At 41.9% G+C, this 111,656-nt stretch overlaps 2 protein-coding genes and 2 non-coding genes across 8 annotated transcripts; 3 read left to right on the plus strand and 1 right to left on the minus strand.

Moving 5' to 3' along the window:
* The first annotated feature begins 962 nt into the window (after positions 1 to 962).
* Positions 963 to 37,471, plus strand: GMEB1 (glucocorticoid modulatory element binding protein 1). 5 transcript variants are annotated; one of them, XM_070459039.1, is made up of 10 exons: positions 963 to 1,066; positions 7,154 to 7,311; positions 15,579 to 15,661; positions 16,466 to 16,590; positions 17,568 to 17,671; positions 19,985 to 20,142; positions 21,751 to 21,882; positions 23,329 to 23,466; positions 28,361 to 28,483; positions 31,231 to 37,471. In XM_070459039.1, exons 2-10 carry the CDS (start codon positions 7,184 to 7,186, stop codon positions 31,929 to 31,931), a joined length of 1,692 nt encoding a protein of 563 aa, XP_070315140.1. In that variant the 5' UTR covers positions 963 to 1,066; positions 7,154 to 7,183; the 3' UTR covers positions 31,932 to 37,471. The 5 variants fall into 5 exon arrangements, with proteins under 5 accessions (XP_070315140.1, XP_070315141.1, XP_020724910.1 ...); XM_020869251.2 differs by lacking the exon at positions 963 to 1,066 and adding an exon at positions 1,286 to 2,040; XM_020869250.2 differs by lacking the exon at positions 963 to 1,066 and adding an exon at positions 1,286 to 1,808.
* A 4,349-nt stretch (positions 37,472 to 41,820) lies between these two features.
* On the minus strand, positions 41,821 to 41,927 carry LOC139032289 (U6 spliceosomal RNA). Its single transcript, XR_011484824.1, has one exon. It is a non-coding gene; the product is annotated as a U6 spliceosomal RNA (small nuclear RNA).
* Positions 41,928 to 48,871: 6,944 nt separating this feature from the next.
* YTHDF2 (YTH N6-methyladenosine RNA binding protein F2) lies at positions 48,872 to 76,585 on the plus strand. The gene is made up of 5 exons (XM_020869249.2): positions 48,872 to 49,159; positions 49,658 to 49,682; positions 50,260 to 50,339; positions 53,336 to 54,922; positions 75,737 to 76,585. Exons 1-5 carry the CDS (start codon positions 49,133 to 49,135, stop codon positions 75,758 to 75,760), a joined length of 1,743 nt encoding a protein of 580 aa, XP_020724908.1. The 5' UTR covers positions 48,872 to 49,132; the 3' UTR covers positions 75,761 to 76,585.
* Positions 76,586 to 92,653: 16,068 nt separating this feature from the next.
* Positions 92,654 to 92,726, plus strand: TRNAE-UUC (transfer RNA glutamic acid (anticodon UUC)). The gene has a single exon. It is a non-coding gene; the product is annotated as a tRNA-Glu (tRNA).
* The last annotated feature ends 18,930 nt before the right edge of the window (positions 92,727 to 111,656 follow it).

A 111,656-nucleotide genomic window follows, 5' to 3' on the forward strand; every position in this document is an offset into this window, starting at 1 on the left:
CAGAAAGAAGGGCTTGAGTTTGCATCCCGGTTATACTACTTACAAGTTCGGTGACCTTGAGGGGTTCATTAATTTCTCTTAGCCTCCTGTATTTTATTTGTAAAACGGGAGTGAAAAGAAGCTACTTAGTAGAGTTGCCAAGAGGATTATATGAGATAAAGGAATCTTCTTCAAGGCCCAGCTAGACAAAAGGTCTTCATTTTTTTTTTAAGCTATTTTTATTTATTAGCGGAACAGATCTTAGTTTCCTGACCAGGATCAAACCTGTTCCCCTGCATTGGAAGCAAGGAGTTTTAACTAATGGACCTCCAGGGAAATTCCTACAAAGGTCTTAATATTTGCTAATTATTACGACTGGCCCCAGGAACTCTCCTAAGCATTTTCAAGTATCACTTCTTTAAACGCTAACGACAACCTCTGTCCTAGACGAAATAGGGGTTTAGAGCTGTCAAGTAACCCCCAAAGAATTTATGGGTTCTGACTGGAACCCAGAACCAACTCGAGCCAGAAAAGTCTTGGCAAACATGCATGGGTCAGAGAGAGCAAAGGAGTTTGCTTACAGACTCTATACTCAACCAGATCTTTTGATTCCAAATTGGTAGTTGGATCATCACTTTTGAAAGTCTGGTAAATGTAAGCTTCATAACCGGATCTGAGGAGTGAAGAGGGGCAGCAGAGTCCTCCAAGGGGAGTCCTGCCTTTGAGAGACCTGCCTTTGTTCCCGATCGCGGATGAGGTGTCTTTAATTTAGACCACGTTTTCCTCATCCATGAAGTGGGGTTAGAAGAGTTATTAGGGTCCCTGGCGTCCCTCCCAACACTAATTTTCCAGAGCAGAAGCTGCTTGCTCTGATAAAGGCCCCAAACTCTCCGGCTGAAGTTCATCCTCCGCGGGCTGGCAATAGGGACGCGTCCCCTTTAAGGTTCCAACTCGCCGGCGGCGGCGGCCGGAAGTGTTGAAGCCCGGCCTGGCGGCGGCGGTGGCGGTAGCGGCCGTGGCGGCCTCTGCGCATGCTCCGTCGCCCGCCCGCCCTGGCCGCTCGCCGCCCGCCCGCCCGACGGAGACGGTGAGGAGGGGGAGGGGTGGGCGCGCGGGCGCGGGCGCGGGGTGGGGTGGGGGCGGGGGGGCGAGCGCGGCGGCCGGCGAGGGCGGGCGGGCGCGCAGGGGGCGGGGGGCTGCTGCCTCCGCGGGCGCCTCCCCACGCCCTGTGCGTGCCGCCGCCGCCGCCGGGGAGCGAGCGGACGTCGCGGCGCCGCGGGGGGGTGGGGGGACGCTGCCGCTGGGTCCGCCTGAGCAGCCGGGCCGCCCCCAGCGCGGCCGGCCGCGCCGCTCGGGTCCGGCCCCCGGCCGAGAGCGGCGGGGGGCCGGCGAGCCTGGCACTGGGGGGCCCTGGCGCCCCCGGACCGAGGGGCCCGGAAGTCCTCTGCCGAGGGACCAGGAAGGGCCGGAGCGACTCCGGACTGAGAGGCCCGGACGTCTAGGACCCCGGGGAGGGGTCTGGGGATCGAGGGGGTATCCCTAAAGGCGGGATCTGGGGAGCACCAGGCCCTTCGATGAGGAGCTGGGGATGAGGCCTGGGTCGCTCTCGGGCTAGGGGGTAGTGGTGAAAGGACGGGGGGGAAGAGTGAAGGAAGTCCGCTGCCTGCCCATGAGGACCTCTCGGAGCCTTGGGGTGGGGAGCGAGGGCAGAGAGTGGGTTCTGCTGAGGAAGAGTGTCCAAGCTTCACCCGGGGGCGCCTAGAGGCCTCGGCCATTCAGTCCAGGCGAAAAGAGGCAGGTGCTTCCCCGAAGGCACAGTGACAGGTCCGGTAAGCAGGGGACAAGGAAGAACAGCTCCAAGGGAAAGTGAGCAGGCCTCTACCTTCTCCTAGATGAGGGGGCGGTAGGAAGACACCTCAGAGCCTCCAGACGAAGGAATGAGAAGGGTCCAGATCTGTGAGGGAATAAAAGAGAGCTTGGAGTACCTCACAGAGGTAGAAAGCAGGGTGATCTGGCCTGTCGCGGATGGGGAAACCTGAGTTTTTGAGGCCCGGGAAGAAGGTAATTGTTGGGAAGAAGGCTAGCATATCCCTGCTTTCTAAAATGACAGGGGAATTGGCCTGGTGTTTCCTAATTGAGGGGCAGGAGAGGTGAGAGCAGACTCTTGAGGGTCCTGGAGTGTGATCCAACCAGACTTAAGACACGTCAAGTCTTGATCATGGGAAGCCTTGGCTGTGTAAGGAGCAGGAGGAGGCATTCTCGCAAGATGAGAGAAATTCACAAACACTTCCTAACAGACACAAACAGGGGCCTTAACTCGTGTATATTTAGGAGAACCAAGAAGTGTCATTTTCCTTCTTAACCTGGAGGATTAAGGAAAGAGAGGATCAGCTAATTTTAGTCTCACAGGATTCTTTTCTCTCTCTTTGCTTATGGAACGTTTGGGGGACTTTTTCATTAAATTGTTGGACTGACCTAATTTGTCAGCCTTTTATCAATTATGTGTATTTATTGTCTACTGACTTAACTTTTTTCTTTAGTTACCTGTTAGTTGCTTACTCGTATTTACAGCAGACATATTGAATAGCCAACTCAGCTTCATGGGGTTAGTTTGGGCTGTGTTTTGTTCTCGTCCTAAGAAGAAATCTCCTCAACTGTAGTAGGTTGACCCTTCAAAAAATCCGTTTTGCAATTGCTTCTCCGAACACCTACAGAGTGGTCACTATTAAGTGATTCATCCGAAACTTCATTTGCTATGACTTTTTACCTCAGTGGTCCTGTGTAGTGAGTGACCTGTTGGGTTCATTACATCTGGTAGTGCCCTGGATCACCTAGTAAATACATGAAACAGAATAAAGAAGGAAAAAAATCAAGGAGTTTTGACCTCATGTAATATAAAGTTTTTAAGTTGGAAATTTCTTAGAATAGGCTACATAGTCTACAAAAATTAAAGTATGAAACATACATTTTGGAGTTAGAAAATTTCAGGATATATGGTATTTCTATGACTCCCCCTCAGCTACCAACTGTCATGTTCCTATGATCATGTGACACTTGTGCTTCCATCTTGGCCTGTTCTTCAAACTTCTCAGAACACAAAAATGAATTTAATCCAGATTAGGTCAGGTATCACTGATTTAATTTTTTGATAGGTTACATGAGTAGTCATGTAGTTACTTTCAAGGTGTCTTGTCTTTAAAAATAGCTACAAATAATTCTCCCTTTTCACAGAAGTTTGACATATTTCCCTTATGTGTGTTCTAGAACTACAGAGTGTTGTGCGATTCCACAATGAATACTCCAAGGTCCCGTCCATGAACTACCCAAAGGAGCAACTTACTCATCTTCCCTTAGTTTTTGTTGCTATAAACAAGAACCACTTTTCAATTTACACTCAGCTCAAAGAAATGACCTTCCAATTAGCCAGTGTAGTCTGTAGAGCTGGTTAGGGTTTCTTGCTCGGAATATGGTATTTAGGGTAGTAAGAGATATTCAACCCAAACTTGCTTCTCTGAGGAATGTAACAATTGCCATGTGGGATCAGACCTGTGTGTCTGACTGACAATGAGAGACTTATTGTGGATGATTATAATTATCTTTTCTGGTAAACTCTCAGAACGTTAGAGAAGCAGCCATAATATTGCTTTTGAGTTCCAAGGTGTGGGAGGGGTAAGAAGTAAAATATGAGTTCTTATTGAGGAAAGTATTAATCAAGAAGTTAGTCAACCATTTATTCAGAATATTGTAGAGAGAGAGGACTCAACCTTAGGGTAGAAGGTTGAACTAGAAGCATCCTTCTAATTTTGCTTTTGTAACCCATTAATTTACCTATGCTGTTAATTTAACATTTAAACCACTTTTTTGAAATAATAAATTACCGATGATTGTTATATGCTAAAGTATTTTATCTTTTAAATTCATTGAATATGTAGCAGGATAGTGCTTGACAACAAATAAGTGTCTGACAAATGTTAGCTGTGATTATTTCAATTCATCCTACATTTTTATGGTTCAAACTTTAAAGATATCAATCGGTTCAATTATTCTAGGATTTGATGGCATTTTATACTTCATCATATCCCTTTTGGCATTTTCTAGACTCAAAGGTTCTAATCATTTAGGTTCTGTTTCTGGCAGCCAGCCAAACTGGTCCATTGATTTCCCATCCGCCACCCCTCCCCCCACCTCCAGTTTTAAACTTTTAATTTATAGAAGTTCAGATTGTATATTCTAGTATCTTGCAATTACTTTTTTCCTCTACTATATGACAGTGTCACATATCTCTTTCCCTTCCGTAGTTCTTTAAGAACAGATACCATCCCTTTTCATATCTAAGGAGCCTAACTGTGTCCGTTGTGATTTCTCCCTGTCATTATGGGAAGTTCAAGCTTTCTAAGCAAATTTATATCCCCTAAATTAAAGAAGTAGAAAGTTCTAGAAGTCTTTTGGGGTAAAGTGTGTCACTGATTGCATGAAAATTTATTACATACCTGCTGTGTACCAGATTTCCTTAGAAAGTTTTAGGTAGGCAGTTTTGTAAATAGAAGTCTGCTATTTGAAAATTATTGCACTTGTGGCCCTGGGCACTGAGCTAGCATAGGGAAGCCTGTTAAAAAAGTAAAGCTAGCTTTTCTGTCCCCGGATGCAGTCTGGTAAGGAGAGACTGACAGAGTGGGCTGATGGTTGTGAGAGGGATGCTTCAGGAGGCAAGAAGACCCCCCTCAAATCTAGTCAAGGAAGTCACAGAGGGCCTCTCTGAGGAAGTGATGTTTTAAATGTCACAAAAGTATAGCAGTGACTTGCCAAAAAGGACAGAAAAAAGAATTCCAGGTAGAGCAAATAAGTGTGAAGGATCAGGTGAGGAAATATGGCATGTTTGAGAATTTGGAAAAAATGCAACGGCAGGAGCCCACTGTGTGAGAAGAACTGTGGGAAATGAGGCCAGCAGGGTGGGCAGGGGACAGATTTGGTGGGTTTTGTAAGTCAGGATGTTTGCACCATAATAGCAGCAAAGGGAATGCCCTGAAGGATTTTTTAAGTGGGGGAAATGGCCTTTAGTCAGATCATTTTGTCTCTTATCTAATAATGAGTTGGAGATCCAGATCAGAGGCTAGGATACTGATGAGAAGCAGCTGGAAAAATCCAGGTAACAGTGTGGTGGTTCAGCATATGATGATGGCAGCACAGATGGAGAGTGGAGGATGGTTAAAAGAGATATATAGGTGATAGAATGGCTAGGATTTATTTGGTGGTTGGTTGAATTTAGAAAGAGAAGAAAGAGGAGTCAAAAATAGCTCCTTCGTTTCTGACTTGAGAAAATGGGTGGAGGGTAGCGCCATTTATTGAGGCAGGAAACATAAGAGCAGGTTTGAGAGGGAACATGCTTTTAGTTTAAGATGCCTAAGATATTTTAAGAGGTTTTTGGATATAGGAGGTGTTGAATCCACGAAAAAGTTTGAATGTGAGAATCATAAAGGGCAGGTCTAAGTCATATGTGAGGAATTTTAACTTGGTCAAACACAAACAAAAGTTGATTGAACTGCTCTATGTCAGTGCCTGCAAGGAACAAGGCTGTAGGAGACAAGATTTTTAGATAAGCAACGCCTGTCTTCACAGTGTGGTCATGGAGGTAGATGGGTGTTCAGTTACCCTCAGTACAAGGCCACTGTGATTAAACACTAGAGGAGAGTGGCAAGCAAGTATTGGGGCCTACAGGAGAGAAAATGGGGAGGTAGTGGCTTTGTGGAGGAGTGAGCTTTGAACTGGGCCTTGAAGGGAGAAGGAGATGAGGGAGAAAGGAGTTTTGGGCTTACAGAATAACAAAGGTACGGAAACCTATACATGTTACATGTCCAGAATTCAGTGAGAGATTGATGTGGCTGGATTTAAAATTCTTGGGGTATTATAGTTGCAGATAAAACTGGGAAATTTGGGGGGCCAAATGAAGGAGACTTTGAGTGCTGTGTTAAATGTGTGTATTATAGGCAGACAATTGCTGTGGCAGAGCTGAAATGTGGATTTGGTCATCTTGAGTACCAAATATATATCCATTGTGTGTCTAGGCACGGTTCATTGCAGTCCATCTTCAAGCACTCACATATCTCAGTCAACAGAGTACTCTTATCTATATTTTCTTATATGACCCTCTCCTTTCTTTTCAGCTGTGAAGACTAACAGCTTAGTAACTTAGGACCCTCTGAGTTTTCATTAAGATTGAGATAATGCTTTGAGTTAATTTAGAGTCAAAGATCTTTTGGTACTGGACGGTAGTTTCCCCAACAGCTCTGCAACTGAAGTGTCAGGCAAGAGCCTATCTCCATTCAGTTTAAGGCAAAGAGGTATTAAGATGTTCCTAGAAGTCATACAGTTGGACACAGCATTTATTAAACAGCCATACAATGCAAATCATCTTTCTTTTTCTATGCAACTTAGTTTCAGAATGCTTGATGAAGTGTAATGGCTGGTTGCAAAGAAAATAGATGATTCTTACTTTCTAAGCACTTACTGTTTGGGATGGATCTAGTGGTGTGTTGTATACCAGCTCTCTAGAATAAAAAATACCCTGATTTGTAATGCTTGCCAATTTCTTTGGTGCATATACTCCCAGAATCACTGATTGCAAGCTACCAACTTGATGTTGCTAAACTGGGAGTTGGAAAGAGATGTACACAGTTGGCTTCCCCTATGACTCAGTGGTAAAGAATCCACCTGCAGTGCGGAAGATGCAAGAAATGCAGGTTCAATCTCTGGGTTAGGAAAATTCTCTGGAGTAGGAAATGGCAACCCACTCCAGTATTCTTGCCTAGAAAATTCCATGGACAGAGGAGCCTGGCGGGCTACAGTCCATGGGGTCGCAAAGAGCTGGACAGGACTGAACGACTGAGCACACATGCACGTGCACAGTTGGTTCTCAGGAGCTGGTAGAGCTGCCTGCAGCATACCACTGGGTGAATCACACGTACTAAGAAAATCTTAAGTAACTAGTGAGTCCGAAGGCATTTCTGTGGAAAGATCAGAGCCTATGTCTGCCCTTTCTCACAATTCCCATCTTTTTCAGGAGACCGTGATCTCCAGGATGCCCTTGGAATTAAGAGTTATTATATTGCTGTTCCTTTCCTATGGTTGTCATCTTTTCAAATCAGACAAAATTATTGGTGCTTCTTATTTCTGACAGCATTCCCAGCTATCTGACTTCATGTGAAAGATGGCTAATGCAGAAGTGAGTGTCCCAGTGGGGGATGTGGTTGTGGTACCCACTGAAGGAAATGAAGGGGAGAACCCTGAAGACACTAAAACCCAAGTGATCTTGCAGTTACAACCTGTGCAACAAGGGTAAGTGACTAAAGATTGGAATATTCTGAAAATTTGGGGGAGTTTAAAGAGTGGAGATATTATAACTTTAAGGTGACTTAGCACAATGGAACGTTCAACATCAATTCTCAGAGCTAAGTTTTCTTCTCTATAATGTGCTGTGTGCTATATTTGTCATTCAGTACTTATTACAACAACTGACTGTTTGCTCGTCTCTCACCCCCTACTCTTGAGTTCCTTGAGGATAAGCTACATGGTTCCCTCATCATATTTATCCACACTGTTTAGCACAGTGCCTTGGTACATGTGGTACTTTTGCCCAAAGATGAGATAGTTACAGTCAGAGGAGAATAAGCAAGGCAGCTGTAAAAGTATTCCTACCAGAAGTTTTCTGGGCCCTCATGGATGGGCAAATTATCAAGCTTAGTCTATCAAAAATATGTATATCAGTCACCTACCATTATACAACATATCACAAAGGTATTGAAAGAAATATAGCACATGGTTCCCACCATCATGAAACTTGCAATCTAGTTGTGCAAAGCAAAAATACATGTTTATAGACTAATCACTTACTTGGCAGAATCTAAGAAGTGCCAAGTGGCATGGTTAGGATGTGTTTTTGCATTCAGAGAAGTGATTTAGAAAATCACTATAAATTTGAGAGAAGAAATAAGATTCTTAAGTGGTCTTAAAAGTTAAACAGGAATTAGATCTCCAGAGAGAAGAGGGGGCTAACTGTTTATTAAGGATCAGAAGTGTTCTATGGGCTTCCCTAGTGGCTCAGATGGTAAAGAATTCACCTGCAATGTGGGAGACCTGGGTTCTATCCCTGGGTTGGAAAGATCCCTGAGAGAAAGGACCGTCTACCCACTCCAGTATTTTTGCTTGGAGATTTCCATGGATGAGGAGCCTGGTAAGCTACAGTCCATGGGGTGGCAAAGAGTCGGATACAACTGAGCAACTTTCACTAGACAAACACACAATTGGCCCTCTGTATCTGTAGGTTCCACATCCTCAGATTCAACCAACCTTGGCTGGAAAAAAAATTCCAGAAAGTTCCAAAAAGCAAAATTGAATTTGCCACATACAGGAGACTATTTACAAGCATTTATATTATATTAGATATTACAAGTAATCTTCAGTTCAGTTCAGTCACTCAGTCGTGTCCAAATCTTTGCAACCCCATGGACTGTATAGCATGCCAGGTTTCCCTGTCCATCACCAACTCTCAGAGCTTGCTCAAACTCATGTCTCTTGAGTTGGTGATGCCATCCAACCATCTCATCCTCTGTCGTCCCCTTCTCCTCCTGCCTTCAATCTTTCCCAGCATCAGGGTCTTTTCCAGTGAGTCAGTTCTTCGCATCAGATGGCCATAGTTTCAGGTGTTGAAGTTTCAGCTTCAACATCAGTTCTAGTGAATATTCAGAACTGACTTCCTTTAGGATGGACTGGTTGGATCTCCTTGCATCCAAGGGACTTCCAAGAGTCTTCTCCAACACTACAGTTCAAAAGCATCAATTATTTGACATTCAGCTTTCTTTATAGTCCAACTCTCACATCCATACATAACTACTGTAAAAACCATAGCTTTGACTAGACGGGCCTTTGTTGGCAAAGTAATGTCTCTGCTTTTTAATATGCTGTCTAGGTTGGTCATAGCTTTTCTTCCAAGGAGTAAGCGTCTTTTAATTTCATGGCTGCAGTCACCATCTGCAGTGATTTTGGAGCCCAGGAAAATAGTCTGTCACCGTTTCCATTGTTTTCTCATCTATTTGAAATGAAGTGATAGGACCGGGTGACATGATCTTAGTTTTCTGAATGTTGAATTTTAAGCCAACTTTTTCACTCTCCTCTTTCACTTTCAAAAAAGAATCTCTTAAAAAAAAAAAAGATAATATACATGTTTCAATGCTGTTCTCCTGAAACATCCCACCCTCGCCTTCTCCCAGAGTCCACAAGTCTGTTCCATACATCTGAGTCTCTTTTTCTGTTTTGCATATAGGGTTATCGTTACCATCTTTCTAAAGTCCATATATATGTGTTAGTATACTGTAATGGTCTTTATCTTTCTGGCTTACTTCGCTCTGTATAATGGGCTCCAGTTTCATCCATCTCATTAGAACTGATTCAAATGAATTCTTTTTAATGGCTGAGTAATATTCTCTAGGGTGAAACGGATAACCAGCTCAGGTTGGGTACATGAGACAAGTGCTCGGGCCTGGTGCACTGGGAAGACCCAGAGGGATCGGGTGGAGAGGGAGGTGGGAGGGGGGACTGGGATGGGGAGTACATGTAAATCCATGGCTAATTCATATCAATGTATAACAAAAACTACTGTAATGATGTAAAGTAATTAGCCTCCAACTAATAAAAATTAAAAAAAAAAAAAAAAAAAAAAGAACAAAAAAAAAAAAGAATCTCTTTACCTCTTTTTTCTTTCTTTCATAAGGGTAGTGTCATCTGCGTATCTGAAGTTATTGATATTTCTCCCTGCAGTCTTGATTCCAGCTTGTGCTTTATCCAGCCTGGCATTTCACATGACGTACTCTGCATATAAGTTAAATAAGCCTTGATGTACTCCTTTCACAGCTTGGAAGACACCGCAGTGAGAAGCCCAGGCATCACAACTAGAGAGTAGCCTCTGATCACAACTAGAGAAAGTTCACGCACAGCAAAAAAGACCCAGCATAGTAATAAGTAAAAATTATTAAAAAAGAAAGAAATGTCAGAAAACTGTGGTTATAGTTTTAAAACAAATAAGAAAGAGTCCTTATCTTTTACAGATACATACAAATGTCTGGGATTTGCTTCAAAAAAAATTCAGGAGTGGGCAGATGTAGATGTGAAATCAGACTGGCCATGTGTTGATAATTGTTGAAGCTGGGTGATGGATGCTTACATGGTGGTTCATCATCATATTTTCTTTATTTGGAGGTATTTTTGAAATTTCCTATAATAAAAAGCCTTTTAAATTACCAAGATAGGCTAATAGGCTAACAGTTTTTTTAATCATTAGTTTTAATCATTCATTAATTTTTAATCATCTCATTTATGCAGTAGCTGATTTAAGTATATGGGAGGATGTGTGTAGATTATATGCAAATATTATATGCCATTTTATAAGAGACTTGCATATCTGTGGATTTTGGTGTTTTCAGGGGTTTTCTGGAACCAATCTCCCCACAATACTAAGGAAGGACAGTAATCTAATCCCAGTCTACTAAGTCGTGTACCTTGCCTTAAAAACTTCTAGGGAAAACCTGTTAAACTATTAACCTGTCTTGGTAATTTAAAAAGCTTTTTATTACAGGAAATTTCAAATATACCTCCAAATAAAGAAAATATGATAATGAACTCCCATGTAAGCATCCATCACCCAGCTTTAGCGATTGTCAACACATGGCCAGTCTGATTTCATCTCTACATCTGCCCACTCCTGAATTTTTTTTGAAGCAAATCCCAGAGATTTGTATGTATCTGTAAAAGATAAGGACACTTTCTTATTAGTTTTAAAAACATAACCATAGTCTTCTGACATTTTTTTCTTTTTTAATAAATTTTATTTATGGACTGTGCTGGGTCTTTTTTGCTGTGCGTGGACTTTCTCTAGTTGTGGTGATCAGAGGCTACTCTCTAGTTGTGGTGTATGGGCTTCTCACTGCAGTGTCTTCTCTGGCTGGGCTCTAGGTTCTTGGGCTTCAGTAGTGCAGCACATGGGCTCAGTTGCCCCATGGCACGTGGAATCCTCCTGGACTATGGATCAAACCCATGTCCCCTGCATTGGCAGGTAGATTCTTAACCACTAGGCCATGAGGGAAATCTGACATTTCTAAATATTATTAAGCATAAAGGAGATATTCTAAGGTCTATTAAGGAAAGTTGATATAAATAATGTCTAACATATAGTCTATAGAGTGGCTTAAATTTTTGTTGGCACCAACAGATTATGCATGCTTATTCAAACTCATTTGGGGATTTTATTTTGACACACACACACATACTTGTAGTCATTACATTTTGAGGTGTGGTAACATCAGGAAGGATTAGGGGGCAGGCTCTTCTGTCTTTCCTAAAGCACTCCAGTTGTCATTTGTCCTATCCACAGTGGAGACAGAAAAAAATTCTATGCTACTTCGAGACTTAATTCTTTTGAAGATTTGGTTCCACTTAATTTTCTGTTTGTCTCTTTTATTTTCCAAATGATACTGTCTTTTGTGGATACTTGGCATTGCTTGATTAGGTAGAGGCACCTTTGTCCAACATATATTGACTTCCCAATCCACTGTCTACAGTGAATTTTAATGCATGAGCTAGTGAATAAACATTTTGAGGTATTGCCTTTTTTTTTTTTTTTTGAGCTATTGCATTTTGAGGTGTTTGTCAGTTGTATTATTAAATTATTTTAATATTTTATTGCATTTTAGCCTCATTTTGTAAAAATGAGCAGGGTACAAAAACAGTGATTCTAGTGATGAGATATATAGGTCTCATAATTTTAATACACTTGAGACAAAGATGAAAATTATCAGGTGTCAGTGTTCAGCCTCATCACACTTCACCTGATGGGCTATAATTCAAGTGTGAAGGAAATAAACAATCAAAGGGTATGCATAAATTGTTAGGAATAAATTGGTAAAGATTATATTCAAAAGATGTGAGAGTTGGACTATAAAGAAAGCTGAGCACCGAAGAATTGATGCTTTTGAACTGTAGTGTTGGAGAAGACTCTTGAAGAGTCCCTTGGACTGCAAGGAGATCCAACCAGTCCATCCTAAAGGAAGTGAATCCAGAATATTCATTGGAAGGACTGAGCTGAAGCTAAAACTCCAATTTGGCCACCTGATGCAAAGAACTGACTCATTTGGAAAGACTCTGATGCTGGGAAAGATTGAAGGCAGGAGGAGAAGGGGGCAACAGAGGATGAGATAGTTGAATGGCATCACCAACTCGATGGATGTGAGTTTGAATAAGCTCTGGGAGTTGGTGATGGACAGGGAAGCCTGGCATGCTGCAGTCCATGGAGTCGCAAAGAGTTGGATGTGACTGAGCGACTGAACTAACTGGCTGGCTGGTATTCAAGAGGCAAGAAATAGAGATTTTATATAAGTATTGTTAGATTTCAATATGTAATTCCTTTTGCCCATCATTTTAATTTTTTTTACATATATGACATTTTATACTTTCCCAAATATTCACCATATACACATTTTCAGGGATGCATATGAAGCAAAAGTAGAGTATTTGGTAACAGTTTCTTTATATGAATACATAGAACCTGATACATTGTATAAGATGATACTTTCATAATGATACTAAGTTAAAATATATCCACATTCAACTTTTTAAGAAAATAGAGATACTAGGTACTCAAGTACTAAGATATTAAGAAGATTTTTTATTCTGGGAGTTTTTCCAACAAAGATGACTTGTTCAGGGTATGCTTTCTTTTTAAAAACAAAAAAGATGGTTATTAACTTTTTCAAATAAAACCTTTAAACATACTTTGGAAATTCTCAGGAGGAATGAAAGTACTAAGATTCCATTACATTCTTGACTTTCCAATTCATTTTGGATTCATAAGAGTTTTTAACAATGAGATCATGGACTGGTGATTTTAATACTACATAAATTTACTCAGTGTGCTGAGTAGAATAGTTCAATTTGAGGAATAGTGACCTTACTTTCCTTATGCTCATATCCCTCCCTAGTAGGAGGTTTAAAGTGTTAGGAATATGTATAAACTCAGATCAGTAGGGTACCCCTTAGTTTATGTAAAAGAATCCCACATTCAATAAATCAGAATAGCTTTCCTTAACATTCAAGATAAAAAAAAACAACCCCGTATATAGATTTTCAGTTTTCAGTGAATTAGAATACAATAATGTGGACTTAACTTTAAAACTCTTGTACATGTATACAAGAGTACTGTGTATACATATGTACTATATATTATACTATTTATATGTATTTATATGCACACATTATACTGTTAGTGAAGTTAACATCACAGTCATTGTAAATGCTAATAGTAACTGACTTGTACTTCACTGATCCATAATTACCACTTATTATTTGTAGCATAATAATCTGTGTGCATGTTTTATACTTCAATTTAGGCTGTAAGCTTCTGTGTTCTTGGGAAAAAAGGATTTAGTATATCATGTGTTCTCAAAGAATGTTTGTGAATTAATAAAGGAACAGCAACAATCATAATAAAGTTTTGGGTTGATTATTAAAAAAAGCTCTAGTAAACCTAATTTTGCTTACTTTGATGATTCAGAAGGCATATTGGTATCTTATAAATCCTTAACATTTTAAACATATTTTCTGATTTTTGACTATAGTTTTATTAAGTATAGAGAACTAAGCTAAATCCATCACTGTTATGAGTTGCTTTAGAAACATTTTCCCTGATAAAATCTTATTTGCCTGTAAAAATGTAGACTATGCCCCAACTTCCCAAGTGCAATTTACTGGTTGTTGAAATTATGTATAGACAAGAATCTATTATTTTAAAGGATTTTGTAAATACTGGTTAAGTTAGAATGAGCTTACTAAATTTACTTGAAGTAGAGGTGTGGTTTTTTTTTTTTTTGGTCTGTGCTGCACAGTGGGATCTTAGCTCTCCAGCTAGGGATTGAATCTAGGCCACAGCAGTGAAACTCAGAATCCTAACCACTAGGCCTCTCAGGGACCTCTTAGATTATGCCCAAGGAGAGGAAGAAAGGTAAATAAGTAAATAGTATTAAGTATTATAGTTGTTGTGGCAAAAGCCTAAAGTACAGTTGGGTCACAGAGGAGAATTGGGTGATTATACCGGAGGACTGAGATGGAAGGAAAAGCACCATACAGGCTGCTGATTAAAAAACAAAAGATGGGGAAAGATGTTCTGGGAAGAGGAAGAAGAGCAAGAACAGAAGGGATAAAAGAAGATGGCAGTTTGGTACAATTGGGGCTTGGGTTGTCTGGTGGGGTTTGGTGAGAACTGAAACCAGAGGACCAGATCATGGAGGGACTTACATATCATATTAAGTATTTGGGGCTTTATTTCAGCAGCAAGGAGGAGGTTCTTGCAGGGTTTTGTGGAGAGTGTTACCTGACCATTCTGGAAGGAATATAGAAGATCAGGTTGATGTGAGGAGACCGGTTCAGACTAAACATGTTGCAGCCTGAGTTAAGGCAGTAGCAGTGGAAATAGACAGGGAGGGTGGCTGGTGTTAAGGAGGTGTATCTGGCAGGACTTGGTGACTGGCTGTGTGGGAGTTGAGGAGGATGAAAAGGGAGAAATTTAGTGTAATTTCCAAGCTTCTGTTTTAGGCTACTGTGTGCTGAGTAGTGCCATTAACAAGGATGGGAAATATAGGAAGAAGAGAAGCTTGGGAGGTGGGAGAGGAAAGAGAACTTGGTTATTTTAGACATAATTCAATCAAGTCCTATGGGATATTCAAATGTATTTGTTTATTTAGCAGTTTAATTGTGTCCTGCTGTGGAATTCAGAAGGGAGGTCTGTGCTAAAGGTGTCACCGTCGGGGAGGGAAATCACTGATGCAGAGGAGATTGTTAGGCAGTGCTTTAGGATAGCTAGTGCAGTAAATAGCATGGTAGGCTTATTGTGGAAATTAAACAAAGGATGTCAGTGTTCATGTCAGGTTATCTGAGCCCATTTCTTAGGAGGCAGAAACATTTTGGAGAGAGAGTTTTCCTTAAGTGGTACCTCTCATTACTGCTAGTTACTTTGGGCATAATAGCTCTGTCTCTTTTTTAAAAAAAAGCTAGGCTCTGCTCATGTCTGTAGTTTGATTATGATGCCTTAAAAAATGCTAAAGTGTAAAAATGGCTAAAGTGCCTAGATTCCAACAAGGGACATCAGCTTCTGTAGTCAGTAAGTTCTTCCTGGTTTGAATTGTCTAAAGGTATTACTTTTTAGTCATGTTTGGATAATTCTATAATATGTTTCAAGTGAAGCAACACTTTATGTCATGAACTTTTAAAGTTAGGAAGGGATAAGTCTGGTGTAAAACACAGGTATTTTATAAGTAGCAGTGTAAATAGAGTAGCAAGAGAAACTTTTCCTCTGGGATGAGGAAAGTTGTTGATTCATTTCCATGACTTGGGCAGCCTGGAATTTAGATACATTGGGGCTTAAGTCGGAACACTAACATCAAGTTGTAAAGTATATTATTTTATTCCTTTTGAGATAGATTAAAACAAATTTCTTAATCCTGTGCTGTGAATATTAATTTTGTCATGATTTATGTAGTTTATTGTGGACACTTTTACAACAGGATTTATGAAGCTGGCTCTGAGAACAATACGGCAGTTGTAGCAGTAGAAACTCACACAATACACAAAATTGAAGAAGGGATTGGTAAGTCATTTTGTTGTTCTAGTACTTTTTTTTTTTTTTAACCTCACTTGGAGGCATTGGAAGCCCTCTGCAGTGGAAGCGCAAAGTTGTAACCACTGGACCCCCAGGGAAGCCTTGTTCTAGTACTTTTAACCTTAGCCTCCTTGGTTGAGATTTCTTGCTTTTTGTACCTGATTTCCCCCCCCGTCCCCCCACACCTCACTACCCAGTGTGCTCTACCAATGCTGTAGCTATCAATTTGATGATAGTACATTGAGAGACACTGCTAAGATGCTAGGGCTATCAGTTGATGTTTAACATTAGTTTGCTAGGGTTACTGAAAAGATTTCTCATCAGTAGAAATTGGTCAAAGTAGTTGGAGTCTCAAGGTTGATCTCTGTCATTAGGGAAGTTGCTGATGAGGTGCTGATTGGAAGGCAGTCAGTGGAAAGAAACTGAAGAGGAACTCTGAAATTAGTTAAACTTGGAGTTTGAATCCCACATTCTCACTGAGCTGTATGACCTTGGGAAAATCCCTTCACCTTTCTGAGTCCCATACAGGTACATAGGAAACCGTGACTGCCTCACAGGATTGTTTTAAGAATTAAAAAAGATTGAACCTGTAAAAACACAAGGCACAGTGTCTGGCACATAGTGGGATCTTGGTAAGAGAGCTGTTACACCAAATTTCTTCCAGAAGATTCCTAAACAATACAAATCAGTGTGAACTCTTAGCCCCTCAGAGAAACCAGGAGACTAGAGATGTTGAGTTAAACTTTAAAGAAGAGTGTTTGATAAATAACTGATATTTTTTCCATTTGCAAGATGCAAGCACTATAGAAGCAAATGAGGATATGGAAATTGCTTACCCCATAACTTGTGGGGAGAGCAAAGCCATTCTCCTTTGGAAGAAGTTTGTATGTCCAGGAATAAATGTAAAGTGTGTCAAGGTAATTGTCTTTTTTCCTTGCCAGGGTCTATTTTGGGGCTCCTTGTTTTCAAAGGGTATGGTTTTAGAACCTCTTTTTCCCCGCCATTTCAGTGTTCTTAATTTTGTGGTGTCCCTTTGTGTCACAGTTTAAAAGAAAAAAAAAAAAAAGGACTTTGGAGTGATACTGACCTGGGTTCAAGTCCCACCAGAATACAAGTCTTTTGAGAGCTGAGAATTTGTCTGTCTTATTCACCATTGTATCCCTAGCACCTAGACTAGTGCTCTGAATATTTATCAGTAAATATTTTGTTGAATGAATGAAGTCTATCACTAGTTAGGTGACCTTGGTCAAGTAATATTTCAGAGCTTCATATGTTAAAATACAAATAATTGTACGTACATACACACACAGTAAGATTGTTGGAAGGTGAAATAGTATATGTAAAATGCCTTAGACTAGTGTGTAGTTTGGCAGAGTTTCTTCAAAATTATTACTGATAAAAATAATCTTTATGAGAGCACAATGTGGAAATAATTGCTTATTCTGTCTCTGCTGGTAGCCACAGCTGTACCCATAGATAGTAGTCACCATCAGTAGCATCATCCTGGAATCATTAAGGATTACAGAATTTTGAGGCTCTGCAGTGCTGTTGGTTTCTACCATGCTTTTTCTTTCTACCAGATCCTGAATCTTGTCATCAGGGCTGGGTAGATAACTTCAGTTTATTTTAATAGCCTTTGCAACATCAAAACCCTCTGCTTGATTCAGGACACAAATGGATTTTATATCCTAATCAGTATATTAATACCAGGACAGGGCCAGAGAAGGATCATCTCCTCTAGCACAATAGGGTGGGAAGATAGAGAATACAGGCTCTGATAAGAGATGTCATCTGGGTATTTTTTTGTTTGTAATGAATAGAATTATGTCTTTCTTTCCCTCATGGCTTGCCTAAATTAATATTGGATTATTTTGGACTTTTCCTTTTACATTAGTTCAATGATCAGTTGATCAGCCCCAAGCATTTTGTTCATCTGGCTGGCAAATCCACCCTGAAGGACTGGAAGAGAGCTATTCGTCTGGGTGGAATCATGCTCAGGTGAGCCCTAATAGCAAATTCACACCTTTCAAGTGACTGTGGGGTACTTAATCATGGTAGAATCCAGAGAATCCAGTCTTTTCTCTCCAACTTGAATTTTTATCCTGTTTGAAGGATTGGCTTGAACGATCCATGTATTATTGGACCTTTATCAACTTGTTCTTAAAATCCCTGTGAGAGAAGGAAAATTGAATTAAATTGACTTCTTCCAGCATCTAGGGCAATTTCTTGTGATGTCACAATGCTGGGTAGTATCTTCTCTGGGCAGAGAAGCTCAGGAGTAGATGACAGTCTTGCTTGAGATCACTCAACATAGGTGGAGCTAAGCCTGATGCTAAGAAAGAGTGGCTACCATGGAGATGTAGGCTGACAGACAAATTCTGGGATAATCTGGTAAAGTAGAAGGGTGCTGTTCGTAAGAAACAGTTATGCACAATGAACGCAGTCCTTGCCATCATTGTGCCATAGAAATAAACTATTTTTTTTAATGCAGATGGTTTTTTAAAAAATTATTTATTTATTTGTGGCTGTGTGCTGGGTTTTTGTTGCTGCCATGGGCTTTTGCTAGTTGCAGTGAGTGGGGCCTACTCTCTAGTTTCGGTGCACAGGCTTCTCATTGCAGAGCATGGGCTCCATAGTGTGCAGGTTTTGGTAGTTGCAAGATGTGGGCTCACTAGCTGTGGCTCGTGGGCTCTAGAGTGCAGACTCAGTAGTTGTGTTGCATGCACTTATTTGCCCTGAAGCATGTGGGGTCTTCTGGGACCAGGGATTGAACCCGTGTCCCCTGCATTGCAAGGTGAATTCTTAACCACTGGACCTCCAGGGAAGCCCAGAAATTAACTTTAGAATGTATAATATCCTCACCATGTCTGTTTTTGCAGCAAGTTTATCATTATAATTTCATCCCCTACCCATAAAATTAACATTATTTTCTATCAGTAGCAGTCACCTATTGATAGGAAATTTTAAAATGTGGTCAAGAATTAAAAGTTCCCCACAGAACATGTATCAAGAGCCTTAAAAGCTTCTTACTCTTTGTCTTCAATTTTTTAAGGAATCTGTCTAAAGAAAAATCTATGGTACTTGTAGAGATTCGAGTATAATGGGGTTTATTGCAACATAATTCAGGATAGTGAAAATTACAGTATGCTTTAACACACAGTCAAGGTATATCTGAAGTAAATTATGGCTCATCTAAATATATATGGGTTTATACATTAAAATATTCCTAAAGACTTTTTATGTGGAAAATTGCTTATAATGTAGTGTAAAAAAGAAAACAAAATGGACTATCAATTAATTTAGTTGTTTTAAAAAACATATATGTAAGTAAATTTAGTGGAAGAACATAAGCAAAATGTTGACATTATCTTTGTGTTGGGGGATTTTTTTTTAAAGGAGCAATTGTTTTCTTTATAGTTTTCTATGTTTTCCAGAGGAAATGTTATTTTTTTTCTTCATGTATTATCTTTATAGTCAGAGGCATAATTTTGAAAAATTCATTCCAGATCATTTGTATGTGTTAATTAGTAGTTGAATGAAATTGGAGGTGAATACCTTTAACTTTTGTTGTTGTTGTTCTTGGGTTGTTTTATTTGGTGAGAAAAACAAGCATATGCCAACTCTTCCCAAATATAAAAGACCCAGAGTGCCTAAAAAATCTTTAGCGAAAGCCAAGTAACATTACAACATAGAGTTTACTGTAATTAAAATATCCTATGGTTTTGCTCATAGCCTATAATAACAATGTCTTGTGAATCTAGTTATAAGGACATTTTATAGTGGGGGTTTAGTGTAATCAGCTTTGCTCTATATTTGTAGGAGAGTTATCTCTTTTTTTTTTTTTCAAAGGAAAGAAATGTGCTGAAGTTTTATGTCTCCAGAAGTGGCAACAGATCTTGCTGGTCTACAAGTACTAACACTTCAGAATCTAACCACAAAATTTGAATCCGCCTGTGCCTTTTCTCAGTTGTGCTGGGATATGAGTTAGCCTTTCCCCTTTGGGGTTTGGTTTCAATGAGATTCTATGGGGAAATTTAGCTAGTGTCACAATTATATGTCTAAAACTTAGTGATAATGGGAAATAAAAGAGAGTACTCATAGTGAGTAGACTAGGGAGGGAAGAGGAGTACTTGTACACGTGGGCAGGACCATGAACATTTTATTGCCCCAATTAGAATTTTTGCGACCTAATGACTTTTAATACTATTAGGTTTCACTGATACATAGATGGGACTCTGCAACTTTGTCTCTGTTTGCCCCCTGTAGATGAAGTACAGGCTGAATTGGTACTTCTCCTCTCTCTTTGCACAGGAAGATGATGGACTCCGGACAGATTGATTTTTACCAACATGACAAGGTTTGCTCCAATACCTGCAGAAGCACCAAATTTGATCTGCTAATCAGCAGTGCAAGAGCGCCAGTGCCAGGACAGCAGACAAGTGTGGTGCAGACACCCACTTCGGCCGATGGTAGGGGGTAGGAAACCACCTGAAAACCCATTGTGTTTTTCAGTAGTACTTTTCCCCTCATTCTTTTTTGTGTTTCTTAATTTTAATTCTCATGAGTGTTGATGTAAGATATGGTAATCTTGGGTAGGAGTCCACACTTTAGAAAGAACTCTGTTTTCTCCTGAATGATTCCTAATTGGCCAGTCCTCCTTCCTTATTTCTGTATTACAATGCACGGTAAATGTTAGAAAGGCGATTCATATAATGCTTATTTAACGGTATTACTTTGGTGCCAGTGCCACTTGGTATATCTTTGAAATTAGATTGTTTTGAAAGTCCTTGGCAATTCTGATGGTCACGGCAGGCGGGTGGATTTAGAAGGTGTGTGGTTTTCAGCTTTTGAACTGAGATGTCTCAAAGACAGTGTGTCATTGATGGGGCTGGACTCTGGAGACTCTGCCGTAAGGGTCAAAGAGCTCTGTCTGGGAGGAATCCAGATAAACAAGCTGAGACATCTTCACAAATGAGATAGGGTATGCACACACTTAACTTCAGTATTATTGAGTTTGGAATGAGGGCTCTCTAGGAAAGATATAGCCATGTGAGGTTATTATTAAGGACTTAGTTGAGCTGGGAACTTAGCGCAGCTAAATTCTTAGAATGTGTCTAAACTGCTTCCAGGAGGCTTAAAAATATGCCTGACAGAGACACAGAATGCAATGTAAGGAAGGTACTATGCTTTAAAAATGACTTCTCAAGGCTTCTTTTGCTCAACCCTAATATTCTGTTCCCAACCTAACTGCTGGGTGAGTAGAAGCCAGATCTCACTGAGTTTCTTTCAGGAAAGTATAAAATATATAACAATGTGAATATTTGGTGGTGTGACACTTTGACTTGAGAAGTGAAAAATGCTGTGAAATTATCTACTTTCTTTTTATTTTGCTGAACCTTCTTTACTTGATCATCCATGTTGATATTTTGCTTGTTTACTGATATCCTTCAGAGTGGAGAGTCCACATTTTATATTTCTGTCTGGATCAGTTGATTTTTCTCAATTCTCTTTGTTTAAAACCTTAATATTAAATTGATAGCAATAGGTTTTTCCTCTGTGAATCTGCTACTCGTGGATCTCTTATCTGATTTTTTTTTTTTGTCTCATTTATCTTGCTTTCTCTTACATCAGCTGATAAGTAAGTTATAGCAACTCCACATATTCTAGATGGTTAGTATCAAATACACTCGGAATAGGGCTCTTGACTAAGCACCATATTTCTTTTTCAATTATTTCAAGTCCTCCTCATCCTCACTAAGTCTGGGTACAACCTGGCAATTATGCCCACCTTCTGTCTCTTTCAAAAATATAACTGCTCAGATTGCTCTTTTGTGGTTTTGTAAGTTATATTTCACTTTCTATTCAGAGTAAGAAGAAAGCATTTTCTGCAAGGCGGGTTTTCTTTAGGAAAGCCAGTATTCATCCTGGCTTACCTAGGATTCTAGTTTTTAATATAGGGACCTTCAGGCAAAAGTCCATAAGTTAAATAACAGGATCTCTTTGACTGTCTGAGAAAGAGGATAGCTGTGACTTTTTCATAAAATTCACTGGCCTTCCCTTTAATGCACTGCTCTTAGGTAGCATCACACAGATTGCCATCTCAGAAGAGAGCATGGAAGAGGCAGGGCTGGAATGGAACTCAGCTCTCACTGCCGCTGTCACCATGGCCACAGAGGAGGGCATGAAGAAAGACTCAGAGGAAATTTCAGGTACTATCTGTGGCGCCCAGATTTCTTGCAAGGTTTTGTAACTCTTATCACCATTATGATTATGGACACAAGGGCTTTTCATTACTTGTGCTGGTTTTTCTTATGCATATTAGTACTAATTATAGCTGCAAACATCTTATTTGAATCCATGTAACAGCCTTGCAACGTTAGATTCTATGAAGAAATTGAGATTCAGAAATGTTTAGTACGTTGCCCAAGACCAGTCACACAGCTGGTGTCAGAGCTGGGCTCAGCTGTTTAACTCTGGAGTCCATCTTCTCATGCCGCCACACTGATTCCACCTTTGGCACATTCATCAGGTAGACCAAACTGCCAGATTTTAGAAGAAAAAATTAGCTAGCAGGTGGTGTAGATGATGATTAATGGTGATTCACTCAAAGGGGACAGGAGAAGCTTTATATTGTCGTTCATTAATTCATTTAACAAATGTTTATTGCTGCCTGTTTTTAGCTGGCACTCTTGCTCAATCTAGATAGAAAGATGAAAAAACATAGCCTCTGCCCTCAGGGAGCTTATACCTCCCACCTATTCAACTATTTTATTTTGGTGTTTTAAGTATAGGATTAGAGGGCATATATCTTTAATTTATATATTTATTTAACTTTTAAAATATTATATATTGAAAGTGAAAAGTGCAAGTGTTAGTCACTCAGTCTCATCTGACTCTCTACAACCCCATGGACTGTAGCCCGCCAGGCTCCTCTCTTGTAGAATTCTCCAGGCAAGAATACTGGAGTGGGTTGCTGTTTCCTACTCCAGGGAATCTTCCCAACCCAGGAGATGGGAATGGCTACCCACTCCAGTATTATTATCTTTTAAATTATTTAAGTAAATGTTTTAATATTTATTTAATATTTAATTTAATACTTTTATTGAAGAAAGATACCCATTCCCTGTAGCCAGATAATTACCCAGTGAGGTAATTATCACAGTTACCTGGAGTCCAAATAACTATGTACCAACTCAAGGAGGCAGCTGGTGTTCCAAAAGCTTCTTTTCTTCTTCCAGAAATGCTCGAATAAGAAATCATTGGAATCCTCTGGTGGCCTAGTGGTTAGTATTCTGGACTTTCACTGCAAGGGCCTGGGTTCAATTCCTGGTCAGGGAACTGATCCCACAAAGGCACATAGCATGGAAAAAAATTTTTTTTGAACTTAACATTGTAGAGCTGTACCTAAGCATATGTAGCATCCCTTATTTGTATGCTCAGTTGTGTCCAACTCTTTGTAACCCCATGAACTATAACCCACCAGACTCCTCTGTCCATGGAGCTTTCCAGGCAAGAATACTGGAGTGGGTTGCCACTTCCTCCTCCAGGGGATCTTCCAGACCCAGGGATCAAACCCACGTCTCCTGCATTGCAGGCAGATTCTTTACCACTGAGCCACCTGGGAAGCTTACCTTCTGTCTTATCCTTTTTACCAGAGGACACTTTGATGTTCTGGAAAGGAATAGCTGATGTAGGACTGATGGAAGAGGTTGTCTGCAACATACAGAAGGAAATAGAGGAGCTACTTAGGGGAGTTCAGCAGCGGCTCATCCAGGCTCCCTTCCAGGTCACAGGTAAACACACTAATCCTAACAATAGTGGTCATTTATTAAATCGTAACAATTGTAGGCAGACCTTGTTAGCCTCATGAAACACTGAGGTACGAGTATTATTATCCTCATTTTACAGTTTAGGAAATTAAGGGTCATAAAACATTAAGTTACTAAACAAAGTTCATAACTAGCTTTTTTTTTAGCTGTAAAATATTGTTTTTTTTAATTGAGATGTAGTTGATTTATAATATTGTGTTAGTTTTAGGTATACAGCAAAATGATTCAGTTTTGTGTGTGTGTATTTATATATATTTAGATTATTTTCCATTATAAGTTATTGGAAGATACTGAATATAGTTCCCTGTGCTATACAGTATATCATTATCGCTTATGTATTTTATATGTAGTAGTGTGTATCTGTTAATCCCATACTCTTACTTTATCCCTCCCCCACTTCCCATGGGGGAAATGGTAACTGTAAACATGTTTTCTATGTGTGTGAGTTTGTTTCTGTCTTGTAAATAAACTCATTTGTATTATTTTGTTAGGCTCTACATATAAGTAATATTATATAATATTTGTCTTTGACGAGCTTCACTTAGTATGATATTCTCTAGGTCCATCCATGTTGCTGCAAATGGCAATATTTTCTTCTTTTCTTATGACTAAGTTATAGTTCATTGAATATATATACCACATCTTCTTTATCCATTCATCTGCCAATGGACACTTAGGTTGCTTCCATGTCTTGATTACTATAAATCGTAAATTGCTGCTATAAACATTGGAGTTCATATATCTTTTCAAACTGGAGTTTTCATCTTTTCCGGATATATGCCCAAGAGTGGGATTGCTGGATCATATGTGGTAGTTCTGTTTTTAGCATACCTTGGTTTTAAACTCAGGTTTGTCATTGCTTTTTCCACAGGTAATTTTTACCTTTGTAAATGGTGTCAGAAAGCAATCTCTCTCTCTCTCTCTCGATATAGATATAAATAGATATAGAGTCTGAAAATTGAAGAAATCTGCCTGTTTTAGACAGTTCTCATATTCCGTTAGTTTAAGGCTCCCAGATCTATTGTGTACACTTTTAAGTGTTTCTGCATACTTACAGGGTACTTGCTGTCATGCACAATGTAAACGAATGCTTTAATCATTTGATCCAAAGGGCTCATGCTGAGGTCTCCGAGCTTGTACGTTGAGTAAGGCCTTACTTAGATTTGTTAGGCGTGTGTTGTACCTTCTTATGACTCATACATTGTGTGTAAGGAAGTAAGGAAGTGTTAGTTGCTCAGTCGTGTCCGACTCTTTATGACCCCATGGACTGTAGCCCTCCAGGCTCCTCTGTCCATGGGATTCTCCAGGCAAGAATACTGGAATGGGTTGCTATTCCCTTCTCCAGGGGAATCTTCCTAACCCATGGATCAAACCGGGGTTTCCTGCATTGCAGTCAGATTCTTTACCATTTAAGCTGCCAGGGAAGCCCCTGGTATTTACATTATGTAAGTACACTTAAACTTTATAGCAGAATCTTTTTTTTTTTTTTATGATTGGAAGTTTTTTTTTTTTTTTAAAGGCAGCTAATATAAAAAACAGGTGATTCTTTTAGACAGGGTGGTCAAAGAAGCCCCCTCTAAGCAGGTGGCATTTGAGTAGAAATCTGAATTGAAGGAGCTCGCCATGTGACAGGCTGGGAGAAGAAATACTCCAAGCAGAGGGTACAAAGATCTTGAAGTGACAATGAACCTAGTGGATTCAAAGAATTAGAGGAGTGCTGACATGGCTCCAGTGGACTAAGTTAATGGAAAGAGTGATAGGTGATGAAGTTGGACAGAAGCAGAGGACAGAGCTTATTTGAGACATAGCTTATTTTAGATAAGCTTTGGTCAGATAAAACCCAAAGATAAAACTTTGGGTTTTATTTTAAGGTGATGTTAAGCCATCATAGTGATTTTGAGTAGGAAAGTAAAATGATCAGGTTTATTTTATTTTTAAAAGATCACTGTGGTTGCTGTGGGGAGAATAGATTATATGGGGCAAGAGTAGAAACAAGAAGACCAGTTGGAGGACTTCCCAGGTGGTCCAGTGACTAAGACTGTGATCTCCTAATGCAGGGGGCCTAGGTTCGATCCTTGGTCAGGAAACTAGATCCCACATGCTGCAACTAAGAGTTTGAATGCTGCAACTGAAGATCCTGCATACTGCAACTGAGACCCAGCGCAGCCAAATAAATAGTTCAAAAAAGAAGACTAGTTGGAAGACTCTTGAAGGAGTTAGTTCAGGCAAGAGATGGTGGTAGTGTATTAAATGGGCAGTGGTAGACTTGGGAAGAAATGGTCGTACTGGGGATGTGTTTTGAACGTGGAACTGACAGGTCTTGCTGGTGGATTAGATGTCAGGCGAAAAAGAAATCCAGGATGACTCATATATTTTTGATCTGAACTGTGAGTGGTGGCAAAATTTCTTGAGATGAAGACTGCTGGGGTAGGAAATCAAAATTGACTTTTGACTTTTAAATTGAGATGCTTATGAGGCCTTCAAACGGAGATGTCACTTGACTAAACAGAAGTATGAATCTGTAATGTAGGAAAGAGGTCTGGACTGGAGATCTACATGTGGGAGTTCTTAGCATGTCTGTGATACTTAAAAGTATGAAATGGGACACAATATGCCAGCAAATTTGGAAAACTCAGCAGTGGCCACAGGACTGGAAAAGGTCAGTTTTCATTCTAATCCCAAAGAAAGGCAATGCCAAAGAATGTTCAAACTACCTCACAATTGCACTCATCTCACACGCTAGCAAAGTAATGCTCATAATTCTCCAAGCTAGGCTTCAACAGTATGTGAACTGAGAACTTCCAGAAACTCAAGCTGGATTTAGAACCAGAGATCAAACTGCCAACACCCGTTGAATCATAGAAAAAGCAAGAGAATTCCAGAAAAACATCTACTTCTGCTTCATTGACTATGCTAAAGCCTTTGACTGTGTGGATCACAACAAACTGTTGAAAATTCTTCAAGAGATGAAAATACCAGACCACCTGACCTGCCTCCTGAGAAACCTGTATGCAGGTCAAAAAACAACAGTTAGAATTGGACATGGAACAACAGACAGGTTCCAAATCGGGAAAGGAATACATCAAGGCTGTATATTGTCACCCTGCTTATTAACTTACATGCAGAATACATCATGCAAAATGCCGACCTGATGAAGCATAAGCTGGAATCAAGATTGCCAGGAGAAATATCAACAACTGCAGATATGCAGATGACACCACCCTTATGGCAGAAAGTGAAGAGGAACTAAAGAGCCTCTTAATGAAAACGAAAGAGGTGAGTGAAAAAGCTGGCTTAAAACTCAGTATTCAAAGTACTAAGCTCCTGGCATCCCTTTCCATCACTTCATGGCAAATAGATGGGGAAACAATGGAAGCAGTGACAGACTTTCTTTTCTTGGGCTCCAAAATCACTGCAGATGCTGACTGCAGCCATGAAATGAAAAGACACTTGCTCCTTGGAAGAGAAGCTGTGGCCAACCTACACAGCCTATTAAAAAGCAGAGACGTTACTGTGCCAGCAGAGGTCCGTCTAGTCAAAGCTGTGGTTTCTCCAGTGGTCATGTCTGGATGTGAGAGGTGGGCCATAAAGAAAGCGGAGTGCTGAAAAATTGATGCTTTTGCTCTGTGGTGTTGGAGAAGACTCTTGAGAGTCCCTTGGACTGCAAGGAGATCAAACCAGTCCATCCTAAAGGAAATCAGTCCTGAATATTCATTGGAAGGACTGATGCTGAAGCTCCAATACTTTGGCCACCTGATGTGAAGAACTGACTCACTGGAAAAGACACCGATGTTGGGAAAGATTGAAGACAGGAGGAGAAGGGGACGACAGAGGATGAGATGGTTGGATGGCGTCACCGACTCAATGGATATGAGTCTGAGCAAGCTCTGGGAGTTGGTGATGGACAGGGAAGCCTGGTGTGCTGCGGTCCATGGGGTTGCAAAGAGTCAGACACAACTGAGCGACTGAATTGAACTAAACTGATGAAACTGGATGAGATGACTGTGGAAGAGAGCTGTAGGTAGAGAAGTGGTCTGAGTTAATAACAGCTCAGCTAGTAACAGCTCTTTCAAGAAGCATTGTTTAAAGGGGAATAGAGATAATACTATTAATAATAATAAATGCCCATGTTTGGCATTTAGCATATATTTCTAATCTTCATATCTATCTTGCTGAGTAAGTATTATTAGTCCCATTTGTTTCAGATGAAAAAAACTGAGGAGTGAAATGACTTACCCAAGGTCACACAGATAGGAAACATCAAAACCAAGATTCAAATTTAGCTCTGTCTAGTAGATGACCACGTTTTCTTTTTCTTTCTTTTTTTTGCCATACCACACAGCATGTGGGATCTTAGTTCCCTGGCCAGGGATCAAACCTGTGCCCTCTGCATTGGAAGGCAGAGTCTTAACCACTGGACTGCCAGGAAAGTCCAGAATGACCACATTTTCGTAAACCAAGTCAGAACCTATAACCAGATGCAAGATTTTTTCCTTATTTTTGTATTTATTTATATGGAGAGATGTATAAAGATATAACAATTACATAAAAATTAGTTACACATGTGATAAATCTTTTTTACTTAATATTTGTTTATTTTTATTGATTTCTTTGGCTGCACCAGGTCTTAGTTGAGGCATCTGGGGCAAGGATCAAACCCAGGCCCCCCTGCAATGGGAGTGCAGAGTTCCCAGCCACGGGACCACCAGGGATGTCCCGTGATAAATCTTTGTTAAATTTTTTTGAAAATGCAATTAGTATTCTAATTTCTGAATTGTTTGATATTTATCAGCAGCATAGTAGGGAGTTTGTGGAACATTTCTGTTGTAACTGGACAGACATATTTTGTTTTAAATAGATGCTGCTGTTCTTAATAATGTAGCACATACATTTGGCCTAATGGACACAGTCAAGAAGGTTTTGGACAATAGGAAGAGCCAAGTAGAACAGGGAGAAGAGCAGTTTCTCTATACTCTCACAGGTATGTATAGCTTCTCTCTTTTCTTTGGTGATATACTGACATCCTTGAGTCTTGCCATTTCTTTGTTATCTTCTGTTGGGACTGGACTGGCTTCTTCCTTCCTCCTTTCTTTCCATTCTTCTTTTCCTCCCTTCCTCCTTTGCTCCTGCTCTTTCTGTTTTCTTCCTTCTCTGTCTCTCTTTCTTTCAGTTCACATTGTATCAGATTTGGCTTTTCCTCTGTACAGTCCCCCGTGAGGTGGAGTCACCTCAGGCAGAGGAAGCACAAAAAGAAAGAAAGGAAAACTAGCAATATGATCCTCTTTTTATATCTTTGAAGGATTAAGATGTCTGCTAGATTGTTCATTAGCCCAGTAATATAAGTGGCAGGAGAATAAAGCTGACCTTTGTCTTTTTTACATTATTAATACTGAGTTGGTTGGTAGATACACATTTTGCACTTCCCTTATTTTTGGTAATCAGAAATTATGAGCATATGTATAATTTAACCCTTTTTAATAAGTATTGGGTTGGTCAAAAAGTTCATTTGGGTTTTTCTGTATGATCTTATGGAAAAACCTGAACAAATTTTTTGGCCAACCCAATGCTTTGTGCTGGTCTCCAAGCTAGATTTTAGGAATATAATGTTGAATAAGGTAATCTCAGTCTCTTGAGGGCTTTCAAGGAACTCAGGGGAAAGCAGACTTAGAAATACGTCCAAACAGTAGTTCTCTAACAGAAGCATATGGAAGGTATGGTGGTAGAACAAGGGGAATTATCATTTATATCCAGAGAAAAATCTTGAGAAGCTTTCAGAGGAAGTAAGGAACAAAGCAAGTTAGAGGTATAGATTATCAATCTTAGATGATGTAGAATATAGTTAGTGGGAAGACAAAAGGCAAGAAAGATCATTTGGTAAGAGAAGAACAATTTAGGTTGTTTTAAACTTATTTTTATGCCCAATTTATATTTTAAATTCAGTTTACCAAGTATTCTCAGAGATCCCCTTTTTCATTTCATCTTCCTAGGAATATTATAGGCTGTTATCCTGATTTTACAGATAGCCCAGTAAAGGCACAGAGAGAATAAATGATTTGCTGGGATCATATCCCTTCTTGATAGTGAAGCCCAGGGTAGAACTGTCTTCTTTCAGACTGGTAGAACAGTCTGAAAAATGGCTTTTGTTAGAAATGTAGGCTTCTGGTTTCTTGCCCATATATTTTAGTTATAACCACAGTATACATAAAGTTGTGTTTTCTGCTTTTTTCACTATGATACACTTCTATTTTTTCAAGTTGCTACATAGTATTTTACCTAGACATTTTTCTAGGGATGAATTAAATTTTCAAAAGTTTCTTCAAAGGCTTATTTATTGCAGTGAACTTGTATGAATATAACATTTCTTCTTATGTCCTTTTAAACTACTTCATGGAAGTTCCCTGGTGGCCTAGTGGTTAGGATTCTAGGCTTTCAATGCTGTGACCCAGGTTCAATCCCTGGTTGGGGAACTGAGATCCTGTAAACCATGAGGCCCCCAAAAAATAAAGAAATAAACTACTTCACAGGACTAAGCTTAAGGCTAAATGGTACTGATATTTGTTTATGGAGTTTTGTGACCTATTGTCAAATTTCCGAGTAGATTATACCAATTTAGGTCACAAGTTTGAGCTCCCAACTTTGGGTGTTGTTTTTTATAATACACTCTGATTTAACTTTTTTAAAACTATAGGTTTAATTGATATCTTGTTTAGGTTCACGTTTCTTTGATTACCACCGAAGATGGAAAAAAAAATGTAGTATCTTATAACCTCAAAAAGGCAGCATTGTAAAATTTTTGACTATGTTCTTTATCCCTACAACTTAGCGACTTAGCATGCATGCACATACACACTCTTATTCCAAGCAAGGAATTGACTTACTTTTGGTGTTGCACAGGAAGAATAGTGCTCTTGAAGTGTAACTGGTTATTTATTGGATGTTTATCAGGTGCTAAGTAAGCAGCAGAGAAGTTCTGGTGTAGAACCAGACTCACCAGTAGTCATCAAGGTTGGATTAGACCCTTGGGAGAGGGATAGTGATAGGTGTATTGGGGTGGGAAAGCCACCAAATTGACTATCAGAAGACTTTTGTTTTGGCCCAAGCTCTGTGATCTTAAATAAATAGCTTTACTTCTCTGGATCTCTATCAAATGAATGTGTTAGAACTCTAAGACCTCCTTCAGTTTTGTAATTCTTAGGGACTTCCTCTGTAACTTTCTGTAGATTTCTCTGGAGCTAATGGTAGATTAAAGCCATCTGGGTCACCAGCAAGTGATCCTGCCTTGAAGGACAGTTTGGAAATCACTGTTTTTCAGAGTGGCCATTGTAGCTTCTTTGTAGGTCCATCGCAACTGCAAAGGGATTGTACAGATATTATTTTCATCTGTAGGCAGGGCATATATAAGCTGCTAGACCAATGGAGACTTCTTTGGTTTACATTTTAGTGACAGGTGACAAAATGCCACAGGAGCTTCTAGAGTTGAGCTATAGCAGGATTGCAATATGGCAAGATTCTGAATTATCACCTTGCCTATAATCACACAATGAAATACAATAACTGGTGGAGTTGTAAAGATCACCCAGTCTAGTTCCTTCTTGAAAACGATGACATGATTTTCCTGAGGCTAAATACGCTAGCAAAACCAGGACAAGACCCCAGGTCTCCTCACTCCTAGTTTACTGTTCCCAGGATTATGCTTCTCTCTACCCAAAGTCTGTCTTTTTTCCATAGACTTGGAACGCCAGTTGGAAGAACAGAAGAAGCAAGCCCAGGATCACAGGCTGAAATCCCAGACAGTTCAAAATGTGGTACTGATGCCTGTGAGCACTCCTAAGCCTCCCAAAAGGCCCCGGCTCCAGCGGCCAGCCTCCACCACCGTCCTGAGCCCTTCTCCTCCTGTCCATCAGCCTCAGTTCACAGTCATCTCACCCATCACCATCACGCCAGTGGGTCAGTCATTTTCCATGGGCAATATTCCAGTGGCCACCCTCAGCCAGGGCTCCAGTCCTGTGACTGTCCACACACTGCCTTCTGGCCCTCAGCTCTTCCGTTATGCCACAGTGGTCTCCTCAGCCAAGAGCAGCTCACCAGACACAGTGACCATCCACCCTTCGTCTAGCTTGGCGCTGCTAAGCTCCACTGCCATGCAGGATGGCAGTACCCTGGGCAACATGACCACCATGGTGAGCCCTGTGGAGCTGGTGGCCATGGAGTCTGGCCTAACCTCGGCCATCCAGGCGGTTGAAAGCACCTCAGAGGATGGGCAGACCATCATTGAGATTGACCCAGCCCCAGACCCAGAGGCTGAGGATGCTGAGGGCAAAGCAGTCATTTTGGAGACCGAACTGAGGACTGAGGAGAAAGTCGTGGCTGAGATGGAGGAACACCAGCATCAAGTCCACAATGTGGAAATCGTGGTCTTAGAGGATTAACTGGGGATCTCGGGGCCAGGAGATACGTTTTGGTTTGGAATTTTAATTATTTGTTTATTTTTATCATTGTCCCACTCATTTCCACATAGGATCCTTTTTTTTAAGAAACAAGATCTGATTGTTGTAACTGAACATATTGGGTCCCTTCCAGCCCCTCACTGAAAAATGGACAAAACAAGGTGCCCTTCTGGAAGTTGAGAGTAGGTCATTCAATGTCCTAACCATCTTACATCAAGAGAGTTATTTCTTTGAGGGGAGGCATCAAGATAACCCGAAACCCTATCCAGAAGTCACTTTCCAGGCTAGTCTCTCTGTGCACACATGTGGTTTTAGTCTCATAAAGGTGCATTGACCAAACCAGGGAACACAGATCTGACCCTGGAAGGCAACCCACTCACACATGGATGCAAAAGTATACTTAATTTTGTATCCTGGAACAAGCCCTCAGAGGCCAGTGCAAAACCCCCAAACAAAAGTGAGTTGAACTCTGCTTCGAGGGGGAGGTAACAGACTAGCAGAAGCTTAAAAAGGGAAGTGCTTTGGCCAAGATGGGGCAAGGAAATTATCTTACTTCCAGAAGTGCAACTGATGCCTCTTGTTATCTCTGAGGGGTACCACCATGGGTGCCATTTTGAGGCAATGCCAGTGTTAAGCGGAAGGGTACATTTTCATCAAGTAGGTGGCGTCAGGGACCTGCAGCTTGGCAGAGATAAGAATCCAGAGATGTCACAGCTGTGCTTTGGGACTCAGGCTTACCTTGCAGCCTGCTCTGTCAAAGCACTACCCTCCTAGTCCATTCATTTGCAAACTGTGTGATGTGGTATAAAATCGCTCTGGTCCTTAGACTGTGGCTGTTCGCGGGGTGGGGCTCCAAGGCCATCATTTTTATTGCATGACTCCAGGAGCAGGAGAGTTCCTCTTCCAGACCAACTGCCCTTTTTTGCGGGGCCCTTTCTTGACTTTGGAACCAAAAGCAGCCACTTCTTTGGTGCTTCCTCTTGTTTTCCCCTCTATCCCTCAATGGTTAATGGCATCTGTCTCCTGGATCCCACGCTCTTCAGCTTTTTGGCTGATTCAGAGAACAGTGACAGGTGGCTGCCTGCCTTCATCCCCTTTTAGATTCATTTATACCATTTATACCACAGATGTTTCTGTGAGATATTGAGCTCATAAAAGACCCTTAGGTTTGGCAGGGAGGACTCAGCACCCCAGTCTATCAAATAGATGTCTCCTCCTGAGCGAGCTGGACTCCCTGGGAAAGAAGCGTTGTCTGCAACATTATATTATAGGAAGTGTACCAGGAATGTAATCATAATGTCTTTGGGTGGGGAGGGGGTATTTTGTTTTGTTCTTTTTTAAATGTTTTTGTATATTTGGAGCTGGGCCCATTTTCTGTGCTGTGATTCTTTCTCTTTGACCATCTTCAGTGTTTGGGGCAAGAGTGGACCCTGGTTTTTATTTCTAAAGATTGCATTGTTTACTGCACTAGGAAAAATATAGGGAAACTGCAGACCATTTAAAGGAAAAGTAGGTCAAAAAAGAAAGCACACAACTTAGGAGTGGGAGGTCTTTTTTTTTTTTTTTTTTTTAATTAAAAACAAAAGTTTGACCTATAGTTTCCTTCTTTTTTTTTTTTTGAAGGCACCCACCTGAAGCCATGTTTCCTCCAACGGATGTTGGAAACCCTATTGTTAAGCAAGTGAAAACTGCGTTCTGCCACCCCTCCTATAGCTATGCATAGCTAGGGAAGCCTTCTAACTTGGAAGGGTTAATCTTAAAAGGCTTAAAGGTGAAATTTCTGAATCCCATGCAGTTGTGGTTTTCAGCTTTAAGATTGTCCAGGGTTTTGTTTTTCTTTTCAGAATAGTCATTAGACATAGCAATCAATTTAGAACAAAGCTTTGGCCCTTAATATATCTTTAGTGAGGGAAATGACTTTTATTTCTTGCTTCTTTAGATTTTCTGTTGGTACATAAAAACAAAATTTCTGCCTAAATCTAAAACTACTACTTGAACCTAGAAAGGCACATGTCATCCCTATTGTGGCTTTTAAGGATACTTTTCTCTTTCCCAGAGACAACAGGCTTAACTCTGGACAGAGGAGGAGCCCTAGAGAACACCTACGTGCTAGCTCAGGTTCCTTTCTTTCTTGTTTCAGAGACGTTGGTACTGTTTTAAAGTAGTGTGAGCATCATGCTTCCTAAGTCAAGAGATCGCCTCCTAAAGACAGAGCCTGTTTACTTTCACTCTGAATATTCCACCTGGTGGAAATACATGAGCTTTGTTGTTTTCCTGGTCTTCCAATAGCCTGTCATTATTGCTCAATGCTATGTACCCGTTGTTGAGTGTGGGTTTCCTCATAGCCCTGGTCTAAATGATCTCAGATGGGGTGAGACACATGCAAGCCACTGGTATGTGCACAAGCAGTTGCAATGACTCATTCCTCAGGCTGAGCTCTCAGTAGCCATCCATCTTTCTATTCACTCACTAAGTAAATGTTTGTAAGTGTCACCTATGTGCCAGGCTTTGTGCTAGGCACTCCCAGTACAGAGATGAAGGCTCACTCAGTCCATGCACTCAAGGGACTCATTCTCCAGAGACTGTCTGGAGTTAAGAACTATATTTCAATATAATTGGTTTCCTTTGTAACCCTATATATTTTATTTCATGCACTGATAAATATTGTTCCGAGAGCTAGTCCATAGATTTCAGAAGGCTACCAAAGGTACAAAATGGTTAAGCCTTTCTCTAGGGAGATAATGAAACTAATCATCCGATGGGATAAGTGCAGTGACAGAGCTCTTGGCTAGGAGAAGAGAGAACAAAGGGTCAAGCATCTAACCCAGCTTGGAGGCAGGGATCAGTAAATAATGGGAGTACTTTCTGGAGAAGATGTATACCTAACCTGATTTAGGACAGATCATTTTTGGCTACTTTTTTGCATTCCATTTTCAAGTTGTTGGACTTAGGTATACAAGAAAGGGGAAAAAATCCGCTGTCTTGTTGCTTCTGCCTCCAGAGCTAGGCAGAGTCAGCAGCTCAGACAGTCTCTCCTGAGGGCACTCCACTGGAGAAAGCCCAGTCATGCATCAGCTTCTCAGAGTTTCCAGCAGATGAATCCAGTATAGGACTGGACTTTTAGCTGGTAGAAAGTAAATGCCCCAAACGTTCTTACCATGTGGTTTTCACAAAGGCCTCAGAAGCAACTGTTCAGCTGTCTTGCCTTGGCCATGCCCCTGTCTGGTGCGTGCCTGTTCTCTCCCTTTTCAATTTCCAGGCTCTGTCCCTGGCCCCTTCCCCAATTAAAACAAAGCTCCCTGCCATTTGAAGTTAAAAAGGAACAATAGACTTGAATATTTAAGATTTCAAGCTGCTTCATGTGGAGTTCCTTTTATGCTTCTGTCCATGTTTGGGAAGGAAGACCAGAATTAATCCAGATACCCTCAAATTTAACATTCTATTCAGGTGGATTGACTGTTTAGTGGTGGCATTTTAACCCATTTCATGAAAGGCATTAAAGGTAAGTCTTCATGGTGGGAAGTACTGGTAACTTTTGATGATAAAGATAGTGAAATCAAGCATGAAACATGGAACTCCTAGTTCATTGAGTTATAACTGGCCCACAGCTCTCAAGGAGGCAGAAAGGACAAAAGGTTGAATTCTCAAAATAGGCATGAGCTGTGATTCACTTGGGTAATACTCCTGAGGAAATAGTCCTTTCTGAGACAAATCAGATTCTAGGTTAGCTAGCCCCTCCCTTTTCAGTCAATTTACGTAGTACAATTGATCATAGACCCCTCACACCTTGGATACCTCCTCCCTGGGAAATTCTTGTGTAGTCTGTAACATACTACAGTAATAAGCAAGGCTGATGTGCTAAACAAAGGATCTGTTCTGCCAGACTGGCACTGTCTGCCCCTGGTATTCTCTTCTTAGATAGCCTTAGTTGAGTCATTTCTAGGTTTCCTTGCCAACCTGAAACACCTTTTTTAGTCCCAATCTAGGCAATCTCGCTCCCTCTAGAAGGTTCTACTTTCCTTGAACATCCTCACCACATTCCACCATCCTCCTTGCTTTGGAGAAACCAGTGTGACTTAGTTCCCAAATCCTGCCCTGTTAGTAACTCTACCTTTCTTAGCAACAACTTTCTTATCAACAGCTCAACTCAAGACAATCATTTCCTTCTAAGGAGACCCCAAGACCCAAACCTCACTGTACATCCAGAGATTTCAGTCTTCACTCTAGAACAGCCTTCTTAATTCTAGTCATTTCCTGAATTGAGGCATCTTTGGGATATGCTTGTACTTGAAGTGCCTCAGAACACAGATTCTAAAATCTATCACACACCCGATCAATTCTCTACCTATGGTCCATGGCTCAGGCTAAGACATGCCTGTTTGCTGGATAAATTATTGCAGCCCAGTATGATTCCTACTACATCTTCATAACTACCTGAAATTTCTGTTGTGTCTATGAGCCTCCCAACCTGAAGACTCCTGAAGCCCTCTCATCCTAAAGTAGGCCATACTGTCCTTTGAAATTGCCTCTGGGTTCTCCTCCTGCTTCTATGTGCCTTTACTAGTAACTGTGGTTTATGATATGGTATACGTGGGTTGATTTTTCTAGTTTGAGAACAAGTGGACATTAGCATTGGATCACATATAAAGATAAATCTGAGGCTGGGTAGTGATCCAGAAGGAAAGATGGGTTCCTCGTTGGACTTTAATGTAGGAGCTTCTGTAAAAGGGGGTGTTACCTGCATTTCAAAGTATGTTTTTAAAAAAACCCCAAAACTTCTCAGTTGTTTTCTCTAAAGAAACATATGTGTTGTAGAGCAAACTGGAAGCCCATAGCTCTGAATCAGCCTTGAGATTTACTTTGGCCCACATTTTTAACTTTTTTGAAAAAAAAGTTCATTTATTTGGCTGCATTGGGTCTTAGTTGCAGTTGTTTTAACTTTTTATTGACATATAGATGCATACAGGAAAGTGCACAAATCACTGTACAGTTTGATAAATTGAACATACCCATGAAATCAGCTTTCAGATCAAGGCAGGAAAAAGTAAAAAACAACCCACCAGCACTTCTCCCAGACAGCGTAACCACTATCTATGTCTCTAACATCATATCTTAGTTTTACCTATTTCTGAACTCTTTTGGGACTGGCATTTTTTCTCTCAACATTATGTTGTAAGATTCACCCATAATGTGTGAAGTGTAGTTGATTACTTCTCTTTGCTGTGTAGAGACTATTTTTACTGTGCCACAACTGATCGGCACGTGGGTAGCTTCCAGTATGGGGCTGTTATAAATAATGCCTGTGAAAATTATTTTTTGGGGGCGGGGGAGGGGCACTGTGCCATGTGGCTTTCCATATCTTAGTTCCCTGATCAATGATTGAACCCAGTCCTGGCAGTGAAAGCGCCAAATCCTAACCACTGAACCACCAGGGAATTCCCACCTTCGGATATTCTTGTACCTGTCTTTTGATGAACAAATCTGTGCACTTATGTCTACATGCGTGCATGCTTAGTTGCTCAGTCTCGTGTCTGATTCTTTGTGACCCCATGGAGTATAGTCTGCCAAACTCCTCTGTCCTTGGGATCCTCCAGGCAAGCATACTGGAGCGAGTTGCCACTTCCTCCTCCAGGAGATCTTCCCGACCCAGGGATCAAACCCAGTCTTCTGCATCGCAGGCGGATTCTTTACCATCTGAGCCGCCAGGGAAGCTCCATTTATGCCTACACAGTTTCAAACATAGGAACAGTTCACATGAAAAATTTAGGATAAACCTTTTCTTTAAACAATAGCAACAACAAAAACCAAAGCCCAGGAGATCTGACAACACTGGGTCCACATTTCCTCACAGCAGCACCAGACTGGAACTGAGGCCTGTGTTAGGTGGACCATGGCTTCTTAACAGACACTGTTACTCCCTATTACAAACCCAAATCTATTAATACTTATTTTCAGTGGCTTATTTTTTGATTCAATAGTCTCAAGCACACTCTTCCCCTCAGATAGCTGCAGAGCTTATTATTAATACCTCATTTCCTTTCGAGTCTCTGTTCACATGTTCCCTTATCAGAGAGGACTTCCTTGATTACCCACCCTATGAAAAGTGGCAATTTCCTTCTGCACTGTGCTTCCCACTTTCCTTTACCCTGCTTTATTTTTCTTTCCTTTACTATCACCTGATATACATGTATTTTTTTCTCCCCCAACTAGAGTGGAAGCTCCAGGAGAGCAGGGACCTTTCTCACCTCTTAGTCACTGCTGTTTCTGCAGTCCCTGGAACAGTGCCTGGCATGTAGTAGAGGCTGGATAGATATTTGATGCATGAGTAATAATATTAATAACAATAATCGCCAATACTTATGGAAGGATAACTATGTACCAAGCATTGTTCTAAGCACTTTACATTGTTAATCCACTTGATCCTCACTACAGTCCTGCGTGGTCAATAGCATTGTTTACATCATTTTACAATGAGGGAACATTTATATTCTACTCTAAACAACAGATACATTTGAAGCATTGTATATGGATCAAATTTATTAAACAGAGTCTTTAAATGTGCTAGAGAATCTTAATACCTAAAAGGAAACTTTCAACTATTTTATCATGATAATGTTCTACTGATAATGTATCTTCTTTAGCTGCTCCTTAAGATTGTTTTGCTTACAGTCCTGTTCACCATCTCTCAAAAGTACTGGAGGGGGAGATGTGGAGAAAGGGAACTTACCTGAGAAATGATTTTAGAACCCAAATCATCTATCCTGTCCATCAGTCACAGGAAGTACTGATTTATCCCTCTGTTAATGGTCCTGTTTGAGATGATACTGATGTCATGGTCCCTGGTTAGAACTCCTTCATTTGTTTCCTACTGTATAGAACCCAACCCCTTACGATTATACAGTGGAAGTGAGAAATAAGATTCAAGGGATTAGATCTGATAGAGTGCCTGAAGAACTATGGACGGAGGTTCGTGACATTGTACAGGAGGCAGTGATCAAAACCATCTCCGAGAAAAAGAAATGCAAAAAGGCAAAATGGTTGTCTGAGGAGGCCTTTACAGTTATCTGAGAAAAGAAGAGAAGCAAAAGGCAAAGGAGAAAAGAAAAGATACATCCATCTGAGTGCAGAGTTCCAAAGATTAGCAAGCTTAATAGATAAGAAAGCCTTCCTAACAGATCAGTGCGAAAAAAATAGAGGAAAACAACAGACTGGGAAAGACTAGAGATCTCTTCAAGAAAATCAGAGATACCAAGGGAACATTTTATGCAAAGATGGGCACAATAAAGAATAGAAATGATATGGCCCTACAGAAGCAGAAGATATTAAGAAGAGGTAGCAAGAATACACAGAAGAACTATACAAAAAAAGATCTTCATGACCCAGATACCCATGATGGTGTGATCACTCACCTAGAGTTGAACATCCTGAAATGCGAAGTCAAGTGGGCCTTAGGGAGCATCACTATGAACAATGCTAGTGGAGGTGATGGAATTCCAGTTGAGCTATTTCAAATCCTAAAAGATAATGCTGTTAAAGTGCTGTACTCAATATGCCAGCAAATCTAGAAAACTCAGCAGTGGCCACAGGACTGGAAAAGGTCAGTTTTCATTCCAATCCCAAAGAAGGGCAATGCCAAAGAATGTTCAAACTACTGAACAGTTGCACTCATCTCACATGCTAGCAAAGTAATACTCAAAATTCTCCAAGCCAGGCTTCAACAATACGTGAACCATGAACTTCCAAATGTTCAAACTGGATTTAGAAAAGGCAGAGGACCCAGAGATCAAATTGCCAACATCTGTTGGATCATAGAAAAAGCAAGAGAGTTCCAGAAAAAACATCTGCTTCATTGATTACACCAAAGCATTTGACCGTGTAGATCACAACAAACTGAGGAAAATTCTGAAAGAGATGGGAATACCAGACCATCTTACCTGCCTCCTGAAATCTGTATGCAGGTCAAGGAGCAACAGTTAGAACTGGACACGGAACAACAGACTGGTTCCAAATCAGGAAAGGAGTATAATGTCAAGTCTATACTGTCGCCCTGCTTATTTAACTTATATGCAGAGTGCATGCAGTTGCTCAGTCGTGTCTGACTCTTTGAAACCCCGTGGATTATAGCCCACCAGGCTTCTCTGTCCATAGGATATCCTGGCAAGAATAGTGGAGTAGTTTGCCATTTCCTACTTCAGGGAATCTTCTCGACCAAGGGATCAAACCCTGGGTCTATATGCAGAGTACATCATGCAGAATGCCAGGCTGGATGAAGCACAAGCCGGAATCAAGATTGTCGGGAGAAATATCAATAACCCCAGATACGTAGATGACACCATCCTTATGGCAGAAAGTGAAGAGGAACTAAAGAGTCTCTTAATGAAAGTGAAAGAGGAAAGTGAAAAAGCTGGCTTAAAAGTCAACATTCAAAAAACTAAGATCATGGCATCTGGTCCCATCACTTCATGGCAAATAGACAGGGAAACAGTGGAAACAGTGACAGACTTTCTTTTCTTGGGCTTCAAAATCACTGTAGATGGTGACTGCGACCACGCAATTAAAAGACACTTGCTTCTTGGAAGAAAAGCTATGATCAACCTAGACAGCCTATTAAAAAGCAGAGACATTACTTTGCTGACAAATGTCCGTTTGGTCAAAGCTATGGTTTTTGCATTAGTCATATACGGATGTGAGAGTTGAACCATAAAGAAAGCTGAGTGCCAAAAAAGTGATGCTTTTGAACTGTGGTGTTGGAGAAGACTCTTGAGAGTCCCTTGGACTTCAAGGAGATCAAACCAGTCCATCCTAAAGGAAATCAGTCCTGAATATTCATTGGAAGGACTGATGCTGAAGCTGAAGCTCTAATAATTTAGCCACCTGATGCAAAGAACTGACTCATTGGAAAAGACCCTGATGCTGGGGAAAATTGAAGGCAGGAAAAGAAGGGGACGACAGAGGATGAGATGGTTGGATGGCATCACTGACTCGATGGACATGAGTTTGAGCAAGTTCCAGGAGTTGGTGTTGGACAGGGAAACCTGGTGTGATGCAGTCCATGGGGTTGCAAAGAGTTGGACACGACTGAACTGAACTGAACTGAGAGCCCAGCCCCATGTGCCTTGTTCATGAGGAACCAATTTCACAGCACATTTATAATATTGTAAAGTCTTTACCAACTCAGAAAAACATATTTCCCTGCTCCAGGAACAAAAATGGAACCACTATGCTTCAGAAATGCTAAGTTAACATTTCCATTGACCAAGACATTCTGATTAGCCTTTCTGAGCAAAGTAGACAGGGCTTCTCATATTTTTGCCTCTCACACTCTGTAGCTGCCACCCAAGGATCAAAAGGGAAGCATTTCACTATAAAACACTGTTAAATAGTTTAGAGGCACATTCATTAGTTTAACTATTTTTTCTTGGCACAGACTTAAAATTGAACCAGTCCTTCCCAGGTCTCCCTAACTTCATTTTTCTCTTGGCACTATCTCCAGAAATCTTGTTTATACTCCATTTTTCCCCCTAGGCTATTGTCTAAGATTAAGACTATAAGCTGTTTCCTAGCACAGTGCTGCTCAAACTCTGAGATTCGGTGGATCAGTAAAAGAGATTAAAAAAAAAAAAAAGTCTTAGGAAACAGTATGAGAAAAAAAAGAAAAGGAACCAGTATGGGGTTCTATACACTATATTTTACCAAATAAGGATATTAATTTATTAACTTATTTTCTTTTGCTCACTGTTATATCTTCAACATCTAGTGTATATTTTTTATTTTTCCAAACTTTAAACTTTTTATTTTGCATTGGGGTATAACTGATTAACAATGTTGTGCTAGTTTCTGGTGAACAGTGAAGGGACTCAGACATACATATAAAAATATGGAACACTTTGTGAATTTGCATGTCATCCTTGTATAGGGGCCATGCTAATCTTCTCTGTACTGTTCCAATTTTAGTATATGTGCTGCCAAAGTGAGCAAGGGCTAGCTATTTTTTAAATGGCTAATTTTTACTGAAATCATTTGAGAAGAAAGGGCATTTTCACATCAAGAAAGTAGGGGGAAAACAATCTCAGAATAAATAAGTCTTCTACACTGAATAAGTTTAGCTTTATGAAAAACTCATTACATTATCATTAGCTTTCTCATTTCTTGGGGGACTGGTGAAACTTTCGGCTTTTACCTCTAGACTCTGAGTTGAAAACTTCAAGGATCTTTTCCTGCTGGCTCTTTCTGGGTTCTGGTTCTCTTCTGCGCTTGATGACATCCCCAACAGGGGCCCTTGTATATATAAGCTGTGGATTCCTAGTGTCCTTAGGCCACCTGGCCCAGCTGTAGGTCTTTTCTTCCTTTCGCTTTGTTTTCATGTTGCTCTTTTCAGAACTTCATTCAGCACGTCATAAAACACCTGCACGTCAAAAGCCAACCATCCATTTATCCTGGGATTTCCACAGTGCCTTTCCTTTAACATTCAATTATGCTAGTTAAATCTTCACAGTTAACTTCTGAACACAAAGGTTGGCCCCACAAGGTTTTCATTAATAAAATGGAGATTGACATTGCTAGGGAGAATTTTGAAATGAATGAGAGAAATTAATTCAACAAACATTTATTTAGCAAGCACTGGATTATAAAGATTAATAATAAAATGTTCTTTGTCCTATAAGCAGTCATAGATTTATTGGAGAGGCAGTATATAAGTTGAGAGATGGTTCTCTTAACCTGCAGTTGATAAAATGGATGTACTTGGGGAAAGTGTGAAAGCAAAAGTGTTAGTTGCTCAGTAGTGTCTGACTCTTTGCAGTCCCATGGACTGTAGCCCACCAGTCTCTTCTGTCCCTGGAATTCTCCAGGGAAGAATACTGACGTGGGTAGCCATTCCCTTCTCCAAGGGATCTACTTGACCAGGGATCAAACCTGGGTCTCCTGCATTGCAGGCAGATACCATCTGAGCCACCAGGGAAGCCCCATACTTGGGAAAGAGAGTGCATAATGAGATTGGAGGTAAAGATTTGGTTGTATGTGCATTTTTCTGAGAAGTTTCATTACTCTGTTTAGATTTTCAACTGAGTCCAAGATTTCCAGAAGAAAAATGCTGATATAAACAGATAACTTTAATACACTAAAATAGATTACCATAAGGAACTGTGACCAATATTATGGGTGGACAAAGAGAGCACTTTTGTTCTGCTCAAGGGAAAAAATATGGCTTCATTGATCGGGGTTTCAAATGACAAATAGGAGCTGGGGAGGGGAGATGGCAAGGACATTGGAGGCAGAAAAAACAGCATGTGCAAAGTCATGGGTTCCAGGAAAAAGATGTATGTTTCAGAAAAATGCAATGTGGCTGGAGTGTGGAGTGCATGGTGAGAAATATACATGGCTAGGGAATCATAAGCTTTATAAACTGTGTGGATTACAGAGAACCAGCAGAAATCTTTAAAAACAGGGTTTGACACTGTCAGTTGTGTGAAGTATATAAACATTTATCAAAGAAAAAATGTTCCATTCATGCCTTAGTAAGGGGGTGACTTGGGCAATGAAGTCTGCTGTTCCTGAAGTCTGGAAGCATTTGAGAAAAAGAGCAAGAGTGCTAGGGTGTAGCCCAGCCCATAGTAAAATGGGCATAGTAAAGTGTAATATGGAGATTACACATATAATCTGTCTTAACCAGGGATCAAACCTGTCCTAACCAGGGATTAAACCTTATCCCCTGAGGTGGAAGCCTGAGTCTTAGCCACTGGACAGCCAGGGAAGTCGCCTCCTTGCTTGCTTCTTGTCTTTCTCTGATCCTGATCCCCACTGCCCCCTTCATACATCCGGAAGAATTTCTTTGGTTTTTACCTTCCAGGTTTTTACCTTCTAAAAGGTTTACCTTCTAAAATGGTTGAACTAGAAGGAATCTCAGAAGTTATTCTGAGATTAATAGCCCCATGTCCCTATTTTACAGTTTTGGAAATAGACTTTGAATAGGGAGATGATTTCCTCTCCTTGTCTCTCCCCTTCCATCTCTAGTTTGGTGCTTGGCCTGTGGCTCTCCTCTTGCTCTTTTGAGGAAATTTCAGGGGTTCTTTTGGCTTTAACCAACATCCCCCTACCAGAGATTCCAAGATTTGTATTCCTAGTTTGATTATACTAAGCCCCACCTTTTAATTGTTTACAGAACATTCCTATCTGATATTTTAGATTCTCCTGAAGCACAGCCTGTTCAAAGGTGAATTAATGATCTTTTCTCATCTCTATTATTACCTGCTTTAGAAAATGGCACCTGCTCTCAATGCAGGGGGCCCAGGTCAGGGAACTAGATCCCACATGCTGCAACTAAGGGTTGGAATGCTGCAATGAAGATTGAAGATCCTATGTCCTGCAACTATGACTCAGCGCAGCCACATAAATAAATATATATATATATATTAAAAATAAATAAACATAGTTAAAGAAAATGGCACCAGATCCCCTGAATCACTCAAATTAAACTAGATATTATGTTTATATCTCCTCCTTTAATGTCCTCCCCAAATCCAATCAATCACTGAGACCTCTCATTTTACCACCTAAAATGTCTATTTGTCCTTTTCTGTATATATATATATATTTCCCCCCCAAGCCGCACAGCTTGTGGGATCTTAGTTCCCCCACCAGAGAGTGAACCTGGACCCCTGACAGTGAGAGCGAGGAGTCCTAACCATTGGACCGCCAAGGTATTCCCCATCATCACTGTATTAGACCACTATCTTTTGCTTGGACTTGCTGCAATATTCTTCTAACTCCTCATGTACTCATCTCTCCCTGAATCTCCTTTCCACACTGCAATCACAGTGAACTTCTTAAAACATAAACCTGAGAATACTATGCTTCTATTAACCCTTTACTAGATGATCACTGCTTGTAGTTAACAACTAAAGACTCTATTTTTCTTCTTTCTGCCCATTCTTGAGTCTCATTTAGTTTCATCCTGTGTCTCATGATGCACCAGTCACACTGGCCTTTTTTTCAGTTCCTCACCAGTGCCAAAGCTTCTTCCCTGCCTGAGGTCTTTGCACACATTATCTCTCACATTCCTTCCCTCCTAGACTGGTTAATTTCTGGTCACCTATCAGGTTCTAGCTGAAGCTCAGGACTTCAGAGAAAAGTTCCTGGTCTTCTGACTAAGTGAGGTCCATCTATGCTTTCTCATGCACTCACTCTACACAATTGTGATTGAATAATTATTTTAATAGCTGTTTGCTGTCAGTTTCCCTGACTATAGACTTCAAGGGGAAGTGAACTCTCAAGACTTTCTCTCCAGCACATTGCCTCAGTTCAGTTCAGTTCAATCACTCAGTCGTGTCCGACTCTTTGCGACCCCATGGACCGCAGTGTGCCAGCCTCCCTGTCCATCACCAACTCCCAGAATTTACCCAAACTCATGTCCAATCAGTTGGTGATGCCATCCAACCATCTCATCCTTCGTCATCCCCTTCTCCTCCTGTCTTCAATCTTTCCCAGCATCAAGGTCTTTTCAAATGAGTCAGCTCTTCGCATCAGGTGGCCAAAGTATTGGAGTTTCAACTTCAACATCAGTCCTTCCAGTGAACACCCAGGACTGATCTCCTTTAGGATGGACTGGTTTGATCTCCTTGCAGTCCAAGGGATTCTCAAGAGTCTTCTCCAACACCACAGTTCAAAAGCATAAATTCTTCGGTGCTCAGCTTTCTTTACAGTCCAATTCTCACATTCATACATGTCTACTGGAAAAACCATAGCCTTGACTAGATGGACCTTTGTTGGCAAGGTCTGTCTGCTTTTTAATATGCTATCTAGCTTGGTCATAACTTTCCTTCTAAGGAGCAAACGTCTTTTAATTTCATGGCTGCAATCACCATCTGCAGGAATTTTGGAGCCCCAAAAATAAAGTCAGCCACTGTTTCTCCATCTATTTGCCATGAAGTGATGAGACCAGATGCCATGATCTTAGTTTTCTGAATGTTGAGCTTTAAGCCAACTTTTTCACTCTCCTGTTTCACTTTCATCAAGAGGCTCTTTAGTTCTTCTTCACTTTCTGCCATAAGGGTGGTGTCATCTGCCTATCTGAGGTTATTGATATTCCTCCCAGCAATCTTGATTCCAGATTGTGCTTCATCCAGCCCAGTGTTTCTCATGATGTACTCTGCATATAAGTTAAATAAGCAGGGTGATAACATATACAGCCTTAACACACTCCTCGCCCTCAATAAATACTTGTTATGTTAGTAGAGGGACTGAATGGTCTATGCACCTAGTGGTAGAGGAGAAACTAGAATCCAAAGTCATTTCTGACACAGTATTCTTTTCTCTGCCACCCTAAGATGATACCCCACACTCCAGACTTCCTCTCCCTCTTCCCAATGATTAATTATATGCCTTTTTTTCCCCCTTTTTGGCTGCGCTGGGTTTTTTCTTGCTGCAAGCGGGCTTCCTCTACTTGTGGCGGGTGGATGCAGAGGCTTTTCATTGTGGTGGCTTCTCTCATTGCAGAGCATGGGCTCTAGGGCACTCAGGCTTCAGTAGCTGCAGCCTGTGGGCTCTAGTGCACAGGTTTAGTTGTGGCAAACAAGTTTAGTATTTCCCACAACATGTGGAATCTTCCTGCATCTGTGATCAAACCTGTGTCGCCTGCATTGGCAGGTGGATTCTTAATCACTGCACCACCAGGGAAGTCCTATATGTCTTAATTTTTTTTTTTTTTTTTTTTTTTTTACTGTGCTGTGTCTTAGTTGCAGCATGTGGGATCTAGATCTCTGACTGGGGATTGAACCTGTGCCTCCTGCTGTGGTATCCAGGAGTCTTGGCCACTGAACCACCAAAAGTCCCTAAATATATATCAATATTGTGTGTTCTGTTCAGGGGCCTGTTAAAGCCAATCTTGTGAACTAATTCAGGTTTAGAGACTATCCTTCCTCCCAGGATATCTGCCTTTTAACTGGGAACTCCTGTAGGACAGAAAGTAATCCCAAAGGGACTAATCAAAATTACAGGCACTAAGAAAATATTATTGAAAGGAGGGAATTTTCACTATCATCCCTTAATGGGATTATAGGAAAGAAACTTAAAATGTACCAGATTTGCTTTAATGTTTTTGTTTTTTGATTTATGGAACTTTATCTTTGCAACAAACCTGTTAGGTAGATATTATTATCCCTTTCACCAAATGAGGGACTCTCTGAAAGTTTTAGTAATTTACCTAGAGTCATAAATCTGTTGAGGAGGCCTGTATTTAGTCACTCCCCCTCCCAGGTTATGACTCCTAGTCTAATCCTATTTTTACCATACACGCCTAAAAGGGTAGGCTAGGCAACTTCTTATAGCTTACACATAAATCTGGGTCATGAAGTTAACTAAGTAATCTTTCTTTTCTTTTTTTAAAAAGGCTTACCAGGTTACTTTTTTTCCTTTGGTGGGATCTATGCTCTGAACCTGGATTCTGCCAGAAATCTATCATATTTGGTACCTCACCTTATCCATTCCAACCATAAATGTGATTATGGGCAGGAAAAAAGTATTTTGAGCACTTTTGGCAAAATTATGGTGCAACATCCAAGATATGTTATCACTTATTTTACTACTGAGTCCACTAAAGCTTCCTATATCCAGGGAGTGGATGGTATCAGGTTGACCCTTAAGAGTGCATTCTTCATCTGTTTACTACTATTTGCAAAAACAAAAGCTTATAGGAGATGGGCTGTCCCATATCAAATATGCTTGCAGGGGTCAGGTTTGCCTCTGATGAAAAATGCTTCTGCCCACCCTTTGTGTATATGTGTGTGTGCTCAGTGGCTAAGTCCTGTCTGACTCTTTACGACCCCATGGACTGTAAACCCACCAGGCTTCTCTGTCCATGGGATTCTCTAGGAAAGAATACTGGAGTGGGTTGCCATTTCCTCCCCTAGGGAATCTTCTCAACCCAAGGATAGAACCTGTATCTCCTGTGTCTCCAGCTTTGGTAGGCAGGTTCTTTACTACGAGTGCCACCCCCATCCTTTAGACTTCCTCAATACAAATTTCTCTTAGGGTTGGAGGGACACTATTATGTTCCTCTCAATGTCAGACAAACTTCTTTAATAGCTTTGTGACCTTGGGCACATGCCTTAACCTCTGTTTCCTCAGTTGTAAAGTGACAGCTATTTTGATGCTGAAAGTCTTTAATGTTTGACAACAAAACGCAGTCTACAGCAGGTATTTAAAGAGCATTAATTTCCTTCCTTCTCCAGGTAAGGGCTCATTGAAAGAACAGTAAAATTTTGTGTAGATGTGTGAAGTGTGTTTTTCTTGGAAAGAAAATCCACAGTCTAACATTATCACGGGGGCCAGCGATGTCCCTGAAAAAGAATTGTAGATTCTCCTGCCTGCAACCGCCAAAGGGTAAATCTCTTTCTCCGGGGATCAGATTTTTTGTGGATATTTTTGTTCTCTGGGTACTCTTTCTTGTAGACTGATAACAGAAGAGGATGAGCAGGTGAGGGGCTTTCTCTCTCAGGGCAGGGTCCCTTTGAACTTTCCCTGAGGGCTCTGTGACTCCCGTTTGTGTTCCCTCCCATAAGAGGGGTAGTGTGCCATCTGCAACTGGGAAGCAGGTTTAAGGTCGCTCGGCCTTCGAGGGTCGCTTCCTCACAGAAAAACCAACTTTTGTGGGTTTCCTCAAGCTAAAGGGACTCTCTTCAGTTCCAGCTGTTAGTCAAAACCTCGTGGTGCAACCCTGGCCGCCAATCCCACCCTCCTAGGCCCCAATCCCGAGGCGGTGGGGGCGGGGAGGCCGCGCGCGCCGCTTCCGCTCCTCCACACCACCAGAGGGCGCTGCGGCCCCGCCTCTGCCTTCCCGGGGTGCTTCGCGCCGGGCCCCTTCCGCGTGGGCGAGTGAATGTGAGAGTCAGCGTCGCGCCGCGCGCGCCGACCGCCTCCGCCGCCCGGCGCTCTTATTTCGGCTGCGAGGGGCGAGCGCGCGCGTAAAGGCATAGAGACGGGCGTTGAGCTATCGGGCTAGAGCGTCGCCGAGTCGGAGCCGGAGCCCGAGCCGCGCGCTGTGTCTCCGCTGCGTCCGCCGAGGCCCCCGAGTGTCAGGGACAAAAGCCGCCACCGCGCCTCCTGCTCTCGTCGCCGGGGCTCATCCGCTGCCACCGCCGCCCTGAGGAGAGTCTGCCGCCGTCTTCACCCGTGAGGATCCGAGAGCCATGTCGGCTAGCAGCCTCTTGGAGCAGGTACAGGCCCGGCCCGCATGCCTCGGCCATTGTGTGAGGCGAGAGGGAGCCAGACTAGGCCCGGACCCGCCGCCCCCAGTCGGGTCAAGGCGAGGCGGCGCCTCTCGCGGCCCAGGTTTCGAGCCTCTCAGGCCGGCCGCGCCCAGCGCCTCGCCCTCGGCCCGTTCTCCCCGCTCTTCCCCGGGCCTCGGAGCCCGCCTGCCGCGCCGCGTCCCTTCCTCTCAGCGGGCCTCGTTTTTCTCTTGTTTCCTTCCCCTTCCTTGAAGCCCTGGCCCCCTCGCGTTGTTCGTGGCGCGGCCCCGGCTCCTCTCCGCGGCCCCCTCCGGCTTCGCACTTCCCCCGCCTCCCATCTTCAGCCTCCCCCTCCACCCCCGTTCCTGACGCCGCTCCTCAGGCCTGCGCCTTTATTCCCTTCTCGGGCCCGGCTTTAATTTGTCTTTCCTTTTCCGTTTCTTCCTCGGACGACTTGCCGCTCGGCGACGTTTCCTTCGCCTGCAGAGACCAAAAGGTCAAGGAAACAAAGGTGAGCCCGGCTCCGCCGGTGGCCCGGGGCGGGCGGGGGGACCCTGAGTGGGGGGGGCGGGGTCTCCGGGAAGCGCCCGGGGGAGAGGACCTTTCGGAAGCCGCTTGCTTTGCAGGTGCCTCACACGCTTAAGTGTTTGACCCTTTCGGTGTGTTCCTGCAGCTGACGAACAGCTTTTTAGTGAACAAGGAGTAATTCATTGGAAGTGGGGGGTGGAATCGGTTTTGAAATGTTCCAGGTCCTTAGTTTCCTGTAGGTCTTAGAAGGCCTTTGTTTTTCATCCTCGTGGATCACACTCTGGAAGTACTCACATGTGGTGGGGGAGGGGAAGCGGGAGGGAATTGAAATCTAGAGGAGCCAATAAAATGACCTTTTTAGATCAACTCTCCCTGGGTGGAGGGAGACATTTTCACTGACGAATTGTTGCTCGGCATTCACTCTCATCTTTACCGTTTTGAAATACAAATTTAACTTGCTCTGTTTAGTAAGGTTTTTCTCTTGTTAGGAGGTATTTGATTAATTTGGGAGGTAGATTGTACGATTGAGACGCTCCTAATTGGAATTTTTTTTCCTCTAGTACAAAATGGATCTGTACATCAAAAGGATGGATTAAACGATGATGATTTTGAACCTTACTTGAGTCCACAGGCAAGGCCCGTGAGTAGTTAACCATTTACATGCTTGATCATAGGATGTAGTATACGTTTATTCTTTGCTCTCCTCTAGCAATAAATCTGATTTTCACTGGATGACTTTCTTAATACCAGTCAGCATGTTATAAAAAAAAAGTTGCTACAGATGTTGTAGGCTGTTAAGATTCTCATCTCTATTGTCAGCAAACAATTCTCTGAGGCTAGTACTGATGACATTTTATAGTGTACTAACAGCAACACTTGTTTGAGTAGTTCTTCCTCCTTACCAAGAATATAACTGCAAAACTTAAGAGTACTTTTCTGTGTTAAATATTTTCACTCCCAAAACATTTTTCACGTTGGCTTCTTTGGGGAGCTATAGAATTTACAAAATGGATTTAAAGTAATGTAAGATACTGTTTAGCACAAAGATCAAGAATAATGGAATTCAGTTTTTGTAATGTAATCTATTTTCTAATGTGAAGTCGAGAGTTGCATGTAGGTTCATGTATGAACATGACCTGTACACACAAAAAGTTTTGACTTGGTAGTTCTTTGTATTAGTATTTTGAATCCCAAAGACAGAGCCACAAAGTTGTAGCTAATAAATATAACTCCCCAGACTAATTAGCCAAAAGGAAAATTGACAGTAACTCATTCAGAATATCGTAGAAGATAGAGAAGCTTCTGGAACATTTATATAAATTCTGAACAGATGCTCTGATATATATAATGGTCTTGAATAACTTGACATATTAGTGAGAGTACATGTTTGGGCCTAATTCTTGCGTAAAACTCTTTGATTCCTTATGTAAAAGTTTCTGCATTGAAAGTGTAGAAACCACTTAAGCAAGTAATTGGGGAAAAGTTTTTACAGAAGACAACCAGTTAATCAGGAAAAGTAGGGAAGGAAGTAGAGGAATGAACTATCACTGGGTTCCTGCTATTGAAGTAGTTTGCTTACATAATCATAACAGGGAGAGTGGTAGCATTTGGAAACATAATTCTAGGTAGTTCTTGTGAAACATTGTGTAATTCAGAGTTTTGAGCTCAGGGGCATGTGGGAACCTGCCAGATCAGGTGTAGGCATTCAGCTGTTATAACAGCATAATGTGTTATAATGAGTGCATTTGTTTTATTAAAAAGAAAGCTAAAACTTAAATATCTTGAAAAACTTGGAGGGGTATATAAATTTTGGTTGAAAAGACATAGTTTGAGAATCTTTGTAGTTTGTCAAGAGTGTTTCATCTATTTTTTAACCAATTTTTATTACATTATTTGGAATAATTATTCAGGCTTAATCTATTAAGTGTACACTAAATTTCTTATTTATAATGAATTTGGGGCTGTTAAAATTATAACACTATCTTTGAGACGTAGATTTTTCGTAAACTTGAGGGTATATGTCACTTAGTTTTGTAAAAGAAAGTTTTAAATTGGTATAGAGAAAAGCACCACTATATAATCAAACTGCATTAGTTGAAAAATTTAATCTTCAGGAGTTGTGTTTTAGTGGCCAGGGAGAAGTACTCTTGGCTTTGATAATACAAACCAATACAGACCTAGCATATTTATAGTTTTGATCATCCAAGTCTCTTAAGAACAACATTCCCTATTGACTAGTTAGTGGATTCTTACATACCAGAGCTCTTTTGAAGTTAGGTTAAAGCACTCTATTTTTGAGTTGAGCTGACTCTGCATGTATAGAAACCCATTATATGTATCTGTTACTTTGATTTAAGGGACTACTTTGTGAGTTATAGGGTTTATTTTAAAATACTGTCAGCACAGATGAAAGAATGTCTTTACAATGTAATTTGTTTTCTGATGTGAAGACTAGTTGGGTAAAACTTTTTCTGGTTGTTATTCTCAAGGATGATTCCTCTTTTAAAGATATAAACTGTACCATGCCTTTAGAAATTAATTCCTGTTTTTAATGGAAAAGTTAAGTGTACATTTTAGCTACAGCCTTTACTTTTATAGATGAAACAGAACAAGTAGCAATACTTGTTTAGTTTTGAATCCTCTGGAAGCCACTGTGTACTTTCTTTCCAGGTTATAATTTTTTTTTCATTTTTTAAAATTTCAGGTTGTAATTAAATAGTGGCATCTACTGATGTTCTCAGATGGTCTGCCAGAAAGCTGTATTAAAAACTAGATGTGTTGAACTTTTCTTTTTGGTTTATGGTTGGATAATGGCTGCACAGATTTTGGGGATAGAAATTGAAATTTCCAGTTCATTTTGTTGTTTTATTATACAATGCAGTTTTAATAGGAAACTCTTTTGAATATTATTCTGTTCTGCCATATTCCCATTCCTTCAGTCCAGAGATAGTGGTTTTAATAAAGGCATCCTCAGAGAGCGGGCTTCCCAGGTAACTCAGATGGTAAAGAATTAGCCTGCAATGCAGGAGACCCTGGTTCCATTCCTGGGTCAGGAAGATAGGCTGGCGAAGGGATAGGCTACCCACTGAAGTATTCTTGGGCTTCCCTTGTGGCTCAGCTGGTAAAGAATCCACCTGCAGTGAGGGAGATCTGGGTTCTCCCTGGATTAGGAAGATACCCTGGAGGAGGGTATGGCAACCCACTCCAGTATTCTTGCTTGGAGAATTAACCATGGACAGACACGCCTGGTGGGCTACAGTCCATGGGGTCTCAAAGAGTCAGACACTGAGTGGCTAAGCACACATTCTTTCTCACAGAACAGGACTTACACTTGGTGAGATGCTGGGTTTTCCCTTATCTGAATTGAAGCACTAAAAGCTAAGGCCTGTGTTCACTGTATGTCAGTTTAGTTTTAAATGTTTAAACACTTCAATGATTAAACCAAAATATCTTAGTCTATAAAAATACCAGCAAGTTTATGGGAAGAGACCATCTGGAAAAAAAAAACTCATTTTTTTATGGTAATGGCTGAAATGTTTGTACTGTATGAATAATTGGGAGAGGAAATGTCCTGATGGTTTTATTTATTTTTGTGTTTAGTTTTAATTTGCCTTTTTTTTTTTTTTCCTTTCACAGAATAATGCATATACTGCCATGTCAGATTCCTACTTACCCAGTTACTACAGTCCCTCCATTGGCTTCTCCTATTCTTTGGGTGAAGCTGCTTGGTCTACTGGGGGTGACACAGCCATGCCCTATCTAACTTCTTATGGACAGCTGAGCAACGGAGAGCCTCACTTTCTACCAGATGCAATGTTTGGACAACCAGGAGCCCTGGGTAGCACTCCATTTCTTGGTCAGCATGGTTTTAATTTCTTTCCCAGTGGGATTGACTTCTCAGCTTGGGGAAATAACAGTTCTCAGGGACAGTCTACTCAGAGCTCTGGATATAGTAGCAATTATGCTTATGCACCTAGCTCCTTAGGTGGAGCCATGATTGATGGACAGTCAGCTTTTGCCAGTGAGACCCTCAATAAGGCTCCTGGCATGAATACTATAGACCAAGGGATGGCAGCACTGAAGTTGGGTAGCACAGAAGTGGCAAGCAATGTTCCAAAAGTGGTAGGCTCTGCTGTTGGTAGTGGGTCCATTACTAGTAACATCGTGGCTTCCAATAGTTTGCCTCCAGCTACCATTGCTCCTCCAAAACCAGCATCTTGGGCTGATATTGCTAGCAAGCCTGCAAAACAGCAACCCAAGTTGAAGACCAAGAATGGCATTGCAGGGTCAAGTCTTCCGCCACCCCCAATAAAGCATAACATGGATATTGGAACTTGGGATAACAAGGGTCCTGTGGCAAAAGCCCCCTCACAGGCTTTGGTTCAGAATATAGGTCAGCAGCCAACCCAAGGGTCTCCGCAGCCTGTAGGTCAGCAGGCTAACAATAGCCCACCAGTGGCTCAGGCATCAGTAGGGCAACAGACGCAGCCATTGCCTCCACCTCCTCCACAGCCTGCTCAGCTCTCAGTGCAGCAGCAGGCAGCTCAGCCAACCCGCTGGGTAGCACCTCGGAACCGTGGCAGTGGGTTCGGTCATAATGGGGTGGATGGCAATGGAGTAGGACAGACTCAGGCTGGATCTGGATCTACTCCTTCAGAACCTCATCCGGTGTTGGAGAAGCTGCGGTCCATAAATAACTATAACCCTAAGGATTTTGACTGGAATCTGAAACATGGCCGGGTTTTCATCATTAAGAGCTACTCTGAGGACGATATCCACCGCTCCATTAAGTATAATATCTGGTGCAGCACAGAGCACGGTAACAAGAGACTGGATGCTGCTTACCGCTCCATGAACGGGAAAGGCCCCGTTTACTTACTGTTCAGTGTCAACGGCAGTGGACACTTCTGTGGCGTCGCAGAAATGAAATCTGCTGTGGACTACAACACATGTGCAGGTGTGTGGTCCCAGGACAAATGGAAGGGTCGTTTTGATGTCAGGTGGATTTTTGTGAAGGACGTTCCAAATAGCCAACTGCGACACATTCGCCTAGAGAACAACGAGAATAAACCAGTGACCAACTCCAGGGACACTCAGGAAGTGCCTCTGGAAAAAGCTAAGCAGGTGTTGAAAATCATAGCCAGCTACAAGCACACCACTTCCATTTTTGATGACTTCTCACACTATGAGAAACGCCAAGAGGAAGAAGAAAGTGTTAAAAAGGTAACCAGCTTACTTTTCTTAAAACTTTTAAGGGAAGGAGAAGGAACCCTTTTTAAGACTTAAAGGGAAGGAGAAGGAACTAGAGAGAACAGGAGAGGTATAATACTGAACCATTAATAAAAGCTTTGTAAGTAACACAAGTATCATTTAACAGTTCAAGTCTTTATGGGAGGATAATTGGTCTTATTATTTGAACCTTAGTGTGAAAGAGTGTAGGAACTTTAATAGGGGACAGAAATGTGGGCTTAAGTTAAAGGAAAGCAGAAACCATAGAGAGACTGACTTTGAGATGCAGGAACAGGTAAAGAAGGAGTCTGAAAAGTACACAAAGGGAGTAATTGAAGTGAAAGAAACAAAACTGAAAGTAGGAAAAGATTGAGGCTATAATGTGGCAGAGAAAGAGATTAAAATTCTGTTGCAGGTTTTGGCCTAGCTGAGTACTTGGTTATTTTCAAGAGTCACCAAGCCCTGACATTTCTGCCTGCCTACTGACAACTGGCAGTGTTAAGGAGGATGTTTTTCAGAACTTTCTTCCTTGCTCCTGTCTTTTGTAGTGTTCTGCTTAATCTTTTTTTTTTTTTCCCCAAGATCTTTTTCCCATTAGAAAAGTTTATGTTTATTATATAAAACTTGAAAAACAGATGGTCAGAAAAAGCTGGCCTCTTGCTCTTAACATTTTGCTGTATTCCTAAAGATCCACTTTCTTGTTTTCCTCTGTAACAGGTGGTTATCTTGGACAGAGTGATGGGGAATAGTTCTGTACTGAAAGGTTGAATTTATTTGAAAGAGTGGTCTGGTGCATTGAATGTGTAAGGACCATAAGTGAATGATAAAATACTGGTCAGGGCAGATCACATATTATCCCGAACTTAAGCATATTTAAATGTAGAAAGTAGGTGAAAAGATAATGACGAGGAGGAAATATTTTTTAAAAATATTTTTTAGTGATAGAATCCTGAGTGGTTAATTTCAAATGTAAAATAAACAAAACCTAACAGACTTATGTAAATATATTCTCCTTGAATTGGTCATTAATTCATAGGATCTTCTGTAATTGATCTAGGACCTGAGGCACTTGTTTTGCCTCTGTAAAGGAGGACTGCTCAAAGGAATAATTTCGCTCAGGTAGATTCTCTACCTCCATAACACAGAATCAGAGGTCGGTAGTTGCCTAAAACAGGATGGTTGACTTTTATCTTCTGGTATGTACAGACAAATAAAAAATAGAGATATACTTGTCAGTGATGCTGAAAGTATTGGGGAGATAGAGCCAGATTACTGGAAAGTTGGTTGTCAGAAAAAACTTGCTCCTTTTCTAGAGTTTTAACCATTTAACTTAAAGTTTTCCATAATGTTGTAGAAAAAAGATAGTTGATTATTTTTGCCAAACTTGTGAAAGGCTCTAAGTATGTCTGCACAGGCTTCTCTTTCTGGAGGAACAAGAGAGGAGACTGGCTTTTTGGGCATCATGTAATGGCAGAGCAGATTATTAACGTGTGTGAGGGGCATCCAGGTGCTTGGTTTAATCACTGGCAACATGCATAGTATCTATTATATATTAAGAACCTGCTTGCTTTCATCTGCAAAGTTCTGTTCTACATCTTGTGGTTTTAAAAGAAGGCAAAGGACTATTTTTTGGAATGTACAGCTTAACTGTTAAGATGATTCGGTATTTGTTAGAACTAGTGGAGAAGCTGTTTAAAAATGAAGTAGCAAGTTTGAGGATTGTTAACTTATGTTCAGTCTTTATCAAGTATTATATTCACTTGAGTGGTTCAGTGAATAATAAAACTTCGTAAGAAGCTGTAAGATACATTGACCAGCATTGTATTTTCAAAGAGTGAGTGTAGTAATCAAGCTAGGGTCTTTGTTAAGGTAACTGATGGACCTTTCATAAAGACTTTCGATGAATGAGTATCCTAATTGTTCTCAGGTGAACTAATCACCAAAAATAAAAATAAAAGCTATTACACTTGTGTCAGATTACTTTTTAGTTTACTTTCTGTAAGAAGAACTTGCTGAGGTTTCAGGAAGGTCCCTATGATTGCTTCCAAACCTGGTTACCCTTTCAGTCAGTATTGCCTTACTCCTGTGTTGCCCACTGTTATTCTTTAACATGCTTACATAACTGACTGTAAACGGTTCTTTTTAGTCTTTATTAGGCTTCTAAGACAAAACAAGTTTCATGAGAATGGGACTGATAGCTCACTGAAGCAGTAAACTCCCTAAAGTGGGGTGTTTGTGTGCCTGCCTTGGTATTATTTACAAGATTGCAAAAGATCTTTTGACCAAATGGTAACTCAGTAGGGGAATACTTAATACTTCATCCTGAAAATGATGTCACAGCTGTTCTAAAGTTCTGTGATTGGGCATGTTTCTTGGCAGAACACAGTGAAGCAGACTACAGCCGTTTTTGCCTTGTTCTATCACATGATCTAATTCAATATCATAAAACCTTCTCAAGATCTATCTGGCTTGAGTATCTCAGCTGTCTGGCTTGACGCTTCCAGCAAATTTTAGTGACTTCCGTGCATGGTTTACTTTGTTGTGCACTTTAGATACTGTTTTGTAAACTCTTTCTGCATTTGTTTCTACCTGCCCCTAATTGTTAAATATTCTGTGACATCACTTTTGAAGCCTTCATAGTATTCTATCAAAGATTTATTGTAATTCACCAGTCCCTGCTGAGTAAGTCGGCTTCTTTATACTTTTTTCCTGGCTAAAATAACCCTGTTGTAAACATTCCAAGGGGCTTCCCTGATAGCTCAGTTGGTAAAGAACCCGCCTGCAATGCAGGAGACCCTGGTTTGATTCCTGGGTCGGGAAGATCCTCTGGAGAGGGGACAGGCTACCCACTCCAGTATTCTTGGGCTTCCCTTGTGGCTCAGCTGGTCAAGAATCCACCTGCAGTGCGGGAGACCTGGGTTCGAGCCCTGGGTTGGGAAGATCCCCCTGGAGAAGGGAAAGGCTTCCCACTCCAGTATTCTGACTTGGAGAATCCCATGGACTGTATATTCCATGACGTCACAAAGAGTCAGACATGACTGAGTGATTTTCACTAACTCTAACATTCTAAGATATAAATATTGATTCACACCTATCCTTAAGTGTAGGGTCAAAGGATATACTTTTTGAAGGTCTTGGCTGTGTTATACATTGTCATGAGCCTTTTTCTTTTGTTGAGAGAGCTCTGTCAGAAATTCAAAAGGCAGCGACAGTCAATTTTCCCCTCTATTTCAACTTTGGAGTAGTCGGGGATAGAGGGAGAGTTGCTCCTTGCATTAGTGATAATTTTGTTTATAAACCTCATCAAATAGTTGGCTTGGTTTTATCTTTCTTGCCTTTTAACTCTAGGCAAAAATAAGATAGGCTTTCTTGGTGGCTTAGTGGTAAAGAATCTGCCTGTCAATGCAGGAGACGTGGGTTTGATCCCTGGGTCGGGAAGATTCCCCTGTAGAAGGGAATGGCAACTCACTCCAGCGTTCTTGCCTAGGAAATCGCATGGACAGAAGAGCCTGGTGGGTTACAGTCCGTGGGGTCACAAAGAGTTGGACATGACTTAGCGACTAAACAACAACAACAAATATGATAGTCTAGTAGAGGGGACTAAGGGCTGTGTAATTCTCTTAAAGTCTAGCCCAACATTAGACTCAGATATCTAGGTAAGCGTTTATCCAGTTGTTTTAACTGGAAAGCTCAGGGGAGTTTAGGAGAGACAGATCTAGAGAAAATGTGATTATAATGACAATACCTTAAGGTATATATTTTTAAAAATTCCATTGCTAGTAAGTGAGAATAGTAGGATTTCTTTACATCTAGGATACTAATTTTCAAGCAGAGGACTAAAAATGGACTTAATTGTATTTGAATATAATGAAAATTTATTATGGTGTGTAAGAATAGAGATGAAGCTATTTTTTCTTTGAGCAATTTTACTATGTGCTAGACTCTACAGAAAAATCAGAGGAGTCTTGTCAGGGAGCCTTACATTAGTGACATGTAACAGTACAAAATGGAAAGTGTTTTCTCAAGGTATGCACAAGGTGCCAGTTTGAAAGCTTGAAGATTGCCTAATCCAATTTGGGGTGTGGGTTGATTGATCATGGAAGAATCCTCAAAGAAGTGATCTCTAAGCTGTGCCTCGGAAAATAGTAGATGATAGCCAGAGATGTTTTGAAAAGAGTGAACATAGGTTCAGAATAGCTCAACCTATATAGACAATAACATTGTATAGATAATTCGGAATAGGAATTCTTGTATAGTTCAAGAAGTGTAATTGGAGATTGTCAGATGTGTAAGGAAGTTTGGAGATCAGATGAGGAAGAGGGAGTTGATTTGCAGTTAGTTGGATGTAGAAGGAATCTACTGAGATAGATACAAAGTTGGCTTAAAAAAACAAGTATGAAGGGTAGGGTCTAAATTGAATCAGGTTGGAGGAGGTCCCTGATGTAACCTTCACATGAAAGTCATTGGGAAACTTGTAGAAGTAACGGTGGACCTGTACTATGACCGTATGTATACAGCTCACTTCTTCCCACAGTGTGTTTTAGACATGTTATCTTTTTTCTCATTATAGTGTTTAGCTTAGTAGAGATGATTTAGAAGGGGAATATAACTTTTTATTACAATTATTTTTTTTTTGGAATATAGCTTTTTGAAAACTCGTAGGTTTATTTTTCATATCAGTGACAGCACTAGAATCAATGGATATTGAGGTTATAGGGAGGAAAATTTTTATAAATAAAAGAGGGAACTTTTCTAAAAATGGAGTCTTAGTCACAGGAAAGTTTGAAGAAGAGACCCAAAGGACTTTTATTAGATAAATCGTAAAGAAGATTCACACATGGGGTAGTTTAGATCAGAGAAATTGAGGGTTAAGAGAGGGTTCTCTCTCTCGAGTGGTTTAATCGTGTCCGACTCTTGCAATCCCATGGACTGTAGCCTGCCAGGCTCCTCCTCTCCAGGCAAGAATACTGGAGTGGGTTGCCATTTCCTTCTCCAGGAAGAGAGGGTTAGGTGACTGGATAACATTTGAGGTTCATGGAGAGGAACTGATGATACAAAAGAGGTCTTTTTTGGAAGACCTTATTTTTGTGTTCTATAATTTCTGACTTAAATACTTACTACATATGAAATGTAAGAAAGGGCTTGAGGCTAGAAAGAGATAACAAAGGATTTGTGGATTCTCAGTGGATCTTAGTATAGATTAGGTGTCTGGGTAGTTACTAATATATTTATTGTGTGTTAATGAAAAACGTATCTAAAATGTAATAAAGACTTAGCAAAGGAACACAGCAAAGAAACACATAATTGTTTCCATTTTAAAGAAAAAAAAATCTAGGTTTACTGTAGTGTTTGCACAAGTAATATTGCTCTTTATAAGGAAGTTGTTTTTTTTTTTTTTCTTTCAGCTCTATTTTTTCCCCCTCACCCTTTAACTTGGACATTCAGTTCCTTGTTTACAAATATTGGCTCCATTTTCAACTTCAGAAAAAACTTAAAATATCGAAGTTTTGGTGATGCAGAAATCAGAAAGGAAAAAGTGCTACATGTATTTTATTAAATCTTTAAGAAATAAATGGAAAAAAAAAAAGAAATGACCATGGAGTATTGTTCTTTCTGTTTAATATTATCCCACTCCTGTTCTTTTAAATTGCTTCTTCAGAACTAGTGAGTGGGCGTCCTGTTTTAATCAGGATGGCAAACTTGAATGTTTTATAAAATTCTAAGGCATTCTATGTTTTCTGTTTCGCAGATAAATTTACTTGTTTTTTTGCCAGTAGGATTGAGGGAATTCTATTTGTATTACTCACCTTCCTTGCTTTGTGGATAGATGAAATGCCTCTCTGTAGCCTTCTTACAGGAGGACCAAAAGAGGATAGGTAACACTGAATTTGAAACTTTTTGAAGCATGCTTTTTGTGTGTATCCATCTTTCAACAAATGTGTTGTGTTAATTGCTGGGATAGAACAGATAAACAAGGCACCATTTTTGTCTTAGGACCAGACAGTGCTGTTAATCAGACAACAAAATGGATAACGTATGAGATAAGAGCTGTAATAGAGGGATGAAGAAATGTTTTGGCTTTCTGGAAAAGTGATAAGTTTGGGGAAATTAAGAAAGGCTTCATAGAGGAAATAGCATTTGGTCTGTATCAAATAGAAGGAGTAAGGGGGTAGTAAGCACTCAATGATAGCACAGTGCTTGGCACTTGTTGCACATAGAAGTGTAGCTTTCTCATCTGGTGTATCATTATTGTATTTTAGATGAGGAAGCAGGCTCAAAGAGGTTCTGTATAAAGGTCTCATAGGTACAAGTGGTGGAGTTGGTATTTCAGTGTCCCAGTCCAATAATATGCTTGAGCTTGCTCATTGTGAGCCAGCTGTTTAGGTTTCAAGAATTTTAGCAAGCTAGTTAAACACAATCATTAAATTATATGAATTTAAAAATTAAATACATTGTATTAATAGGTGTTTTAGATTTCTATTTACATTTAATTACATTATAAACTACAGTTTGTAATGTAAATTAAACTACATAAATTTAGAGTACTGTTGTTATTACCATTAAACCATAATATTTAAATTAATCAATCTTAAAGTTATTATGTCTGTATCAATATAATACACTGCAATTGCGTGTCTTCTTAGCCCTACAGATAGTCCATTTTTAGTTTGGGGTCAGCTATGTTATTGGCAAATGCTGTATACAAATCAGGACTTTATTTTTGTTGATTGTCTAGACTTAAAAGTGATAGAGAAAATATTAACGCAGATTTGCTGTGAGGCATTAGGGATCAAACCCATGTTCCCTGCAGTGAAAGTGCAGAGTCCTAACCACTGGACCACCAGGGAACTCCCTTAATGCAGATTAAACACACTTATGTCTCTATCCTAACATATTTTGAATAACACAAAATTTGAGGAATTAGTCTTACACAATTTGAAAATCATTATCCAGTTTAGCAAGGAAGTTGTTCAAATTGATGAGCCAGTGAAGTCTTGACATCCATCTTCATGTTGTGTTAAGTCAGTATTTGTTAGGCACTTTCATAGTTTTACTTTAATCCCTGCACCAGCTCTCAGAGACAAAATTTATAGGTAGGAAAATGGAAACTCAGGTTAGCAATGTAACTAAAATCTGTTAAATGAAGAGAGGGGTATAGGTGACTCAGAGCCCAAGTGAGAGTTTTTTACAATAGTAGGGGGAAACACTGAGAGCCTGAATCAAGATAGTGGGAATGGGGAAATGTGATAGAAACATTTGCTGATAGTTATTTAAAAAAAAAAAACTTAGAAAATCTGATGAGCAGCAGGTTAGGGTTTGGAGATATGTTGGCTTTTGGAAATAATTAGGGGTACCTGTGGTACAATCAGTTGATGGTAGGATCTTGGGCTCACAAGAGAGGAGTCTGTTGATAGAAATTTGTAAGTTTTCAGCCCTCAGTGTAGTTTTGTAAAGGCATGGGTGAGTTTTAAGATTCTTTAAGAATATTGGTAATAAAAATAAAGGCCGAAATTGTATCTTCTGTAGTGTCTATAATATGCAGCTGTCCTGAATACATATTTTTATGTATGTTTTCATTTAGTTTTATCATTGTGGTGTAAGTACAACTTACCTCAGTTTTACAGATGAAGACTCTAGAAAATTCTAAAGAGTAAATACCTCTGCAGTTACCCAAACTAAGAAAGCAGAGCTCATGTTCTATTTATTGTGGTTCCAGAGCCAACGTGCAGTGAGAGAAGAGGGCCAAAGAAAGAACCCCCAGCAGTAACACAGTTTAAAGGATGAATTAAAGAGGGAGCAAGTGAGAAAGATTGAGAGGGAGTAGTTTGAGTTTTAAAGAGAACCAGGAAAGGGCTATATCTTGAGTAGAATTTCAGTGAGGTATAATCAACTTATTCAGAGACTTCAGAGAGGTAGCAGATGACTGCAAATGCCAACAACTATCTGAATAAAAGTAACATGAGAGTGCTTTGTTAAGGGTTTGAAGGTTTTGTCCTCCACACATTATTCAGCAGACTCTGCATTTGTTGTTTCTGTAGTTTTCCAACCCTTCCCAACCTGCAAAGTTTTCCAAGCTGTCTATTCCAACCAAGTCTTCTTTTTTTTTTTTTTCCAACCAAGTCTTAAAGAGATTTAATGAAGTAAGACCAGCTTCTGTTTAGCTAGTATTGGCTATTTTGGTGAATTAGACTATATAACAATTCCTGAAATACAGTTGAGTATTGAAAATGTCAGTATTCTGGTTTTTTTCTTTTTAAAATTTATTTATGCACTGGGTCTTGGTTGCTTTGTGTGGTAGGCTCTTTCTAGTTGCGTTGAGCGGGGACTCCTCTAGTTGCGGTGCGATGGCTTCTCATTGCGGTGGCTTCTCTTGTTGCAGAGCACAGGCTCGAGGCGCTTGGGCTTCAGTAATTGCTGCCCTAGGCCCTGTAGGTGTGGCGCACAAGGCTTAGTTGCTCTGAGGCATGTGGAATCTTCCCGGACCAGGGATGGAACCTGTGTCCCCTGCACTGGCAGGTGGATTCTTCTCCACTGTACCACTAGGGAAGTCCAGTACTCTGGTTTTGATAGCGGTAAAGATTGATCTAGAGCGGGCCATTTTTCCAGACCTAAACATTTTGGGACAAGGAGTGGTTAACAATTTTAGAATCATTAACTGTTTGGATTTACTCTTAGTATAAACCAAGAATTACTGAGATGTGAACCATTTTACTTATCTACCAGAAGTAAAGATTAGTCCTGTAAGTTTTCAGACTTTTTAACATAGCAATTTTTTTTTTCCCACTCCAAACACTGTTACTCAGAACGCCATGAATGGCTAATTTCACATGTGTGCTGTGCTAAGTTGCTTCAGTTGTGTCTGACTCTTTGTAACCCTATGGACTGTAGCCCACCAGGCTTGTCTGTCTATGGGGATTCTCCAGGTAAGAATACTGGAGTGGGTTGTCATGCCCTCCTCCAGGGGTCTTCCCAACCCAGGGATTGAACCCAGGTCGCCCGCTTTACAGGCGGATTCCTACATGCTCAGTGTTTTTTACCCCCTCTGGGTGATCTTCAAAGTACCTCCTCTGTGAAGCAGAATTGGGAACCCACTGTGTGACAAGAATTATTTTTTAATGAACAAATGGTGCAAGGAGGTGGAATTGGGAGTGGGGGTGATCTGTTTTGAAATTGAAGAACCATAAGGAATCTGCTGCTTCAACATCTCATCTAGGTATATTGGTTATTTAGCCTTGGAGGAAGGGAGGGATTAAGAAAACATCTCACAGAAGCTGGGGATGCTACAGCATTGGCTTTGACTGCCTTAAAGAACTGTATGATAAGGACTGACACCTGCACTAGTTAGGAGTTTCATGTAGAGGAGAAAGCTGTTACCTGAATTAGGGAAAGCAAATGTGGTCTCTTCACCATTGAATTCTACAAGCCTGCAGGAGCTGACAGCTCAGTAAATAGTGCCCTAATACTTTTCATCCCTCGCTGAATAAACAATCCCTGATTGAACTAATTTAACTCCAGTTAGCCCTAGGGAGGACATACAGATAAAATTGTATAAGATGATGTGTATTGGAGGAAATGTCTTAGGTGAAACAGTATAGGATAATGTGTATTAAAGTGCTAATTTTATAGTATGAAACTAAGTACAGAAGAAAAGAATAGCAAGACCAGGGTCATCATTTTTATGGAAGACTGGAGTTGAGTTGGGTCTAGAAGGACATGTATATAGAAAAAGTGTGGAAAGAAAGATGAAGGAAGAAAATGGTTAAGTCTTCAAGTTTCAGCTGTTAAATGTAGGGGGGAGGGAAGGGAAGAAGCAGGCAGTTGCTCTTTCCAACTCTTGCGTTTACTGCTGTTGTAATACCTGTTGGTTCTTATGAAACAAGATATTTAATACTCTGCTACATGTGTCAAAGCTGAAAATTTTGGACAGATAACTCGTGTAATACATGAAGTCATTTAGAAAGGGTAGACATATATATAAGCTTTTATCTTCATGTGGACCTTTTTGGCAGTTGGTGTGGATAGCATACTGAGTTTTTAATTTGTGTTAAATTTGCTGTGTGCCAATTTTATATTAACATTTGCACATTTCCGTTGCATTTGTTTTTCATTGGAAAATATAACCTAATTATTAAAAAATGTAACAAAGGAAAGAAAACTGACCCATAGTTCCTCTGCTCTAACAAAAACCACTCATCATTTTGGCTTATTTTCCTACATAGTTTAGTGGTTTATGTAGTTATCATATTCTATATAGTATTTAATCCTGCTTTTTCCCCCTTAACACTTCAGGTATTTACCCATATTTAGCCATTTTTTTGCATGTTTATATAAGGCACTTTCCATATGTTATTGCAGATGCCTTGTAACAACCCTGTAGAATAGTTAAGATGATTATTATTATTTTTTTTAGCCCTACTGCGAAGCTCAGGGAGGGGAGGGAATCCTGACTGGGGATCCCACCACTAGGGATGGAACCACCGGGGATGGAACCTGGGCGCTGTGCCGTGGAAGCAGAGTCCTCCTAACCATTGGATGCTGGGGAATCCCCAAGATAATTTTCATTTTACAGTTAGGGAATTGAGATTCAAAAAGGAATAACTTTCTTAAGAGACTGGCTAGGTCGTAAAAGAGGTGGAATTTGTTTTGCCCCAAAGCTTTTTGTTCTTTGGTCTTGCTGAATCTTCACATTTATCATTTAAAGTAGCTAACAGCAATGATCTATTATCTATTGATGCCTATAGCCAGTCACCTCTCTGTTGCCTGTATGAGGAGAGCATAATTAATTGAAACTTAAACCTTTATTTAAGCACTTAGGTTTAAAACTTCCCTCATCACAAGCATCAAAATGGAGCAGATTGTATCTACCTAACCTTGTGAGAGTTGCTGCTAAAGATGGACAGCAGGAGTAAGGGAGAACATAAATGGTTTTTTTGTTTTTTTTGGTTTTTTTTTTCCAGTTTTTAGAAATTTTATTTACTGTTTATCTTTGGCTGTGCTGGGTCTCTGTTACTGTGTGTAGCCTTTCTCTAGTGGTACACAGACTTCCTGAGAGCATAGGCTCTAGAGCGCCGGTTCAGTAGTTGTGGCACACGGGCTTAGTTGTTCTGGGGATCTGGACCACCGACCAGGGAAGTCCTACAACTTACCGTTTGAGAGTACCTACATGACAGATTCTTGTCCTTCCTCTCCTACTAAGTGAGCACCTTTGAAGCTGAGGCTTTGGAATCTGCATTTTCTCAGCTTGATGGTTGATTCCCTTGTATTTAAATTATGAATGTCATTAGGTAGTTTTTTGTGTGTCCCCTGCCTCAAATTCCTCATGCTTATTTTTCCTGTAAGTTTCTTCCTTTGGACCAAAGCTTCCCCAGTCTCTGCCTGCTAGTCTCAAGACTTGATCTTTGGAAACAATGTTAGAAGTCATATGTGTCTGGTAAGCCTGGCTCTATACCTTTTTATACTGTGGCCTACCTTGAGGCTGAAAGGGTCTTTTGAGTAGTATTTTTCACCAGCTATCAATATTATGAGCCTCCAGTGAATTGCCTGTAATTTGTTCATTAAAAGGTGGCAGTGTAACAGAATATCCTGTGTGTAACTTCATGCTGTAATCTACTCCTCAGAGACATTATGGCTACTTCTAAGAGGCTTTAATGTTTTAAGTTTTACCTTATTTTATTGTATCTTCCTTTTTATGAGCACCTTAATTGTTTAGAGTTGTTAGATAATTTAAAGGAATAAGATTTAGTGACCATTATCCATCCTGAAGTTGTCCAAAGATGTTAACTGACTTTTAAAGGTAATTAGTTTGGGGGAATGTGGGAAGGGATTCTGTGAAGTATATATGTATGATGGGCCTTTTAAAAAACTTAGGTATATATATATATATTGTTTGTTTGTTAGGTTGGTATTATTGATTGAGCATGAATCATAGATTCTGTGGTTTTGTTAACATAGTAGTGAAAAGGCTAGGAGCCTTCTCTGCCTCTTAGTGATTTGAGCAAGTAAATCTGAGCCTTTGTATTTTATGAAAATAGGGGAAAAAGCTTACTGGGTTGTTAGGATTAAATATATATGTGTGACTGAAGTAATTGCATACAGGTCTTTTATGAATATTATCCATAATCTCAGGCATATAAATAATATATATATACACACACATAAATATATATTTGTGTTTATTTTGGGTCAAACATCAAATTCTTCAGTAACTTTTGATACAGTACTTAATAATGCTGCTGGGTCCCCATTTTTGGAACAGACTGAGGAGGGCACAATACTGAAAGAGATCAGTTGAAAGGAGTCTGTAGCAAAGTTCTATTGAGAGATTACAGTAGCTTGGACTAGAGAGGTATTCATGGAGGTGTCGAGGAGGGTTCCACCTGAAATTTTTGAAGGTCGAACTGGAGGTTATATCAAATAGCTGGGAAGCATATTCAGTGATTGCTTCATTTTCTGAACTTACTGTCAAATGCTGGGAGTTGGGGGGTTTGACTGACAGGCTATTAAAAAACCTTATTTGTTAAATTGTATTCTGAAGTGTTTTCAGAAATTGGATTTATTGTAAAATTAGTTTTTGTTCAAATGTATTCCTTACTGGAGAGCCAGTTATTTTCAAAGAATAACTGAAAAAATGTAATCTATCTTACCCTTTGTTCTGTTACTAGTTAGACTTACTATTCAGGGCTTGAAAACAGTAGATTATCCAGGCTTTTACTTCTAACCCTTTTGGTGCAATGTATGTAGAAGTTCAGCTACTAACTCTTTGTAAATGTGATGGTAGGAGAGTTAATAGTAAAATGTATTTACTTCATCCTGGTGCTCCTGTGTCATTTCCTAGAAGTATATTTCAACTAAATGTCCATTTCTGCACCTAGAAATCTCAAAAGGGAGAATATAGAAGATACTTTAAATAAAATACTATAGCTCTGCTTTAAATTAGAGAATTGATGGAAGATATTTCTGTTCCTTCATTATGGGAAAGACAGAATATTAATTATATATAGCTTGTGATCTGTCTGCCCTTAGACGCACGTAATGCATATATTAACAGCATCAGAGATTATTAAGATTATTTTCAGGGAGTTCCCTGGCATCTGGTGATTAGGACTCCACACCTTTCACTGCTGAGGGCAGGAGTTCAATCTCTGGTCATCAGGGAAATAAGATCCCTCAAACCTCAAGGCAGGACCAAAAAAAAAAATTCCATAAACCATATAAAACATTGAAAATTATGTTAGTATAATACTATTTTTTCATGTTAAGTTGTCTACTGTTTTCTTATTTTCAGCCAGAGGTTGTGAAGTGTGTATTCTTGTCTACCAAGGACCAGGGGGACATAAGATTTAGTTGAGGACTGTTAAGTAAATTTTATTTCAGAGGATAGACATCAGATTTTAAAGTTAATAAAATTATATCTGGTAAATAGATGTGTCTGTGCCTGTTGTGTTTGTGGCCCACTTAAAAGTGGGGAGAGGAGTGGTAGTAGAGATGAGAAAGGATATTAAGCTAAATAGAGGAGAAATTAAGCAGATTTACAGAATTTCAGAAAGAGATTTAAAATGTACAGACTTTAAGTAACATTGCCACTTTGTGGCTTTTAGGATATTTCCTCTAGAGATGGATTTTGGCATTTTATAGTCATAGATGTAGGGTGAGAAGAGACTAAAATGTGAGGGATAGATGGTGTGTTAACCTCTAGTTGTTTAAGTGACAGACCAGATATTGAGGCCTAGAAACTTCTGCTGGTTTATATATTCTTAGTTAATATCTTTAAATTTATCTTATTTAATTTCATAAGATTTTTTCCTTTAGTCTCTTCACTGAACAATGAACAGTGAACAATGAGATTGTGAACTGATTTAAAGATTAGGTGAATGTTCTAGTGGGAATGTCTAGTGTGATGCAGTGTGAATTCAGTAAAATTTTGTTCTGCTATTTTCCTTTATTCCTTATTACCATCACAGTATTGTAAAGCTCTGGGAATGCATCTTTCTTACTTTTAGCATTTGGTCTGTTTTCTGTTTAACTAGGACTTCATGATTAATTTTGTTTGTGCTTGAGGATCTTATATAGGGGTTTAACCTAGACTGGCCACTCCAGCCGGTTCCTACCACTGATGACACTATAGCTGCCTCTCACATGACACTAGCTTTATAAAATGTGGTAGATAGGCTGCAACATGACACCACTGTGGGGAAAGCCAGTATGCCTTACCACTTCCCCTGCTTCGGTGGATCAGTAGCATCTCCATGTATAAAAGCTGGAGTGTCCAGCAAGACACAAGTACCTTTTGTGCTTAGGGCAATTCTGCCTGGGACCTGGACCCACTGGAGGTCTCAGTTTGCTTTTATGTGTTCTGCTCTTTCCTTTTATTGTGTATCTATCATCATTCTTCTGTCTCACCCCCAGATTTTGCTTTATTAAATATTACCATGGTAGCACTGGTTGATTAGAAATGTTATAAATACATCTGACAAATGAAGTCTTGACCATAGATTGTCAAAGCAATCAATTTACTGGAATTCCGGCAGTAATAAGAAATAGTCAAACAAGTGAAAGAAAAGACCTGCTTTAAGAGAAGTATTTTATAGAACTCTAAAAGGTTTTAATGTCTCAAAGTGGTTAAAATAATGGTCTTTGTGTTAGACTCTTTTCTGTCATTTTTTCTCATTTTAAAAGACTTGTAAAAAGCTGATAGGCAGATTTCTTTTTCTTTTGCTAAAATACTCTCATGTTTGATGATTTTAGTATAGATATGAGGAAATAAACACATTTCAAAGTTTTACAAGTTGTTAAACATAAACTTTTTTTCTTGGCTACACCTGCAGGTGGGGTCTTAGTTCCCTGGCCAGAAATCGAACTAACACCCCCTGCATTGGAAGTACAGAGTCTTAACCACTGGACCGCCAGGGAAGTCCCCAAACATAACTTTTTAATGCAGCCAGTTTTTGAAGAATTAACTGAATTGTCCCACATTTTATTAGCTTTTAATCTTGAAATAATTTCAGATTTGGAGAAATTTAAAGAACAGTGCAAAGAACTCCCAAATACTCTTCACCCAGATTTACCAGTGTAATATTCTGCTACATTTGCTTCATCATTCTCTTTGGAGATGTGTATGAAATTTTTTGTGGATCATTTGAAAGTGAATTCCAAGGCATCGAACCCCTTTCTCAAAACTTTGCTGAGTAGTTCCTAAAAAGAAGAGCGTGCATTTATGACCACAGTGCAGTTTTTCAGAATCAAGAAATTTAACATTGATGCAGTACTGTTATCTAATCTACCGATGGTATTCATATTTTTATCAGTTGTCTTAATGTCCTTGGTAGCAGTTTTTTTGTGGTCCAGGGTGCAGTACAGGATCTTTCAGTTTTATGTCTTTTTAGTCTCTTAATCTGCAGTTATACACACATAATCACACACCAGCATCTCACCCATTCGACCTTTTTGTTTATTACATGATATTTCTGAAGAGTATATGAATTCTGTTTTTGTAGATGTCGCCCTCAGTTTGTCTAAAGTTTCCTTTCCTCATAGTGTACAATCAGATTATGCTTTTCTGACAGGAATACTATGTGACTGTGTCCTCGGTGCATCACATTAGGAGGCATAAGATGTCTGTTTATGCCATTATTGGTAGTGTTTACTTTGACCACTTAAGGTATTCACGTGGTTCTTCATTGTAAAGGTACTGTTTTTCTTTCAATAAGTGGGAAAATAGTTTGAGACTGTAAATATCTTGCTCCTCATCAAATTTTCACCCTCTAGATTTAGCATCCATTGCTAATTCCTCTCCAATTGCGAAGAGTTGACTCATTGGAAAAGACCTTGATGCTGGGAGGGATTGGGGGCAGGAGGAGAAGGGGACGACAGAGGATGAGATGGCTGGATGGCATCACCGACTTGATGGGCATGTGATGGACAGGGAGGCCTGGTGTGCTGCGATTCATGGAGTCGCAAAGAGTCGGACATGACTGAGCGACTGAACCGAACTGAACTGAAGATAGTTGTTCACTTATCATTAAGGCTGTGTAATGCTCACATTGTCATAGATTTGGGCAGTCATGGGCCCTTCAAGCAGGGTCATCTAATTCATTCCTGTTTCTAGCCAAGTTGTGGATTTTTGTTGTTGTGTTTTGTTTTTGTTTTCTTTTTTGGCCCTGCTGTATAGTTTGTGGGATCTTAGTTCCCTGACCAGGGATCAGACTTGATCAGGGATCGAACTCGTGTCCCCTGCAGTTGGAAGTGTGAAGTCCTAACCAATGGACTGCTGGAGAATTCCCCCTAGGTTTTTTTTTAAATGTTTACAATATCTAGCAATATTAAAAATCATGTGACTCATTTACAGTTTTATTATGTTTATCATTTAAAGTTTTATTATTATTTACATATACAGTTTTATTATTCATTTTACTTTTCAAGATGTGAATGCTTAAGTATCTTTACAATTTCTGAGAAGGTGGATATTTATTTGTAAATATGTAAGCTTATTTGTGTACACATCAAAATTGTATTTGGAAGTGGAAGAGCAATTTAATCAGCTTGCTGAATTGGATCAATGTGATATTTTCTTAATGTTGATTAAGAGATTAAGGCGGCTAATGCCATTTGTTGTTTGCATGAAATTTCCATAATTTAAAGCAGTGGTCCCCAACCTTTTTGGCACCAGAGATCAGTTTTGTGGAAAACAATTTTTCCATAGTAAGGGGGGTGGAGGTGGGGAGTGGTTTAGGTTTTGCCCCCACCCTGGCCTCTGCCCTACCACAGCTGCTCACCTCCTGCTGTATAGTGTGGTTCCTAACAGACCATGGGGTGGGGTGGGGTTTTAGGACCCTTGATGTAAAGTAAACCTGTCACACAGGTTTACATTAGGACACAGGTGGTATTTACTGTTTTGGTATATAATTGTGTGGTTAAATTCAGGAATAGTTTTGTTGGAGGCAAAGTTGAACACAGGTGTTTGTGGATTTTAGTATCACATTATATAAAGAGAAACAAACTTTGTTTATAATAAGTGCAGTTTCACAGTGCTGTTTTAAATTTCTTTTCACTAAATATTTTAAATGATGTCATTTGCCGAGCCACTGGGCACATGGACATTTTAGTTCCTCAACCAGGGATTGAACCCGTGCCCCTTGCAGTGGAAGCATGGAGCCCTAACCTTTGGACCACCAGGGAATTTCCTATAAATGTATTTCTTAAGGGAAAACAGATTTGGCAGTTGAGGTTTTCTAGTTTAGCAGTACAATTTGGAGCATGTAAGTTAATTTATATTCTTGGGGCCACATTACATTAAAATAAGAGATAGGCAGAATTTTTTCCCCCAGTTTTTTTTTTTTTTTTTTTGTCTTTCTACCAGTCCATTTTATTTTTTGATGCATTACAAAGAAACTGTCATCATCAGTACAGTTCACCCCTAAACATTTCAGCATACATGTCATATTAGAGCTCAGTATTTGTTTTACGTACTTTTTGAGTTTAACTTACATGAAATGCACAAGTGTATATTTGCGGAATGCTGACAAATGTACCTGTCTGTATAACTCAGACTCCTATGAAGATACAGAATGAGGACTTCTGGCAATCCAGAGGTTGACTTTGCCTCTCAATGTAGAGGTGGGGAGCTAAGATCCCACCCACCTCTCACTAAAAATCCAAAATGAACACAGAAGCAGCATTGTAGCAAATGCAATAAGGACTTTAAAAATGATCTACATAAAAAATAAAAAATCTACATCAAAAATAATTAAAAGAAAGATACACAAAACATTATCATCCTAGAAGTTTCCCGGCATGCCCCTTAGTCAGTCCCACCCCTGCTTCACCAAAGACAACTACTTTTCTAATTTTGTCCCCATCATAGATTTGTTTTTCCTGTTATAAAGCGTCACATAATTGGAGTCATGCATTATGTGTTCATTCTGTGTTTAAGGCTTCTTTCATTCAGCATGTCTTTGAGAACTACTTTTCTTTTAGATCTTCAGTACTTATATTCAGAGCTAGGAGGGTGCTCCCAGATCCATAAAAAAGCAGATCTATATGTGCTGAAATTGAACAGTCTGCAGGACATATTAAGTGAGGGGGGGGGGTAGGAAGCAAAGTGAAGGGAGTGTCATATGCTACTTGTGAAAAGCAAAAAACAATACCAGCTTTTATATGCTTAAAATAACTCGGGAAGGACAGGAGGAACTGGTAATAGAAATTGCCTCTAGGGATTTTTCCCAGTTTTTTGAGGTATTATTAACATACAGCATTGTTAAATGTGTACTACAGCATAGTTATTTGATAAATGTGTATACTGAGAAATGCTTACCATAATAAGTTTAATTAACATCCATTACCATTTTTTTTCTTGTGATAAGAACCAGAATTTTATTTAAAGTCAGTTGTAGCCTGTTATCCACTGCCAAACTTCTAAGTAAGTTTGTGAGTGAGCTTAACTGAAGACCTGTTCTTTGCTTTCTAGGAGCTTTTGGTTGAGTTGGGACTAATTTTCTATGAAACAAAACAATTTTATTTTCAGTTGTGGTTGCAGATTTAGAAGGACTTTGAAAACTGCAGGGGTTAAGGAAGTCTCAAAGAAGGAAGGAGTTTTGAACTGTACCCTAAAGGTCAGAAGGCTAGGTATTCCACGCATTCTTGGCTTAAAACTATAAGAGTGAGATTTAATCAAGAAACATGAAAAAAGTCCATATTTCCTGAAAGGAAAGATAGATTTTGATTATAAATAGAAGAGGTTAGATAAATAGTATTCATCCAAATTAAGGAAGACTGAACTAGGTAGATAAGTTTAAGATTGATAGGAGAAAAATTCTGTAAAGCAATTATCCTTCAATAAAAAAAAAGAAGAAAAAAAAAAACCAACCTACAACAACAAGATACAACCTACTACTATAGCATAGGATACATTCAGTATTTTGTAATAACCCATGAGGGAAAAGAATATATGTAACTGAATCACTTTACTATATGCTTGAAACTAGCACATTGTAAATCAGCTATGTTTCAGTTAAAAAGACTGATATGAGAATCGATGTGCTGTTGAAAGTTTTGTTTTGGTCAGTGCCAGAGATTTTTTTAGTTGGGGTTTTCCTATTATAAATAACATATCTATCATCAAAACTTTGGGACAGTTATATAGAGAATGGGGGGGCTCAGTATTGCAGCTAAGGAACATCAGAATTTTTGAGGTCCCTTATTTATGTTGGATTTAATTTCTTATTCTTTTTTTCTTTTTCTTTTTTCAAATTGTTGAATTGAGTTTTGAATTCCAGAAATAGCATGTGGGTGAATTTTTTTGTTAATTTTATTAAGTTTGAAATTTCCAAATGACTTATTTTGAAAATAATATCCCATATCTTTGTATGTTGGTGAGTTTATCTCTGAATTCCAGATATGTCCAGTAGGACATCACAAAAAGATAACTGTTCTTTCTGAATAGTTAGTTTTTTATATCCATGGAGTAATTTAGTGGTAGGGTAGTCAGTTCATCACAAAGCCTCATTTCACTTTGTTGACCTTTGCAAAATGTTCCTACATGTTGTAGACAAAGAACCATATAGCCATGGGTTTGGAATCTTGGTTCTTGGGAAACCTTGATCAAGTAAACTATTTTGAGCTTTAGTTTTTTATCACTAAAGCGGGAATAGTACAGTCCTTGCAGGTTGGTTATGAAGATCATTATGTACAGTGCCTGGAATGTGGTAGCCCATAAGTGGTAGTTGGCTTTTTTTGTTTGTTTGTTTTTTAAATAGGAATCATATTTAACTTCAGAACCATAGTTACCATAAGGTGAATAGGAGCAAATGACTACTTACATAGCTTGATGAATCAAGTCTTAAGTTCAGGTATGTGCGCTTGCTCCTAACCACTTAATGCTTTTGTTTTTTTTTGTTTTTTGCTTTTAAAAGGCATGTGGATTGAGTTGTATGTTTTAAAGTTCCTTTGTGAGGTAGTGTGTGAAATGGAATGATGTTTAGGGTAAATTTATGAAAAGCTCATAAAGAATGATTCTTAGTAAGAAAGGAGTATTTAGATTTATTTCAGGGAAAACATAAGTATTGCATTCAGTTTTCAGAATCCATTTCTGAGTGGATTTTAAACTCTCCCTTGGGGAAAAAGATGATTTTCTTGCCTGCTATGGAGTAAGAGCTTTCTGTATGTCAGCTCATTAATTCTCCCACAGCCTAGATATATATCCTCACTTAACCAAAAACAAGAAGGAAATTGAGGCCCGTGAATATGTTTAATGCCTTGGGACTAATGTAGGATGACTCCAGTATTGTTCAGGGCTTACGCAAGGAAAATGATTTCATATTAATTAGGGTTCGTGAGTGTTAGTACTTTCGTTTAAAATATTAGAAGTAGAGCTTCCCTGGTGGCTCAGTGGTAAAGAGCTCACCTGTCAATGCAGGAGACACAGGTTTGATCCCTAATTTGGGAAGATCCCATATGCTGTGGGGCAACGAAGCCCGTGGGCCACAGCTGTTGAGCCCTGTGCTCTAGAGCCCAGGAGCTGCACCTGCTGAAGCCCACGGCCCTAGAGCCCATGCTCTGCAACAAGAGAAGCTGCCCAAGTGAGAAGCCTGCACACCGCAACTAGATGGTAGCTCTTGCAGCAACGAAGACCCAACACAGCCAAAAATAAATAAATTAAAAAAATAAAATATTAGAAGTAAAAACTCTTTACCTGTGGGGAATATTCTGTTTAGCTCAAATAATTAATTTTCTATAGTGTTATTCTGTGAAGCTTTAATTCTTGTTCAGATAAGTTTTAACTAACCATTTCAATTTTTTTTTTAACTTCTATAGGAACGTCAAGGTCGTGGGAAATAAGAGGCAGTTCTGCACAGCCTGCAGCAACGGTTGCATCTGCATATCCTAAGAGGAAAAAAAATGACCTTCAAGAGAATTAGGACTTTTTTCTTAATTTCATTGACTTCAGAGACGATTGCAGACTTGCAGTTTAAGTATTGGAATTTCACAAAAGACATAGGACTTAACTGGAAAATGAAAAAAAAAAGAAAAAGGAAAAACTAAACAAAAAATCCCTCTAGGTAGTTTAGGTGAAAAATGTCCCTTTTATTTTGGCTTTGGTTGTGATTTCAGAGCATAATGCTTTGTTTTTTGTCTTTTTACTATGTTTTTCGGATTTTAAAGTCCGTAAGTACATACAGTTTTCTCTAATTTTTAAACCCTTTCCTCCCCCCGTTTTGACATTTGCACTTGGAGAACACTTGAGTTTTGAAGGTTTTGGGCATCCACCCCAGAAAGTGGGAATTTGGTTTTTTCCTTCCGAACTGGAAGAACATTTTTATGAAGAATTTCTGTCTTGGAGAATTTAACAGTGTTACCCAAGGTTGTGTCTTTAAGGGTGGTTCATTTTCTCTGACCCTTTGTTACTCAAAGTAAAGTACTAGGAGTCCTAAGAAATGTTCTGTTCTTGTACATTATACTGATTAAGTCAGGATTAATTTGATTTCAAAGCTAAGAACAGTGGTAAAAACTTGTTTACAGAAATGCATTTTGGAAGAGAAAAATATTGTAAAAACGTGTAGTGAATGTTTCTTCAGTTTCTTGTTCAGCCAATGAGGAAAGGGCATCGCCTTTCTTTTTACCATTAATCACTTCTCAATAAACGTGAGATCCTGTTGAGCATCACTTCTAGTACCATTTATTAGTATTATTTGATTTGCTATGTTTTGTGAAAGCTTTGGAGTACAAGGAATTTCACGAGGTGAGACAGCAACCATTTTTAGAAAGTTCACTGAGATGGAATAGTTCAGGAATTGCTTTGTACCCAGGGTTGGATAACCATGACCACTGCAAAGCAAGGTGGGCCAATATTCATAATGCTTTATTTCTGGATACTTCCTGAGAAGGTAGTGCCACTGCTATGCTAAATTGTTCAACAAATATTTGATTGTGAACCTTTATTAGTTGCCAGGCAGGCACTGTGGTAATAACCTTGTGGTAACCTGGCCACATATCTTCTGTGCAAAATAGGTAGAGCCCAGTATCAAGGATATACATGTTTAATCTGAAATATGACTTACTTAGGCAGGATTCTGTGTGTCCCAAGAATAAGAAATTCCAATGGGCTTGGATCTTTGTTAACCATGTAACTGTAAGGGTAGTTGATTCATCATTATTTATTTTCTAAGGTTTGGCGATTCTCTTTTTCTTACAGATCTTTAGCCCTTAAGGTGTCTCAATTAAATGTAAAAGCTTCCGTAATAAGAAAGGATTTAGAAAATAGATTATAATACTGTTGGATCGTGTTTTGCCCTCAAATGATTTATTCATCCCATTCTACACAACCCAGGCTACTAACTCAAGAGTGTGATAAAATTAATAAGTTGTTGATAATAATAATTAGCATTATTGTTAACACTTAGAGTTGAGAACTTTCTTGTGCCTGAGACATGGTCCAGTATATTTAGATATTCCTATTTGCTAAATTTTTTGAAATACATTCCCCCCAAATCAGGGAGTCCTTTGTGCTTTTATAAGTTTGAGGATGCCCAGTTTTGAATTGGAAATGTAACATTTATTGCATTCTACTTAAGCTGAGCTTTCTTGTGACTTCTGGAGGACTCCCATGGGCTTAATGGAGGTTTAGTATTTCACTTTTGAAAGGGAAGAAATATCCTGAGAAAAGCAAATTCAAAATCAGTTTCAGCTGGATTTTTACATTGTATTCAAGTTGGATATGAGATCATTTAAGATGCTTTTCTGCTATTCGAAATGTCAGTGCCTCTGTATTTAAGCCAGTCTTTATTTTTACATCACATAGAAAATACTGGTTTGGCTTTGAGGACAAGCTGAAAGGAATTTGGAGCCTTTAACAAGGCTGCTCACTTGAGTGAGTATTGAGGGAGTCAGGATGTTGGATTTGTGTATTTTTTAAAAAAAAACATACTGGACTTTTAATATATAAGTAGTATAAAAAATTAGATGATACTCGCTCTTAAAGAGTTGGTCCAAAAGTTGGTTTGGTGAAGATCCCAAAATGCAGCTAAACCAGTTCTCTTCTTTGCTAATGACAACTTTGCCAGTGGAAATTGTAGACTTTTGACTATTTGCCCTTGTTGACTTTTGACTATTTGCCCTTAATGCTTTGTCTGTCATTTGTGAATGTAAGACTCCCAACAGCCATGCTTGTTTACTTTTCTCCTTTGTTGCATATGAAGGGAAACTGAACAGTCTCACAACGTGCCATCAGTGTTAACTCAGAGCACTTTAAATCTTTAATGTGAACAAACTGTGTAAGTCTCACATTCACTTGATTTAATACTTAATTGGCTACCTTTCTCCAACCATGTTGCATTTTTAAAAAACTTTGCAAAAATGATGTGAAGAGTTCTCATATACCCTTCACTCAGCTTCCCCTAAAAGCTAACATTTTATATAAGCCATTGAACCATTTTCAAAAGCAGTAAATATCGATACAGTACTATGAACTAATCTGTAGACCTTATTTGACTTGTGCCATTTGTTCAAGGAATGTCTTTTTTTTCCCAGCTCAGCATTCAGTCCAGGATCCCATGGTGTGTCTAGTTGTCTTTAGTCTGTAGACTGCAGTTCTTCAGCCTTTATTTTTTATGATTTTGACACTTGGATAGAGTACTTGCCAGTTGTTTATATAGTGCCCCTCGAACTGACTTTGTCTAACACTGTCTCACTACCAGTTTGAAGTTCTATTTTGGTAAGAATACTGCAAAAATCATATGCCCTTCTTGGTGCACTATATCTAGATACATGATGTCCATATGTATTATTATTGGTGGTGTTAACTTTGATCACATTCAGGTGGTATTTGCTGTGTTTCTCCACTGTAAAGTTATCGTTTCCTTTTGTAGTGAATAACTTGTGGAGGGATATAATTTTAAACAGTCTTTGTTCACTAATTTTGACACCTTGGATTGTTATTCACTGGCTATCAAGTATGTGACATTTACCAAGTGTTAATTCATTATGTCTATTATTTCTTCTACATTTGTACTATTAGAATTCTACTGTAAGGAGAAACTGTCCCTTCTCCCCATTTTATTTATTTAGTGACATCAGAATGGACTCAGAAGTATTTTATTCTATGGGTCAGTGCTATCATTTGTTGCTCAAATTGTCCCAGCTTTGGCCATTGGGTGCTCCTTCAAGTTGGCTCCTGTGTCCTTTTGACATGCCCCCAGTGTTCTTTGGAGCCTTTCCTTAACATTCTGGTATGTACTATAAGATGTTCTTGGTTAGTCTTGTATTTCTAGTCTCTCAGCCCCATTTTTCCAAGGAACAAAGATTCTTTTTATTGGAGAGTATTTAGAAACCAACCCTTGATTTTTTTTTAAAGCAACACTTTGAACTGCAACAGATTATTAAAGTGGGGGCTTTATTTCTTATATAAGTGAAGAATTATTTAGCCTAATCAAAACACCTAACCACTCATCTCTTCCACTTTTGTAGAGCTGTGTACCAGTCTTCTGGAGTTGTGGAGAGAGCTTTTCACTTGGTTTATTAATACTTCATCTAGAGTGGAGGCCAATGAGTATGGGTTGGTTTGCACCCTTCCGTAATTTCTGTCTTTTTAGTGTTGTAAATTAGAGACCCAAAAGGTTGAAAATCCTGACTTCCACCCCACCTAAACTATTTTAGGGGTTCAGAGCTTTTTCTGCCTGTGGAAAAGTAAGTGGTCATATGCTGACGTTTTTCATTAGGGAGCAGATAGCACTTGAATATTCCCACTCTTATTTGAAAAATGATTTTTCCCCCCTGAAAATGTAGTCTTGTGTCATGAATGTAGGAGCCTTCCCTCTGAAAATGAAAGTGAGTTAAAGTGTCCTGAGGATTCAGGTTTCATAAAGTCAGTTTACAATCTTACTGTTTTTTTGCCTGTGATAGTATCGCCACTTTCTCACGACTGTATCACTCACTGCTAGCCCTGTTTCTGGCAGTGGGTGAAACTCCTTACCCCTGAGACGAGCCTTTCTTTGAAACTAATACTTGTTACAGCTTCTGGGTTTGCACGTGGAAAGCTGACATGGCTGTAGGGTAATCAGCCACAGGGAGATTACGTGGGTTGGAAGAAGTCCCACAAACCTGCAGGGCTCTGCTTGCAGGTTCCCTGGACTGGCCTTAGCCTCGCCTGCAGGGGAGGGAGCGTAGGGCACCCGCCTGCCCTCCTTCCGGTCGCTGGGCTCCGTGACTGGACAGCACACAGGTTGGCACCGCGCCTGGTGGCCACGGCATCGTGACCCGCAGGGAGGCGGGTCCTGCCCTGCTAACCTGATTCTCCGTACTCCCACGACCCCGCCAACTAGCCCTGCTGCAGCCTGCGGGGGCCACTCTGCATACCTGATCATTTGCTCTGATTTTCCCCTGACTTTGACCGCGAGAAATGTGGGTTCAAGATGGTGTAGATTCTGCTTTTGCACTCGTGCAAAAGCCTCTCTTAGTGCCAACCCTCTTACCTTCGCAGGTGAGCTAGGTCTCTGCTGCATGAAGGACAGGGAACTGGGGTTTCACACTACCCTGCTTGCAGAGCAAAGATGACATTAGTGCCATGCATGACTTTTGCTTGCTTCTACCGTTTAAAATGCTCAACTGCGTGGCTGGCTGAAGGTTGTAAAACTGTTACTGTGGCCCCACCTGCTGGCGATGGGCAGTGTTCACGTGCTCTAAAAATAAAGTTACCCTGGAGTTTCCCTAAAGGGGAGGCTCCCTAAGGAAACTCCCAATTTTGCTGCTTTGTCCAGTTTTTCGTGAGAGTGCGTTCATCTGCTTTTCCTATCTGTTCAGTCATTCTGTCTGTATTGGTGCTATTGGGCACTGAGGGGGAGGGAAACGGTTAAGATTCTTGTCCGCAGTTTAGTTCAAGGATTGCAGTGTTGTGCAGGTTTACAGTTGTGGGAGGGACACAGTAGGAAGAGAAGAAATACCTGGCAGATTTCCCTTTCAGTATTGGATCTTCCTAGGTTTTTCTTACTCAGTGGGAACCACATGAGCTCCTTGCCTCTTCATCTTCCTGTTGGCAGTTTGAGCTCACTCCTAGGTACTCTGCTCCATCAATGAGATGTCTGATTGGGAAAGTCAGGGAATTACTCTCTGCACGTATTTCCTCACTGGAAAGAGGAATTGACCTCTGAAGCCACTTGATGTATGGTTTTTGTGGGAATTTAGATTCATTTTAACTATTAGTGCTTTTCTAATCAAAACAACCTGTCCAGACAGTTACATATATAGACTAAAAAAGTGTATCTTGGTATAACACTTTGCTATCTATCCTTTGAAACCATTAAACAAATTGCTTTATATGTAAATTCAGTATATAGTATATAGCATGTGTGTATTCCTGAATATAATGCATATAATTTTAAGTTATTTTACAAAGATGGGATAATACTAAACCATCTACAGTGTGTGTCTCTCTGCCCCTCCCCCATCACAGTTTCGGGAGTTTTTCTATTTTGGTCTGCCTGAGAAGGACCCAGGTCTTCTAGAACAATATGGTTGACCTTCTAGGATCCTGGAGTGAGTAGTGCCCCAAGGTCCTAGGTTTCTGTCATCGAAAGCTACCTGGCAGAACCTTGAACTCGTCATCTTGTTGTTCTGAAGCACTGGGACCCAAACTTTTCCAGACATTTCCCCAAAGCCTTTCAACTTGAAGAGTTAGGCACTGTGTTTTTAGATGAGTGTCATTCCAAATCAAGGTACTTTGATGCAGAAGTCTAGGACATGTCCTGGATGTAGTTGAAGAGTAAGCTGGCCAGGATTGGGATAAGGAGGATAATGTTGGGGAGGACTGCTAAATGCCAGGCAGAATTCTAGGCACTGGGGCCACAGCAGAAAACTGAAAGCCCTTTCTTCAGTGGGACTTCAATTCTGGGATGAATGCTATAGAGAAAATAACACAAGATAAATGTTTGAGGCTGGAAGAGTCATGCTAACAAATTCAGAGAGGTGAGTGATGAAGACAAGCTGGGTAAGGCTTTGAGAAGAACGCATTCAACTTTTGAGAAAAGTATATCATTTTACCTCACCACACCTCACCTCTTGTTTCCTAGATTAAACTTCATGGTTCTCATAATCTCCCTCCCACCTTGTATTCACTGTCAACTCTCATGCCCCTTTCTCTTCATCTGTTTTAATTGACAAACCACAATCTTGGTTACATAAAATTCTTAACCTACCCACATGTGTACAGTTTAGAGTGGTATAAAAACATTCAGCCAGTGTCCTATCTTAAATTCATGATCATTGACCTCAGGAGGGAGATCATTTCAACATTTCACCCCATCTGTTCACTTTTCCTACTCACAAGACAACCATTTCCTACTTTCTTTCCTCAAACCTCCAACACCCCATATCCCATCTTCACTCTCAATGACTTTACATGACTGAGAAAAGTGAAGCAATCAGAATGAAAATCACTGACTCCTGCCACTCCATCTACTTACCTCATAACTGTAGATTGATGTATCTTAAAGCCTTCTCTCTGGGCCAGCAGTATATGCACCACTGGGGAACGTGTCAGAAATGCAAATTATTGGATGCCACTTCAGACCTACTGAATCAAATTCTGAGGGTGGAGCCCAGCAATCTATGCTTTAGTAAGTGCTCCAGGTGATTCTGATGAGGCTTAAGAGTTTGTGAATCAAGGCATTTGGGACTACGTATGTTTCTATAGAGTTCCCTTGCACACCAGACCTTAGTCTTTCAGCATCTCAGGAACATCAGTCCATCAAATCTTCCACATCCCAATTTTACCTCTATTGGATCATTCCCATCAGCACAAAAATGTGCTGGCTTTCCCCCGCATTTCTCCTATCAGTTACAACTCATTTCTCTCTTCCTCTGCAGCAAGACCCCAAAGAGGAAGCTGTTACTCCCTGGTGCCATTTTCCCCTAATTTTCTCTAACCCACTCCAATCAGGCTTTTCAGTGGCACTGAACCTGTGATCCTACATTGTTAATTCTCAGCCCCTATTTGACCTATAAATGGCATGTGATCTTGATACACTTTTTTCACTTGGATTCCAGCATGGCACACACACTTCCTGGTTTTCCTCCTATTTTACTGGTTGTTCCTACTTAGTCTCCTTGGTTGGTTCTTCCTCTGGTTTTTGCCCTCTTGATGCCAGAGTGATCCATGGGCTTACTCCTTGACCTACACTCACTAGATTTCATCCAGTCCAAGGGCTTTAAACACCATCCATGTGCCAACTACTCCCAAATGTAGAGTCAGTTCAGGTCTGTCCCTGGCACTCTGGTATATTCAGTTGCCAGTGCAGTCTCTCCACTAAAGTCTCACCAACATCTCAAACCTAACACTTATATAAAACTACACCCCTCCCCTCCTCATCTGCCCCATCTAATGCAATAACTTCGTCTCTCATTTCTCAGGCCAAATCCTGAGAGTAATGTTTGATTCTCTTCCTTATATCCTACGTCATAATTGTCCGTAAGTCTTACTGGTTGTCCACGTCTCAGCATATCTATGGTCAAGTTATCATCCTCTCTCACCTAGATGATTGCACCTGTCTTTCAGCTGGTTTCCCTGATAGGTCAGTTGGTAAAGAATCCTCCTGCAATGCAGGAGACCTGGGTTCGATCCCTGGGTTGGGAAGATCCCCTGAAGAAGGGAAAGGCTACCCACTCCAGTATTCTGGCTTGGAGAATTCCATGGGGTTACAAAGAGTCGGACACAACTGAGCGACTTTCACTTTCTGTCCTCCACACAGCAATAAAGGGATCCTGTGGAAAAGTACCTCAGATCATGCCACTTTGGAGCTCAGACTTTGTCTTGGCTCCCATCTCTATAGAGTAGAGGCCAAAGCCTTCAACAGCTCACAAATTCTTATGCCATCTTGAGCATCACAATTCCATTTTCATCTCATTCTTATTTTTTCACTCACCTTGTCCTCCCCGCTTCTCTTCATACATGCCAGGCTCCTATCACAGGGCCTGCGCCCTGGCTGGGTCTTCCACCTGGAATACCTTTCCTCATTTATCTGCAAGTCCCAATCACCCCTTTTTCAGCAGGGATTCCCTCACCAGCGAGATCTCTCCAGACTATCCTATTTACATTCGCTCTTCCATCTCCCATACTGCCTGCTTCCCTTGCTCTGGGCTTACAGTAGGCAGCAGTAAACATGGGATTCCACTCACCACAGATCTGTCTCTCTACTCTACGGTGGAGAGTCAGGAAAGCTAATAAAAAGCTGACACAATTTAAAATAATTGAACATCAATTACTGGTTAACAGAATTTAAAAAATATAGTTTCTATTCTCCAATTCCAGATTTCTTGGGGAGATAGAACACTGACCTGGAAGTCAGAAGCCTTGAATTCTAGATCTGGATCTATCATAAAGGCTTTCTGTGACCTGTGGCAAGCAAGTCATTAGGCTTGGTCAGCCCAGGAAGTGAGGGAACTAGGCTAAATGATCTATGAGGTTGACCTTCCAATCATGTCAACCCTGCTACCAAAATAAATCCCCACACTGCCGGTGTTTCTCATCTGCATTGCCACCACATCTCCATGCTGTTTTTATTTCCTGCCTGGGGTACTGCATCTGCCTCCTTCCTCATCTCCTATCACTCTTATCCTTTAGTCCACTTTCCACACGGCTGCCTAAGTGAATGTACACGTATAAATCAGAGCATGCCCATTTCTCTCTTGAGCCCTTCGCTGCCCGCTGCACTTAGCGTCACCCCTGTGCTCCTCCTGGCCTGCAGGGCCCATCACCACCTGGCTCTGGTTCCAGACACAGTGGTCTCCAGCTCCTCCAGGATGCCAAGCTCATTTCCGCCTTGGCAGTCCTTTGTCTCGCTTGCACGTTCTTCCTCCTGTGTTCTGGTGATTTCCTCTCTCTCTTTTTTTCCTTGAGCTCAGCTTCAACATCATTTCCTGAGCGTGAGCATTCTTTCCTGACCACTGTAGGTAAAGCCAGTTCTTTGTTTTTTAAAATTCACCTCCCTACTTATTTTCTGTTTGCATCCTCACATTTATTATTTTAAACCATGCAACCTTCACACAATGGAATACCATACAACTATATAAAAGATAGCTATGTATTGATATAGAATGATTTCTTAAGATATATTGTTAAGTGAAAATCCCAAGGTGCAGTGCAGAGTGTGTAGAATACCACCGTTTGTATAAAAGGTGGGGGGGAGAATATATTTGCTTGTATATTCATGTTTTCACTGGATGCGTACAGAAGAAACTGATAACATCGCTGGCCTCTATGGAGGGAGCTAGGTGGCTAGGGGCAGGAATGGGAGGCTTCACTGTGTACCTTTTTGTATTTTGAACCATACAGTGTACCACCTATTACAAATAAATACATAAATACTAAAAGTTGTGTACTTGCTTTGTTTCCTGTCTCCCCAAAGAGAACACAAATGTCATGAGAGTGTATCAGTTCAGTTCAGTCCAGCCGCTCAGTCGTGTCTGACTCTTTGCGACCCCATGAACCGCAGCATGCCAGGCCTCCCTGTCCATCACCAACTCCCACAGTTCACCCAAACCCACGTCCATTGAGTCGATGATGCCATCCAACCATCTCATCCTCTGTCGTCCCCTTCTCCCTCCTTCAGTCTTTCCCAGCATCAGGCTCTTTTCCAGTGAGTCAGCTCTTCACATCAGGTGGCCAAAGTATTGGAGCCTCAGCTTCAACATCAGTCGTTCCAATGAACACCCAGGACTGATCTCCTTTAGGATGGACTGGTTGGATCTCCTTGCAGTCCAAGGGACGCTCAAGAGTCTTCTCCAACACCACAGTTCAAAAGCATCAATTCTTCGGTGCTCAGCTTTCTTTATAGTCCAACTCTCACATCCACACATGACCACTGGAAAAACCATAGCCTTGACTGGACAGACCTTTATACTATGTCCTTATTCCCTACTATGTCCTCAGCACTTAATGCAATGCCTGGCACCTAACTGTACTCAATAAGTAATTACAGGATGAATGAATGAAAGAATGAAGGTCTCTTCTTGCTCTAAAACTGATTTCAAGACTAGAAGACATGGACTCAAGGACCAGCCATTTAGAGGCACCAAAGGAGAACTATTTGCAGTGTTTACTATTTTTCTTGTTATCAATAAACTTTGAAAAACAAAATTGGTGGGGGGGGTGTATGGTGGGTGAAATGTGGAGGACCTCCTTCCCAATTGAGAGCCCAAGTGCCACAAAAGGACAATGTCCTGCTTAGACTATGTCCCAGTCATGGCCTCGGCACATGGCAGCCTGAGGGACAGGCAGGACAGGAAAGCCTTTCGTGAGGTCTCAAAACTTTCAGGATCACAGCACACTCCAGTTCTGAGATTGTCTTCTTCCCTAGATGCTAAACTTTTTTGAGATCAGGAACTGCATTTGTCTTGGTCACCAGTATACTTAGAGTATAGATGGCAGAGACGTGATGAAAGAATGAATGAAAGAACAAAAATTTGCGTTGAAAGCCCAGAATCAGGAGCTGTCATATCCCATGTAGCCAGGAGGCGGCATCAGAGGAGCATTTTCTGAGTCGTCGGTTCCCTCCAAGCCTACAGTCTGGGGTGCGGAGTTGTACTTTGACCAGGGACGCGCTGGAGGGGGCAGGTACCTGATTTTTTGACAAATTTACTGAGCAGCTCTACTAGGCATTGGGGGTTGTAAGAAGATACAGCTGGGAGACAGAAGCCTCACATAGAAATCAACACTATGTACGAAGAAAAGAGCTATTTCTGGCCCTTAGGAACTCTGAGAAGAGAGGATTAAGTTTGACGCATTTGGGGAAATTTCACAGAGGAAGTGACATCTGAACTGGGCCTTGAAAAGGAGGAGGATTTAGGCAGTTGGAGGACATTCTAGGTAGAAGGAATGGATTCATGGGAAATTGTGGGACGGGTGAATTGCCAAGAATAGCTGAGTTATCCCAATTTGGTGGGAGATAAGGGGGTAAAGGAAACATTCTGCCCTGAGAATTTACCCTTTTGTTGAAAGGACAAAAGACTCATGGAATTAATGCGATGCATACACTAGTAGCTCCAAATATAGTCTATGGCTTGAGATCTTTGTGTCAGGTAAGTAGTAGAGACTCAATACATGTGTTGTTGAATGAATGAATCACGGGGCTCTGGTTTTTTCCGTGCTACATCACATGTCCTTGCTGATGCTTTACGAGCGTGTTTTCCAAGGCTCTTTCCTCCTGTGTCTGAAGCTCCTCACGGACAGCTTTTCTTTCTCTCAAAGACAGAAAGCCTGACCCCAAAGGGGAAAGGATTACAATTAACCTGTGAGGTTCCCAGTGTCCAGAGCCTCCCTTATTAGAGGGTTCCCAAGTCCTGTTTCTGGAACATAGTCTCCTTCCTTGTGTGTGTGTGTGTGTGTGTGTGTGTGTGTTAGTCACTCAGTCGTGTCCAACTCTTTGGACTGTGGCCATATAGACCCCATGGACTGTAGCCCACCAGGCTTCTCTGTCCTTGGAATTCTCCAGGCTAGAATACTGGAGTGGGTTGCATTTCCTTCTCCAGGTCTCCTTCCTTAGGACTGAGATAAAAGTAATCATCACTTATATTTTTATAGAAACTGATGTCTTCCATAGCTTTCCTACTGATAAACCCCTCATTCTTAATTCAGAAGACTGCTTCTTTCTTAAAACATTCTCCTTCCGACTTATGTGGCCCCGCGCTCTCTAGTTCACTACCTGCCTCTCTCCCCTTTTCGTTTCATCTGCTGACTTCTCTTCCTCTCTGTAGCCACTGAAGGCTGACTTCTAGGTCCTAGCCTCCTCTTGCTTTATTCTCTGCCTGGGTGATATTCTTCCCTGTGGTTTCAGCTATCATCTAGATGTCAGCCTTCCTCTGAGCGCCAGCCCACACATCCCACAGCCTACTTGACTTTTTTGTTTGGATGTTTCTTGAGCATCTTAATTTCAGTATGTATAAAAACTCCTCATCTTCTCTACCTATTCCCCTACCAGGGTGAATGGCCGCATCACCCAGCCTGTTGAGCCAGCCAGAAGCATGTGTGTGAGTCATCCTCGTCTCAAGTCCCGATCATTCCACCCCCTCACTCTCTCCTGAATCTTTCCACTTTCTTCCCTTCCCGTCACTACTGTCACCTCCAGCTACCTGCTCTGCCAGGCCATTCTCTCCTCAGTAGCCAATGTGACTTTTAAAAAATGCCAATAAGACCATGCCACAACTCAGCATCGGTTGTATCCCCTCCCATTTCTTTGAGGTCATTATTGTTGTTCTTCCATTTCCCTTCTATAAAGTCCTAGCCCTTTAACCATGACCTTCAAGACCCTGCATGATCTGGCTGATGCCCACCTCTCAGACTCCTTCTCAGGCTGGACTTTCCTCCACTCTACTTCAGCTAGGAGGAATTTCATATAAGCATTCATCCAATCATTCATTCAGGCAACCAGGTATTTATAGGGTGCCTCATTGGTGCCAGGTGTGGTACTAGGTGTTTGGATGTGAACAAGGTGAATATTTCTGCCCTGGTGACCCCTCTCGAGGTTCCTCCTCCTGCTTCAGGCTGTTTTCATACATGGCTCCCTCCTCCTCAACTCCCTCCTCCAACATACACACTCTACTCCCCTCAACTACTAACCCCGGCTCATCACTCAGGTCAAAATTGAACATCACTTCCTCTCTGAAGCTCTCCTGGGGCTGCCAGGCTCCGTTAGAACTCCTATTATAGATCCCAGGGGTCCTGACCTTGCCTTCATTGCACATTCTGTTTTCCCCTGCTGGACCAGAGGCTCCATGAGAATGAAAACCAGACCTCCGGAGTTCACCAGTGCCTGGCACGATGCCTGGCTCACATCATGATTTCAATACAGATGAATGAAAGGACACAGGCATTTCCTTTGGATCTGCCCTTTTAGGATATTTGAGGATGACACCTTACATGCTCATAGACAGGGCCACCCTAGTTGCAGCCTTGCACAGTCCAGTCTACCAGGTGCCAATGCTGTGCTTTAAAGGAGGCCTCTGACTGCGACATCACCTTGGTTCAAGGAAGCAAACAGCCAGGGTGCACAGAGGTTTGCTGCTAAAGCCTTTCATGCAGTCAGCCTGTCCTGCAGAAAAGCAGTCAGAGGTGTCAAAGGACCGGGGCTTTCCAGGGGGAGGGATTCTAACTCACACACTTGTTAGTTGTGTGAACACGTCATTCAATGTTTCTGCCCCACAGCCTTCCCACCTATGGGAAAGACAGGTATAATCATATATGTGTTGCTGGGCTGATGGGAGGAGTTCACGAGCTGTCACAGAGGACTCGGGAGCCATTAGTGTCAATCTCCTTCGTAACTTCAAGGCCGTGCAGGTCTTTTGTTAGCAGTCTTGGTTCTGGGTCAGACAGACCAGAGACTGAGACCTGGCTTTGTCACTTTTTAGTGATCTGACCTTGGGGAAGTCTTGTCACACCTCTGAATCTTAGTCTGCAGGAGTGGAAAATGCAGACATAGTTGTACCTACATCCAATGAGTGCTTATGTGAAGAGCATGTATATAAAGAGCTCAGCCCAGAGCCTGGTACATGCTAGGTGCTCCACAGATGCATACAGCATCAAGATGGTGACGGTCAAGGAGACAGAAAGTGCGCCCGAAGTTCTGATCCTCACTGGTGAGTTCATTTCAGAACTGTTTATCGAGCATCTAACTTGTGGAGCATCTTATGGAAGGGTATCATTCAATATGGACCCCCTCTCTCCCAAGTCTAGGATGGGAGAGAGGACATAAATAAGAAAGCATGTGCCAAGTGAAAAACGTTATTTTATCAAAGGTTATTAAGGGCGTTTCCTGGTGGTCCAGTGGTTAGGACTCTGATTGGATTCCCGGTCAGGGAACTGAGTGAGATGCCACAAGCTGTATGGCGTGGCCAAAAAAAAAAAAAAACACAAACCAAACCAAGAGACTCAAAAACTTTTGAATGAAAGAAGCTAGAAGCAAAGGAGTCTGTACCACATGATTCCACTTTTATGAAGTTCTAGATCTGGTGATGGAGAGAAGTGTGATTCCCACTGGGGCATTGGCTGGGAGAAGCATGAGGGAGCTTTCTGTAGATGTTTTGTCTTGATCTGGATAGTGGACCCCTGGACGTATGCAAAATATGCAAAAATTCCACAATTCAGATTTGTGGAAATCTTATATACAGTGAACTGTATGTAAATTATATTTAAAAAATTACACCAGAGGAGTTTAGAGAAGGGAGCGACTTCTTCCACCCATATGGACAAGGAAGCTGTATGGACTGGAGAGGGAATAGCAGAGAGGAAATGACCCTCTTGGTCTCTCTTGGTGGCTCAATAACAAAGCATCTAAACAAAGCACTTAAATGGAGTCAGAAATCATCAGTAAGTGGTTTTGGAGATTATTTGCTCTCTGTTTACATTGAAAAAAAAAAGTTTGAGATTATGTAATTGCCAAAGTCAGGGAGGTAATTATCAAGTGTAACATGAGTGCTCTATTTTTGGTCTCACGGCTAGCTCTTCTGGCCCTTCATTCCCTTCAGCTAATGTGATTGCAAGTTGTTTTGCTGGTTCTCTTCTGTCGGAGGCGGTTGGATGATGGGAGGCAGTGGATGGGGAAACACAGAGTGGAATGAGAAATCACATCTCTGCCGGGCTTCACTGTTCACAAAGCACCTGTGCGCACAACGTCTTACTTGATGATAGCAATCTGGGAGAGGGGCGAGGGTATCAGTCAGGGTTATTGATTGCAAGCAACAGAAACCAATTCTGGGTAGCTTAAGCAGAGAATGAGTGTATTGGGAGGTCATCAAATAGCTCACAGAAACACAGGAAAACTGGAGAACTAGGGTCAGAAAATAGGTAGGAATCAAAGGAAGCTTACTTAAGTCTGGGTATTTGAGGCTATCTTTGCTTCAGCAGCTTAACTATCATGGTTACATTTGGAAATCATCGAGACAGATTTTCATGTAAGTGGTAGTGTGGACATTGCTGATGGAAAGTAATTTGACCAGCAAAGAAGGGAGTTTCCAGAACAGGCTCATTGGATGAGCAGAGGCAGGGAGGTTGGAAGAATGTTGAAGCTGGGCTTGGGGAACTGAGTTTGTTGCAAGGTAGCAGAGAGCTAAAGCCAAGAAGGGAAGTGGAGGCTGTATCGTGAAGAGCCTTGCGTGTCTGGGTGATGAGTTGGTACTTGAGCCAGTGGGCAGTAAGGATCCTTGGAGGTTTTTATTTACTTATTTATCGGGATTTATTTGGGGCTTCCCCAGTGGCTCAGCTGGTAAAGAACCTGCCTGCCAATGTAGGAGATGTGGGTTTGATCTCTGGGAAGATCCCCTGGAGGAGGAAATGGCACCCCACTCCAGCATCCTTGCCTGGAAAATTCCATGGACAGAGGAGTCTGGTGGGCTACAGTCCATGGGGTCACAAAGAGTCAGACACGACTGCATGTACAGATGAGTCTTATCTGCAGTGTGCAGGCTTGGTTGCCCCGTGGCATGTGGGATCTTAGCTCCCCAACCAGGAATTGAACCCACATGCCCTGCATCTGAAGGTGGATTCTTAACCACTGGACTACCAGGGAAGTACCCCCCTGGAGGTTTTCGAACAAGGAATAAGATTTTCTATTTCACTTTAGAAATAACCTGGTACCCACAAGAGGACTGTGTGAAGCAGGAAGAGTCTGGACCCTGGGCCAGCTGACATGGGAAGTGACACTGTCACCTCCTCCTGAGAGGCTGAGGCTGAGGACCAGAGAGGGCTTCGGTAGCTGGGTCATTGGAACCACGAGAAAGCAGTGTCAGGAGTGCACTGAGGCCAGTGCAATGTTAGAGGCTGAGTGGGGGTGAGGATGCGGGGTTTCAGGCAGATGAGAACACGGGCCCTCAGTCCAAGCTTTCCGCCAACTACCCCCACCCCCAGCACACCACTGTCCTCAGCTCCTTCTGGGCTCCCCGTATCTCCCCACCTTACCCCACACTCTTCCCCTGCCGCAGGGTTGAGGCCCTCTGGATTTTGCTCTTTCATCCCGTTTCCCCAGCTTGACAGAGAATCTTAGCGTCTGGGCCATCTAAAGGCCTTAGATGGACCAGCGGAGGCTTGGGGAAGGGCCGGGACTAGCCAAGGACACAGGCAGGGAGAGGCAGAGCAAGAGCGAAGCTTCGTCTCTTCTGCCCCATTCAGGGCCCTGGCTAGACACGTCTCTTCTGAGACACTGTCACCGACTAAGCCCCGTCACTGGGTTATATCATAGCGTCGTGGAGGCATGTATTTGGTTTGATTGCATATTCCGTGGGCAACTTAAAATTCCTGATTTGATGTGTCTTTCAATGAGACGCAGCAGGGGCCTGTTTTCGCATCCTTGTGTTCCCTCCAGAACTAGAGTCCAGGGCTCTTCACGGGGAGCTCTTGAGCCCCGGGGTTGAGGCCGGCTCACCATCTCAACCTGGGGAGATTTCTGAGCACAGACCCCTGCAGCCTTCAGACCGATTCCCAAGGGCAGTGCCCCGTGAGAGAACCCCAAGCTAGGAGGTGCCCTGGTAGAAGGCTTGAGCCAGCCTTCTGCTCCTTGGAAGTCCCTCTAGAGACCTCTTCACCTTCCAGGGAACAGTCTAGCACCACGCCCAGGCTGTATAGTCCTGGCATGCTATGTCTTTCTGGAATATCCTCAGGGGCCCAGGACACATTTTATGTTCATCCTTCATCCAGCTTGTGCTTCCAAGATCGTGTGAGGAGTGGAAAGTCAAGCTACAAACCTGACCCTGCGGAGTTTCCTGGTGGTCCAGTAGTTAGGACTTGTCACTTTCACTGCCAAGGGCCTGGGTTCAATCCCTAGCCAGGGAACGAATATCCCACAAGCCACAAGGTGTGTCCAAAAAACAAACATACAAACAAAAGACCAAAAATCAAACCTGAGCTTGGATTAGCAATTCCCAGGGAAATACCCACTCTCCATTCTAACTCAGGCCAAGACATACACATTTCCTTGTTTTTCCCTGTGCCAGACGAGAGATTTTTTCTTTTTCCTAATCTCCTCTTCTGCCAAGGATGTAGTCCTGGGAGGGTCCTGCTTCATATGATGGTCTCAATTCTAACTCCTCCTCCTGTATCATTAGAACCTGGACTCAGCTACCCGTTGTCATCTCTTCATTCAATTCCCTACCCTGGGAATCTTACCCTGCTGTTCCTCAACTTCACCCTGGAGGAATCTCAACATGGCTCTGATCATGCTCAAGAACCTTCAGTGGCTCCCCATGGATTAGAATCGAAGCGCATCATTAACTAAGTAGCATTTCAGACCTCTCATCACCAGGGCCTCCCAGCAGAGAGGCCACCAGGCAGACAGAGCAGTAACTCAGGGGGTATCAGGGGGAAATGCCTGCCACCTGCTGGGCGCTTGGTGCCCCTTGCCTGGTAAAACGATGCCCCCTCTCTGTCACTCACATTCTCCTCGGACTTCTTCTGCCTATTTTATTCATAACATAGCAGGGATGAGAAAAAATGCATTTTTAAAAAGCTGCCCCAAATGGTAAATTTTATGTTATGTATATTCAACAAGGGGAATAGTGGGGGAAACAGAAAGGGGAAAAGCGGAAGCAGTGACAGATTTTCTTTTCTTGGGCTCCAAAATCATTGCAGATGGCAACTGTAGCCATGAAATTAGAAGATGCTTGCTTCTTTGAAGCAAAGCTTATGACAAACCTAGATAACAAATTAAAAAGCAAAGACAGCACTTTGCCAACAAAGGTCTGTCTAGCCAAAGCTATGGACTTTCCAGTAGTCATGTATGGATGTCAGAATTGAACGATAAAGAAGGCCAACTGCAGAATTCAGACCACTGAAGAATTGATGCTTTTGAACTGTGGTGCTGAGAAGACTCTTGAGAGTCCCTTGGACAGCAAGGAGATCAAACCAGTCAATCCTAAAGGAATTCAACCCTGAATATTCATTGGAAGGACTGGTGCTAAAGGTGAAGCTCCAAATCTTTGGCCACATGATGCAAAGAGCCAACTCATTGGAAAAGACCTTGATGCTGGGAAAGATTGTGGGCAGGAGGAGAAAGGTTTCAACAGAGGATGAAACGGTTGGATGGTATCACTGACTCAATGGACATGAACTTTGGCAAACTCCGGGAGATAGTGAAGGACAGGGAGGCCTGGCCTACTGCCGTCCATGGGGTTGCAAAGAGTTGGAAACAGCTTAGCAACTGAACAACAATAACAATATTCAACAAGAAAAAAAATCTGCCAGGTTTCATTTCATCTTGGTGTAAGACTACCTTTAAAAAATTTTTTTTAATGTTCTATTCACATTTGCTTTTTCGCTTTTAGTGTGCTCACAGAAAACTGGGACACCTTAAGCAGTTTAACAGCAATTTTGGTAAGCAAAGTTACATTCTATCTTTATGTAAAATTAGTCAAAGCTTCTCCAATATTTACAAAACATGATAGACAAGATGCTACACAAAACCACTGCATCTGAAGGTCTTTTGCTTTGTTCTGAAAAGATCACTGAAAAAGAAAGCATTGTCTGCAGAAGACTGCCTTTTTGGGGACAATATTCCTACTCCGCCTCCTGTGATGCCAAGAAAGTCTCAGGATGAAAGTGCAGGAAGAAGCTGAGACCAAAAGAGGAAAACATGTCCCTCCAGGAGATAAAGGGTGAGTCTCTGGCTGATTGTTTCGTCGCTGCTGTTGTTTGTTTTGTTAGATGATGGAGGCCGTTCTGGTTCTTTCCCTTGGAGGACCCAAGAAATGGGTGTGCGGCACAGTTCGGACCCAGTGAAGTAGGGGCTGGGACCGAAGACAGTCTTGATTCGAGCTGGGAAGTCCCCTCTACTGTGGCAGAGGCTTGGGGGGCGGTGGGCTGAAGGACCAGAGGGGCGTGGCCGAGGGGCCTGGTGACGGCCATACTGAGCTTTCTAGTCAGGCACCGCTTTCCAGCTTTCCTTAACTGAACTGCAGTTCCCTCGTGACGTACCCAAGCTGTCAGCAAGGCTTGTGAGTGCCACAACTCGCCTGGGGCTGGCGCTGTCTTGGGGAATGAAGGGAAGGACGGAGGCTCTCTCTGGGTGGAAGCGATTGGGAGGGCGCAGCGGCCTAAAATGTGATTACAAGGCAGCTTGGAATGATCAGGAAGCAGCCAGAGCAGCGTGCAGGTTACATGGCAACAAGACACAACTATAACCTATGAGTGTTTCTTGGCCATACTGCATGTCTTGTGGGATCTTAGTTCCCCAATGAGGGAACCTGGGGTCCCCCTCTCACAGTGACAGCACCGAGTCCTAACCACTGGGAAGCCAGGGAATTCCCAACCTAGGACTTTTGGATTCAGGCAGCTGGTTTTGATTCATAGTTGTACCTTACAAGCTGTGTGACCTTGAGCAAGTTAACTAACCTCCCCGAGCCTCCACTGTACTCTCTGTTAAATGGGAGTAACAATCCCGACCTCACAGGGCTGTCATGAGGCTGAAATGAGATATAGCAGTCCCCACCTCATCCGTGGTTTTGCTTTCTGAAATTTCAGTTGCCCACAGTCAATCACAGTCTGAAAATATTAAATGGAAAGTTCCAGAAATAAACAGTTCAGAAGTTGTAAGTTGTGCCATGTTTTGAGTTTGAGATGAGATCTCATGTGGCCTCGCTCAGTCTGTCCAGTCATGAATCATCCCTTTGTTCAGCGTATCCTGCCTGTTACTCAGTAACTGCCTCTGTTATCAGACTGACTGTCGAGGCATCTCACTGTTTGTGTTAAGTAACCTTTATTTCACTTAATAATGGCCCCAAAGCTCAAGAGTAGCAATGTTGGCAATTCAGATACGCCAAAGAGAAGCCATAATGTGCTTCTTTAAGTGAAAGTTCTAAACTTAATAAGGAAAAAAATCATATGCTGAGGTGGCTAAGACTTACAGTAGGAACAAATCTTCTGTCTACGAAGTTGTGAAGAAGGAAGAAGAAATTTGTGCTACATTTGCTCTCACCTCAAATAGCAAAGGTTGTGGCCACAATGTGTGATAAGTACCTCAGTAAGATGAAAAAAGTATTAAATTTGTGGTAAGATATTTTGAGAGAGAGAGACTGAATTCACATAACTTTTATTATAGTATATCATTATAATTGTTCTATTTTATTATTGTTAATTTCTTACTATGCCTTATTCATTTATATTTATTATGCATAATTTATAAATTAAAATTTATCATAGGTAAGTATATATAAGGGAAAAAAATATCATAGTGTATATCTGGTTTGGTATTATGCTCAGTTTCAGACATCTACCGAATGTCTTGGAACATATTCCTCGGAGGACAAGGTGGGGACTGCTCTGTTGTATGTATAATTCATGTCACGTAGACCTCAATTCAACCATATGGAATCCCTTTTTTGTGTTCAAATAGGGTTAAGAGGCAAATTCATATTGTTAGGCCTAACAAGGACCTGAGGGGCATCCCAGGTGGTTCAAAGAATTTGCCTGCAATGCACCAGACAAAGCTTCGCTCCCTGGTTTGGGAAGATCCCCTGGAGAAGGAAATGGTAACCCACTCCAGTATTCTTGCCTGGAGAATCCTATGGACAGAGGAGCCTGGTGGGTCCATGGGGTCACAAAGAGTCAGACATGATGGAGCAACTACACAATAAGGACCCAACAAGCACAGGACATTATTTTTATTGTTGTTGATATTATTAAGTATCTCCTCTCCGGGAACCCTCAGAAATATTGGCAAGAAGACTGGACTCTCTGCAGTTGTTCAGAGGGGAACTGGAGCGGTTTGGTTCTGATAGTAAAGGGAAGGGGGCACTGGGGAGCTCAGAACACAGGGGACTCTCAGGTGACAACTGTTACCCTCTTGAAAATAACTTCTCTTACTTGCACCATATACTAAATGTACCTTGACCTTTAATTCTAGGTATTTCCCTTTCATGGCCCCTCTAACTCCCTCACCCAGTCCCACCCTCATGCAGATTTTACCTGGCCCGTAGCTGTTTTTTTTTTTTTTAAGTCATTTATTATTTCTTTTAGTTTTGATCGCGCTAGGTCTTCGTTGCTGCACTTGGGCTTTCTCCAGTGGAGACCAGCGGAGGCTACTCTTCGTTGAGGTGCCTGGGCTTCTCACTGCTGTGGCCTCTCTTGCTGTGGCCTGTGGGCCCTAGATCTTGGGCTCAGTAGTTGTGGCTTGTGGGCTTAGTTGCTTCGAGGCATGTGAGATCTTCCTGGACCAGGGATTGAACCCATGTCCCCTACATTGGCAGCTGTATATCTATCCACTGTACCACCAGGGAGGCCCCTGGACCATAATTGGAGGGGGAGGTTGGTCCTATGGAAGCAGGTGAGGCGGAGCCTGGGCTGCAGAGAGGAAGCAGGTGGGGGGGGCGGGTGGGTAAGGTGGTGAGGGGGTGTCTCCAGGAGGAGGGAGGTGGGGGAGGCTTGGATCCCTCTGGGCAGCATGCTCTGCCAGCAGGGTCTGCTGGCAGGAAGGGCTGGCGCCTTTAGGAAGGTGTGGTAAGTTGCAGAGAAAAGAGGTCTTCTCCAGAATGCAGACCTGGGCATGAAGCTGGGAGGGGAAAAGACGGAAATGAACACCCACCCCAGCCCGTGTTAACTTTCCTGGCCTTGAGGGCGGGTGGGAGGCAGCTCTGGGGCTGGTGGGCAAAGGCCCAGGAGCTGGCTCTCTGGGGAGAGCTGGACACTTGGGTTCCCCTCACTCTCACTGTGGAAGGAGACAAGGCAGAGATGGGCAACTTGAGAGTCCTTGAGATCTCTGTGCTCATATCACAGACGCTTGAAGAGCAAGTCTGAGTCATGTTGCCAAATGCAGTGAAGGAAGGACACCCAGCCTTTGTCCTCCAGGCCCCTCTCCACGTCCCCTCCACTGCTGTCTCGGCCACTTCAGCCAGACTGGCAGCAGGAGGAGATTCACTGAATTCTAAGAAGAGGAAAATAGCTTTGTTGGATTTTTTTTTCTGCTTATTATAAAAGACTTAGACAGTGACATAAAGATATCTTTCTTTCCTGCCTTCCCTCCCTCCTTCCTTTCTTTCTACCTACCTGTTTATCCATCTATCTATAAGTAAACAAAATCACGTGGTCCCTCCGGCCTCCAGACGTAGCTCCCATTAGCACTTTGGTGGCAAGCTTCCCACACTTTGGTTTCTTGTGCATTCATATGCAGGTCACCCAGAAGTCTGTTGGGGTCTGAAGATGAAGAAAAGGTGGGCTTGAACCCTGCATCCCATGCCCACTGGAAATCTAATCCCCTCCCCAAAACAGAGTTTCCCCAGGGAGAAACATGAGCTCAGTCACCTCTGGCTCTACCTTCCCAGCTCCACCAAATGGCTTCCCTGGTGGCTTAGTGGTAAAGAATCTGCCTATAATACAGAAGACACATGAGACTCAGGTTCGATCCCTGGGTCGGGAAGATCCCCTGGAGGAAGGCATAATAACCCACTCCAGTATTCTTGCCTGGAGAATTCCATGGACAGGGGAGCCTGGCAGGCCACAGTCTAGGAGATTGCAAAGAATCAGACACACCAAAGAGGCTAAGCACACACAGCACATGTGTGATGCATCCAGGTGGTAGCCGGGACTTGGAGTGTAGCTCCTTTACTCCATTTCCAGAAACGTTCCCTTCACGAGAAGCCATGTGTATACATGTTGCAAGCATTCCTAAGGTAGGAGGGATAACGGTGGGGAGTAGAAGCCTTTGACGATTGAAGGTTGGCATGCTGTTAAGTTCTTGGATCTTCTGTCAGGGTGCCCATTCCGCCCTCCTTCCTTTTCTTGTTCCTTCCTCCCCAGTTCATGTTGCTCTTAATGCATCTCTCTCATAGGCTGGTCTGAGAGTGAATGCCCTTGGGTACACACTTCCTCCTCAAGTGGTTTATCAAAGTGTTATCTTAAAGAGCGACAATTCTCTCCCCAAGGAGCCTACTGCCATCTGTTAAGATGACAATTCTTTCCATCCTGCTAGACACATCTTTTTTTTTTTTCCAAATGAGCTCATTCTATGCATCCTCTATGACAACGGAACTGATATTTTCCCCCTCCACTTACCAAAAGAGGAAATTGAAATGAATCTTGGCTCTTGCCTAAAGGCTGCTCTGCCCAGCTCTTCACGTGGCCAGGACTCCGGGTCAGGCAGCTCTATCCCTGGGGTTGCACACGCTTCTAAAAAACATCTCTCATTAGTGTGTTTAATGTTGTGTTTCTTGTTTCCTCTTTCCTCTAGAAAGTAAACTCACTGAGGCCACAGACTGTCCATTTTGTTCACTGCTCTGTCTTCAGAGTTAATCACATAGTAGGTTGTTTCTTCAGAGAAGCGGAGTCAATAGGATGTATAAATGTAGAGAGAATCAATTAGTTTAAGGAATTAGCTCAGGTAATTATGAAAGCTGGCAAGTTTAAACCTCTAGGGTGGGCTGGCAGACTGGAGGCCCAGGGAAGAGCAGTTCAAGTCTGAAGGCTGTCAAGCCGGAGAATTTCTTCTTGCTTGAGGGAGTTTGGACTTTTGTTCAATTCAATCCTTCAACTGATTGGATGAGACACCCCCAACTCCCCCGCCCCAGCATTATAGTGCTTTCAGGTGGCACATTGGTAAAAACTCTCCCTGCCTATGCAGAAGATGCAAGAGACGCAGTTTCAATCCCTGGGTCAGGAGGATCCCTTGGAGTAGTTAATGGCAACCCACTCCAGTATTCTTGCTTGGAAAATCCCATGGACAGAGAAGCCTGGTGGGCTACAGTCCAAGGGATGGCAAAGAGTCTGACAAGACTGAGCGATTAAGCATGTACGCACACTCATGTTATGAAGGGCAATCAGCTTTATGCGAAGTCTACCAACTTACATGTTAATCTCATCCAAAAACACCCTCAGAGAAACATTTGTAATAATATTTGACCAAATATCTTTGCACCGTGCCCAGCCAAGCTGACACAAGCTGACACACATTTTATGTGTCACAATAGGTACATGACAACTATTTGTTGAGTGAGTGACAGAATGAATGAATGAATGAACTTAAGGAGGGTGAGAGTCTTCCCAGGTTCACACAGCTGGTAAAAAAGAAGGCCCAGGTCTTCAGAACTCAGTGCAGGCAGCTGTTCTTTTCACCCTACCACAGGGCGTCTAGGAATGCTGACCAGAGACAGCCTTGTGTGGTTCCCAGGACTGCTTGTCAGAGCACACAAGACATTCTCCTTTCACATTCCACAAACACCTTCGCTCCTGTCTGGTGTTATTACAAAATGACTCTTCTGATGGAAATTTTCACTACCTGTGTGACCTGAAGGGCTTCCCAGGTGGCGCTAGTGGTAAAGAACCCACCTAGCAATCCAGGAGATGCCTTAGACAAGGGTTCGATCCCTGGGCCAGGAAGATCCCCTGGAGGAGGGCATGGCAACCCACTCCACTATCCTTGCCTGGAGAGTTCCATGGACAGAGGAGCCTGGTGGGCTATAGTCTACAGAGTTGCAAAGAGTCTGACACAATTGAAGCGACTTAGCATGCATGCAGGCGTGTGACCTGAAGCAATCAAGAACTTATTCTTTTACAAGTAAGAGAGCCTCACCTAAAACCTTCTCCTGCAGGTATGAATAAGCTAAGAGCTGGATGCTCTGGTGTGGAGATCTCACCCTAACCCACTAACCTACTCACTGGATCCTTGACTACTTCCCTTCCTGCTCTCTACTCTCCGGTCAAAATAACCTACTTCCAAAAAAAAAAAAAAAAAAAAAAAGCTACTTCCTGTGTGAGGTACAGACCCTGACGTTAATTCTCTCTGCTGTTGTGTTTCACCTGGTGCTGTTATCACACCTCGAATGTATCTTCCCCTCTATATTTTAGCCATTCATTTATTCATTCAACAAAAATTTCTTTAGCATCTACAACAGGGCAGGTAGTAGGACTTAGCATGGGGACACAGAGATGAACAGAGAGATAAGATGCCTGCCCTTCTGGAGCACTTACATGCTAGTACTGGGAAAACAGACACAACTCAATCCAGGAAGAGAACAGATCATTTCAGGTGGTGATCAGTACTGGGAAGAAAACTGGGAAGTAATAACAGGTGACAAACAGGCTGATGTGAAAGATAGTGCTAGGAATGTAATTTAGATGGAGCTTAGGGCTGGTGTTTGAGATGAAACCCCAGCCACGTATGGAGTGGGGGAAGAACACTCTAGGTAGAAGGCACAGTAAGTGCCAAGGTATAAGGTAGAACGAATTTGATGTCTTAGAAGAGCAGAGAGAAAAAACTCAGACCTATTACACAGTTTCTGCTAGACATGTGCTAGGCTCTGAAATACAAAGGTAAATAGGGCATGGTCACGGGCGGGGGGTAGGGGGCACTTCCTGGTGGTCTTGTGGTTAAGACTCTGAGCTCTCAATGCAGGAAACACAGGTTCAATACCTGGTTGGGGAACTGAACTCCCCTATGGCAGGGTCCCCCCAAAAAAAAAACAATAGGACATGGTCCTTTACCCTAAAGAGTTCATTACTGGGGGAAAGACAAACATGACAGCTACCACTCTTTGGGAGATCTACCCACATCATGAACCAATGACCCCATCCCTGGCAGCCATATTTGTACTCTGTGGCCATGGCTGATTGGTTGGGAAGGGTGGTCACCTGACTTAAGCAGGACCAATCAGATTTCTCTCCTTCAGGATCGCTGAATAGGGGGTCAGACACTACCCTCGCTTGCAGAGTAGTGCTAGCTGGCACTAGTTATGTCTTAGGTAGGTATTGTCAGGGTGACTCAGCCTCCTGACTTTCCCAGGACTGAGAGGTTGCTGTGGAAAAACTAAGGGTCCCAAGACGGTCCGTCATCCTATCCTCAGTGTGCCGGGCTGACTGTTGAACCTGAGAATTTAGGAGCTGTGGGGGGTCAGACCCGTCACTGTGGCTGGAGCAGCAGAGGATGCTCGTCTGCAGAGAGAGGAGAATGGACGAGCGATGAGAAGCAGAGATCAAGTTCCTGGGATTCTGGTCTTGGTACCAGGGTCTTTCCAGGGGCCACCTACATCCCTGCCTATGGATTCTCAGATACCCTTGTTCCCCTGCAGAAAATCTCCTCAGTCTGCTTGACATCTCCTATGTCTTGCAGTGGGTTTCTGTTCCTTGCAACCGCAGACTTGTAAATGATAGAGACAACGACTGTAAACAACTATAACCCGGGCGGTGTATGCTTGATAGAGGTGTCCGCAGCCTGGGGTGCACTGAGGAAGTGGCCTGCCTACTTGGTTCCATCCCCAGGAAAGCCTTCCCCAACTCAGTCTATGGTGGTCTCTGTCTCTCACCTCCCAACAGCCTCATCTGACCCTCACTCATAACACTCACTTCTCCCTTATATCTTCTGTCACCTTCTAGCCTGTAAAGACTCATGTGTGAAAAATCTTCATACTTTCTTCCAAACATAGCGTCTAATGTAGCTAATATCTTGTACTTTTGCAATGCTGCATATATAAAGCTTTTCTTTTTGGCCGAGAAGTGCGGCTTGTGGGATCTTTGTTCCCCGACCAGCGATTGGATCTGGGCTCTCAGCAATGAGGGCACAGAGTCTTAGCTGCTGGACTGCCTACAAAGCGTTTTCAAGTTCATTATCTGATGCGCATCCAACTCTTCAAAATTTGAATGTTAGCTGCTGCTGTTTATTTTGTGCATACTCTATGTGCTAGGTGGGGAAAAAAACACTTGAGACTTAGACAGGATAAGTCATTTGCCCAAGATCTCTAAATTTATGTGTCACAGATCTGGCCATAGAACGTTATTTTCAGGCTATAAACCCATGCTCTCTCTCTGCCCTGCCAGGATGTTGGGGGCAGAGTGCAGGCTGCTGATCCCTTCCCTGGGCCCTCTGACTCAATCCTTTGGGCTGGCCCCGGCTCTGCCTTGACCCTTTCCAGCAGGGCAGGTCTCAGGTCACTCAGTTTGCCAGTCTGGCCAAGTCAGGCGAATTTGGCTCCCTGGAGCTGCTGTGGTTGCCATGGCACCTTCCCTGGGCTCCTCTCAGTATAAACCTGGGGGTGAGCTGTTTTGCAGCAAATGGGGGTGAAAACAGAGAAATTCTCCGATGAATGTGGGCAACAAGAAAACAGCCTGCCTCTCCTTGGATTTCCTTTTGATGCCTTGCAGGTGGGTTTTTAGGGCCATGAAATCCAATTCCTCCATTTCACAGGTGAGGAAACTGAGGCCTAGGGGCTTAGTGTTTCACAAAGAGATTTTGTGCCGTGGTCAGGAGGTCTCTGAAGCCTGAGAGACCTGGGTTCCAATCTAGCCTCTGCCTGCTCTGAGCCCTGCACTCCTCATCTGTAAACTGGGGCTCATGACACTCCTTCCCTGAAAGAGTTAAGGGAAGGGTTAAATCATATTTTTTTAAATAGATATACATAAAAATGCTTCCCAAGTGCCTGGTATGTGAATAGATGCAATTGCCCAAGGTCACCCATCCGGGAGTGGGGGAAAGAACATTGTTAAATGATTCAGGAGATATAGATTCTGGTCTTGACTTTGCTGCTAACTTGTGTGTAAGTCCCTTCACCACCTTGAATCTCAGCAACTTTTTCTGTAAGCGAAAGGTAGGTTGGATGAGATGATGCTTCAGTTTTTCATTTCCCCAGCACTACAGTTCTGTGCATCTGGTGACAGAATGCTAGTTCCCAGGGCTCCTAAAGCTGTGCTTGTTCACCACACCACCCTGCCTCACCACCAAAGTGGCCCTGGGATCCAGTCAAGAGCCCCAAAGACTTTGGTGGGAGAGGAAGGGATACTCCTGAAGGTAGGAACTTTCCATGAATGCTGGGGCTGCACTCATTCTGACTCCCCAGCATCCTTCTCCAGTTCAGAGTCCTGCCCAGGCTTTATGGGGAGGACAGGGCTGAGTGGAAGGGAGAAGAAGGAGGTTGGGGACTTGCTGATGGGGGAAACCCATCTGATGAGGTCAGCTGAAAGCAGTTTTAAACACTGTCAGCAGTAGTGGGAGGAGATGAGAAGTGGGCAGTGTCGAAGCTCCACTCAAAAGCAACAACAACTGAGGAAAGAGGAGGAGGAGAGATGGGAAGGGGTGGCATTAGGGATCCAGTGGAGGAAACAGGAATCCAAATTCAGGGGAGGAGGAGGTGAGCAGTGGGATGGGGAGCTGGAGGGAATGGATGGAGAAGAAGTAGACAGGAAAGGGAAGAACTGCTTTTTGTCGAAGGAAACGGATAGCTTGATAGAAAAAACTGGAGATAGAGCACGGTCACTGCCACCACCCCATTTGCTCACTGCCCCCAGGAGGCAGGCAGGGAGGCATTGTGCACTGTCCTCGGAGGGGAAGTCCGAGATGGCCCTTCTCCCCCATTGGGCTGGCCTGCTGGGGCCCCGGGCCTCTGAGGGTCCTCACCTTCTGCATGTAGCACCAGGCTTCTAATCACAGATGAGTTGGGGAACTCTGAGCCTGTCTTGCACTCTCTTCCCAGCCACCATCCCTCCCCTGCTGCTGCCCAGGGGAGGTCCCTCAGCGGGACCCAGAAGCCCCTTCTAATCCCTTCCTTTCCTCCACTCTAAACAAACACATCCTACAGTTTGACACTTGGGAATGAATTCAGCACGTGTACCCAACACTGGCTACTTGTGGGGGTGGGCCCATCTAGATCTGGGATCACTTTGCCTCACAAGATTGAGAAAGGAAGCTTGATATAAACATGGTCTTCTTGTTATTAGTATTGAGCATGATTATTGTAATAATAGTACTAGCTAAGATAAGAACTTATTGAATGTTTTCTGTGTCAGGCACACAAGTTCTGTATTTGCATTACCTCATTTATCTCCTTCATAATCCTATCAATATGTATTATTATCCTTTCTTCTTCATAGATGAGGACGCTGAGACTTGGTAAAGTTGAGAAACTTATCCCAAATCATATAATTAGCATGTGACCAACCCAGTGTTCAGACCCATAGTCCATACTCTTCGAGAATTCTACCTCCCCCAGTCTCCAAAGTTGTGGTCATGCTAGTAAGCCATGTCTGCTTATTCTTGTGTCACTCTTCTTGGATGTTACCCTTGGATGTTACCCTTGGATGTTATCCTAAAGGTATGTAACATCCTTTAGGAATGCTTTAAGCTACAAGTAAACAAAAAACCATTAAGAATGTCTTAAACAAAAGATCTTGAAGTCCAGAGCTGGTATACTTAGAGTTCAACAACATCATCAAATATCCAGGCTTATCTTTTCTTTCTACTGACAACCTCATCATTTTGGCTTTTCATCCTCATGCTTATTGCTTTGTAATTGCAAAATGGCTGCTATAGCTCCGGGCATCACATCAGCATCCCAAGGGGTCTGGGCAAACAGATTTCTTCTGATGTAGCTTTGTTTTTTATCCTGAAAAAAAAAAAAAAGGATGTCAGCATTTCTCTACACATCTCATTGGCTTTGTATCCATCCTTAGACCAATCACTGATGTAGGAAGCCTATACATCATGATGGCTCGTGCTTAACAGATCATCCCAAAACTTAGGGGTTTGAACAAGCATTCACTAGTGCTACGAATCTCTGGGTCACTGAGTGGTTCTGCTGATTTGAGCCAGACCAGACTCATCTTGGTTGGGCTTCCTTCTGTGCCTGTGAAAGCTGATGGGTCAGCTGGGAATTGCCTGGCCTAGGACAGCCTTACTTACTCACATGTCTGGTGCTGGCTGTTTGCCAGCTGGGGTGATGGTGTGACTAGGTTTTTCATCCAGCAGGTTGGCCCAAGCTTGTTTCCATGGCAGCGGTAGGGTTCCAAGAGATTGGGTGGAAGAAGGCATGGCCTTCTGTGGCCTGGACTCTGAACTGGCACACTCATTTCCATCACATTCTTTTGGGCAAGGCAAGTCACAAGCCAGGTCAGGTGTGGGCGTGGGGAAATGGATTCCACTGTTTGATGGGTGAGCTGCAAGGTCACGTGGTAAAGGGCTCAAATGCAGAGAGTGATGAAGAATTGTGACTGTTCTGCAGTCTACCACAGTTTGTTGTTTTGTTTAGTCACTCAGTCGAGTCCAACTCTTTTGCGACCCCATGGACTGTAGCCCACAGGCTCCTCTGTCCGTGGGATTTCCCAGGCAAGAATACTGGAGTGGGCTGTCATTTCTTTCTCCAGGGGATCTTCCCAATCCAGGGATCAAACTGGTGTCTCCTGCATTGACAGGGGATTCTTTACTGTTGAGCCAAAAGGTTCATTTAGGCCAATTCATCCCCTAAGGCCGGGAAGGGGATCCTTTCCCCCAAACCGAGGGAATAGTCCTATCCCTGATCAGGGTACAGGTGCAGGGAATAAAGAGAGGACATGGCTTGTGGGTAGACTGCGTCTGGACAGGGGGCTAATCCCAGGCACAAGGTGGGGAAGGGAGATTTTGCAGCTTCAGTTTCTCCAGGTCACCCTCCTTCTTCTGAAGAGAGTAATTTTCATCTGTCTTTTGTTGATGCTGGTCTGGGCCTCACGATGGTCCTACTAACAGGCATATGCATTTCCTCCAGACACTCATATGCAAAAAAAAATTTACAAAAATAAACAAAATGAACTCTGCCGCCATCCACTAGGGCTGTGGGAAAATCCAGTGTCAGTCACTGAGGACAGGCCAGGGGGTTGTCTAGTCCTTCTCCCTGAGGTTTGCATGATTTAGGAAACGTGAGGCAAAGCCTTTGGTATTTGGTCCATTAAAGTTCCTTGTGTAAGAGGGTTCCCTTTTCTCCACACCCTCTCCAGCATTTATTGCTTGTAGACTTTTGGATAGCAGCCATCCTGACTGGCGTATAATGGTACCTCATTGTGGTTTTGATTTGCATTTCTCTGATAATGAGTGATGTTGAGCATCTTTTCATGTGTTTGTTAGCCATCTGTATGTCTTCCTTGGAGAAATGTCTGTTGAGTTCTTTGGCCCATTTTTTGATTGGGTCATTTATTTTTCTGGAGTTGAGCTGGAGGAGTTGCTTGTATATTTTTGAGATTAATCCTTTGTCTGTTGCTTCGTTTGCTATTATTTTCTCCCAATCTGAGGGCTGTCTTTTCACCTTGCTTATAGTTTCCTTTGTTGTGCAAAAGCGCTCGGGCCTGGTGCACTGGGAAGACCCAGAGGGATCGGGTGGAGAGGGAGGTGGGAGGGGGGACTGGGATGGGGAGTACATGTAAATCCATGGCTAAGTCATATCAATGTATAACAAAAACTACTGTAATGATGTAAAGTAATTAGCCTCCAACTAATAAAAATTAAAAAAAAAAAAAAAAATTCCTTGTGAAGAGCTTTCGTCCAAGCCCCACCCAGGCATCCATTCAAAAGCAAGAGACTCTATTTCTGCTCCCTTGATCCTCTCTTGTTGCAGAAAATTTTCAGGCTCATGAAAGTTCACTGGTGGTCCAGTGGTTATGACCCCACACTTCCATTGCCAGGGTCCTACGTTTTACCCTTTATTGGGGAACAAAGATTCCCCCAAACCTCACAGAGTGACTAAACAAGAAATAAATACAATTAAACAAAAAAAGACAAATGTCCAGGCTCTTACTATCCATCAAAATCTTTACAAAAGGAACATACAAACCTCCTCTGCCCTCCTTTTCTCAAAGAATACGTCTCTCTCCTGCCTCCCTATTCAACTCCACTCCCTCTTTTTCCTAACAGACGCAGGCCTCCCCGACAATGTCTGGTTGGGATGGTTTTCTAGGAACCCAGGACCTGACTGTGCTTCCTGGAAGAAAAAGCACCCCCCAAAAGCAGATAATACATAATAGAAACGAGTCTGAGGGATCAGGGAAGGAAGACACATCTCAGCTGAGATGGGCAGGAGTATAGGAGTGGGTTAGGTCACCATGGGGCTGGGAAGCCTGCAGTAGAGTGTTCCAGGCAGAGGTGCCATCCTTACTGCAAGAGCCAACATACTGAGTGCTGCCTACCTGCCAGGTTCTGTGAAGCAGATGCTTCTGTTGTCCCCACTGCATGAAACTTACAGAAGTTAAGGAACTGGCCCAAGAACAGGCAGCTAGTAAGGCGCTGAGCTGGGATTTTCAATCCAACCAGTTTGATGTCGAAGCCCCACTCTTAACTATTTAGATGAACCCAGACATGAGAGGAGAAGGTTGTTTGGAGAACCAAAGGGAGTTTATTTTGGCTGGAACATAGCGTGTGAAGGGGAAGGTGGTACAAGAGGTTATGGAGGTAGAGAGAGATGCAAGTGTGGAGACTCCTGCTGCCAAGTTACCACTTGGAGGCAGCCAGCCTAGAAGCATGTCAGAGGCTATTTCACTAACTTTAGCAGGAAATGATGGTGAGTCAGTCTAGGCTGATGGTAATAAAAATAAAGAGTTAAAAAAAAGTAAAGGACTTCCCTGGTGGTCCAGTGGTTCACTGCGTGCTCCCAATACAGGGGGTATGGCTTTGATCCCTGGTCGGGGAACTAAGATCCCACATGCTACCAGGCGTGGCCAAAAAGTTAAAAAGAAATGGCAGGATTCGTGGGTTATTAGGAAGAATGGACAGCCCTTGGTGATTAAGTAGTGGAAGGGGGTTTGGGGTGGGGGAAGAGACAGGAGTCAAGAGTGACCCTCAGGTTTCTGGGTTGGGAAACTAAATGGATGTCCTGATCCTATTCACTGGCTTGCTCTGAAAGCATCTCTTCCAGGCTCTCTAGCTGTCTGTCTTCCTAGCTCTAAAATGAAGATAATGAAACCTGACCTCCCCATTATCCAGATGGTGTCAAGATAACATGAAGTCATCAATTTGGAAGTGCTTCAGAAAGTCAGAAGTACTTTGCAAATGCAAGTGGTTATTATTTTATGGTTATCGCTAAGGTCCTGCCCCTCCTGGGGCTTGCAGATGGAGCCAGACTCAAGGCAACCCAGGGGAACTGCCCGCTCGCTCTCTCACTCACTCTGTCTTTCACTTGGAGGCAGCCTCAGCATTCCTAGCAGGCAGCGCCTCTTTGGCAGGTGGGAGCCACAGTCCTACGTCCTACATACTAAATTGTTAATAGCTTCCCTGGGGAGTTCTTTCTGCTCTGACTCCTTCAATAATTTCTGTTTCTCTACTGCTGACGCCTTCTGATGCCCTGGATTGGCCCAGGATTCCCCATCCATTTTGGTTTGTGTCTTTGTTCTGACCTGAAGTCAAGGATGGGGTCAAACAAAATTGAATTGTTTGGCTGTCCAGGCATGGAGGGCTGTGTATTCTGTGCTCCACCAAGAGCAGGGACGAACTTGAGAATCCCCGATGTTCAATGACTCATCGCCCTTCACAGCCAGGGAAAGTCTGCTGGACGGAGACAGCAGCCACGGGTTCTTGTGTTTTGGGGGGACTGACTTCCTAGGCTTTGCTCTAAGTGGCAGGAGTGAGATGCAGCAGGAGCAAGGTCCATCAGGAGTGGCTTTTGGGATCACACAGACCTGGCTTGACATCCCTGCTTTGGCGTCAGCATATCACCTAAGCTCTGCCAAATGGAACCACAGTAGAAAGCTCTCACATTTCTAGGGCTGCCGAGAATTAAATGAGATAATCCATGGAGTACTTGGGCCCGGCACCTGGCACATAGCAAGCTCTCTCTAAATGGGAGCCCACGGGATCATTTATGAGTTGTGACCACAGAAATGAGACTGTCTTGTAAAGATAAGTAGACTAGAATGCTCACATCCAAGTAAGAGGTGATCTCTTCAAAGTGTTCACTTTGGGAGTTCATTGGGGAAACTCCTTTTATTTATTTGGTTTTTTTTTTTTTGAAACTCCTTTTAGATACCATTCAAGTTTCCATGTGTCCTTCCAGCACCCTTGGGGCAGGGTTGGGGGGGGTCTCCGTTCACATGCACTGGCCTGAGCCTTAGTCATCTGAGGCTGCTATAACAAAGTACCATAACGGAGTGGCTTATCAACAACAGACATTCATGTCTCATAGTTCTGGAGGTTGAAAGTCTCAGTGAAAACAGGATTGGGTTCTGATGAGAAACCTCTTATAGCTTGCAGACTGATGCCATCTCACTGTATCCTCCCATGAGAGAGCAGAGATAGCAAGCAAACTCTGCGAAGGCACGGCCCCTAACAGCACATGTGCCGTCTTAGCAGTCACGTCCCTCGTGAACTTGGTCATTTACTTACATCACATCTGTGACAGCTTCTTGACTGCGAGCTCCTTTAAGAGGGCAACGGTCTGACTCATGCTCTTGGTTCTGTAACTTGTACTCACGCAGCCCTTTCTCAGTTGGCACAGCATCTGTTGTTTCGCCAGATCCTCACACCAATCCTGCCTCTCTACTTTCTGGATGAGAAAACTAAGGCTCTGTCTTTTGCCTCTACCATAGCTGTGGCTTTCCACCATAGCATTTCCTTACCCAGGAGGGACTCAAAAAACATGGTGGAATGCACTGTTTAAAAACTCCCTCCAGCCCAGTACAGAGACGGGGTGGAGTCAGAAGAGGGCAGCGGTAAACCCTGGGTGGGACCAGACTGGTTCCTCTGCTAAGTCATTCACTCATGTCCAAGTCTTTTGCAGCCCTTTTGGGTTGAAGCCCACCAGGTTTCTCTGTCCGTGGGATTTCCCAGGCAAGAATGGTGGAGGGAGTTGTCGTTTCCTCCTCCAAGGGATCTTCCTGACCCAGGGATCAAACCCCTATCTCCCGCGTCTCCCGCATTGCAGGCAGATTCTTTGCCCCCTGGGCCATCTGACTGGGAAGGGCCTCAGATGCAGTGCCTAGGGGTGAGGGTAGACTTGCTTGGTGACAGTCAAAAGCCAAGGAGGTGGATGGAGTCCGGAACTAGTACAGATGTTCTCTGATTTACAATGGTTTGATTTACGATTTTTTGACTTCACAGTAGTGCAAAACTGCTACACATTCAGTGAAAACTGTGGTTTGGATTTTGAATTCTGATCCTGTCCAGGCTTGTGTTATGCGGTGTGGACAGCATCACTGGACCACAGCTCCCACTCAGCCAGGAGATCTTGACAAACAGGAGATATGCTTACAACATCTTGTGCCCACACAGCCATTTGCTTTCAGTAGAGTATCCAATAAATTAGTGAGATAGTTAACACTTTATTATCCAATAGGCTTTATGTTAGTTGGCTTTGCCTGGCTATAAGCTAATGTAAGTGTTTTGAGCATGTTTATGGTAGGTTAGGCTAAGCTATAATGTTCGGTAGGTTGGTTGTATTAAGTACACTTTTGTTTATTTATTTCTTGGCTGTGCTGGATCTTGGTTGCCATGTGGGCTTTATTATCCAATAGGCTTTATGTTGGTTGGCTTTGCCTGACTGTAAGCTAGTGTAAGTGTTTTGAGCTTGTTTAAGGGAGGTTAGGCTAAGCTATAATGTTCGGTAGGTTGGTTGTATTAAGTGCACTTTTGTTTATTTATTTCTTGGCTGTGCTGGATCTTGGTTGCCATGTGGGCTTTCCTCTAGTTGCAGCAAGCGAGGGCTACTCTTGGCTGTGGTGCACAGGCTTCTCATTGCAGTGGCTTCTCTGACTGCAGCGCACAGGCTCTAGGATGCGGGGGCTTCAGTAGTTGTGGCGTGAGGACTCAGTAGTTGCGGCTCACGGGCTCTAGAGCACTGGCTCAGTAGTCATGGGATCCTCTCGGACCAGGGATTGAACCTGTGTCTCTTGCATTGGCCGGCAGATTCTTTACCATTGAGCCACCAGGGAAGTTCTTAAATACACTTTTTAGTTACCATGATATTTTCAGCTGACAACAGACTTATTGGGGCATAATCCCATTGTAAGCCTTAGTTCAGGGCTGAGATTAAAGCCCTGGAGGTGCTGGGATGTGCTGGGAGTTCA

Source organism: Odocoileus virginianus, chromosome 30 (assembly GCF_023699985.2).
Source record: "Odocoileus virginianus isolate 20LAN1187 ecotype Illinois chromosome 30, Ovbor_1.2, whole genome shotgun sequence".
Classification (NCBI taxonomy): domain Eukaryota; kingdom Metazoa; phylum Chordata; class Mammalia; order Artiodactyla; family Cervidae; genus Odocoileus; species Odocoileus virginianus.

Excerpts from the sequence above, each read along its gene's own strand:
- GMEB1 (XM_070459039.1), top strand. The coding sequence starts at position 7,184 with ATGGCTAATGCAGAAGTGAGTGTCCCAGTGGGGGATGTGGTTGTGGTA. Across the intron at positions 17,672-19,984 it reads CTGGGTGGAATCATGCTCAG|GAAGATGATGGACTCCGGAC; the intron begins GTGAGCCCTAAT and ends CTCTTTGCACAG. Across the intron at positions 20,143-21,750 it reads GACACCCACTTCGGCCGATG|GTAGCATCACACAGATTGCC; the intron begins GTAGGGGGTAGG and ends CACTGCTCTTAG.
- YTHDF2 (XM_020869249.2), top strand. The coding sequence starts at position 49,133 with ATGTCGGCTAGCAGCCTCTTGGAGCAG. Across the intron at positions 49,160-49,657 it reads CTAGCAGCCTCTTGGAGCAG|AGACCAAAAGGTCAAGGAAA; the intron begins GTACAGGCCCGG and ends CTTCGCCTGCAG. Across the intron at positions 49,683-50,259 it reads AAAAGGTCAAGGAAACAAAG|TACAAAATGGATCTGTACAT; the intron begins GTGAGCCCGGCT and ends TTTTTCCTCTAG.